Source organism: Balaenoptera ricei, chromosome 1 (genome assembly GCF_028023285.1).
Source record: "Balaenoptera ricei isolate mBalRic1 chromosome 1, mBalRic1.hap2, whole genome shotgun sequence".
NCBI lineage: Eukaryota > Metazoa > Chordata > Mammalia > Artiodactyla > Balaenopteridae > Balaenoptera > Balaenoptera ricei.
In genome coordinates this window covers 155,527,417-155,671,595 of record NC_082639.1, presented here as the reverse complement: position 1 = coordinate 155,671,595, position 144,179 = coordinate 155,527,417, and the positions used below count along the sequence as shown (strand labels likewise).

The 144,179-nt window shown below is 39.0% G+C and overlaps 1 protein-coding gene across 1 annotated transcript; it reads left to right on the top strand.

The window, feature by feature from the left end:
* Positions 1-27,528: 27,528 nt before the first annotated feature.
* Positions 27,529-131,858, top strand: LOC132371527 (multifunctional methyltransferase subunit TRM112-like protein). Its single transcript, XM_059932838.1, has 2 exons — positions 27,529-27,879; positions 131,661-131,858. Exons 1-2 carry the CDS (start codon positions 27,529-27,531, stop codon positions 131,856-131,858), a joined length of 549 nt encoding a protein of 182 aa, XP_059788821.1.
* Positions 131,859-144,179: the final 12,321 nt, after the last annotated feature.

Sequence of the window (144,179 nt, the reverse complement as noted above, 5' to 3'; positions counted from 1 at the left end):
ATACACTGATGTGTATAAACTTGATGACTGATTAAAAAAAAGAAAACAAAAAACAAAACAAAACAAAACAAAAAAAAACAACAAAAAAAAGAGAGAATGCTGCAGTGGTTAAGCCACACATATCTGAGTCCAAGCCCTGGTTTCATCATTTACCAGCTGTATGTGATTGGGCAAATCACCTAATCTCTCTGTGCCTTAGTTTCTTAATCTATAAAATGGAACCATAGTGTATACCTCATGGGATTTTTGGTGGACTAAAATAATGTATATCAAATGCTTAGCATAGTACCTGACAAACAGCTATACTAAGTGTCTCCAAACTCAACGATTTTTGCCTTTATCAGAACGTGTTTGAGTGTGTACCTTCCAATATATGTTTGTTTATAAAATTAAACAAATGTACAACTATTTTAAAATAGCATGTATGGTATAAAACATACACACACACACACACACACACAAATAAAAAAAGCTATTGCAAAATAATGGCTATTTCTCTGTGCTGTACAGTATATCCTGTTGCTTATTTATTTTATACATAGTTGTTTGTAACTCTTAACTCCATACCCCTATGTTGCCCCTTCCCCTTTCCCTGTGCTCACTGGTAACCACTAGTTTGTTCTCTATACCTGTGAGTCTGTTTCTGTTTTGTCAGATCCCACATATAAGTGAAATATTCATCTTTTTCTGTCTTATTTCACTAAACATGATAGCCTCTGGGTCCATCCCTGTTGTTGCAATTGGCAGAATTTTATTCTTTTTAATGGCTGAGTTATATTCCATGTATAAACATACCACATCTCCTTTATCTGTTCATGTGTTGATGGACACTTTTAGGTTGCTTCCATATCTTGGCTTTTGTAAATAATGCTGCTCTGAACATTGGGGTGCATGTATATCTTTGAATTAATGTTTTTGTTTTCTTTGGATATATACCTAGCGGTGGAATTGCTGGATCATATGGTAGTTTTATTTTTAGTTTTTTGAGGAACCTCCATACTGTTTTCTATAGTAGCTGCACCAACTTACATTCCCACTAACAGTATACAAGTGTTCCCTTTTCTCCACATCTTTGCCAACATTTGTTATATGTGGTCTTTTTGATGATAGCCATTTTGACAGGTGTGAGGTAATATCTCATTGTGGTCTTGATTTGCATTTCTCTGATGATTAGTGATGTTGAGCATCTTTTCATGTGGCTACTGGCCATCTGTGTGTCTTCTTTGGAAAAATGTCTATTCATGTCTTCTGCACATTTTTAAATCAGGTTGTTTGGTTTTTTTGGTATTGAGTTGTATGAGCTGTTTATGTATTTTGGATATTAACCACTTAGTCAAATCAATGTTGAATATTTTCTCCCATACAGTAAGCTGTCTTTTCCTTTGGTCAATGTTTTCTTTGCTGTGCAAAAGCTTTTAAGTTTAATTAGGTCCCATTTGTTTCTTGTTTATTTGTTTGTTTTTGTTTTTTCCTTTGTTTTTCTTCCTTTACCTTAGGAGACAGATCCAAAAAATATATTGTTACAGTTTATGTAAAAGAATGTTCTGCCTATGTTCTCCACTGAGAGTTTTATGGTTTACAGTTTTACATTTACAGTTAACCACTGTGCCACCAGGGAAGTCCTATACCAACTTTGATGAGAGATTTTATCATGAATGAATGTTGAATTTTGTCAAATGCTTTTTCTGTGTCTGTTGAGATGATTGTATGATTTTCATTGTTCCTTTTGTTAATGTGGCATATTACTTGATTGATTTGTGAATATTGAACCATCCTTCCATCCCTGAAGTAAACACCACTTGATCATGGTGTATGATCCTTTTCTATATATTGTTGAATTTTGTGTGTTAATACTTTGTTGAGTATTTTTGCATCTATATTCTTCAGAGATATTGGCTTGTAATTTTCCTCTTTTTATAGTGTCTGTCTGGTTTTGGTGTCAGCATAATGTTGCCCTCATAGAATGAATTTGGGAGTGTTCTACCCTTTTTAACTTTTTGGAATAGTTTGAGAAAGATAGATATTAGCTCTTCTTTATATGTTTGGTAGAATTCTCCTGTGATGCCATCTGGTCCTAGGCTTTCATTTGCTAGGAGTTTTCTTATTAAAAACCCAATTTCACTACTAATGATCAGTTTGTTCAGATTGTCTATTTCTGCCTGATTCAGTCTTGGAAGGTTGTATGTTTCTAAAAACTTGTTCATTTCTTCTAGGTTGTCCATTTTGTTGGCATATAACTGTTCATAGTACTCTCTTATGAATTTTTGTATCTCTGTGATATCGGTTGTTAGTTCTTCTCTTTTATTTCTTATTTTGTTCATTTGTGTCCCTCTATTTTTTTCTTGATGAGGCTGACTAAAGGTTTATCATTTTGTTTATCTTTAAAAAAAAAAAAACTTTTGGTTTCATTGATCTTTTCTATTGTTTTTTTGGTCCCTATTTTATTTCCTCTTTGATCTTTATTATTTCCTTCCTTCTGTTAACTTTGGGCTTTGTTTGTTATTCTTTTCTCTAATTCCTTTAAATAGTAGGTTAGGTTGTTTATTTGAGATTTTTCTCGTTTCTAGAGGTAGGCCTGTATCACTATAAACTTCCCTCTTAGAACTTCTTTTGCTGCGTCCCATAGATTTTGGAAAGTTATGTTTCCATTTTCATTTGTCTTAAGATATTTTCTGATTTCCTCTTTGATTTCTTCATTGACCCATTGGTTTTTAGTAGCATTTTGTTTAGTCTCCACATGTTTGTGCTTTTTCTATTTTTCTTCCTGTAATTGATTTCTAGTTTCATACCATTGTGGTTGGGAAAATGCTTGGTATATTTTCTATTCTCTTAAATTTGTTGAGACTTGTTTTGTGGTCTAGCATGTGCTCTATCCTGGAGAACATTCAATGTGCACATGAAAAGAATATGTATTCTGCTGTTTGAGGATGGAATATCCTATAGATATCTATTAAGACCAACTGGTCTAATGTGTCACTTAAGACCACTGCTTCCTTATTGATTTTCTATCTGGATTATCTGCCCATTGATGTAAGTGGGGTGTTAAAGTCCCTTACTAGTATTGTATTATTGTCAATTTCTCCCTTTATGTCTGCTAATATTGTTTTATATATTTAGTTGCTCCTGTATTGGGTGTGTATATGTTAATGAGTGTTATATCCTTTTCTTCTATTGATCCCTTTATAATCATATAACACCCATCTTTGTCTTTTATTATAGACTTTGAAGTCTATTTTGTCTGATATGAATATCGCTATCCCCACATTTTTGTCATTTCCATTTGCAGGAAATATCTTTTTCCATTCTTATTTTCAGTTAGTGTGTGTTTAGTTCTAAAGAGAATCTCTTGTAAGTAGCATATAGATGCATCTTGTTTTTTGGTCCAATCAGCCACTCCTTGACTTTTGATTGGAACATTTAGTCCATTGACATTTAAAGTGATTATTGACAGGTATGTACTTCTTTCTCTTGTGCTTTGATGATTTTCTTCAGTGGTAGCTTATGTTTCTTTCTCTCTAGTTTTTGATTTGTGGTTATCATGGGGTTCATATATGTTGACCTATAAATATTTCTACTTGTTTTAAACTCATAGTCATTTAATTTCAAACACATTTAAAGATCTACAATTTTACTCCCCTCTTCCATGTTTTGTGTTTTCAATGTTATATTTTACATTTTCATGTGTATCCCTTTACTGTTTATTGTAGTTATAGTTGATTTTACAGATTTTTGTCTTTTAATCTTTGTACTAGCTTCTTTAAGTGGTTGATCCTCAGCTTTTACTATATATTTGCCTTTACTATTGGGATTTTTCCATTCCTATATACTTAATTCTTGTTATAGCCTTTTCTTTTCCTTTTAGAGACGATACCTTTAATGTTTCTTTTAAAGCAGGTTTAGCATTGATTAACTTTTTAAATTTTTGCTTGTCAGAAAAGTCTTTAACTCTCATATTCTTGCTGGGTAGAGTATCCTAGATTGCAGGTTTTTCCCTTTCAGCACTTTGAATATATCATGTCACTCCCTTCTGGCCTACAAATTTTCTGCAGAAAAATCAGCTGACAGCCTTATGGGGGTTCCCTTGTATATGACTCTTTGTTTTTCTCTGGCTGCCTTTAGAATTCTCTCTTTATCTTTAAATTTTGCCATTTTAATTATGATATGTCTTAGTGTGGATCTGTTTGGATTCATCTTGCTTAGGACCCTCTGTGCTTTCTGTACCTGGATATCTGTTTCCTTCTTAAGTTTGGGAAGTTTTCAGCCATAGTTTTAGTAAATACATTTTTGAGCCCTTCTCTCCTCCTTCTGGGTCTCCTATAATGCAAATGTTGTTACATTTGATGTTATCCTAGAGGTCCCTTAAACTGCTCTCATTTTTTTATTTGTTTTTCTTTTCGCTGTTCTGATTGGGGGGTTTCTATCATTCTGTCTTCTAGATCACTTATGCGTTCTTCTGTATCACCTAGTCTGCTATTAATTCCTTCCAGTATGTTTTTTTTTTTTTCATTTTGGTTATTGTATTCTTCACTTCTGACTCGTTCTTTTTCATATGTTCTAATTTCCTGTTAAAATTCTCACTGTGTTCATCTATTCTTTTCCCTCATTCAGTTAGCATTCTTATTACTAATGTTTTGAACTCTTTATCTGGTAAATTGTTTATCTCTATTTCATTAGTTGTGTTTTCAGGGGTTTTCTCTTGCTCTTTCAATTGAAACAAATTCCTATGTCTTCTCATTTTTCTTATCTTTCTCTGTCTCTATAAAATTATGTGAAACAGTTACATATTGTAGTCTTGAAGGGGTATCCTTATATGGGAGAATCCCAATACAGTCTGCATGTGCCCAGTGGCTTTGGTGGGAGAGCTGTATTTGACATAAACACAGGTCACATCTTTCCTCAGGGAGTGCTGGCAGCTATCAGATTGGTAGGAGGTGGGACTGGAGTTGGATGGGCCAGGGCCAGAGCCAGTGTGAGCTGGGGCTTCTCCTCTGCTCAGTGGCTGTCACTTCCCTATATAGAGTAGGGTCAGGTCCCAAGATGCTGGAGTAGAAACACTGAAGGTCAAGTTCGAGCTGGCTCTGTTTCCTCTAAGTGTATGATTCTCCCTGCTCCCAGTACCAGCACACTTGCCCCAGAAGTGAGCAGTGCTGCAGCAATGGAGCTGGTGCAGGTGCTCAATATGGGTTGGGGCACAGGCTGTGTCAGCCCCGGTCATAGTCAGCAACCCAGACCACTTCTCATGCATTGCCTGTATCAGCAAAAGTAGTGGCTGCCCTACCACTGCTCAGATGATGCTCCAGTCCTGAGCTGCCTTTGTACCTCACAGCTGAGCTATCCCCTCAGCCATAGAAGCCCTCATTACAGTGTGGTCCTATGTCACATAGCAAGCTGGGCTGGAGCATTTACTCGGGCTCAGGTCAGGGCACACACTAGGGTGGATGGGAGAAATTGGTCAGGGACCCATGCAGTTTCAGTCTACCCTCTCCAACTTATTTCAGGAATAAGCAAGTGTGTGTCCTCCTCATGAGCAGAATCCAGACTTCTCACAGCCCACCTATTAATCCTGCTTGTCCTCCAACCAGCCGAAGGGACTCGCCTTCCAGTGTCAGACACCAGTGCTGAGGCACCCTATATGTGCTCCAACCCTCACCCCCAGGGTGGCTCTCTTCCTATGTAATCTCCCTTTTCCTCTGAGTCCCTTCCCACAGGCACAGGTCCCTAACTGACCACTTCTCTAGCCTTCTATCTGATTCCGTATGGATCTTTCTTACAGCCTTGCTTTTAGATGAGTCTTTCTGCCAGTCTCCAGTTAGTCTTTGGTGAGAACTGTTCCATGTGTATATGTATTTTTGTCGTGCTCATGGGGGGAGGTAAATTCCGTATTCTCCTACTCGGCCATCTTGATCTCTTCCCTTGACACTCTATTTTCTTTTTTCTAATCTGGTTGATGTAAAATCTCAGTTCATTTTTCATCTTTTCACCCATCCATTTGGACTTTAACTCTGACCACATACTTCTCTGCAACTTCTGGCTTATATCTCTTTACCTTACTAATCTATAATTTTGTTTGAGCTCCTACAATTTAGTTGGTATTTTATTATATGTATTGAAATACAACAGCAGAGAATATACGTTTTCTGCTCTCAAGTACCTTTCAGTCTAGGGTATCAAATAAGGCAAAAAAGAAAAAGGAAATAATGGTACCACATGAGAAAGCTTTATTGGAAATAAGTTCAGGGACTAAGGGAGGAGTGTGAGGGAGGTGACAAACCAAATATTGAAAAGGAAGAGAAGGCTTCCTGTAAGAAGTAACATCAAAATTGAAACTTGAAGGACAAGTTGGAGTTAGAAAGATGAAGAACAAGTGTGGAGGGAGATGGAGTATCCCCCATTGGGGGACTGAAGAAAGTGTTTGAAATACAGGCAAATAACATGGACACAGGCTCAGAAGCAAACAAGAGCAAGTCTAAGTGCATAAACACATAGCTTAATATCACTAACCATAACTCCCAGGCATCAGATATTGGTGAGATGAGTCCCAGATCCATTCCTCATCTCCCACCCCACCCTCATGGATGTCATCTCTCTATTTAGTGGCCATTATGCACAACTGTTCATTTTCTCCCCTCACAGCAACCTCTGCCAACTTTTAATTGCACTCACAAATGGAGAAATTGAAAACCTGTCTTGTTCCTGGGTTGATATGGAATGATAAGCTGGGAAGCATCTGCTTGGGCATGTTTTCCTTTGTATGTTGGAACAGAAAAGAATATGCATAGATAAGCAGTGCAAGCAAAATGCAAACCCAGCGGTGACTATAAATGCATGGTCTGTCTTGTGTCTCCACCCCAGGCAAGTCCTTCAATTCATTCCTTCAGACATCACTCAGAAATTGCCAGTGTGGTTTCCCACTTTCAGACTGTACTGCAGCCCTGTACATCTCTTCACTACAAAGTGGGAGATGAGACAGAGACAAAGAGAGAAATGGTTTTACTGTGCTGGGGAAGTTAAGCACACACTGGGTTAGAATTTCATTTCTACTGAATTAAAAGCTCTGGCTTAGCATGGATGGCACAGTGATGCTCCTTTAATTACACAAAATAAATAAAACACAAAGGTTTTCCCGTTTGCTTTGGAGGACATTCATGCACACATGTTCTGCCTCTCTCCTGTCTAGGAATATTAGCCCCTCTCTTATTGCCTTTGTACTACCCTAAAGCTGCAAGGATTGACCTTATCCTCAAATAAAGTCATAAAATGGTTGAATTCCTTGAGTACCAGCCCCTGAAATCTCCACAAATCCACAGTTCCATCAAGTCCCAATACCTGGGGAGAACAGACAACACCCCCAGCTTGTGGCAACTTGGATTCAGTGACCGCTGGGGTAACATCTGCTAAGTGGGAATAAAGATATACCTTAGAATAGTGTGATTCCTGGCTGGCTGACATTCTCCTGCTGGCCCTTCACAACTTCTGGAACTTCTACACAGGTAAAGATTTGTCATGATTGTGTGATAACTTGCCTGGCACGTTGCAACTTCTCATCATGCCCAATGTTTGCTGCAGTCCCAGAACAGTTACTATACCCCTTCTCAAGCTCATCCTCTAACTAGCAAAGGGATTTTGAAAGGCACTATAGAGTACAAGGGCTTTCTATTTTGTTTTTTAACCTAAGTTATGTTTTAAATGTATGTGTTACCAGTATTTTATGTAAGTTATGCCTCAAAAACCAAAAATTCAACAACTTCCACTAAAATGTATTAATATATCACCCTATGTCTAACCTAGCCACCTAAGACTCACCTCCTTTTGGAAACTTTTCCTGCCCTCCACAGTTTCTCCAGATATGCAGGGGTTTTACTGCACTCAAGACAGTCTTCTGTTACAGTGCTATGACCCTTTCTTGCATTGACTTGTTTACATGTCTAACTTTCCTACTGCACTATAAGCTACCTGTGGCAGGTTGCATTTTCTAAGATGGCCACAGAAAATATCTTCCATCATACATGTTCTTGTACAATGTGATCTCGACACACCTTTCATCAAGAGATGGGATTTATGTTCACTTCCCCAGAATCTATTTGGGCTGTGATTTTCTTGTAACCAATAGAATGCAGTAGGAGTGATACAACCTGACTTCTGAGAAAAGGTCAGAAAAGGCAACACAACTTTTGCTTATAGTTAGGACATTCTCCTTTGGAGTCATATTAGAAACCCAATACATGAAAAGGCCACATGAACACTGGCCAATAGCCCCAGCTGAGGTCCCAGACAACCAACAGATTCTACTGCCAGACATGTGATGCTAAATACAACTTCAGATGATTTCAGCCCTCAGCCATCTGGTCACACTCAGCCTGGAGTTTGTCAGCTGAGACCACAGACATTGTGGAGTAGAGTCAAGTCATCCCCACCATGCCCTCTGAATTCCTGATTCATGGAAACTGTGAGAAAAATAGAGAAAAGCACAAAGCTTTGGAGTGGCTTATTATGAAGCAATGGTTTACTGGAATACTGCTAAGGATAGGAATAATACCATGCATGATTATATTCCCAGAGTAAGTTTTCAAAATATATTGATTGTATCAATGAATGCATATAGGTGTTTTAAAGAGTGTGTTCAATCATGAACTAAGATATGAGATGTGCCAAGAGTGCACCCCCCACCACAGAATATCTCCTAAGACACTGAGCCCAGGGAAAATGGGAGTAAAAGTTAAAATATTATCAGAATTTATCAAGTAAATCTACCTTTTTCCAGTCATAAATTGGCCTTGCTTTAGGATGATATGGATTTGCAAGCTGGATAAGAATGTTAATTGTTGATATCTAATAATTCATGGATTCCTTACTTTGCAGCTTATTTTATGATTTCTTTAATTTGGGTTGGAATTGCAAAGGAACAGAGTAAAGATTAGGTATGGTATATTTCTCATCTCTCTTGGATAGTTTCCCAGAGGTTCAGACTGAAATGGCTCGAGGTCTTTTCCTATGAAAAAAATTTGAAACAGATGGTTAAATGTTTGGTATCTCTGATTAAACAACAAAAATATAGGTTTTCTTTTTAAAAGAAAGAGAGAGAGAGAAAGAAGAAGAGAAGAAGACAGATATCAAGGAAGTGACTAAGAAAGAAATCCAGTTAATTATATCAATTTCTGAGTACATCCCTGTGAAATGATGGAGATTCAGGACAAAGGGGAAAAAAGGAAATGAAAAAAAAAATCAACAACCACAATCATTTTTAGCACTAGAGTTTTGTTTTTGTTTTTATTTTTCCCCTTATTCCTCCCTGGGCTAATTAGACACTGGAGTATATCTTGTGGCAATACACCAGCAGACACTTTTGTACTTGGGATTCTGATTTGGACCACTGCTTTTACATAAACCTTTGTAATGGGGCCTGCCAACTCTGTGATGCTGGGGAATTATCCCTGTAGGTAGAACAAATGTTGTTTAATTTGCTGCATGGAAGTTTCTTTAAATAAATCATACATTCATGGAGGCAGAGGAAATTAACAAGAAACTTTGCCTAGAAGGCTAGACATATTGTACAAGACTTCAAATAACCTGGAGTGCACTTTGCAATTCAGAAGATGTATATATTCCTGGATGTGCAAAGGCAACACTGTATATATATATATACACACACACACATAGAGTGGTAGCTATTTACAGATATTTGTGTACATATATGTATGAATACAAATTTGATCTTTATGCTTATATACACTTTTTCCTTCTCTAGAATGAAAAACCAAAACAAAAGTCTGTCTTTCAGTGAAATCTCATTGCACTCATACCTCTGAATCATGTTTATTGATTTAAACAATCATCTGAGTGACTGATGGGAATTGTGCTTGATGCTAGGAGAGCAAGAAAAATAAAACATGATTCCTGTTCTCAAGCAACTCAATTCAATTTGGAAAATGGAGAAAACTCAAGCTGTCCTCAAGACAAACTTTATCTGTGCAATATATCCAGTGGTCTCAGAGTTGCACTCAACTCAAAAAGTATCTGTTTAGCACTTATTATGTGCCAGTCCCTGTGCTTACTGTTTCAGTTACAAAAAGAAGTAAGGCACTGTCCATCCAAGAGACTGTAATATAAAAGAGGGAGAGAGAGATGCAGACCAATAATTATAATCCAGTGAGAAATGTGCAAGAATAGAAGTGTATATAAAGCGGGGAAACAGCGTGCAGGAGGGAGTGATTAACTTAGATTGGAGTGTGAAAGAGGAAAAGGGAAGGATTAAAGGCATAGAAAAGCCTCACAGGGACAGTAACATTAAAGCTGGGTTTTGAAGAATAAATAGGAGTTCCAAAGAGAAGTCATTGATGAAACATTCCGTGTTGAGAGAACAAGATATGAATGACATGGTGATACAAAATAACATGGTTGATTTAGGGAACTCCAAATAGTTTATTGTTGTTGGAGTGAAGACAATGTGTGACTAGGGCAAAAGGTGAAAGGAAAAGATGAGAAAAAAATGGAGAAAGTGTAGAAAAGTCTGGAGAAGTAGGCAGAAATGAAGTCATGTTACTCTTCTGGTTGTAAATAGCTGGATGGTTTAAACAGTAGATGAAGAGTATTGATGGTGATCACCATGAACAGTCTCTCTTGATTGCCTTCCAGTAGTGGGGAGCTGGACCACATTCAAGATGGCAGCTCCAGAGGCAAACCAAGTTAGCAAAGAATAGGAAAACCAAGCAACTCTAGAAGAGTTGGACAAATCTACAGTGTTTATCCTGAAGAAATGATTTAGTTTAACAGTAAAAGCTGTCTTCAAATATTTCTACAAGAGCAGTTAGATTTATTTCATGAAACTTTTTAGAGGGCTGGGCTAGGGATAATGAGTGGGATGTTACAAGAAGTACATTTTGACTCCATATAAGGCAGAACTTTCTAACATTCAGAGCTGTTCAGAAATTAGCTGGGCTATGTTGAGAGCTGGTAAGCTCCCCATAGCTGAAGTGTGCAAGCAGAGGTGCATCACACTTGTCAGGGATGTTGTTGAGGGAATTACAGTGAGGGCTGGGTGGATATAGGTGACCTTCTCCAAGTCAAAGATTCTATTATGAGGATCAGAAATGCAAATATATTAAAGGGCCAGGTAGGTAACATCAATAAATAAAGTATCCACACGAGAAAATAGGGATTGGCGGGGTTATGGCTAACTATACACACAGTTTGTAATAATGTTCACATTTCTTTTTTTTTTAATTAAATGACATATGGGTCAAACAAAACCTGTCTGTGGACCTAATTTGGCCTGCTGACCTCCTTTCTGTGCCTTCTTATTTGTCCTGAGATCTGGATTCTGCTCTAAACTCTACCACTCAATTGCTACATATAATGTCTGATCTTAGGTCATTTATAGATCTCAGTTTCTTCATCTGTTCTATGAGAAGCATAGATGACCACTGCGTCCTGCTTCAGGTCTAATTTATCTCCTAACTCAGGTAAAAGCAGAAAGTCAGAAGGATGGAACAAAGCTTAGTAGACAGGAAGCATTATTCTTGTTGTGCCTTTATTACTTAAAATAGTACTGTTTGCTTACGGAACTCTGTACCGGGATGAATAGAGATGAGTTCTTTGAGAGTAAGGACTATGTGTTAATCAACTTCCTCTTGTTTTTTTTTTTTTTCCCTCTGTTTTTAATATTAAAAATATACAGAAAAACATGGAGAGAAATCAACCTGTGCACCCAACAACAGAATTAATAAATTTTATATGTGCATGATATACCATTTTTATAATAAAATATTAAAGATGTGACTAAATCTGCTGTGTATGACTCTGCAGTCTCATTCACTCCCTTTCTCTGCCCTCCGTGTATTTATACTTGGACCATATAAGTACCATAAACAGTTTATAGAATTTTCATGTCCTAAAAGCTGACTTAAATGGTATCATATTCTACATACCTATATGTACTACATAATGCTTCGTTCACTCAATGGTGCAATCTTAGACTCATCCACATTGATACATGTAAATGTAATTCACTAATTTTAATTGCTAAATGGCATTACATCCTATTACAATACCACAATTTTTTCCCTTAAAATCCTTCCAATTATCTGCTTATTTAAAAAAATGCATTAAATATCGTTACACACATTTTTCTTTATATGTAAGTTTACCTGGAAGTGAAATTGCTGGGTCATCAGGTACTTATAGGTCTGTTTTCCTAAATATTGCCATCTTGCTCCAACGTTTGTGTGCCAGTTTACACTCTATTCTGCAGGATATATGAACTCGTATCTTGTGAAATCTGGTCACCATTTGGTATTCTCAGACTTTTATAAATTTTGCCAATCTGATGGGTGAGAAACATCATTAAAATTTTAAATTACATTTTTCTGATTAATGAAGTTGGGCATATTTTCATCTTTACTGGCAATTCCAGCAACTCTTCTATGAATAACCTGTTCATATCTTTGCTTGCTGTTCAACAGAATTATTTTTCTTTTGCAGGGAGAGGGGCACGATTCTACATAGTGGTTAGCAGCAGACACTCTGAACTGCTTTAGTTTCGATTCCAAATGTGTCATTAACAGTTGCTTGTACTTGGATATGTTACTTAAATTCTCTGTGGCTCAGTTTCTTCATCTGTAAGATAAAGATAAAAATAGTATCTCATAGGATTATTATAGTGGTTAAGGGAGTTAATACATACTAACCACTTAGAACAGATCCTGTCATAGAGTAAATACTTAATAAATGTTAGCTATCATCATTATCTTACTGTTGGTGAAGTGTTCTTTATATATTTTGGAGAGATTCTTTGTTATGTATGTTACAAAAAATCTTTGTGGTTTGGCTTTGTTAACTTTTGTCATGCAGGCATTTAAAATTTTAATGTAAATGAATCAATTTTCTTTACAACTTGTGCTTTTTTTCCATGTATCTAAACATATTCTTCTTCACAGGATCATAAAATTGTCCTTTTTTATTTTAAAACTATTTTTTAACAAATCTAAGCCTTTAATCTACCTGGAATTTATTTTTTTATATAGAGGTAATGATCTAATTCTCTTTCTTGCCATACAGATAGCCAATTATTCCAATAAGTTTCAACTTTTGAGGCCAACTCTCTCATAAACCAAATATACACATAAGCCAGAGTCTATTTCTAAGCTATCGAGTTTGTCTAATTAATCTATTTTTAACCCTACAAAATGCCATACTGTGTGTTTTTTTTTTTTTAATTAATTAATTAATTTATTTATTTTTGGCTGTGTTGGGTCTTCGTTTCTGTGTGAGGGCTTTCTCCAGTTGTGGCGAGCAGGGGCCACTGTTCATCGCGGTGCGCGGGCCTCTCACTGTTGCGGCCTCTCGTTGCGGAGCACGGCTCCAGACGCGCAGGCTCAGCAGTTGTGGCGCACGGGCTTAGTTGCTCCGTGGCATGTGGGATCCTCCCAGACCAGGGCTCGAACCCGTGTCCCCTGCATCGGCAGGCAGACTCTCAACCACTGCGCCACCAGGGAAGCCCTGCCATACTGTTTTAATCACTATAGATTTAAAATAATTCTTGATATCTAGAAGAGCAAATTCCCCAAGTTCTTCTCATAGCTGCCCTGCCTATTTCTGAACATCTGCTCATACACAGGAATTTTAAATAAGTTCACCAAATTTCATGAAAAAAATCTACTGAGATTTTTATTGGAATTACATTAACTTTGTAGGTCAATTTGAGTAATAATTTATAGTACATGTCCCTGATATTGAGCTTGTATATGCATTAACAAAATGTTTTTATCTTATTTGATATTATAAGTTTCTTCCATAAAAGTATTAAATACTATTTTCTATATTTTTTCCTTGGGTACCATGTAAATTTGAATGTAATTGTGAATGGAATTTTTAATAAGTTTCTATTTTCCAATAACTGTTAAATAAAATCTTACATTTTAATCATTTTTGTATGTTGATCCTATTTCCAGCAAACTTCCTGAACTTTTTTAATCTAAGTGGTTTGTCTGTGGATTCTTTTCTATTTTGTATGCAATCATCTGCAGATAACAATTGTGCCTCTTTCTCTCCAATAATTATAACCTTTAATTCTTTTTACTGTGTTTTTGAATTGGCTAGAGCTTCCAGTAATTGCTATATAGAAGTGGTTTTAGTGAATAGCTTCTTGTCTTGAATTTAATGTGAATGTTTCTAAAATCTGAAAATCTAAAATACAGCAATTGCTATGGGTTTGGGGTAGATGTGCTTTATCAGGTTAAGGAAGTTTGTTTCTATTGTTAATGTACTATTTTTTTCACCTTAATTTATGGACAGGTACTGATTTTTATAGAATATTTTTCTAGATCCATTGAGATGCTCACCTTTTCTCCCTTTTTTCTGTTACTGTGTTGAATAATATAAATAGATTTTCTATTTATTTACCTGTTTTACTTATTTTTAATGTTGATGCATCTTCTCATTCTTGGGATGAACCCTGTTTTATCATGATGTATTCTAAGTACAAGTCTGGATTTGCTAACATGTTATCACAATTTGTTCATCTACATGGTAGTGAAACTGAACAATTAATATTATTTCTCATATTTTCTGTGCCTAATTTTGATATCACATGTAGGTAGTTTGCCCTTTTTTTTTCATTCACTAAAACAGATTGTATAAGATAGGAACTATGACTTACAGTTTTTGGTAAAATTTCTCCATAAAATTGTGTGGGCTTGATGTATTTTATAGGAAGAAATTTTTTACTGATTCAATTATTTTTTTACCATAGATTATTATTTTTCCAACAAATTTTTGGGAAAGTCCACTTGTATTTATTTTAATATACTGTAATAAGATAAAATGTCTTCTATGATATCAATTATTAGAAAATTTTGAGAACTTTTGTAATCTTACCATGTATGATCAACTTTCTAAAATAATACATGTATGCTTAAAAATCATATGTGCTCCCTATGCCTTGGACATAAGAATAAAGCTATGTTATGTTGTGTTATGTGTGTTGCATTACATTATATTCCATATGTATATGAGAGAGAACAACTTTGTTAAAATCTTCTGCATTGTTACAAATATTGAGTCCTTGATCTATCAGTTTCTAAAATACGTGTTAAAATATTTACACAAGTATTATATATTTCTAAATTTCTTCTTGTAATACTATCAGCATTTATTTTATAGATTTATATATATATGTATAAATCTATGATAGTAGTAGTTTCAGTTATATTATCAGTGTATTTTATCAGATGCAGCTTGGGTTCTCTGGGAAGCAGACACTCAGCAATTAGCGTGCAAGATGTTTATTAGGGAGGACTCTTGCAATCAAAGCCTGTAGAAGGGCAGGGAAGGAAATGGCATTAGACAGAAGGAGATGAGCTGTGATGCAGTCTCAATAAAGATCTAAGATGACCCCATGAAGAGTTATGGAGCTAGGGTAGTCTTTTGGAGTTGCCTCCAGTTAAAACAAGGGTGCCAGGTCTTTATTCCTTTTGTCTGATCAGTCATTGGATTCAGGCTTCCCTGGAAAGAAGTGTGCTTTGGGGCGAAGCAGGTTTTTCCATAGATGTAATCCCCCAGTAGAAGTTTATAGCTGAGGGCCATCTTCCAACAGGACCCCTAGAAGTAAGGAGGAGTAAGTCCTTCATTACTAAGAGAGATCTGGACAGAACAGTACATATTCCCCACAGTCCATACCTTACACTGCTCAGATCCACTTTTTTTGTATAGATTTTTGGGACTAACTCTTCTAGCATTCCAGTGGGCCTCTATCCCTGGGGAAAACTTAGAAAAAAAAAAATTAGTGGAATAAACTACAGTCCCCACCATTGGAACTGATCCCAGGGCCATAACCAATCCTCATTATCTCCATTCTCCACCGTCTATTATAAATTCCCCTCATCCTCAGTTAGCACCTCTGGTGGTCTGGAGATTTACCTGGTGTTGTGAACTAGACCTTCATTCCTGTGCGGTCGAATCCTTTCCTGGTTACCATGACCTTCTTAGGCCAGAATTATTGCACTTGTCCATTTGTTGTAAAAATTTGGTATTGGAGTACTAAGAGATATCCAAGCTTATCACCTGATCGCTAAATATAGTCCTCCTTCTCCCAAAAGGTAACAGCATCCTTATCTACTCTTGCCAAGATGGCAATTCATTTTCTTAAAGGCTGGTACCTTGGCATGAGCTGTCCAAAGTGCATAGGCAGCAGCCAAAGCTAGAACCCTTTCAAAGCTGGTAGGCTTTCATGTCATTTTACCAGACTAGTATTTCCACATGTTGTTCCCGGGTGTGAAATATGCTGCCCCTAGCACCCAAAGAAGCATGCCAGGAATTTCACTTCCTTTTTCATGCTGAGAAATACAAGTTTCAATAATTTATTCTTTATTGTGGGATGGGGGGGATGATTCTTAGAATGTCATAAGCAACAGACACCTAAAATTTTACTGAAGTTGCAGGCCCTGAATGTTCATAGGGGTTATCTCCAACTTTCTGGAACACCTGCTTCTTAACAAAGCCCCCAACTAGTATCTGCTTTGAGCCCATATGGTTCCATTAGCGTGACATCATCAATATCATGAACAAATATGATATTCTGTGTGAATAGCCAGATAATCTACATCTCTTCAAACTATATTTTGACAGGGGGCAGAAGTGTTAACACAGCACTGGAGCAAACCTGTAATGTATTCTGTTGTCATTTTTAAGTAAGTGAAAACTCTATCTTTTCTTCTTTTCTTAAGGAGAGAAAAGAATGTGTTTGCCAGATCAATGGCTGCGTACAATATATCTGATGCATGTTAATCTGTTCTAGTAAAGATACTACATCTGCTATTGGACATAATGCCTGGCTGTGTTTGCAGTAATCCACTATCACGCTTCAGGATACATCTTGTTTTTGTAGTGTGCGATTGCTGAATAAAATGATGACGGCCGGGAATCATCCCTGCATTCTTTAATGGATTTTAAAGGTGGTACTAATTTCAGCCATTCATTTTGGACTATGATTTATTTTCTAATTTACTATCTTTAAATAGGGATGGGAGATGAGGTAGTTTCATTGGCTTCCACTTGGCTTTTTTCACTAGAAAGCTCTTATCCTACGGACCAAGGACCCAATGTAGAGGTTGCGCTGACTCCCAAGTGTATCTATTACAACTATAAATTGGGGTCTGGGGAAATGAGCACTAGCTAGGTTCACAGACACAGTGGACCCACTGTGAGCTTACCTTGGCTATCACATGTTTCCACTCTAACAGAGGGGCATAATAACACTTTGGCATCAATATTAACTTGAACCCTGAATCCAACAATCCTCAAAATGCTTGAATATTCTTCTTTCCCTAGTTACCCAATAAATGGCAGCAGGTCCCTTTGGGAAAGGTTTGAGAAAGCCATTGCCATGTATATTTGTCATGATATTGCAGGGGCCTTCCTCTGAGCCAGTCTCTTCTCTAGTCAGTGGGTCTGTGTCTGAAAACTGGATATTGGACTGAGGATTATAATTTTTGTTAGAATGATTGCTCTCAGCCTTATGATTATCATCCTCAATTTTCTTTTTACTTTACAGATAGAATCATACTCATGTTGGTGCCCATATATTTTGCCCCTAGGGATGCCACACTCTCTTAACAATGTCTGTAACTTTCTAAATATCAGACTCCCTGGCTGTTCTTACAACCATGTCACTTATTGTAATAATTGTGCTTACCTGGCTTCTGAGTAGAAAATTTTGCCGTCTGGCCTCTATTGTTCGCAGTCAGAGTGTTTTAGGGATCCCCTGTGCTATGTGTTAATGAGCCTACTTCTGCAGTGGTTTTTCCTACCATCAGCCCTGAGTTACAGCAGAGAACTATGACTGAACTTCCTACTGATGCTAGTGCTTTTCTCACTAGTATGTTTCTTATTGCTCTGGTAAATGATGTATCCTCTCAGCCCTCTTATGAGGTATAGTCATCTAATAGGTTTTCTGGTCTTACATGGTACATCCACTATAACTCATCCACTTTTCTGAGCCTTTTAATTTCCTTTTCCCACTGCCTTTTGTGACCATTCTGGCTTTTATTCTTTACTTAATGTAGAACATCACATTTCCCATGTTTCTACGTGCTTTGCTCACAGCGCTTCCTGAGGTCCTGGCCAGAGTGTTAATGCCTTAATGCTTGCAGTTCTGTAACATGCTCCCATTTTGGTAAAGTCTCTTTCATCCACATTTGTGTTCCTTTTTCTCAGTCTAACAGCCTCAGAATGCAGTTCTAAATATAACTTTCCAGCTCCTACTCGTATTCTAGTAGGTCCTAAAGTTCCATGGGGGGGGGGGGGGTTAGTCCCTTTCCCCTCCCTAGTGGACTCAGGTATCCTTAGTATGGCTGGGTTATGTTTTGACTTAATCCTGATTATTGGCCTACTGACCTGGAGAATGATGGGGACAGAACCTGGGGGCAGAGTGGAGGCTACGTATGTTTTCTCTACATCATCTTTAAGCAAGGGGGAGTGCTAGATCTTTATAGGGAAGGGCCACTTCTGAAGGGTCCCTAAGTTCAGATGTGTCTGGGAATTCAAGATTTTCAGATGCATCAACCTAGATGCCCCCATGTCATATGTCCCAACAAGAGCCTTGACCTTGGCATAGCAGACATACCTGGGTTAGAAGTTAAACCTTCTTTAGAGCTTGGCTACACTTGTTTAAGTCCTAGGCCTGGTCCTGAAATTTCTCTGCCATCCCGCTGCAGGACAGGAGAGCCTCCTTGTGTACTACCAAGGAAGCCCTCTAGCTTTCACTCTTGTTATTAATTGCTAATTAATCACTCAACTTTTAGGTATCTTTATCCAGAGCGGTCAATGGAGCATAGCAGTGGCCACCAAATTCTTCTCTCCTTATAGTTATGATTTCCCCCATATTTTTTCCAAACGCCATACATCCCACCAACTAATACATCTAAATTTATTATTTCTTTTTTAGTATTTGCCTGGTATATCTTTTTCTGACTTTTAAAGTTTCATATGTATTTTAGGGATTCCTGCATATAGCAAGAATTTTTTTTTTTTTTTTTTTTTTTATAATTACAAACACCATTTATTGAATACTTTCCAGTTGGATGGAGCTGGCCCAGTACAAATTCGCTTTGACTCTCTTTAAGTGGGCCACTGGTACTGCTTAGAAATACCTTTTTTAGAATATACAATTCAATTTTCACTGCAAAGTAAAGGAGCTGCCACAGTGGAGGACCGCCGGACTGAATGCCAACACCACGACACAGTATGAGTGTGTTCCACGCCCGGCAACTGCAACCATTGCTGCCCCTGCCGCGGCCACCCACGCACAATGCCCGGTGTCAGTCCATCCATCTCTTGCAAAAACACAACACAGTGTGTGTGCGTGGGAAAAAAAAAAAAAAAAAAAGGACTTCAGAGTAAATTTGAGGAACCCAACTTGAATTGGCTCCCACTGGCCAAAGATGAGACAATTTGAACTTGTTAAGAATAACTACAATAGATTGAAACATAACAAATATATCTTAAGACATGAGTTCATAATGATACTTAAAAAACACATTGTTCACCTTTGAAGAATGCTCGGGAACCAACTCATTACTTTGAAAACTGGTAAATAAAGGAAACAAATTAAGACTTTAAAAAAAAAAGTAAGTAAATAAATAAATAAATAAATAAATAAATAAAGTTCCTCCATGTCTTTTCATGGCAAAAAAAAAAAAAAAGAAAAAGAAATACCTTTTTTTTTTCTGATGCAAAAGATGCATATTTTACTTTTTTTGCTTCTCTACATATACTCTATAGAAGGATCCACTTTACCTTCCTCAAGTTTTCCGTAAATAATGCAGCTCAAAGTGGTCATCTTCCACCACTGTCCTCCCCCTCCCCACATATTGCTACGTTTTTATTTTACACATGAGAAAAACGTGGCCTATTTACAAATTTGTGAAGAGACTTAGCAAGAATTTTTATTTCCAATTTCCAATCTGTCTTTTAATAGGTGAACATAATTCGTTCAGATTTATAGTAATTTCTGATCTATGTGTGTATACCTGTGTATATCCTCTTATTTGACATTCTCTATTTACTAGGCTTTTTCTTATTGAATTGACTGCACTTTCCTTATTTTCTCTGTTTCCTCCTCTACTGATTTCAAGGTTAAACATTCCACTTCCTCTTTTCTTTTCTTTTTTTTTTTTTTTTTTGAAGGGGAGGTATCTTTACTTTTATAGTTTTAATGCACAAAGTTACCCAAATATAAGACTAATCAGTATCTCTATATACTACTGAACACATGAGGAATGTAGAGTGTTTTAAGTCTGAACTGCCCCCTCCCAATATCATCCATGACTGTTGTATCACAGTTCGGTTCTACTTGGTTTTGATACCACCCACCCTCCCTTAGGTGCATATTTGGTTCACTTATCCCCACAGCAAATTTAATTCTACTCTTCTGGCTTTGAGTTTCCTTTTCATTTCTAGGACTTGGTGAATTTTTTCCCCTTTGTGCTTTCAATTTCAGCTATGTACTTTTAAGGAAGATTTGTGTTCTATCTTATTCAGCATTTCTATGTGTTTGGAGCTAGATAAGAAGTTTCCCATTTCTGCTTAGCCCACCATATTGACTAGGAGTTTCTTTTTATTAATCTTAACTGCTTTTCAATCCTTGTAAGTTACCCTGCATGTAGCAGATCATCAAAGTTATTCATTCAATAGTTATTTATTGAGCACCTACTGAGAACTGATGCTAAACCATGGAGTTAAGAAAACTTGCTCCAGTATGTCTGGAAAATGTTTACTCTGTGACTGAAAAGGTGAGGAGAGGGTACGCCTTTCACAGGGGGTTCTTGTAATCACCTCTTTTAGTTAAACATTCCTGGGGAAAAAAGCTCTCCTAAAAGGAGGTAAACTGACAATCTAAGAATTTCCACTCTGTTAGAAATGACTGCAGAGTTTTGATTCTCTGAAGTAACAGGCCTCAGGGAAAGTGTGTGTAATTGAGATTCACCAAGAAATTGAAAACTCATTTCAGCCAAGAAATCCCACCTCACTTTTTATCCACCCTTCCCCCCTCCCTCCTCTCTAATGCACCAAGCCTTTCCACAGGGTTCTCTCTCTCTTGGGAGAACTCCAGGGAACAGAGCAATGGTTAGAAGTGGCAGTGGTGAGAAGCTCAGGGCTCTGGATGGCCCACGTGAAGCCCAATGAGCAGCAGTCTTTGAAAAGGCTCATCCTCTATGGCTTTGGTGTGGCCACTGTCCTCCTCAGGAATCTGTACGTGATCTGGTACAAAGTCAGCGCAGGCATTGTTTTACTTTCATTGTATTTTTCTCATTGTTCACGGTGTTTGTTTGTCTCTCTCTCCCAGAGGCCTTCGTCCACTGAGTAAGAACATGCAGGAAATCAATGTGTCTTGAGTAGTATACTAAGCCTCTGGGAGGTGCAGGAAAGCAAGAGAAAAACAAGGAACGTCAGTCTCCCAAGTTTTGCACACCTTCCTCCAGAAACACCTGACCTTAGACTCCTGGCTCTGGCTCTCTGGCTCTCTGGAGCATCCTGTCAGGCCCCAGGCGGTAAACATCACCCGGTTCTCCTTAGAGTCCTGATCTGTCTGAGCAGGTTTTGGGAAACAGCCTCTGAGAGCTTGTTTTCCATCAGCCCTCTGACACTTCTATCGCCTTCCCAGAGACCCAGTAATTGGGGCCTCCTGGGTCCTGAGCTACAGACACTTCCCCACTTTACAAAGATTTTCTTTTATAAAACACAGGTTGGTAACTGAACTGGTCCTTTCCCATACCCAAACTGGTGTAAAAACTCATCTAATTTTCCTTCTGGTCTTTGGTTCAAAAATAAAAGCCTTTATTTTTAAGTGTCCTTGGCTCAGGTGGCCTAAAGAGCTCTAGGTTTACCAAGCGAATTATTCCCTTGTGCCACCTTTTAAAAAAAAAGATTATGCATTTAAGGATATGAAATCAAGTGTCATTGTAACTCTCCTTCCACACTTCGATTTTTTTGATATTGTGATTGATGATGATGATGATGATATAATAACAATGGGATAATATTAGCTAAATATTGACTATATGTATACCCAGCACTTTCAAGATGCTTCACATGTGTTGTCTTCATTCACTTCACAACAACCCTATGAAATCATTACAATCAACTTCATCTCTGTAAAGATGTGGAAAATTAGGCTTAGAGAGGTAAGTTATCTTACACAAGTCATACAGCTACTAGATAGTAAAGCTGCAATTTGAAACCCATAGCCTGGTTTTGTAACCACTATATTGTGCTACCTTCTGAATATCCAACAAATGTTTCTTTAGGCCAGACTAAGTACAAGAATTACCATAATTAGTAAAACAACTTCATTGCTGGAAAGGAGTTTACACAAAAACAGACCATTGAGTCTTAGGAGAAGTTAACCACACAAAAGTTGTCAAAGTATTGCTGCGGGAGAGGCTAAATGAGCAAAGGAAAGGATAGTAAATGAATAGGGGTGTGATGTCAGCAAGATAGAGGGCTAGGGGACCCCACTGCTCATTCCTTCCACAAAATCAATAAAAACAATAAATAAATAACTACAAACCAATGAAGATAGCTCTGGGGAAGCTCTGGACTACAATGAAGAAGCAGCAGAAATCCTGTGGGGCTCAAAACCTGAGGATGGTCACATAGGAAAGCATAGGAAATATTTTACCTGTGTCACCCAATCCACCAGTCCAGAGCAGCTCAGTGCCAAGAAGAATCCTTGGAGGGATTTCACCCCTTGGGGAAAAGGAGAGCAGGAGAACCCCAGCAAGACTTACCCACCATAGATGTTTGCAGCCTTTGTTACCGAGGACCCCCACGGTTGTCACCAGTGCTGAACCTAGTTGACAGAACTGCCCAGAGTTCCTACTGCTGCATCTTCTCCCCAGGAATGAAGCTGTTCCAGTGGTGACACTTGCCCCCAGGGTCCCTAGTCTCTGCTGCGCTCCACAATCTAGTATCAGGACGCCACAGCATGCAGAGCTTCTATTGCTCTGCACCCTGCCCTCAGGTCCCAAGTCACAGCTTTGACCCATCATTACTGGGGCTGAGCTGCTGCTGCTCTGTGCCCTGCCCATGGGTCCTAAGTTGGGGCTTTGACCCACCATAACCAGGTCTGCACTACTTCTTCTCTGTAGCCTGACCCCTGGGTCCCAAAACACAGCTTTAATGAGCCATCACTGGGGCCATGCTGCTGTTGATCTGTGACTGCTCCGGGCTTTAAATCACAGCTTCATCCCATCATCACTGGGCTACTCTGCAACTGGGGCCAGAGTTGGGACTTTGACCGATTATCCCCAGGGTGTGCTACTGCCCTCTGGCTCTAGTCCCAAGCCAGTATTGCACCCAGTCATCCCAAGGCTCATGCCACTCTGCTTCTCCACCCACTAACCCTAGGGCTGACTCACTGCAGTGAGCCCAAGACACAGTCTCCAGCTCCACAGAAGATCTGCACAGGCCCTCACCTCATATGCTGGTGCCACCACCACATCAACTGCACCTGCATCCCAAAACCCAAGCACAGTGGTAGTTTCATGTGCACCTGATCCCAGCCCTTGGCTCTGCTGCTGCCCTGAGCACCAGTGTGCTAGATCTGGCACCAAGAGATTCCCTCAGCTAGAACTTCCTCCCCCAGGCAAAAATGGAGAATAGGACAACTTCAGAAACCTTTGTCTCCAAAGGCCCCTATAGCTCTAGCTGCCACCACCACCCATGGGGCTGCTTCAGCCTTGTTATTGAAGAACCCTGTGTTGTTCACCAATATTAACTTCAGTTGTTGAATCTTCAAATAGATTATGCTGTTTTGCCCTCCCAAGAATTAGAGACACTACACCCCACCCAGCCAAACTTGCAGCCACCTTCAGGTGAAAGTCTTTCCCCAGTGATGCCAGTCCGAAAAGGTGAGGAGGTAACTGCCTCCTCAAATGTACAGACATCAATGCAAAGCTGTTAGAAGCACAAAACACAAGAAAACATTACATCACCAAAGGAATACTTAGATTTTCAGTACCTGACCCCAAAGAAATGGAAATCTGTACATTACCTGAAAAATAATTAAAAATGATTATTTTAAGAAAGCTCAAGAGTCAAGAGAACACAGATAGATGCCTCAATGAACCCAGGAAAACAATGAACCAACAGAACAAGAAATTCAACAAAAAGTATAAATCATAAAAAAGAACCAAACAGAAATTATAGTGCTGAAGAATATAATAAATAAAATTTAAAAATGCAGTGGAGAGCTGCAACATCATGTTCAATTGAGCAGAAAAAAAATCTGTGAACTGGAAGACAGATCTCTTGATATTATCTGGTCAGAGGAGAAAAAAGAAATAAGAGTTAAAAAAAAAGTGAAGAAAGCCTACATGAATTATGGGATACTATCAATTGAAACACTATTCAGATTCTGGAAGTCTCAGAAAATAAAAATTTATTTAAAGAAATAATGGCTGAAAACTTCCCAAATCAGGGCAGAGATATGGCAAACGTGAAGCTTAAAGACCCCCAAACATATTCAATCCAAAGAGATTTTCATAGAGAGACATTATAATCTATCTGTCAAAAGTCAAAGACAAACAGAAAATTTTGAAAGCAACAAGAGAAAAAAGACTCATCACTTTCAAGGGAACCCTAATAAGGCTATAAGTAGATTCCTCAGCAGAAACCCTGCAGCCTGAGAAAGAATGGAATAATATAGTCAAAGTGCTCAAAGGGAAAAACTACCATCCAAGTACACTTTAACCAGCAAGGTTGTCCTTCAAGCAAAGAGATAAAGACTTTCTCAGACAAACAAAATCTAGAGGAATTTATCACTACTATACCTGCCTTATAAGAAACACTAAAGGGAGTTCTTTAAGCTGAAATGTAAGGACACTAATTAGTAACATGAAAACATATGAAAATATAAAATTCCCTGGTAAAGGTAAATATATGGTCAAATTCAAAATATTCTAATACTGCCATGGTGATGTGTAAATCACTTAGAACTCTAGCATATAGTTTAAAGACAAATGTGTTAAATAAATATAGCTACAATATTTTGTTAATGGATACAAATATAAAAAGATGTAAATTGTGACAGCACCAACATAAAATGTCAAGGGGGCAAGTAAATGTGTGAAAGTTTTTTATGCAGTTGAAGTTGTTATCAGCTTAAAATTGACTGTTATAACTATAAGCTGTATTTTGAAAGCCTCATAATAATCACAGCAAAAATCTATAATAGGTTCGCAAATGATAAAGAGAAAAGAATTAAAACAAACCATAACCAAATAATTATCAATTTGAAAAGAAAGACAGCAAGAGAGGAAGAAAGGAACAAGAAACTACAAAGCAATCAGAAAACAATTAACAAAATGGTGATAGTAAGTTCTCACCTGTCAATAATTACTCTAAAGGTAAATGGTTTGAATTCTTCAACTAAAAGACAAAAAGTGGCTGAATGTATTAAGAAAACAAAATCTCAGACTCTTCCAAAACATTAAAGAAGAAGGAACAATTTCAAACTCATTTAATGAGGCTAACATTACCCTGATACCAAGCCAGACAAGGATGCTAAAAGAAAATAAAATTGCAGGCCAATATCTCTGATAAACATAGATGCAAAATTCTCAACAATATACTAGCAACTGAATTCAAGGGCACATTAAAAGGATCATACACCATGATCAAGTGGAATTTATGCCTGAGAAATAGGGATGGTTCAAAATTTGCAAATCAAACCACCACCCTTCAACACTGAGTCAAGACCCTCCACCAGCAAAGAGATTATGACTTGCTGAAAGTTCATATGATGTTTAGCATTTTTTAGCAATAAAATATTTTTTAATTAAGGTATTCTTCAAAGACCACAGGTGCAGTTCAGTCAAGCAGAAAGACATCTGATGGCAGAAGGAATCTCTGTCCTGTTTAAAAAATAATTAAAACATGGATGGACCTAGAGACTCATACAGATTGAAGTAAGTCAGAAAGAGAAAAACAAATACCGTATATTAACGCATGTATGTGGAATCTGAAAAAACTGGTATAGACGATCTTATTTACAAAGTAGAAATAGAGACACAGACGTAGAGAACAAACATATGGATACCAAGAGGGAAGGCGGGGTGGGATGAGTTGGGAGATTGGGATTGACATACATACACTATTGATACTATGTATAAAATAGATAACTAATGAGAACCTACTATATAGCACAGGGAACTCTACTCAGTGCACTGTGGTGACCTAAATGAGAAGGCAAATCAAAAAAAAGGGGATATATGTATACATATAGCTGATTCATTTTGCTGTACAGTATAAACTAAGACAATATTGTAAAGCAACTATACTCTAATTTTAAAAAAGAAGAGGTGCCAATTAATTATCTTCTATTGCCAAGATCCCTTAGAAATAATAAAAAGAATCACTTGCCACTAAAAAAAAAATTTGCAAATCAATAAATGTGATATAACACGTCAACAGAATGAAGGATAAAAATCACATGACCATATTAGTAGATACAGAAAAAAAGCATTTGACAAAATTCAACATCCTTTCATGATTTAAAAAAAAACTCTCAACAAATTAAGTATAGAAGGAATATATAATCTCAACATAATAAAACCCACATATGAAGAGTCCACAACTAATATCATACTCAATGGTGAAAAGTTAAAAGCTTTTTCTCTAAAATCAAGAACAAGACAAAGAAGCACATTCTTGCTACTTCTATTCAACATAGTCTGGAAGTCCTAGCCACAGCAGTTAGGAAAGAAAAAGAAATAAAAAATCATCTAAATCAAAAAGAAAAAAGTAAAATTGTTTGCAGGTGATGCGATCTTATATACAGAAAACTTTAAAGGTGCCACCAAAAACATGTCAGAACTAATAAATGAATTCAGTAAAGTTGCAGGGTACAAAATCAATATACAAAAATCAGTTGAATTTCTATACACTAGCGATGAAGTATCTGAAAGAGAAATTAAGAAAACAATCTCATTTATGATAGTATCAAAAATAAAATACTTAGGAATAAATTAATCAATGAGGTGAAAGAGCTGTACACTGAAACTATAAGACATTGATGAAAGGAACTGAAGGAAATACAAACAAATGGAAAGATAGCCTGTGTTCTTAGATTGGAAGAATTAATATAGTGAAAATGTTAATACTATCCAAAGCAATCTGCAGATTCAATGCAATCCCTAACAGGATCCCAATGGTAATATACACAGAAATAGAAAAATCTATCCTAAATTTTGTATGGAATCACAAAAGACCCAAATAGGCAAAGCAATCTTGAGAAAGAAAAACAAAGCGGAAGGACATCACAATTCCTGATTTCAAACTGTTATAAACCTATATTAATCAAAACAGTATGGTACTGGCATAAAAACAGACACATAGACCAGTGGAACAGAATAGATATCTCAGAAATAAAACCACACATGTGTGGTCAACTGATTTTTGACAAGAGTGCCAAGAGCCCACCATGGGGAAAGAATAGTCTGTTCAATCAATGGTGTTAGGAGGCGTTGCGTTGACATGAAACTGCTCACCCACAACCTGCTGAGCTTGCATGTGCAGGCAATGGGGGCCTGTGGCTTCGCCCTGTGCCTCCAGGCCACTGAAGTCCGCATTAACCCTGTGGAGTCCAAGCCCGACTTCGTGGCGGGTATGATACCTAAAGTGGAGTGGGCGGTGCTTCTGGAGGCTTCAGACACCTTGCATCTGTTCAAGGTACCCAAAAAACCAATTCAGGGACATGAGCATAAGGAGAATTTTCTGAGAAATATGCACCATGTGCTGCTAGAGGTGGGTGTGTTGGAGGACACCATGTCTGGATTTCTATTCCCCATCAGCCATGGGATCCCCAAGATGCTACTGAGTGATGAGGTAATCTAGACTTAAAACAGTGCCAAGCACCAGTTTTTCATTCTGTGACCTTGTGTATCTTTGTTTACATATATCCTGTTTGTTAGTTCTGTTCTGTGTATCCCCAACCCTTGGCCCAGTGACACACGAAACACAAAGTGTTCTTGAGCTCGATATTATATATATCTTTTTCTCATTAAAGGTTCAAAACCAAAAAAAATTTTTAAATAAAAATAAACGGTGTTAGGAAAACTCTATACTCACATGTAAAAGAGTGAAACTATACCCCCCTATCTTACACCACTCACAAAAATTAACTCAAAATGCATTAAAGACTTAAAGGTAAGACCTGAAACCATAAAACTCCTAGAAGAAAATGTATAGATATAGACATAAAATTCACCCATAAAAAAGGAAATCCTATCATTTGTGATAACATGGATGAAACTGGAGTGCATTATGCTGTGTGAAATAAGCCAGACAGAAAAAGAAGAATACTGTATGGTATCACTTATGCTTGAAATCTGAAAAAAAAATTCTGATTTTTTCACTGTGTGAAGTGATGGATGTGCTAATTACCTTGCTCTTGGTAATTATTCTATAATATATACAAATGTTAAACATATGTATATATTACATACATATGTTATATGTATATACATACATACATATATGTATGTAATATATACACATATAATACATATATGTATTATGTATATATACATATATACATATGTATTATGTATAATATGTATACATATATGTATATCTGTACATGTATAATACATATATGTATATGTATTATACATGTGTATATGTATAATACATATATAATGCATATATACATACATGTATGTATATAATATATACATATATATAACATATGTATATATATCACGTTGTACACTATAAATATATACAATTATATTAGTCAGTTATTCCTCAACAAAGTTAAAAAAAAAAACCAGTAAGGAGCATTCTAGGAACAAGAAGGAATTAAGGGTTGTGTGGCTGGAGATTTGGCTAAGGGGTAGATAGGAGCAACATCATGAAGGGCCTCACATGCCATGTTGGTCCTCTGGGAGTCTTTGCTTATAATCAAGGTATAAGAGTCATTCTGGTTTGCATCTTATAGAAGAAAAGATCTATAGATTATTCAGGAGTGAGTACAACAAAATTCTGATATGCTTCTGCTTTTCCTGAAATAGTTCTAATTTCTGTGAAAGAGAAATTCAAAGTCTCATCCTGAGACTGAGTAACACCCTTCTGGAGGCTGGAAGACTAGTGATGGCTCCTTGTCTTTCATGGCATATAAAATGATACTAAGAGCAGGGTTCTTGACTGCAACCAAAGTAGGACTTTTCATGCAACAAACTTTAAAAAAAAAATGTGGTTACAATGTGTCATGCTGTATGACAGTTGCTCAGGATACTTAGTCAAATAAAAATGACCATTCAAACAATTTAAATAGGGGCTTCCCTGGTGGCGCAGTGGTTGAGAGTCTGCCTGCCAATGCAGGGGACACGGGTTCGAGCCCTGGTCTGGGAAGATCCCACATGCCGCGGAGCAGCTGGGCCCCTGAGCCACGATTACTGAGCCTGCGCATCTGGAGCCTGTGCTCCGCAGCAAGAGGGGCCGCGATAGTGAGAGGCCTGCGCACCGCGATGAAGAATGGCCTCCACTTGCCGCAATTAGAGAAAGCCCTCGCACAGAAACGAGGACCCAACACAGCCATAAATAAATAAATAAAATAAAATTAAAAAAAAAAAAAAAAACCAATTTAAATACTAGTAGAGGATGCAAATATATAAAAGAACAAGTAGACCATATTGTGACATGTTTAATGATTAGAAGTAAGCATAAATAGTATAGGAGCACAGAGGAGGGATATGGTAGATTTCTGGGGAGGAGGCTCAAAAATGGGTTCAAGTTCTGACTCTGTCACTAATTATTAGCTCTATGATTTTAGATAAGAAATGTAATTTCTTGGGGCTTCATTGCCCCTATCAAAACAATGAGAACATTAGATGATATACAAGTAAGCTCTCAGTTTTAAAATTAAGTGATTAAAAATGCAATCATAAAAATTGCAATCATTTTATGATTCCAATAACTTAAACATACTTGATTTATAAAATTCAGCACATAGAAATATAAGCTAAGCATATCAATTTCTTCTCCTCAACCCCCACTACCTCTAAAAGTCAACTTCCTTTAGTGTATTTGGGGGAAATACTCTCAAAAGATATTTTGTAAGTTGATGGTTTTGGTCTCAAAATTTAAGTTGCAGCGTCCTAGTCTTGCCCATAGAAATATAACATAATGCTTTTAAGCATAAGCTTGGGAGACCGACTATGCTTGTAACCATGGGAAAATGACTTAATCTTTTGTGCTTCAATTTTTTTATCTGTGAAATGGGATAACAGTTGGTTATACTTTTTTAATGTTGTTAAGAGCAATAAATTAGTTAATAAATGCAAGTGTTTAAAATAATAACTGGCACATGATAAACATTCAATAAATATGAATTTTATCACCTATAATGAAGCTCAGTGGTTTTATTTTATTTTATTTTTTAGTTGTGGGCTACTTTCTACCAAAAAGTTTTATGCAATTAAAGTTGTATATTGTAAACCCTAAGGCAACCACTGAAAACACTTTAAAAGTGGTATAAATAATGTCAACTTAAGAAACAAAATTGAATCATAATAATGCTCAATTAACCCAACAGAAGGCAGATAAAGAAAAAAGAAATAAAGAACAGATGGGAGAAATAGAAAACAGCTAGCAAGATGGTAGATTTAATCCAACCATATCAATAATTGCATTAAATATGAATGTCTGAATGCACCAGTTAAAAATGACTGTTAGATTAGATCAAAAAGCAAGCACCAGCTATATGCTTTCCTCAAGAAACTAACTTTAAATATAAATATAAGTGTAGTATAACTATAAATATAAGTTAAAAGTAAAAGAGAAGATATATCATGCAAACACTAACAAAAAAGAAAGTTTGAAATAACTATTTTGATATCAAACAAAATAGATGTCAGGGCTAAAGAGAGATATTACATGATAATAAAGGAATCACTTTTCCCAAGAAAAAATAGCGATCCTAAACATGTATGCCCATAACATCAGAGTTTCAAAATACATGAAGCAAAAACAAATAGAATGAAAGGAAATATAAATAGATCCACAATTGCTAAAGATTTTATCACTCCTCTTTCAATAACTGATAGAAAAAACATGTAGAGAGAAAACTAGTAAGAATACAGGAGCCCTGAACATTATCAACCAAATAGACTTAATTGACATTTATGAAACACTCCATTCAACAACAGCAAAATACACTTTCTTTTTCAAGTACACATGAAACATTCACAAAGATAGACCATATGACTCACAAAATACACCTCAATAAATTGAAATGAATAGAAAGTCATACAAAGATGTTCTCAAACCATAAAAGAATTAAACCAGATATAAATAACAGAAAGCTATTTAGAAAATCTCCAAATATTTGGTAAATAAACAACACAATCCTAAATAACCCATGGGTGGAAAAGAAAATCTCAAAGAAATTTTAAAAATATTTTGATGTAAATGAAAGTGAACATACAACAGCACAAAATGTGTAGGATGTAACTAAAAAAGTGATTATATGGAAATGTATAGCATAAAATGGCTATAACATAAAATAGTTAAAATGTAACATATAGCATAAAATGGTTAAACAAAAAGACGAACAATCTCAAATCAATAATCTAAGCTTTTACCTTAAGAAACTAGAAAAAAAAGGGCAAACTAAACCCAAATCAAGAGTAAATTAAGTAATAAAAATAATACCAGAAAGCAATGAAATTGAAAAGAAGAATAAATATATGATCCTCAATAGATGCAGAAAAATGATTTGACAAAATTCAGTCTCTATTTATGCTTAAAAAAAAAAAAAAAACTATCAGCAAACTAGAAATAAAAGAGAACTTTCCTAACTTGGCAAAGTATACATGGAATATTCAGCAAGCTACAGCTGTATTACACTAAATGATGAAAGACTGAATTGTTTCACCCTATTATAAAACACAAAGTAAGGCTGTTCTCTCTCTCAACATCATACTGAAAGTCCTAACTAGTGCAATAAAGCAAAGAAAAGATATAAAAGGCTTGCACGTCAAAAAAGGAAGAAATAAAACTGTATTTAAGGGACTTCCCTAGGGGTCCAGTGGTTAAGACTCAGTGCTCCCACTGCTGGTAAGTAGAAGCTTCCCTGGTTGGGGAACTAAGATCCCACATGCCACATGGTATAGCCAAAAAAAAAAAACCCAAAAAACAAAAACTCTATTTTAAAAATGGCATGACTGTCTATGTAGAAAATCCCCAAAGAAGTCTACAGAAATCCTCCTCGAACTAATGAAAGCGGTTAGCAAAGTCACAAGATAGAAAATTGACAACGGGAATTCAAAATTTTAAAAATAATGCTATTTATCATAAAATCCAAAAAAACTTAGATATGAGTCTAAAAATTTATGTGTAGGGCCTGTATGCTAAAAACTGCAAAACACTGGTGAAAAATATTAAAGAAATCCTAAATAAATTTAAAGTCACACCATGTTAATGGCTTTAAGACTCAATATTGCTGTCAATTATCCCCAGTTCAATTGAAAACCCCAAATAAAATCCCAGTAGGTTCTTTTGTAAATATTAACAAGGCGATTCTAAAATTTATAGGGAAAGGCAAAGGAGCTAAAATAGCCAAAACAATTTTAAAAGAGAAGAACAAAGCCAAAGGACTCACTTTCCTCTATCACAAGATATACTCTAAAGTAATCAAGACAATGCGGTATTGGTAAAAGGATAAACACATAAATCAATAGAACAATAGAACAGATAAAGAGAGACCAGAATTAGATCCACATGAATAAAAACAGTCAACTGACTTTTGGTAAAGGTGCAAATACAATTCAATGGAGAAAGTATAGTGTCTTCAACAAATAGTGCTGGAACAGTTGGATGTTTATATGTCCCCCTCCCAGAAAAAGAAAGAAGTAATCTGAGCCATACTTCAAACATTAACTCTAAATAGATTATAGATATAAATATATAAAACATTTAGAAGAAATCATGTGTGAACAAAGAATTTTAGTTATGTCACCAAAAGCATGATCCATAAATTTAAAAACTTGATAAATTGTACTTCATCAAAATGAAAATATTTGCTTTGCAAAAGACAGCCATAGCCTAGAGAAAATATTTGCAAATTACATTTCTGGTGAATAATTTCTAGCCAGAATATATAAAGAACTCTCAAAACTAAACAATAAGAAATTAAGCAAACCAATATTAAAAATGGATAAAAGATCTGAACAGACACGTCACCAAAGAAGGGACGAGGGTGGCAAATAAGCCTACAAAAAGATGTTCAGTGTCATTAGCACAGGGAAATGCAAGTTAAAATTACCATGAGACACCACTACACTCCTACTAAAATGGTTATTATTTTTTTTTTTAATGGCAGCACCAAGTACCTAGAAGGATGCCAAGCAACTGAAACTTTATTACATAGTTGGTGGGAATGCAAAATATTACAGCCTCTTTGGAAAACAGTTTGGCAATTCTTATAAATTTAAAGATATTTCAATCCACCCAAAAGAAATAAAAACTTATGTACCTGCAAAAACATGTATATGAAAATTTGTAGCAGCTTTATTCAAATTCACCAAATATTGGAAACAATCCAGATGCCCATCAACCAGCAAATGGATAAACAAGCTGTGACACATTTGTGCAACAGAACACTCTACAGCAATGAGTAGGAACAGACTAGGGATTCACAAACAACATGGATGAATCTTAAATGCATTTTGCTAAGTGAAAAAAGCTAAACTCAAAATGTTACATGTTATATGATTCCATTTATATGGGAATAGGAAAACCTTAAGGAAGGAAAATAGAACAGTGGTTTCCAGAGGTTATATGGTGGGAGGAGCAGTTGTCTGTTAAAAAGCAATACAAGGAAATTTGGGAGCCAATGGTATTCTGTATGCAAATATGGTGGTGGATACATGGATCTATACATTTGTCAAAACTCATACAGCTCTTCACCAAAAAGAATGACTTTTACCATATTAGTTTTCTTCTTTGTTTTTTTAAACTCAAATTGTTGGGAAGGGAGGATAGATTCCAGGTCATGACAGATCGAAGGATGAATTTAAATTATTTCAAATGAATCACATGACCTCACTAAGGGGAAGGGGGAAGAAAGGAGATGACCTAAGTAAATTAGGAAAGTAACATTTTCACTGGATACTTAAAGACAAAAGAACTATTCAGAAACATTATACTCTAATGAGTAATTTGGTTCTCAGAGGGGTATGGGTTAAAACAGAAAATATTAATATACTGAGTTGAAAAAATAAGTAAATGTATTTTATCTAATGAGAGCTAGGTTTCTCATTGTCAAGAAGGAAGTTACAAATAAGGAAAGGGGAAAAGCTAAAATGAACCCTGTGGTCCTGGATTGGAGTCAAAGCTATCCATATAAACTCATGCATTTTTTTTTTCTTTTTTAAATAGCACAGCATTTGGGAAGGATAATTGTGTACTATATGAACTAACAATCCCATTTCTTTCTTTTTTTTTTTTTTTTTGGTCACACCACGCGGCATGTGGGATCTTAGTTCCCCGACCAGGATGGAACTCACAGCCCCTGAAGAGGAAGCGAGGAGTCCCAACCACTGGACCACGAGGGAATTCCCCAACTCATGCATTTTTTTTAAAAAAAAATTAGATAGATTAGCTAGCTAGCTAGGTAAAAATAGATGTATGCATGCATTAGTTAGCTTTCATACATTTATTTCCTAGCTCTATCCACTAGACCAGAAGCAGTGATTCTTGTTGTATGTATGTTCTGCTGGCTCTGCTTTTCTGGCTGAAGTCTGACTGATACAACAAGTAAAAGTAGAGCTGCTCCCGAGTGGTCCATCTGACAGGTGCTTTTCTGTACCACCTGTCCCTCCCTCCTCACTTAGTTTTACTGAGCATCGCTCTGACTTACTTCCCTGCTATGGTATCTCTCAAAACGATGTCCCTGCCCCACACAGCTCTCAACGGAAAGTTGGATGTGGGGAAGATCACTACTTCTGTGTGTTTCTCTCTATTCCTCATAATGCTGTAAATAAGACCATGGTACTGTATCCAACTTGAGAAACAATTTGAGGTGGGGAGTAACTAAAGTGAGTGGCAGTATAAGAGAGAGAAAGGAAAAAAATCTGTTTTCATATCCAAGGGAAAGCTCAGAAGCATTTAAAAGAAGTTCTACATATGTTCCCAACCTGTTTGCAGGCTTGCTTCTCTTCTCCTCAAGTCTGTCTTACTTTCAAAAATGCCTCCTTCAATTATCTACAATATAAATCCCTCATGATTCTTCAAGGATCAACACCACAGGAACTGACCTGATGCAAGGATCCATTTCATTACCACTTCAGGCCCAGGTCATTCATCATAATACAATTCCTAAATCTAGATTAACTCTATGAAAAGGGAATGTTAGTTCTCTGTACCTGGATATTATTTCCCTAAATACAACATAATTTACAGACACCCTTGCCTAAGTGGGACTGTGTTTTAAATTACATTAAAGCAGAATAGTGTTATTTGTCCCTTGAACCACCCTGACCCACAAGTGCCCCTCAGTCACCACCAGTTTTACACAATTTATTTTCTGCTTCTAAAGTTTACCCACTTGTCTTTGGGAACATAAGAAAAAGGCCCCATGAGTGTGTATTTTTTCAAGTTACCCAGCCATCTATCCCCTGGAAACTGCCCAGTAAAAGCTTCAAAATCACCTTTCCCAATACCTTGACCTGTGGTTCATTCCTAGTAGAAGGAAGGAAGTACTAGAGTTTATTTTCTCACATAAGACATTCCAAGGGGTGGAAAATGGGGATTAGGAGGTAACCATTATTTGTTCTTCTTGATATAATAGGTGAAATCTCTGACATCACTCGCCTGGAAATTTGAAGGGTGGAAATTGGGTTAAAGCACAATGTCTTAGATAATCTCCAGATTCAGAAGTAAAGTGTCAATAATAGCAACTTAAAGAAAATGATCCTCTTACAAACTTCACATATGGTCCTAAATCTACCAAAAATTTATCTCAACAACTTGAAAAACCTTACTTCCATTAGTTGCACTAACTGGATTTCCGTAAATTAGACATCCATTTATAACACATAGAATGGCATTCAATCAGTCATCCCTCTCTTAATGTAACTTTGATTAGTAAGGTGCTCTGCCCCATCCTATACCAGTGATTCCCTTGTGCTCAAACAATGGAGTGATATTTGAAGGGTGGGTTGAAAATGGGGGAGGGTAGCACTGAACTGGAAAAGTGAAGTAAATCTGGAGCTTCAAGCTTCAAGATGTCAAGCATATACCTGAGACTGAGATAAAGCAGCATGAACACAGGACTTGTCTAGAGCCAAAGCAGTAGGAACTGGAAAAAAAAAATGTCCACAAAAAAGACAATGCCAAAATTAATGGTACCTTTTTCAAAGTTGTAACTTGGACCAACTCTGAGTTCCAACAAACATTGAATGGATGCTGTCTTTATTGTCTCTGTTTCTTAGTAAGACCCCTTATTCCCCTCTTATTTTCAGGGGAGTGCTAGTAGTTCAAATGTTTAGGAATTTTTAGATTGTATCTCCAGATCCTTACAGGCCAGGCCTCCACCTCCACTTCTCCTGCCCCATCACTGTAGCAATACCTGTGTCTACTTTGGACAGTGGGTTTTGGCAAAACCATTCATTAAAAAAAATTATTCTACTGGAAACAGATATCATATCTATACTATCTATATAAATAAATATCTAGAGAGAGAGATAGAGAGATATGTAAATGTAGATAGATAGACATCTAGAGAGAAGGAGAGAGAGATAGAGAAGGTGGTTTCTAAAATACTCCTAATGATCCCTGCCTTCTGCTATTCATGCCCTTAGGTAATTCACTCCCCTGTATGTGGACTGAACATAGTCTTCCTTCTAAAAAATATATATCTATAACATAGAAAAATTGATGAAATGTCACTTTTTAGATTCCTGTACAGATACCCTCTACCCTTTTTAGATTCTTGCCTGTACCCTCTCTATGGCTCTTCTCACTTGCTCACTCTGATGAAACCAGCTGCCAAGTTGTGAGATACCCAGTGGAGAGGTTCACATGGCAAGGGACTGAGGGAGGCCTCCAGCCAACAGCCATCAAGGAACTAGGCCCTCAGTGCAACAACCCGTGAAGAACTGAATCTTGCCAACAACCATGTGAATGAGCTTGGAAACAAATCCCTCCCCAGTCAAGCCCATGGGTGAGACTGTAGCCCAGCTGACACCTTGATTGCAAACTTACAAAAGACTTTGAGCTAAGCTGTGCACCGATTCCTGACCTACAGAAACTGTGAAACAATAAATGCTTTGTAACAAATGGGGTAATTTGTTACACAGCAAGATAATTAATACCATAACCTGTAAATTATATGAAATTTACATGTAAATATAAATTATATAAATTTATATTTATATTATATATAATATAATGTAATATGTATATATTTAAACCAACTACTACAGGTTGGCCTGGGAATCTGGACTCCTGTGATAATGTTGTTCCTGTGGGAAAGTATGCAGGTATGCTTTGAATTTTACAAACTTCCTTACAAACTATTGAAATACAATGCACTGGTGAGTTGAGGATTTTCAATACTTAAAGGACATTCTTTTAAAAATTTTAATTGAGGGCTTCCCTGGTGGCGCAGCGGTTGAGAATCTGCCTGCCAATGCAGGGGACACGGGTTCAAGCCCTGGTCTGGGAAGATCCCACATGCCGCGGAGCAACTGGGCCCGTGAGCCACAACTACTGAGCCTGCGCGTCTGGAGCCTGTGCTCCGCAACAAGAGAGGCCACGATAGTGAGAGGCCCGCGCACCGCGATGAAGAGTGGTCCCCACTTGCCGTAACTAGAGAAAGTCCTCGCACAGAAACGAAGACCCAACACAGCCAAAAATAAAAATAAATAAATTAAAAAAAAAAAAGAATACAAAAATTTTAATTGATATTTTCATTAAACTTCTTAGGATCTAAATTGAAGAATTATGTGTGATTTGATCTCTTTTTTGTATTTTCTTTTTCTGCATTTTCCTCAATAAATATATACCACTTTTTTCTTCCTGATAAATTCACATTAATTGTTCAAGGACCAACCCAGCTATTACTTCCCATGAAGCTTTCCCTCTTCCAAGGCAGGACTTAGTACCTTTCAGTTATCCCATCCTCTTTCGGTGGTCTCTCTCTCTTAGCTCTTAGCACACTTTATCATAATTTATCTTTCTAACTTGACTTCCCCACTGGACAGTGTATATTTAATCAACTTAATAAGTCCTCTAATAAAATATTCTCATACAGAGTAGGTGCTCAATAATAGCTAATGAAAGAATGAATAAATAAACAAAGGAAGTTGGGAAAGAACTTCAGGCACTGGGAGAATATCACTTTTTTAACTGGCTATTTAAATGTCTGTCTATTGATGTTATGGATACTGGATTAAAAGAGGCAGAATGATTTCTTAAAAAGAAAATCTTATGTGCTATCCTTACTTCAACCCTTGCTCACAAGAAAAGGGTTGAAATCTTTGTGGACTGGCCTCTACCTGTATCTAGAGTGTCTCATCTTTTCCAAATTCTCCCCCTCCCTTTCAGCCTGCATTCAACCACACTGGGCATGTTCCACTGATTTACTACATTCCCTCCCATCATTCTGCACATGCTGCTTTTTTTTTTGCCAGGAACAGCATTTCCCCCAACTTCTGTAATGTTATCTTGTAATATTAATCACAGTTGTAACTTTGCCCTTATTTGTGTGATCATCATGTATTACTCTGTCAGCCATTAGACAAAAAACTCTGTAAGAGAAGAAAGTGGTTTGTTTTTGCTCACCAGCACTCATGAGTCAGTGGATGCCTTTCAATCACAGGAGTTTGCCTCTTCAATATATTCTCCAGTTGTAGGATAAAAGGCTCAGTTCCTTATTATAGGAGTTAACGTGTAAGTAAGCTGGCAGGAAGGGTATTTAAGGTTTGATATGAAGGTAAATTTGATTAAGCCCATTTAGAGTCACCAAGAAGAAATGAAGCCCTAAAAACCATATTGTCATGCCCCACCATCACTCCAAGGTTCTTGCTTCTCTAATTTTGGGGAACACAAAAGAAGATATATTGACTGGTAGCTGAATCTACTGTAGGGGTCTTTGTGAAATAATTATGAATCGTATTAGCTAAAACTTACTGAGTATTAAGCACTGTTCTAGCAGGTTACATGCATCATCTCAACCTTCACCATAATCTTTGGAGACAGTGACTGTGACCTGCATTTTACATATGGGATGGAGGCACAAAGAAGTCAAGTTTACACAACTAGAAAGTGGCAGACCTGGAATCCAGTCCCACTTAGCACCTATCCTCTTAAGTATTTCAAGACACTGGCTCTTTTCTGTTGGAGGTGAGGGAATTTGAAGGTCCAGCAAAGATTTCTTCCAAGAACTGGAGCCACTTTGTATCTAAGATTAAGAAAGATTCCTCATCTACTTTCCCATCTGAACTCCATCTGAACCCCTACTCCCATCTGAACCCACTTCCCTCTCCCACCTTATGTATCCCTGGATGCATTTTTCATGCTCACTGTCATGTTAGAAAACACTCAGCATGAATTCTGGGGCCAAACTACCTAAATTAGAATCCCAGCTCTACCGTTTACAGTCTGTGTGAACTTGGGAACTTACTTGAACTCTCTGAGCCTCAATTACCTGTCTGGAAAATGGGATCAATATCTGTGTTATTTGTTGGGAGTACTAAGCTTATTTAATGCATATAAAGGTTTCAGAGCAGTACCTGCCCCATAATAGGCACTGAATTAGCTGCAGTTATTACTGTTGGACACAGATTTAGTTGGCATTCAATGGTATTTTTTTCATCCTATAAACCCACTTTTCTAATTTGTAAAACAAGATTTTGGCAACATTGCATTGTTGGGAACATATTTCTTTCATGAACATGAGAATCACTGTGAAGGAATACCATGTGTGTTTAATAACAGAAATAATTTTCACTCTAAGTCATTGTGTTCACATGCTCTTTGGTCAACTAGATTGCTGAAGAATTGAAGGAGTTCAAAGCATGGCACCCCAAAATATGCCACTATGGTTTACGGATTATTTTGAGATGAAAGCAATTGAGAAAAAACAGACACAGGACAAACTCTCTACTAGGAAGGACAGGATGATTCTTAATCACTGGAGACAACTTTAGACTCTTATCAGCCCAGAGAAGTCACCAGAGCCAGCAATGTAACAAACCTTCCTAAAGCAACACTTATCTTCCATTAGTTTCCCCCATCTGCTTTCCTTTCCACAATTTGCCACCCCTAAAAGCCTAAAAATGTTTCCTTTGTTTTGTCACTTCTTCATAAATTGATTGCTCTTTGTTAAGATGCTATTAAGCCCCAAGTGCTAACCACTCCTTTGAGTTACTCCTCACTAATTTTCTGCCACATGTATGCCTGCTGCAAGTGTTAATAAACCTCTCTTTGTTTTTATCTTGTTAAGCTGTCTTTTGTCAGTCTAATTTTCAGGGCCCTAGTCAGAAAACCTAGAAAGGTAGAGGAAAAGTTGGGGTTTTTTTTTTCCTTTCCTACAGAACGAGTCACAGTCTTAGTCTCACTGCAATTTTTTTTTTAATTTTTATTTTTAGAAGTACATTTGCACATTAGAAGTATGATGATTTTCCTGATCGTCAGTGCTGCAGTCCAGATGCCTGAGTTCTCATCTCTCCACCACTGCCAGCTGGGGAGGTTGTCTGGGCCAGTCCCTTTCTGTCCATCACTCCTGTTTTCTGATGCATGAACCCTTCCTAAAGCTGGGGAGCAGCATCAAAGAAAGATTGTAGAGCTTATTACTGTGTGTAAAGTACCTTGCAATCCCTGTCTGAAAGAAGCTATAGCAATGCAAAGAATTCCATGTGATTTTATCTGCAGAATAAGCTCAGGTTAGAACAGCAGCCTGGATTTAAGTCATATCTTTGCTTCCGTTGCTATTGTGGATTAAAGTCAGTCCATTTTAATGTTACTAAAATGTAATTTCTTTTCTGAGGATAGCTAGACATGCGATGCTGAAAAAGATTTAATTCACTGTGTCGTCACAGGGGTGATGATGTTGGCTCAATTTCGGATGTTAGGAGAAAGCCATAGGATGCTAAACTCTCCCACTGTTGCAATTCTCACAATACAATATAATTAAGAGGAAGCAGAAGGGCACCTAAGCAAAATGTTAGGATCCTAGTAGTTTGAGAGTAGGGTCAGAGAAGGTTGAATTTGGTAGTATGGCTCCCTGGTATGGGGCGTTATCAGGCCAGAATGGATGAGGGGAAAAAAAAGAGACACTGTCAGCCAGAGGATAACAGAGTGCAGTTAACTGCTGGAGGGCAATTCTCAATAAACCACAGCGCATTAAAAAAAAAAAAAAAAAAAAAAAAAAGACACCCTGAGATTAATTGTCTTCCACTGGCTTGTGAGGCAACTGATACCAAATATAATTGAATTACTTTGTAATTATTTCTTTTGGAGTATTTAACCTAAACTAGGCTTTGGAGATGGATTTTTTTCTCTCTCTTGCTTTGCACTGCAAATGGTTTTGCATTACGGATATTTTTCTGCTTTACTGTATTATCTTGTGCAAACTACTCTGGTTTGTTTTCCCCCCTCTTCCTTGCCAATGGGGTTGTTTACTTATTGGAATAAAAGTCAGAAGTGAGCGTCTCTTGCCAGCAGGACAGAATTTCTAATAAATATGTAAATAATGCCTCTCTCTTCTGCGGCTGCGGGCTCTGCTCTCACGTGGCCCACCTGGGCCACAGTCTGGGGCTCAGGCAGGCTTGGAGAAGATGAGAGATTTTTATCAATCTGTAAATCAGAAAGAAATTAAATTAAATCCAACCTGAGAGGGCAAAGGAACAAAGGTAAGGTGGTAAGAAAGGGTATTTGTCCTTGTGGTTGTAGAAATGGGCCATTTTCTTTGGCCTATGGGTAAAAGTTGTCTGAACGTTGACACAGCCTGTCATAAGAAAGGGACTTGGAGCATTCAAGGGTGGCTCAGGGTGGAGAGAAATAAATGTCTCCTCTGCAGGCAGGCCATGATCATTTCAATAATAGTAATAGCAATGCCATCATCAATCAACACGTACACCTGTCTCGTGCCCCAATTCTATGCTGGTGGTAATTAACACCCCGTGTCTACATTGTACCTTGAACTCAAAATTATTTTGAGGACTTTTGATACATTTACCATTCTGCAATGAAGAAAATAATATCAAACTTCTGCAGAGGTCAAGGATATACCACTGAGCGATGCTTAACAGTATGAGTTCTGGAACCAGAATGCAAGGAATTGAATTTTACTTTACCACTTACTATCTCTGTGCCTCAGTTTTCTGATGTGTAAAATGGGTATTCATGCATTCAACAAACATTGATTACCTAGTATATGCCAGGCAAGTTCAAGCTTAGGGAGATACAGTAGGGAAAAAAACAAAACAAAGGCCCTCTGGTTATCAATGCCCCCTCTGGTTAACAATAGCGGTACCTACCTCAATGAGTTGCCATGAGCATTAACTGAATGAGTATATCCCTGATATATAGTAAGTTCTCAATAAATGTGAACAAGTAGGGTTTAAAGCCACATAAAAAGGCATTACAGATTAGCAGGCCCCTCAGCCCAGGATCCAGTCACTGAGCAATGTTCAGTCTGCCATTACACAGGGCTACAGCCTGGTGATGGAAAGACCCGTGGTGAAGTTCTGTAAGACTGGGATATGCTTGGATGTGCTCAACAGGCTCCAAGAGAGAGTGGCTGTTGGGGTTTCATGTAGCCAAACACGTGGTGAGCTGGGAAAGTGTATAATATCCAGAGATGTGCTATGAGAAGCCACTTGATTTTCTGACACGCCCCCCCACCCCCGCCGAGGACCTGTCTCAAAGCCTTTGGGCTACAGAGTATCTGCTCTTGGTGAACATGCCCTGGTTGCAGTTACACCTTATTTACTCTCAGGAGGACACTGGGTCCTCTTAAAGGAGATGTGGCCTCAGTTAAATGGCACAGTCAGATTTGTTCTCTGTTAGTCTGTTCCTTCATGAAATAAAGCAGAATGGGGGAGGGATGCCACCTCTCTAGTGCTCTGGATCTTTTGCCAGCTTAATGGGCTTTGCAAAATGAGTTCCCAGCATGGAAATCCAGGGGTTGAGTGGAGCAGTGTATCCAAGCTTTGTCAGAGTGACATGCCTGGGTGAGCCTCTCTCCATGATAAAGGGAAAAATTAATTAGAGCCATAAATTATGGATTACTAATTACTGTGCATTGTAAAGAAAAAATATGCAGCTAGGTTTGGGTTTTGGGGGGGGGCACATGTGTGTTTGCATACTTTAACACAGCCTCCTCTGGACCTTCTTGCCTTTCTACTCTTCCCTTCACTTAGGGTGTCTGACCTAAGTGACATCCTAGAGGCATTATTGGCTTATCCACTCGAAAACCAAGAGTGCATTAGCTTTAAAAGCCTCAAGGAGTAAATATTGTTAGGAAGTACTAGAATCGCCAAGCAGATTGGCTGCTACATTTTGGATTGAGGCCATAGCTAAAGAGAGAAAAGCAATTTTGTTACATATTTAAACAGCAACCTCAAACTGTCATCAAGCCATGGAGAGAGATCCCTACCACTACCACCACTTACCCTCCCCAAAAGTAAAATAATTAGTTTTAATATTGGGCAAGAAGACAAATTTCAAAATGAAATTTCTAATATCATAGAATGTTAAGCAGCTATTAAAATGATATTTACATAGAGTTTTTAATGATATGGAAAGAATCTTATAACCTTAAGCACAAAAACGGAATAGAAAATTACATTAACACACAGAATGTTCTTAATAAGGTTTTAAAAGCATGGGGGAGACGTTTAAAAGAAATAAGCCAAAATTTCAGGATGGTAGAATTAAAGATGATTCTTCCAGCTCTTTAAAAAATGTATGCATTTTCCAAATTTTTAAAACATGAGCATGTAGTATTACATTTAAAAGTAATGTGACTGGCCTTACATTTAGGTCTTTAATCCATTTTGAGTTTATTTTTGTGTATGGTGTTAAGGAGTGTTCTAATTTTATTCTTTTATGTGTACCTGTCCAGTTTTCCCAGCACCAGTTATTGAAGAGGCTGTCTTTTCTCCACTGTATATTCTTGCCTCTTTTATCAAAAATAAGGTGACCATATATGCATGGGTTTATCTCTGGGCTGGCAGAACACTCTATGACATAAATCACAGCAAGATCCTTTCTGACTCACCTCCTAGAGAAATGGAAATAAAGACAAAAATAAACAAATGAGACCTAATGAAACTTAAAAGCTTTGGCCTAGCAAAGGAAACCATAAACAAGATGAAAAGACAAGCCTCAGAATGGGAGAAAATATTTGCAAATGAAGCAACTGACAAAGGATTCATCTCCAAAATTTATAAGCTGCACATGCAGCTCAATATCAAAAAAACAAACAACCCAATCCAAAAATGGGCAGAAGACCTAAATAGACATTTCTCCAAAGAAGATATACAGATTGCCAACAAACACATGAAAGGATGCTCAACATCACTAATCATTAGAGAAATGCAAATCAAAACTACAGTGAGATATCATCTCACACCGGTCAGAATGGCCATCATCAAAAAGTCTACAAACAATAAATGCTGGAGAGGGTGTGGAGAAAAGGGAACCCTCTTGCACTGTTGGTGGGAATGTAAATTGATACAGCCACTATGGAGAACAGTATGGAGGTTCCTTAAAAAACTAAAACTAGAATTACCATATGACTCAGCAATCCTACTACTGGGCATATATCTGGAGGAGACCATAATTCAAAAAGAGTCAGGTACCATAATGCTCATTGCAGCTCTATTTACAATAACCAAGATATGGAAGCAACCTAAGTGTCCATCAACAGATGAATGGATAAAGATGTGGCACATATATACAATGGAATATTACTCAGCCATAAAAAGAAACAAAATTGATTTATTTGTAGTGAGGTGGATGGACTTAGAGTCTGTCATAGAGAGTGAAGTAAGTCAGAAAGAAAAAAATACCATATGCTAACACATATATATGGAATCTTAAAAAAATAATGTTTCTGAAGAACCTAGGGGCAGGACAGGAATAAAGACGCAGATGTAGAGAATGGACTTGAGGGCACGGGGAGGGGGAAGGGTAAGCTGGGACGAAGTGAGAGAGTGGCATGGCCATATATACACTACTAAATGTAAAAAAGATACCTAGTGGGAAGCAGCCACTTAGCACAGGGAGATCAGCTCAGTACTTTGTGACCACCTAGAGGGGTGGGATAGGGAGCGTGGGAGGGAGACGCAAGAGGGAGGAGGTATGGGGATATAGGTATATGTATAGCTGATTCACTTTGTTATAAAGCAGAAACTAACACACCATTGTAAAGCAATTATACTCCAATAAAGATGTTAAAAATAAAGAAATAAATAAAAGTAATGTTAGAGTATGAAAATTTAAAAACCAAAACAAAACCCTCCAATCAGCAATAACATTCAAGTTGGTCAAAAACCAGTTTCCCAACCCCAAATGGTAGCCTTTCAAATTGTCCAGGAAGTAAAACAATGGGCAGTTTAGGGAAAGACACTGTTGTATCAGTGCATTTTCTTTGTTGTTCCTGCTTTTGGGAGAGTTCTGGATGTCTAGGGATCCATGCCAGTGTTTCTAGCTTAGAATTGGTGATTAGTGAGTGTTTTTGAAAAGATCATCCTGACAGCAATGTGAAGAGTGTATCAGAGGGACGCCAGAGTCAGAAGATTACAAGGCTACACAGGTAAGAAACAATAGTTGTTTGGACAAGTGTGGAGGCAATGAAAATGAGACAGAAGTGGACACATTTGAGACTTATTCAGGAGCTTAAATCAATAGGCCTTAATAATGGATTTCAAATTGGGGAAATGAGTAATAAAGTTAGTTGTCAAGAGTGATGCCTCTTTTTCTGTGTAATGGATGGATAGTGAGTTATTCACCAAAAGAAGCACTGTAATATGACCTGTTTGTTTATTAGGAGGGCAGCAGTGTGGAATATATTAACTATTTTTGCATAATAGATTGTCTCAAACTTAGTGGTTTAAATTAATAAATATTTATGATCTAAGTTCCTAAGTATCAGGAATTTAAAAGTGTCTATGTGGTTTTGGCTCAGCGTCTTGGAATCAAGATGTTGGTCAAAACCACATTCGTCTGAATCCTTGACTGGGGCTGGAGAATCTGTTTCCAAACTTTCTCATGTGACTGTCGGCTGGAGGCCTCACTTTCTTACCACATGGGATTTTCCATGAGGGCATTGCAGTTGGCTTCCCCAGAATAAGTGACCCAAGAAAGGGAAAGGAAGTAGGCAGCTGAAGTGCTTTATGCAACCTGTTCTCTGAGGTCACACACTGTCATTTCTGGTTTTATTCTATTCATTATAAGTGAGTCACTAAGTTCAAGCCACACTGGAGGTAGAATTAGGCCCCAGTTTTGAAGGGTATGTCAAATAATTTCTGGACATATTTTAAACCACCATGGGAGAAGGTGCTAGATCATGAGCTTATTTTTTGATATACTAAGTTTAAGGAACAAGTAAGAAATTCATATCTCAAGTATAGGTAGATATGGAGCTCTAATAAGAAACTGCAGCTGGAAATATAAAATTGTGAGTCTTCTAGCTTTACATCTTTGAGCATGGAGGAGATTGCTTAAGAAAGAAGTGTAGAGTGAGATAAGAAAGAATCAAAGCGTAAGGAATTATAACCTTGGGATATCCATTTTATATCTGGATAGAGGAGGATGAATTTGCAAAGGAGACAAAAGAAAAGACCAAGTAAATAAAGGAAAACATGAGAGTGATGTATCATTCATGAAAGCCACTGACTTGGTATCAATCATTTCTAAGAGAATGATGTTTAGAAACCAAGGTCTGGAAACTAGGTGTGCTCATCATGGTTGGACTGCCATTGCTTCTAGACCCTCTCAGAAGACAGAACTGGAAAATAGATATATATGTATACTAACTGACACACACAGAGACATAATATTTCTCTATCTACCTTTATGTGTGTGTGCATGTGCATGTGGGTTGGTGTACATATTTGTTTGCAGTTGACCCTTGAACAAAGTGGGGGTTAATCTGCATATAACTTATAGTCAGCCCTCCACACCTCCAGAGTCAACCAACCACAGACCATCTAGTACTGTAGTATTTACTACTGAAAAATATCCGTGTATAAGTGGACCCATATAGTTCAAACACATGTTGTTCAATGGTCAACTATATATATATTTGTTTATATATGTATATATACGGAGAGATATTTTGTGTATATACACATACAAATCACGGGTTTATACTAACTGATTCCAATTTATCTCCACAAAGTTTATTTTAACCTTCCCCTTTTCTTTATTTCTAACTTCTCCAATAACAAGAAAGCTGACTCTCATTTTTAAAATATACTTACTAACTTGATTGTTATGGTATACACAAAAGTTATTTTACAACTGTTAACCCAGATCCCTATGAGAAACAAATTAACTGAGGAAATTCAGCATTTGTACCCAGTTCTTTTTGCCTGTAGTCTTATAGTATCCAGTCAAGATACTGTATACCAAAGTTAGTTCTTTTCTTCTCTCTCTAGTGTGGTTATGCTATTCATTCACTATAGAGTTTATAGAGTTAAGTTCATTTGTTACTTTTTGCATTTCATTTTAGGTCCCCCACCCCTATCCTGGTTGGTTTGTTTATTTTGTTGGAGTTTGAAGGATATGTGAAACATTAGTTTGATGTCAAGAGCCAGAATTTACACTCCGAAGTAAACTCCTTTCTCATTCCTACTACCCCATTCCCACTTTCTTTTGAGTTCCCCTTCTTTTTTACACATTTCCCATTGCCTGTTCCCTCCAGTGGGTAACCAATTTCCTTAATCTATGATTTATCCTTCCTTTATTTCTTCTGTACAAATGAGTGGGTACCTGTGCATTTTCTTATATCCTCTTTTTTCACACAGGAAAGTAGTATACTATACATACTTTTTTGCACTTTGCTTTTTCACTTACCAGCATGTCCTGGAAATCATTCCTTATCACTTCATGGGTATCTTCCTCATTCTTTTTATTTTTATGGCTGTGTAGCTCTTCTTTGTGTGGTTTTAGTATAGTTTATACAACCACTCTTCTATGAATGGACACGGGTTGTTTTCAATATTTCGTAATTGTAAACAATGCTGCAGTGAATAACCTTGTACATATATATATTTCCCTATTATTGGAGGTATATTCCTAGCTGTGGGATTGTGGGCTTTGTTAGATAGTGACAGATTTACCTCCAGAGGAAATGAGAGGTTCTACTTTCCTGCAGCTTTACTAGCGGAATGTGTTGTCATATTTTTTTTAATTTTTGCCAGTCTGTCAGATGAGAAATAGCATCTCAGAGTTCTTTATATATATATATATATATATATATATATATATATATATACCACTTATTATGAGTAAGCGCAAACATTTTTTCATTATCAGAGGGCTTGTTTGTAAATGTCTTTTTGCATCTTTTTACATTTCTCTATCAAGTTTTTGGTCCTTTTCTCTTCAATTTTAAAAGTTTTTTTTTTTTATTTATTAGGGATATTAGCTCTTTGTCTATGTTATATTTTGTGAAAATTTTTGCCCAAGCTGTCAGTTTCTTTATGGTATTTTTTTGATGCCAACATTTTTAAAAATTTACCAGTCTTTCCTTTTGTTATATCTGGAATTTTAGTCACTCATTACATATTTATTGGCTTAATTCATGCCCCTGTTCCCAATCCAAGCTAAATTTTCACACTAAACACTCTTAACCACCCAAGGACAAAATAGTCTATATTTAGTTCTTGGAATCCTTCTCTCACCTTGTCTAGAAATAAACTAGAATTTTCCTGTTATCTAAGCAGATGGTTCATTCATTTGCTAACTTCTACGCAACCATTTCTCATTTGCTAACTAACATTTAATTTCAGCTCAGATAGATTTCTCGGCTCTGTTTAATATGTGGTTTTACCTGTGACTCAGAGATTCTGTCTCCTGGAAGAACAGAAATCTCTTAGCAGTTAGCCACCTCCTATCTACCTAAGAGTTGGCAAAACAAATGTTTAACACAGATTATAGGCAATAGATTCCATATATATATATATATATATATATATATATATATATATATATATATATATATATATGCATCTGTTTTACGGAAGGTTATAGTGTCAGCAACAATCAATGAATTTCAGCGTGACTGATTGCCTGCTTAAAAAATGAGGTCTGTGCCAAGTGCTGTGGGTTCTATGAGAGAATTATGACACACAGCCCCTGCCCTTACAGATCTCACAGTTTTAACAAAAAGCTAAGGTGAACTTACATGAAAGAAGTATATCACAACAGAACATTGTCTATAAACAAGACCCTGCCTCTAGGTTTCAAAGCACTGACTTTAGATACAGTAAACATTAATTCAAAGAAGGGAGGAATCACTGAGGGCTGAAGTTATTGGGTGAATCTTGAGCTAGAGGAATGGGTAGGATTTGGATGGATAATGAAAAAAGAGAGCAAGCAGGAAGAGGAGCAGTCACTCATTTCACAAAATTGGATTGAATTGAGCATCTACTATGGGTAATGTAGTAAATATCAGTTTCATATAAAATGCAAAACACTACAACCCCTGACTTCCTTCTTAGAAAGTGCACACACATATACACACCACAGAATTTCTTCATTATTTTAATATTTTCAAAGTACTTTTTACTGAGAAATTTTAGGTGAGATTTACCCAAGTGTATCCTCTAAAATATTAGAGGTAGTCTGATCTGGTATATTTGCAAAACCTATAGAAAATAATTCTTTTCAATTTTTTACCTTTTAAAGACCCTTTCACATTTGTCCCCTCTCCCACTTCCCTATTTTTACCCTTTAAAAATATCATTGACTAGTGAGTATTATAATCCCCTTTTCACTGGTGAGGGAACTAAGATCCATGAAGTTTAAAAGCGTTGAACAGAAGAGATGAAACAGGATCCAGGGCCAGCACTATGAACCCTAGCTCATGTTACTTTACCTTCTCTCTACTGGAAGAGTTGTTTGTGGAACTGAGATGAGTCTAGAGTCTAGACAAAAATTCCCAAGCACTAGCCGTGGTGTCTATAGAACTACTGGCTTGGTTATTAACCAAGTGATGTGAACAAGTCTCTTTCTTTCCCTTTCCAGATCTCAGCTTCTTCATCTGAAAAATGAGGGATATGGACTGGACATTCTCTAATGCCTCTTGTGTGCAATCAGTCTCTGCTTCCAAGTGCCCAGGCAGCTCATGCTGTGTTCTCCTGTGCTTGGTCATCAGACTGTTCAGTGAAGTCAAAGTGGGAAGGAATTTGGGCTAGTAGACCTTTTGAGCCATGCTCCACCTCCACATCTGTGACAGGGAGTCCCCATAAGAATGCTACATTCACTTCACTCCAGGGGCCTTTGATGTAGTAACCGCAGAGCTGTGAGCAGTGGAAGGAGAGAGTTAGGAACACAGTGGAGGAAAGAATTTCAGGAAAGAATTTGCCTCTGATGTAGGTATCTTAGGTTAAAGGATTTTGTGCTCAAGTAGCAAGAAATGTTATAAAATAATCGCTGGGGAAAGTGAGGTCTCCTATCCCCTGCTTTGAGCAGCACTGTGAAAAATTAAGTGGAAAAAGCCAAATTTACAGATCATCTAGGGAGGCTGAAATCCAGCAGTAGGATATTAAACACAAAAGAGCTGAAGTTAACATGAGGCGTTATTGGTGTGGGGAGATGGGTTATTTCCCCAAGGTCCATAATTAGAACCAGGAACCTTTTGCATGTAATTAAGAGTAAGAGATTGGTTTAACAACCACAGCTGAGCAAGTCTGAAACATTTTTTTCCAACTAGCATTTGAGATTAGGAACTTTTTTCTCTCTCACTGTAAAATGTGAGAGTTTCCTATTTAGGAAATTGAGGCTAATTCTACTTCCACAAGCATTTTTGTTGATAATAATAATAGGATATGTTTTGCATATGTAATGTGAAATCAACAAGGTGCCCTACAGAAGCAAGATGGCCTTTGAGGCACTTTTTCCCCCTCAAGGAAGCTGTCACTGAGCAGCTGATTAATTACTGTAATAATCATAATTTTTAAAAATTAAAAAAATTCCTCTTCCCATTCATTAAGTACACTGAAGATAGGCGCTAGAGGTAATTATTGTCTAGAAGTACTTCCGAATTATCTTTTCTAATCCAGCCATGCTGACATTTTTGAGAGAAAAAAATGTGTTTGTCTTTCCTCTTATGTACAGGGTGACATTTGAATATGCAAACAGCGTCAAAGTCTGCCCTGTGGTTGTTTTCTGGAGGTATGATTTATGAGGCCAGCCTATTGTATTTGCTATCACACTAAGAAAAAGGTCATTAGACAACGGAGCTCTACCTACTGGGGTCTACAACTCATCTTGTGATATTTTAATTATTGCTCTTATGCTGATTTCCAGGAATGCCTCATGGGGTGAACTGTGTGGGCATCAGTTTGCCTGGGCTTTGTGTATATTATCTAATGTTTGTGGTGTGGTTTGTGCCAACTTTTAGCCACTCCTGGGATAGATCAGGGGTGTTGAGTATAAGGGAAGCCCATGAAAATCTAAAAATCTCATTTTACTCAATGAGTTCAACTTTCTCCCAAAGATAAATAATTGTTTCTGAAGTATACAGCATAGTCTAAACTTGAGATTATGAAGAAGGTGAGCTGTCTGTTGGCAGTTCATCTTTAGGGCGACTGACTAAATACAATGTCCTTTCATTGGCTCAGTGGTAACTACAGCTGCAGTTAAATCATTCAATCTTAGAACTGGAAAGAACTCAGATGTCATCTTCTCTAACCCCTTCTCACAACATGACTCTCCTCTCTAACACCACCAGAGTGGTCATTCAATCTCTGCTTAATTATCTACAATGACAAGGGATTCACTTTCTACTCTACAAGTAGCCACATCCATTTCTGGGCAGCCCTGAATCAATAATTATAATTTTTGATGCACTGAAATTTGCCTCCTTGTCAGTTTTGCCAATCTGACAATCTCTAGCTCCAATCTGTAGAGCTATGTGGCAGAATCTTTCTCCTGTATCACAAAGAAGCTCAAAGAAAGCTATTCCACAAATCTGTCCATCCCTTGGTTAAACATTCTCTCAGCTGAGTATGGTTTTGCATCCTCTTTTAATGTCCTAATAATTAGAATAATACTTACCTTTTTTTTTAACCACTGCAGTAGACATAATGGATCAGAGTCATATAGGTGTGCCTGATGTTACATACAACCCCTAATGTCCTAGATAAAACTCCACCCCTTTATCTCCCACTAGGAAGAATACATTATTTGCCTGTTTCTGTCAGTGTCTCCAACAGAAGCATTACTAGATATGGGTGTGTGTGTGCTGCTGAGTGCAGGTAGTGCAATTCTAACAGGAGTGGTGATAGGAAGCAACCAGTGATTCAATGCTCATAACATCTCATTAGTCAGTGGACTTATGTTTGTCCTTCAGTGCACCCTGGATAAAGGCAATGGATGATTTACACACTACCTAATTTATTTATATCTGTTTTGTTACTTCATATTTTGTAGGATATCGCTTAGGGAAGATTTATTCATTACCAAACATAAGTCAAGATTCTTCCAATAAAGACCTTATTTACAAAAGAAAGATCTTCTCCGCTTAAGTTCATAATCTATAAGTTCACACTTGTTGGTGTTAAACCTTATCTTTATTCTTTTTGCTATTCTTTTTCTCTCATGGCAGTGAATCTCCCATTGTGACTCTCTGCTGAGCCATAATCAAATGGGAGGGGTATAAGTCAGTATTCAGTCAAGAAAATAGAAACCAACTTCTGTTTGAAAGAGGGAGTTTAATACAGGCAATCAGTCACAAAATTATTAGAATGCTTTCACTCTTCAAGAAGATCTTGGCTCAGGGACTTTTGGTCCCTTGTCTGAACTAGGTTGTTGGCATTGGGGTGTCAGGTGCTGATTGTTCTATTGAAAGGTATGTCATGAAGGGCAAGTTCTACAAACAGATTCTTAATATGAGTTAGGGTTATGTCCATGCTTTGGGGGTCCTGTGAAGTGGTGCCAGGGCAGCCTCAGCAACCAGCATGTCTGAGCTCTGAATAACACCATCTTCTATCCTGTTCTTTCAGCTCAAGGTGTGATAATGGTTGCCTACAGTTATTCACCTTTAGGTAATCTCTTTTTCACCCTTTTTGCTTCTTCAATCCTTCCAATAATTTTGTAACAAAGTCCCTAAATAAAATTTTATCTGTTAGAAATACCTAGACTGGTTTCTACTTTCCTGCCTGTATAGTACAACTTTCCTTGGATGGTATAACTCCAAACCAACCATGATTCAGTAAGCCACAATGAGATCCACTGCCTTAGAAATCACCATTTCCCTAGCACAAAGCATGCTTGAAATTTGGGGCCTAAATTTCCTGCTTTACAGGAGGTAACAACATATAACTTCTGCCCATATCACCTTTGTTTCATTTAGAGTTAGCATTTGTTTTGTTTTGTTTTGTTTTGTTGTATGGTTGTATGGAACAGAAATTCATTCAGAACACCTTAAGATAATGCAGTTCTTGGACTCAGCTGCTCTCTTTCTTCCTCAAGGGCCATATGACCACTCTCTCGTGATCTCTTTTTTTTCTGTGCATTTGCTCTATTCTCCTCCTACTGACTTGCTCCTACTGACTTGGATCCCACAGTATTTCTTAATTTGAATTCTGGAGGAAATGAATCTGGTTAGCCCAGCACCCCTCTCTTTGTCAAGCAATGCTAGAGGCCTTTGACTATTGTGGATATTGGCTGCCATTAGGTCAGATTCTACCTGTGGTCTAAGCAGCTGTGCCCTGGGATGAAAGATACTTGACCAGAATAAAGCCCATTGGCTTCTTTAACATCAAGGGGGCAGAAACAATGTTGGCATGTTCAAGATAAGCTTCAAAGTAGATGGTGCTTTACTTTTCCTGCCACAGACTCACAATGATTCAAAGCCCAAGTTAAAAGCTATGTCTTTTTTTCCTGTTAAGCTGGTATGTTAACATGTATAAAATCCTTATAAAAATGGAGGCAAATGGGAATTATTTTCTCTAAACCATTAAATGAGTTAGGAAATGTCCTGGACCTCATTTCTCAAAAAAAAATGACTCTGACTGCAGATATTTAGATATTGATTAGGCAATGTGAAATGATAAAACACAGCAAACAAACAAACAAATAAAAACAAAGTCCGGCAGATCTGGGTTCAAATTAATACTTTAAAAAATCTTCAACAACGTGGGTGGACTTCAAAATAATCCATGTGCATGATAGAAGCCAGATTTTTTAATATACATACTGTATGATTCCATTTGTACAAAACTATAGAAAATGCACACTAGTCTATAGTGATCAGCAGCTGCCTGAGATGGAGGTTGGGGGCAGGGAAGGAGTAACTTTTGGGAATGACAGATAAGTTCACTATCTTGATCGTGGTTGTCTCAGTCTGTTCAGACTGCTATAACAAAATACCACAGTCTGGGTGGCTTATAAACTACAGAAATGTATTTCTCACAATTCTAGAGTCTGGAAGTCTGAGATCAGGGTGTCAGCACGGTTGGGTAAGGGCCCTCTTCCACGTCTCAGACTTCTCCTTGTGTCCTCACATGGTGGAAGGGGCTAGGGAGCTCTATGGAGTCCTATAAAGGCACTAACCCCATTCACGAGGGCTCCACGATCATGACTGAATCATGTCCCAAAGGTCCTACCTCCTAATACCTTCACCTTGGAGGTTAGGATTTCAACATATGAATTTGCGGGGGGGCCACAAACATTCAGATCACAGCAGTGGTGGTGCTTTCACAGGTGTATACTTATAAAAAAACGTATCAAATCGTACATTTGAAACATGTGCAGTTTATTGTATATCAATTAGATCTCAATAAAACGTAAAAAAATTTTTTCTCTGTTCAAATAACTGGCAAGGTTTCTGTCCCCTGACTAGACCCTGATGGCACGGGTGGTTCTGACTGGGGATCAGAGCTCCCTGTGGGATCTTTGAGTCTCTGTCAGTTTTGCTTTCTTGACATCACAAAATTTGACAAAGGAATAAAGCAGAGGTGGTTTGGGCCTGGCATACATCCCAGGCAAGTATCATGCACAGCTCCCATGTCCAAGCCTAAGTAACACAGCTTCTCATCCTTGCTTCTGATGTTCACCCTCTTGTAACTGAAGCACTTGGCTTCATTACTATGAAATATTTAGAAATAAAGTGTATTTTGCAATGGTGTAAGTATTCATTTCTCATTAAACCAAAGAAAACATTGATTGGAAAATGTCACAAACCACAGAAAAAGAAATCTTCTTATATGTTAAATCACTGAAATATACAATAAATGTCACCATTTATGCTCACATCTTAATTTAAAGGGAGAGACATGTAACATAAGTCACATATTTCTATGTTGAGATAAGGGCCCCTCCCATGTTGGATCAGCTTTTAAAAACAAACTGCTTCATGCATAAAAGTTATGTATGACATCCTTAAAACCTCTAAAAGAAGCTCTACCATAAAAAAAAACTGATTAAATGTATTCCATTGTTTACTTTTTAAAATTTCAAAGTATCAAAAGAAATCTATATCAGCAGGATTGTACCTAGTAAATTCATCCACCTATACCTCACCTTCTCAAGTCTTTTATTCCTACCACCTTGTTATTTCTTGCAGGTTCTTTCCCTTGATCTTCATCCTTGTCTATAACTGCCTTCTTTCCTGATACTCATTAGTTAAGTCTGGTGTCATTCTTTCATATCTATCCTTGCTTCCTGGACTGTCTTAGACTTTCCCTCCACTTCCTTTGATTTCCATATTTCTGCAGTTTATCCCACCCAGTGACTGGTTTGTGATACAAAAGTATTGGTGGATGCTTGAGAGACTAAAAGTTGTTCCAATGGTTTTGGAGACAATTAATCTGACACCAGTTCACTTTTAAAATACAGCTTCTGGGCCAGATAAGAGGAGATCTGTTTAAAGACGCTTATTGACACAGTGAACTTAAAAGCCAAAATACCATTCAGGTCCTGGACTTCATTTCTTGTGTTGATTTAGGGGATCTTTGTTTTTCCCTATTCTCCATTCTCTAATCTATGATTCTACTTACACAAATAAATATTTCAAAATCCAAAATAAGGATGTCTAGGTTATTTTTCAATTCCACCATGCCTCTTTTCCTCCAACTCAAGGCTGCCACACATTTTTTAAAAATTCTGATTTCTTACCCTGCTCAGAAGAATAAAAGATCTTTGTCTATTTTCAATATTTTTTAATTTTAATCAATATTTGGCTTTTTTTCTTCTCATTTGTCTTCATCCCTCTCCTTGAACATGACATGTCCTATTCATTATCTCTCTCTTTCTTTTTTATCTGAAGAGAAAAGGTGGCTGTTTCTGCAAGCAATGTAAATCCAACTTCCTGGTCATTCAATTGTGATCAATTTCACCTGGGAGACTGAACATACTACATCTATGAGTTGTGCAACATTTGCCGATAAGAATGAGATGGGTAATCTATAAAGCAGCAAACATCCAGAGCAAGAGCGTGGACTGATGCCACAGGCATGCCTGTTGGGAAGCCAGCCCTTACCTACTGTTTCCTCAGTCTTCCTTCCACAGGTGTAGGCTGTTTACATGTTCTGCAGACCCCAGAAATTATTCCCATAATCCAAACATGAAAATCCATTAAGTAAATAAAACACCATGGCCCCACACAGAAAAGGACTTCCACAGGAGTGACTTTTGTATTTTCTCAATCCACAGTAAGCTGTGTCATTCTCAGAGTGGCAGGTTGGAGCTAAAGGGAAGAAGGCAAGAAGACTGACTGGTGAGAGTACAAGATTTGGATGAAAAGCCTCTTAAAGGAGAGCAAAATACCTGGGAAGTACCACTGAAACAGTAAAACTGGGTGGTCAGGAAGACTTGCTTTCTGGTATATGCCTCTCAGGAACCTCTCACTTCAGGCTCTTGGACAAGTCACTGACACAGGAAGCAAAGATCAAGCACTTAGAAAGATGTTTCTGTACAAAGAACTCACACTCATTTATCTCTTCATTTATTCAAATATTATTTATTGAGCACTTACTACGTGGCAGACACTGTCCTAAACACTAGAAATAAAACAGTGGACAATATAATCACTGCCCTCATGGCAATTATAATCTAACAGAGGATATAGACAAATAAATAAATATAAAAATAGTTTCACATCTGACCCACAAAGGGGGAAAAAGGAGAGTAAGTAGAGAATCACAAGGTGGTGTGGTTACTTGAGACAAGGTTGTCAGGAAATCCTTCCTGGGGGTGGCCCTTGAGTAGTGAATAGTGTGTGGAGGGAACCATGCACCTATCTGGGAACGAGGATTTCATAAGTAGGACTAGAAAGGGCACAAAGCAGAAGTGAGCTTGTTGTGTAAGAGCTGCAAGAAATAAGTGTGGATGAGCATGAGGAAGAGTGAAAAAAATGGTAAAGAACCTAGGGAACAGATGAGGGAGGGCCTTATAGGCTCTGGCAAAGAGTTTAGATTTTATTCTGATGGTATTGGGAAACCATAAGATGTCAGCTTGGAGGTATTGAGATGATGATGATGACGATGATGAAGGTGATCATGGTGATGTGTGTATGTACTATACAACATGTGCCAGACTTGGCTCCATTTCTGTAAAATGGAGTCATACAACCTCCCTACCTCCTGGACTTTTATGATTATTAAATGATATTGCATGCAAAGCATTTGAAATAATGCTCAGTAAGAGTTATTACAGTATTATTGTGATCATCAGGCATCAGTCTATTTGTGCTCACCATTTCAATCTCATTTTGGCCCCCAAGTACATTTCAGGTACAAACATTTTAATCACAATTGTGCTAACTTCAAAAAATGTTTGTGGAGGAAGTACTTTCCCAGTGAACTCCATTAAGCCAATTTAATTCTTTGATCAATGTCCCATACTGCACAATTTAATCATTCGTAATTTTTCCCATTTTCATTAGCACTATTTTTTTTTCCATTGTAAATTTACTGCAAGATTAAACTATCTCTTAAGTTTAAATGATGAAGTCAAATGGCAGTTTCAAATCGGTATGGTTAAAATATCCTGCTGCTTAAGAATCCTGAGGCTCAGGGAGGTTAACTGATTTTCCCAAAGACATTCAACTAGTAGTTGACAGAGGTGAGATCCAATCTAAGTTTATTTAATTCTGATACCATGATCTTTCACCATGGTACTTTTCTAGGAAAGAAAGAGAGAGAAAGAGAAAAGAAGAAGGAGGAGGAGAAGAAAAGGAAGAAGACTTACCTACCAGGGTTAATGTGAGACTTAACTGACATATGAGAAAGTGCTTTTGTAAACTGTGAGGCACTATGTTATTGTTGGTAATAACAATAAAAATGAGACCCATTTCCGAGTCTAGAAGAGCACAGTAAACGCATTCATTCCTAGCTGAGTAGGCTCACCTAGATTGGTGAGCTTCATTTCCTAAAGGTCTTGATTTGTCAAATGCATCACAGACCTACTTTAGCATATCTTAAGAGCCTCCAGAAAGAAGAAGGATAGATTTGGGAACCTGTTTGGATTGACCCAAGATGGGTCTAAGAACAAAAATTGACTACAGTGGCAGAGGTGGTCTTTAAGAGGATCCTGGAGATCGAAAACAACTTTAATTCGATCTCTAAAGTACAACTGGGGCCTGTTGTCTGTTAAAGAGGGTCTAATTCAAAGAGTTCAGCATCAAGACTTCAGGGAGATGATAGTTCTTGGCATAAGTGGCATTCGATAGTCCTTCTTTAAGTACTTAATATCTTGAGGCACTGAGCTAGAGGCCAATGGTATGAAACGACACTATCTCAGCCTCAAGAAGCACACTGCTTCTTAGGGGAGATAAGCTTGCTAAAAGAATAAGATGATACAATATCAAAGCCATGGTGGAGGCACAGGGGAGATACATCTACCCCACTAAGAGAAAAGTTCCTAATTTTCAAGGACAAATATTAGTAACAAGATAGACAAGGTGGAGAGTGCATTCCAAGAAAATAAGATTGTTCAAGCAAAGGGATAGTAATGAAAGAGAATGGGGCTGCCAAGAGAACATAGGCCATGGCATCAGTGCAGAGGGAATGAGGCAGGTGAGGCATGCAATGACTCAGGTTCAGAAGGAGGAAAGCAGGTGGAGTAGGAATGGACAGGTGAGTCAGAGAGTGGCTCAAATGGAGAGAGAGTAGGCAAAAAAAGCTGGGAAAGAGGCTGAGTGCATATCCGTGCAAGGCAGGGTGGAGGTCACAGAGAAGCAGTCTGATGTCTCAGGAAAGAGACTGGCAGAGGCCAGCTCTGGTCACAACCCACTGCAGACACTGACGCTTAAGATAGTGACCAAGGCCAAAGGTCATTTATCAATAGGTAAGAATGGGTTAGTTAGATAAAAGAGAACTTGCGATTGCTACTAGACTAACCAAAAAACTAAATCCATCCCAAAAAACTAGGAAAATGAGCCTAGAGGTGCCAGTGGTTCCTGAAGGCCAGTGTCTTGGGCACAGCTTCTAAATATATGGCCCAGGACTGAGTGAGGCCAGGGCTGCGGGTGGCATATTTTGAAACACAACTGGATTGGGGTGGGAGGGCAGCTGGAGACAGACACAGTTTATATCCCAGCAGTATTTGTGGGCTCTTGGAGATAAGGTTTTTCCTGATTCATTAATAATTGTTGATTATATTACATTAATAATAATTCATTAATAATTCAGTTACCATTTACTGAGTCTTTTTATTAAATTCTTACTTCCAGTCTGTGAGGTAGTTCTTATCACTCCTGTTCTGTGTCTGAGGAAAGTGAGGCACTCTAACTTGCTTGAAGTGAATTAAGTGGTGGCTCCCAGAAAGATAGATCTATGTGCTAAATTACTGGATCTGTGAACATTTCTTTAAATGGCAAAAGAGTGAATTATCTTATATAGGAAAAGTTGTCTTTAAGCTAAGGATCTTGAGAGGAGGAGCTTATCCTGGATTATCCTGGTGGGCCTTCAGTGCAATTCCATGAATCTTTATAAAATAGTTATACAGAGGAGAAGACACATAGAGAATGGGAAAAGGCAATATGACCACAGAGCCAGAGACTGGAGTGATGCAGCTGTAAGCTAAGGAATGCTGGGCGGCCAGAGCCTCTGTCGGGTGTACAGCTCTGCCAACACACTGACTTTAACCTTTTGGCCTCCAGAACTGTGAGACAATAAGTTTCTTTTGTTTTAAGCCACACAGGTTGTAGTAACTTGTTACAGCAGCCACAGGACACTAATGCATTCCTCAAGGTCACAGCGCTGAAGGTAGAACCAGCATTCAAACCCAGGTCTGTCAAATTCCAAAGCTCTTGACTTCTCTCATACCATACCATCCTACGATGGTTCTAAACTGGTTCAAAGGTTCTACAGAACAAAATGCAAAATGGTGATGTAGAAGCAGACTCTCATGGCGAATGACTAGAAGAGCTGGTGCCCATCACCGTGGACTTTGCCATCAAGTGATGGAGCTGCAACTTGGCAGCAAACTAGAAAAAAGAGCTGAAACTAGAGACAGGAAGCAGGAGGTCTGGAGGTCAACCCAGATGATGGGGTCAAGGTGAGAAAGAGGTCAAGGAAGCAGGTCAAGTATGCCAGACCGGGGAGACTACGGACTGCTAGGAGTCCTCTTATTACACATCTTATCACTAGACAGGCAGAATACATATGGGCTCAGGATACCGGCAGTGCCAAGAAACAATAAAAGAGATTGGCGGTGACATGAAGATCAGGAAGAATTTTTTTTTTTTTGAGGCATCGACACAATCACCGTGGGAAAAGTCAGAACTTTGTACGACTTCCTAACAAAGTCATAATGTTTTTATTTTAAAGTATAGATGACTGGGGACTGACCATAATTCTTTTCTGTATTAATCCATTCCTGTATTACTACAACTATGGAAGGAAGGAAGAATCATAAAATACTGCCTCACCCCAGGAAGCCTGGGAGGAAGGAAGAAGGCCTATCTGTTGTGGGTCCTGGGACCAAGCAAGGGAAGGACCAGAGAGAGGCAGGGAGGTAGGGGAGGAACCTCTGCGCACACTCCTGTTGTACATCTGACATCTGAACATGGTTTGAACCAGACTGAGATTGAGCAGTTGTGGCGGAGGGGGGCGTGGCTTAAATGGGGCACATGAGGTCCCAGGGATGCTGCAGCAAACACATAAAGCCAAGTAGATTCATTTGCTGAGGTTGCCATAACAATATCACAGACTGCTGCCTTAAACAACAGAAATTAATTTTCCCACAGTTCTGGAGACTAGAAGTCCGAGATCAGGGTGCTGGCGGGGGGGGGGGGGGTTTCCCCTGAGGGCGCTCTCCTTGGCTTGCAGATGGCTGCCCTCTTGCTGCTTTGTGCTCACCTGGTCATCCTTTTGTGCCTGGGTATCCCTGGTGTCGCTCCCTCTTCTTATAAGGACAGCAGTCATGTTGGATTAGGGCCCAACCTGAAAACCTCATTTTAACTTCACTACCTTTTTTTTTAAAAATTTTAACAGCTTTATTGAGGTTTAATTTACATGCCATAAAATTCATTACTTTCAAGTATGAAACAATCAATGGTTTGTAGTAAATTTATAGCGTTGTGCAACCATCCCATGATACAGTTTTAGAACATTTCCATCACCCCAAGAATCTCTCTCACGGTCACTGCAGTCACTCCCCATCCCCACCCCCAGACTCAGGCAACCACCATTCTATCTCTATAGATTTACCTTCTCTGGACATTTCATATAAGTGGAATCATACAAGTCCACATCATTAATTTTTTTTTCTTTTTCAAATACTTTTCCCATTTAGGTTATTACAGAATATTGAGCAGAGTTCCCTGTGCTATCCAGTACCTTAACTTACCTTTTTAAAGGCCCTGTCTCCAAATGCAGACCCATTCTGAGGTACTGGGGGTTAGGGCTTCAATCTATGAATTTCAGGGAGACAAAATTCAACCTAAAATGCCAGTAATAGACCTTGATGTGGATTGACAAATTGGACAGAAGGAGAAGCGGGTCACAACACGCATAATGGGAGGAAATCTGGGCATATTCTGAGACAGAGAAAGCTAAGGTGACAGAGGATATCTAAACCCAGATTTTATACACTCTCAACAAACTTCTACTAGTGTAAATGTGTTTATTTAAAGGATACAGGGTAAACAAAAGGTACAAGAGTTAGTACTCTGCACACAAAAAGCTCCCAATATACAAATGGCTTTGGAGATGAAAGTGAAAATAACATTTATTTGAGCACTTTCTATGTGTGAGGCACTGTGCAAGGTACCCTATGTATATTGACTATTTAACCGTCTGAGATAGGGACTACTCTTATTCTCATTTTACAGATGAAATAACTAAGGCAGAGGATGGAAAATTAACTCACCCAAGGTCACACAGCTAAAAACGGATGGAGCTGTTATTTGAACTCAGTCTAACCCCAGAGCTGCTGTATTCAAGAACTACACAACAGTGACAGAAGACAGTGTCAATGAGGCATCAGTACTAGCCAGACCTGTGTTCAAATTCTGGCTCTGTCACTTATTAACAATTTAATTTTGAACCGATTGTTTAACTTCATGAGCCTTAGTTTCTTAACCATGTAATGGGAATTACATATCCCTTTCAGGGTCATTATGAGGAATATATAAAATAATTACACAGGCATATTACATGCCAGGAACTCTCTATATGTGCTACCTCAGTTAGTCCTTGTATCAACCTTATGAAGTACTGTGCTATTATTATCTCCACTTTAAAGATAAAGAAACTGAGGTACATTGAGGTTAAATAATTTGACTACATTTACAGCCAGTAAATGACAGAGTTGGGATTTAAACTCAGGCATTTTGAATCCAGAATCCTCATTCCAAATCTCCTCATATGAGACAAAGGAGGAGGTCCATGAATATTATTTTTATTATTATTAAAAAGATCAAACCCATGTGATTTGAGGACACTGAAGTACTAATTTGTCCAAGTATCCAATGTATGGTTAGGGGCAGATTGAAACTTGTGGACTAATATTTTAAAATATTTGTCAACATTTACATAGAGGAGAATCCAAATGCTATACTTAGCAGTAGAACCAAAGACAGCATCACTCAACCTCTCTTCTGTTATCCAGGGCAACTCAGCTCTGGTTCCACACTTGCATAACCCTGCGAGCAAAAGAAAAGTCCTGTAGTCTAGTGCATCCACTCTTCTTGGAGGCTGTGTGTCAACTATCTGTTGTTCTTACCCGTGCCAATACTGTGTCTTAGTCATCTTCCTTCCCACCATATACAGTCCTATCCCAGGAAGGTGTTCTGTTAAATACTATTGATCCATCTGGTCATATTTCCAGGAGTGTTTTAGCACCCCTTATATACTTGCTGCCTCAGCAGCTACTCAGCTGGCCTCCCCTTAGTATGCCCTGTAGTTGATGAAGCTACCCCCAGCCTAGGCCTCCAGGTAGAATCAGAATGTTTTTATAGGTAGAAAAGGACAGACACCCTATACACACAGCATGTACCTAGGTGGGAGTAACTCTCTTGCTCTCTAGTGAGCTTAGATAATTCATTAGATTACATAGAAGCACACAGAGTCAAAGCTTTGGGGGTTGGGTAGGAAGGGGTAAAGAGTGCAAGATGGAAGATTGGGGCAAATGGGCTAGCAAATCCTAAACATTGGTAAGTTTTTTAACTGTTATCTGTGATCATTTTTGGTCTAGGAGTTAGAAGCCACTATTTCATGTTTCGTACAGGGTTTTCAAAACCTTCACATCGATCTGTCCCATTTGTCCAAAGAAAGAAATGGTTGAAGTGACCAGATGACAGAGACAGCGTGTGTCCCTTCTCAAGACCTGGATGGGACCAATGTTAGGGCTGCCAGCAAAGCCTAAGTAAGTCCAGTTTTCATAATGTGGATTTGGTGACAAATCCATCATAGTAGGCAATGTGTATGTGATCAGAGTGACTACAAAGTTTTGAATCAGGTCTCTCTCTGAATGTTCTGGGTCTTACTCACAAAGGGGATTCAACCTAAGATTAGAAATCTTTACGAATTGAATATGCCATAAATTAAAGATTTCTTTTACTTCCAGGCATTCAGAAATTAGTTCTCATGTGCTTGAGTATTTTCATGTTTATGCTACATTATAAAATAAAAACCTATTTTTACTAGCTTAACTTATTTGGCTTATTAGTACCAATTTTCTATCAATGAACACTAGGCTACCTACTCCTTGGGGCAAAGAATGTATTGAATTCTCCATATCTTAAGGGACCTATACCTAGCAGATGCTCATTAAATGTTCACTGGAGGAAATGAGGAATGATTTTTGTCTTTTATTTTATATGTACTATATTTTAAAGTGGTCAAATAGTAATCCTTATAAAAGATTGCTATTCAGACTTTTCCAGAAGGCATGTTTTGCTCAAAACTGCACCCTATCCTTTCAACATTTCCAAACAGCCAACTTTCATAGAATTTACATGACTGCTTCAAAATTTAGCAATTAAATTCACTTTTATTCTAAAGAATTTGGTGAATGAAGTCATGAGGATCCCCAGGTTGATGCCATTATTATTAGCATTTCATAGGTGAAATGAGAATCTTCTGCTGTGTTTCCTCCCCATGCAATGGCCCACTCATGAGCTGGGCACTGCTCCCAAATAAAGGGTTAAGGCAGCCTTTGTCCTTGGAGCATTTTGTTTCTCTCCAGATCTCCCTTCCTGTTATAAATTTTTCAATGTGGCTTTTATGTAAATATAGCAAGAAAGGCAAGACAGAAAAATTTATATGTAAGCTTTAGGGGGAAAAATAAGGAATCTGAAACAGTTTATTGAAAATAAATGAATATGGAATGTAGAATAGAGACCAAAGAAGACATGAATATTTTGTCTTAAGTACCACACAAACAAACCCCTAGGGTAGCAGGAGGCCTATGGGGACTGTTACAGGGACAGGCAGGCATGCTTTTTCCTCCAGCTCCAAAGTCTCACTCACTCTGAGAAGCCACAGGTCCCACCGAAGACCACATCCTGGGCTGGTGGTCAGAACTTGAAATTTAGTCCTATTTTGATCCATCAAAATGTGACCTAAAGCACGTCATTTAATGTCTCTGCTGCCCTCCTGCATCTTCATCTGCCATAGCCAATATTTCAGGCCCCGCCCCCACTTCTGATAGGTTCGTATTTTCCATACTCTTAAGTAGCTTCCTTGCAAAAGGGAACTAGGTACTATTCATACCTGTGTACCCAGGGACTTCACACATCGCAAGCCATTAATACATTATGTTATATGAAGGAATTTATTAAGAACCTTTAAGTGTGAGGTGCTTTGTCGAGCACTCTGTGTTTTAAGATACAGGTCTTACAAAATGAAAAGACAACCTACAGACTGGGAGAAAATATTTGCAAATGATGCGACCAACAAAGTCTTAATTTCCAAAATATTCAAGCAGCTCAGACAGCTCAATAGCAAAAAAACCCAAAAAAAACAACAAAAAAGAACCCAATCAAAAAGTGGACAGAAGAACTAAATAGACATTTCTCAAAAAAAGACATACAGATGGCCAACAGACACATGAAAAGATCATCATTAATGATTAAAGAAATGCAAATCAAAACTACAATGGGGTATTCACATCAGTCAGAATGGTCATTATGAAAAAGTCTACAAATAATAAATGCTGGAGAGGGTGTAGAGAAAAAGGAACCCTCTACACTCTTGGTGGGAATGTAAATTGGTGCAGCCATTATGGAAAACAGTATGGAGTTTCCTTAAAAACTAAAAATACAGTTACCATACAACCCAGCCATCCCACTCCTGGGCATATACCAAGAAAAGACAAAAACTTTAATTTGAAAAGATATATGTACCCCAATGTTCATAGAAGCACTATTTACAATAGCCAAGACTTGGAAGCAACCTAAGTGCCCATCAACAGATGAATGGATAAACTAGATGTGGTATATATATATATATGATCCTCTGATGTGTTACAATGCCAAAAAAGCCTAGTATTTAGGTTACCTAAAAAAAAAAAAAAAAATTCAACTAAAAAAATTGCATTATGTCTACTAAATTATTCCCCTCTCCCTGCTCATGGTTTAGCAAGACTTGGTCAGCTTAGGTTCACCAGACCAGACTTCATGACTATGGACATGTCAGCCACCACAGGCTGTGTTAAAAGTGAGCCGCTTGGACAGGTGGCATCCTGGGGTGCAGTCTCACCATGCACCCAAAGGCCTGCTTCTGTAAGAAACACTGCTACAGAGGCGATTACAAGAAGTCATTTGGCTTTGAGCAGTCCTGATGAGTCATCACTCTTGTTCCTGTGCAAGACTGGATTTTTCTTCCTTTTAACTAAAAAAAGAAACATACAGGCATTCCATAAATAACAGCATCGGTGATGCAAAGAAAGGAAAGGCACAAAGGAAGGAGAAACTAGAACAACCTAACTCTCGCACAGCTTGTCCTTCTTTACCTGCGTCCCCTGTCCTGGCTCAGTACCACCCGGATTACAGGGGCTAGATGGTCTCTCTCTGAGCCTGCCATACCCTTGTCGGGGAGGGGGATGGAGGGGGGAGACATTCTATATCATGGAGGACAAAAGAGAAAGGCTTTGCTCACATCCCACAATAACAGAAATAGCAGACAGACAAGGCCATTGATCATTTGCATTGGAACTTGGACCATCTCTGTGTTAAGTCATTAGGATGGCTATGGAGACAAAGCAAAGGATAGGAAGTGAGAGGTTGAGTTTGGACATTTTTAATTGTTGTTTAGGCATCAATATGACATGATCCAGTGTAAAAAGTACTAGTGTTTTCTCCTAATGTTGCCTTTGTTTTTACTGTGTGACCTTGGACCAACACTTTCACCACTGAGCTTTGTTTTTCCTACCCATTACAAGGAAGGCTAATCCTGATTCTTTCCTTCATTCATTCAACAGACACTTTTTGATCATCTGTGTGCAAGACACGGGGCTAAATGCTTCCTTTGGGGAACCCATGGCCTAAGTGGGGGGATGTTATTTGATGAGATCTTGGGCACTTTTCAGACGATACAGTGAGCCATAAATCACAGCTGCTCTCACCAAAGCATTTGGATGATTCTGAGTCCCTTCCAGATTTCACAGTCTGTGATTTGTTAAGGAAGTGACGTTGTTAATTCTTTTGGGCTCCTGGCAATGTTTTGAACTAACAACTCATTAGATCTTTAATCTTTTTTAAAAAATTAAACCATTCTAATAATAGAATCATATGCAGAATTCCAACCCATAAAAACAGTCAAAAGCGAAGCTGCTCTGGTTGGAGTTGAGACAGAAGGCCTGCAGCTTCCTGCCTGGACTGTCCCTCCCCTCCCTGGAGCACCTTCCTCTTAATCCTCAGACACCATAGGATTTAGTGTGAAAACCACTGCTCTATTACCTTTCAAAGAGACACATAAACTGAACACAGTTTCACCTGAAGAAGAATGAGTTAGAGTGAGGTACATTGTTTTAGTCCATGTGCCTACCTTTGTTTCTCTGGCCCACGTCTTGTGTAGAGTGAAGTTCACAGAACCTAAAAGTGAGCCAAGGGGGCAAGAACTGAATGGTGGAGGATCACTGGTGGTGGCTCTCTCCCGGAGTCTTGGGCAGTAAAGTAACCATTCTTCCAGTTTAACACTTGACTCCCACACGGTAAGAGCAAAGTAACAGAATTTAATCTCTGCCTAAGTTTAATTGAGAAAATGACCAGGGAGATATTTATTGGAGAGAGCTTGGAGAACAAACCATTTCCTACACTCTGAGTTCTTTGAGGGCAGGATCCATGTCACCTTCACAGTTGTATTCCCCACAGCTCCAAGGACAGATATATGTAGTAAAAAATATTTAATAAATATTACTGATGAAATAAATGAATGTGAGTTAATTAATACTATATATACTGTTTCAAAATAATTACAGAAAATCATCAAATAAAGATGGTATCCACTCACAAGTTCAGAAGAAAATGCGTTGTGGACTTGTAAAATTAGGACTGTGACATATTTATCTTGAAATGCCAACATCTCACTTGGTGTTTAGCACATGGTAACCTGTTTTAGATCACTTAGGTTGGTGTGGTGGTCTTTAGCGATACTCTGAATTCTTCAGGCTGTCTTGCTTCCAGGCACATGGTAGGGTTGTACTTCCTGGTCTTGACTGGGGCCATTTGGCCAAGTTTGACCAATGAGTTGTGGGTGGGAGTGATGTGTGTGACTCGTTGGCTGCTAGTTGAATGGCTGATGAAAGACTCTCCAGGACTCTTCCCTCTGTCAGGTGACCAGCAATGATCCAACAAAGGGGGTGACAAAGTGAGCAACATGGGAGAAGTTCCCTCCAACAACCTCCAATATGAGTAAGAAATACACGTTTGTGGTTTGAACAACTGAGGTTGTTGAAGAAACAAATTAAAACCTAGTTTATCCTAATTACTATAGCTAGGCTAGAGTAATAAATAAATCCTAACACTTAATGGTTTAATAGAGTAGAAGTTAAATTTCTGCTCACTGACTGTGTCACATTGGTGAGATAAGTATAGGAGGGTACAATGGTCCCCACAGTTTTTCATGATCCAGGATGGTGGCCACTTTGCCTTATTGAATATACAGTTTTCAAGGTCATTTAGGGGCCTCTCCATCCCAGTCATATCATATTGAAGTCTCAGTCACATGGTCACACCTAATTGCAAAGGGGGCAGGGAAATGTATAACTATGCCCAGAAATAAGAAATGGATTTTGGTAAAGAGTTAGTAATCCTTGGCACATAAGTGCTCAATGAGTATTTGCTGAATAACTGAACAAACATAAATGCAAAATAATGGCTAGATTGATAAAAGGATTTTTTGAGTTTGCAGACCAGTGAATCATTTTACCTACACAGACATGATGACACTGCAGTGCCCTTCCAAGCCCCTAGTTCCCTAACTTAGTGTGCATGTTTCTACTTTTCTGAACCCAATCACATTTCCATTTATGCCCTCTACCTAGAATGATATTCAAAACAGTTAACAACTTAAATGGCATGGTCTCTGACCAGTCAGAATAGACTTTTGCTAATCAATCAGCATGGCTGCCAATTGTAAACAGATAGTATACTAGTCATTTCAGGTGAATATGCCTCAACTTCTGATTCTAGCCACAGTGACCACATTATCCAAACCAATGGTCAAGGTCAATACATGTGATCTAATAAGTGACTAGGTCTAAATATTAAATCATGCAAATATTAAATTCATTCTGCTAAAAAAAGAAATACAACTACATAAAATTGAGACTGTCCAGAAAAATCTAAGATAAATGATCATCATGTTAATAATGGGAATTAGAATTCTTATAATTCCCCCAAGGGAGTTATACCTTACGGAAGGTATAAACAAAGGTTATGGAGGGTGACAATCAGAGAAGACTTCATAGGACAGGTGGCATTTGAGAGGGTTTGGAAAGGTAAGCCATATTTTGAAAACCAGTGATTGGTAATGGTAAGGACTTTCTAAACAGAGATACCATAATACAGAACATTTTGTTTTTGCCTTTCTTACTACACTTATTCTAGTCTATCTTATATGCAACTTTTGTGGTTATTTGTCTTATCCTGTCTACTAGACTTAAGGGCAGGGAAGAACTCTATTCTCTCCATCTCATTTCTTTTCTACAAGGAAATTATAGGTATCTGGTAAGTGTCTATTGGCTGAATAATAAAGGATAGAAGCATTGAACAGTGACTAGAGCAAATTTAAAACACAGTATCACAGTATCAGCAGGGTAAAAACCATACTTAGGATACCTATACTTTGAGAAGTCAACCTTAGAGATTCATGCACTTAAGGAAGATGCAAACCCTTAAAACATGAGGTCCTAGCTCTTAAAAATAACCACTATCCAAGGAACCGCCCCACCACCTTTATCTACTTCCCATCCTTTAGCTGTTTGTTCATTTCTATCAGCCTTGGTGCAGTGGGCATTTATTTGCCCACTACCACAGGCAGCTAGATCTATTCTTCATCCAGCTTGGCCCAGCTACCAGATACTCATGGTGTTGCTGAAAGAATAAATTGAACTTGGTAAAACAGAATTAAGAGATGCAATTATTTTTACTTTCAAAAAGCCTTTGACTAAATTATACACTATGTGAATTTTTTTCTAAAAACATCACAGAATTAAAGAGATCTTTTCTCTTCCTATCTAAGGAACTGGCATAGAACCAGGAATGAAAGGATGAAAATAAATGAGCATTCTGTGATGAAATGTTAATGGTAGGATCACCAAGATATTAGTATCTTGATCACTCTTATTTAAAAGTTTAGCTAATGAAGTAGAAGAAGAAATAACTAGCGAAATCTCCAAGTCTGTATATAGGTAACAGAACTTCTTCACATGGAAAAAAGAAAACTCCTCTGATGTACTTCTGTAAAACGTCAGGAGAAACCAAGTGGAGGTCAAAAGGTGGAGGAACATTTCCACATGAACAAGAATAAGGCAAAACAAACAAACAAAAATCCATCTAGTCTCAAAGGACACTGGGATCTGAGTGATCATTAGAACTTGATAAGGGGATTCAGGAGACATTGTAGCCTTTCCCTGAAGAGAGCCTTTGTCCTTTAGGGGCAAGAAGATACTGTAAGAAGACAGAAAACATTGCTGCATCCTTGTACAAACCATAAATCTTCCACTCTTGGAATCCTGGATTCAGCTCAGGCTGCCTAACCTGTCCTCATTTTATAAAAGATGAAACAACACTGCAAAGCTCCAGAGAAAACAACTAAAATTATCAACAGGATGCAATACATGAAAATGAATCAGAAAGATTAGAACCATCTGGAAAGAAAAAAGCTGAGAGGGGATGTGTTTTGAATTCTTTAAAAGACTACAGAATATGAAAAAATTGTGTCACATAAAGTATCCACTGAAGGTACTGAGTATATATGTGAGGTAGGAGCTAACTTTTGGATCTTAAAAAAATAAACTTGAAACCAATAAAAGACTCAGCGTTTGTCAATACTTGATTCTTTATTGTTTCTTTTCCTAAAGATTTGTGAACACCCACTATGTGTGAAGCACTCAACTAGACTCTCAGAATGCCCAGATAAACAGGATGTGACTCTGCCCCTGATGGAAAATTTAAGAAAAGAGAAAGCACTATAGAAAAATTGACATGATTGCATTATTGTAAGTGTGTGGTAATAAGAGAAAAGGGTCACTGGGTTTCACAGTTGAGGTGACATTTGATCTGAGCTTTGAAGAATGAATACGATTATGTCATCAGGCAAGGTGGAAAAGAACATTTCAGAAACAGAAAAAGACGTAAGGAAACATATGGGGATATGAAAATAGATGGTCTGACAGGAAGTGTGAGGGGCTGATGGTGAACTTGCAAGTTAGTCTCCAGCCCAGGTGGAAGGAACTTTTGAGACACTACCAAGGGATAAATGATGACAAATCCATTGGAGTTTTTTATTGAAGTACGGTTGGTTTACAATGTTGTGTTAGTTTCAAGTGTACAGAAAGCGATTCATATATATATAAAATACATATTCTTTTCCATTATAGGTTATTATAAGATATTGAATACAGTTCCCTGTGCTATATAGTGGGTCCTTGTTGCTTACCTATTTTATATATAGTAGTGTATATCTGTTAAGCCCAAACTCCTAATTTATCCTTCCCCCTCTTTTCCCTTTGGTAACCATAAGTTTGTTTACTATGCCTGTGAGTCTGTTTCTGTTTTGTAAATAAGTTCATTTGTATCATTTTTTTTAGATTCCACAAATAAGTGACATATGATATTCATCTTTCTCTGTCTGACTTATTTCACTTAGTATGATAATCTCTAGGTCCATCCATGTTGCTGCAAAAGGCATTATTTCATTCTCTTTATGGCTGAGTAATATTGTGTATATGTATCACATCTTCTTTATCCATTCATCTGTCGATGGACATTTATATTGCTTCCAAGTCTTGGCTATTGTAAATAGTGCTGCTGTGAACAATGGGGTGCAGGTATCTTTTCAAATTAGAATTTTCTTCTTTTCCAGATGTATGCCCAGGAGTGGGATTGCTGGATCATATGGTAACTTTTTTTTTAGTTTTTTAAGGAACCTCCATACTGTTTTCCATAATGGCTGCACCAATTTACATTCCCACCAACAGTGTAGGAGGGTTCCCTTTTTCCCATTGGAGTTTTTAAGCAGAAGAATGACACAATCAGACTCACATTTTAGAAATGTAGCTCAACGTTTATTGCTCTCTGAAAGTAATGCAGCCTAGAAAAGAAATATCTCAGTTCAAAAAGTTTGGATGAATTAATACATAACAGAAAATTAGAAGAATTCATGGTATATTCCAAATCTTTTGAGGACAACATCACCAGAATGTTAGGACAGAATAACAGATGTCATGGCTTTATCCTTGCCAAGCACAAGCTAGGGCCTGAGCATAACTGTACAGTTCTGTGTACAGTTTTCTACACCGTGACCACCCAAAACAAAGCCAGCTTGGGCTGGGTGTGTCCATGAGTGTAATAGAAAACTAGAAGCCCTCTTACAAAGAGAAGCATTGCCCTTTTTTTGGCACTGAAGTTTTGTGAACCTGTGTGGCCTTTGCGCAGCCTGATAGTAGCACCTGTGAGATTTCACATGGATATGCAGCTGCTGTTCAAACCTTTCAAAGCTGCAGCAAATACAAGGGCAACAGAGTAAGAGTCCATGAAAAAAGAACCTACTATATGACAAGAGGCTGGCACAAGGGGACAGAATGAAACCATGAGGCTACCAACTCAGGACCTTTTTTTTTAAAATGTGGAACACATTATGTATGTAGGATGTAATATAATGAATCCTAAGTCTTTTTTTGCTAACATTCCCAGGAATCAGTGGTAGGTGGTACTTCTACCTGGGTAAAATGGAAGTTGGAGAAAACCAATGGATTTTCAACTGCTGAAGTAAACATTTAAGAGTTTTCATACTCAAACTGGGGTTGAAGGAGAAGTAATAGGAATGAGATAGTTTATGAGAAAAATTTAGAATAGGAGCCTGAGTCAAGATCAATTATAGATCATGGGCACATGAGTGAGATCCAGATGAAACCAGTAGGAAACTCTCCACAAAGGTAAAATAGTTGTTTATGACTAATCTATCTTCCAAATATAATTTCTCTGTGTATAGCTTACAAAATGCTTTCACATTATTTATTTCATCCTTACAATTTTATAATCTATACATTTTACATATAGATAAACCTGAAACTCCATGAGGTCAATGGCTCAGCCAAGTTCACACAGTTAGTAGTAGAGCTGGTAGATCTTCTGAGACCTGACTCTCTCGTCTGCAGTACCCCACTGCGGTATGAGATAGCTCTGATTCCTCACGTTACTGGGCACTCAAATGACAGGCCTCATTGTGTATCCCTGTTGAGATGTCTCAATGTGAATAAGGCAACAGTAATAGAAGGAACCTCCTATTCCTTGGGCTGATGGTGGGCCTTTGAAGGTTCTCAGGTGGCAGCAACAAAGCCAGAACCAAGAGCTTCAAAACACCTTGAAATTCCTGAAGGATAAAAGCATTCTTTCTTTCTCCTGGAAACTGTAAGCTTAGACCTACAGTTGCCTCACTTTGACAAAGTACACTACTAATCTCAGGGCACATTCATTAGTCACCTCCCACTACCCTTGTGAGATGAAGAAAGGACATTTGGTCAGTTTCACAGCAAACAGGTGAAGTAGGTGATCAGCATCACTTAGAAGATCTTGGGCAGAGATAAAAATATATCACTTAATATCCCTTTACACCTAGATCCTTGTTTGTAGCTTCCTATCTATGCCACTTCTTAGGCTACATGCTGTTCTGGAATACAGTACCTATCATGAATGCACGTAGATAGAGGACAATGGGTAAGAGAGTCTGGTGATTGCCCCTTTAGAAGACAAGAGGATAGCCTTGCTACCCAAAATCAATTTTTTATCAACATTTGAGTTTTAACATGGCTATACAATAATACCATTTTAAATGAAAGCAGCACTAATTTCCTCTTATTTTGCTATAATAGACTCAATGATACCAGCTACCCTACCAAGAGGCATCCTTTACTGCAGAGCAGTTCTCCACATTGACAAAGGGGATATTTAGAAGCCACTTTGAGCAGGTGCTGCTCGGTCTATACATTCATACTTAAAGCTTTTGGTGCATTTAAATTGCTTTTTGCAGCAGTCAAAGGGATCAATAGCTCCTAGACTCCTTACAGGACGAATAATATACAAGATGGACATTTTAAGCTCTTTAGAAAATATATTCATGAGGTCGTCCAGTTTCCCCTGGTACCCAACTTTGCTGGAGACATTTATTAATGTTTTTGCAGCAAACAAGAGGAGGAGTTCTCCAAAGGCTCTCATCTCTGCTCTTCCAGAAAATATTGATTTTTTTTAACAAGAATCAGGGAGAGAGGAAAGGGTAGAAAAAAAGAAAAAAAAACTGCTCAAAGCAAAAAAGAAATCTGACAAAAGAATAACTTAGCTCAAAGCTGGCTAGACAAAGTAATTCTATCTAAATAGCTTTGTACCTCTTGATAGAGAAAATTTCTGCTGATTTTCTCTTTGAACAATTTCATAGTCTTCACGAGAGGCATACTTTGAGAATCTCATGTTCTTAATAGTAATGCAGGACGTTTTACTGAATCTGCCTACAAGTGAGAGAGGACAGCTTTACATTACCGTGGATTTGGAAAGCGATTTTAAATTCCGATTAGTTAAGATTAATTAATTAGCCGTTTGGTAAAAAACCACTTTGAGTTGCCAGACTGGGGAAAAAATAACTACTTTGTGATGGTTGCTTGAAAGAAAATGCTGTAATGCATTAAAAATCTCCATCTGACTCAGAGAGACCTGGAAGTGTTTGGGTTTGTGACTGAGTTTGAGAAAAATTGGATATTGGAATTTCCTCCTCTAAAAAAGAAAAAAATAATAATTACACTGACTCTCTTTTGTTAAATTGGTGTTGTATGACTTTAGACAACAGAAGACTAAGTATATTTGGATGAGCTGGGCATGACAGCAGTTAGAGGATAGGGTGCCCAGGTATCCATTCCTCTCAGAACGTTGGAGACAACAAGGTCCCAGGCACCACATGGGACTGGAGAGATAACAGCATACAAAATAGACCCAATTCTCACCTGCACATTGCCTTCAGTCCTGAGCTAGACTGCAACAGGTGACTCACACAGTTTACAAACAGGCATTTTCTTAGTTCACAAAGGATTGTTTTAATTAGCTGTTAACATTTGGAAATGAGTAGATTTCACATGAAAATCCAGACGTTTAGCTTGTCCTGAAAAGATGATTACGTATGACAGCAGTAGATAATATCCCTGAATCTCCTAGAGCCCAGCAGTGATGTTCCCTTTGCCCCCGTCCCCCTGTCTCTAGACTCATATATTACCCCTGCTCCTTTCTGTGGGCATTGATTTTGCCACAGTAGTTACAGACACACACATAAAAGGGGAAAATACAGGTGACCCATGCCCAAAGTGAGGACTGAGGAAGACTTGTGTCTGCATAGCTGGAAATCCTTGGCTAAGCTATTGTGACTGGTGTGTGCACACTCCACATTTCATCTGGTCTTTTTGCTGACCTTTTTCAGTACTATTGAAGACCTTCTTTCTCCTCAAGGATTCACCTACATCCCAAAACCCTTTCAAGTCACCACTCATTATTGATCATAACACTCCAGCTGATTTCTCCTGGGTTCTAACCCTGGAAGACCCTCTGGAAGAGAAGACATACTCCCCCACCATCATATACACATATGTGTGAATCATTGGTGAGGGGCGGGGGAGGCTGAGAAGTGTTACCTAGGTAACCAGCGAGTCTGCTTCCCTTAGCCAGCTGGCTCTTCTTATCTACTAGGATGCAGTGTAAGTGTCAGCTTCCAAGAGAATCCATCCATGACCACCCTGCTCAAAGAAGCCCCTTCCCAGTTTCTCACTCTCACATATCCTTACTTACTGGTTTAATAGTACTTAATACAAGATAGAATTGGTTTTTTTCATTATTTTTTAAGATTTTTCAGTGAAAAAAAGAGACCATATTTGTCTTGTTCCTCGTTGTATCCTCCATGTCTGGTTTAATGCCTGGTATACAGAGGACACTTATTACTTGCTGGCTTAATGAATAAAATCCAAAAATATTGCAAATGTGAAAGACCCTCTGGCAATTACGGGAGAGAGTCAAAGAACGCTTGTGGTTTAGACTTCAACCCTCAGGAACTAAACCCAAACTGAAGTGTATCTGAGCCATTTTATTCCTGTGGAAATGATACTCCAAGCCTAAGTCAGTGTCACAGGTGGGCCCACTTGACCATAATGTCATTGAAGATATATTTTCCTAAGCAGTTAAAAGGTTTAGGGGCTCTGCCCAGAGATGTTAACTAAGAAAACACCACCTCTGTGATCTTAAATGATCACTCTCAGCCTGCTCCCACTATTTTCCCTGTGGTGCCAGCTTTGGGCTCATTTTGTAAATCAAGTAGAATGACCCAAGTATTTGAAGCCCTCCCCACCCCAAGCAGAAATTTTAAATAATAAGAGATTTATCTTCCTTGGACCCAGCTTGTGAAGACAACCACACAGTACTTTCTTAACACATTCTGTGCTATACTAGCAAAGCGGTGAGAAGTTTGGGCTGCTGCTTTGTGGTGAACTGATCAAAGAAATGAACCAGCTTCCCACTGCCCAAAAGTACAATTTTTGCAAATGGAAATAATCATGCTTTTCTTTTCCCAGCTTAAAAAAAAAAAGAAGGTATTTTGAGCTTGTCGATTCTATCTTTTGCTTCCTTTGATTTCCTTTGAGTTGTTCTACACCAAAAGCTATTGTCCCTGCTTTTAAAATGTCTAGAGGCAGAAACTAAAATTCTCTAATATTTTATTCCCTTCATTTTCAGACACTATCTCTTTCCTCTTTCCCAAACAATTCAAGATCCTAACTAGGAATCAGCTACATATTTTCCAAGTCATCCAGTATTGGAGGATGTTGGTTTTTCTTTTTTTATTTTCCTGCTGCTAGGTACCAACAAGTTTACATATGCTATGAAATTATATGAACTGTGAGTGTTCTAAAGAACACTAAGCACCACGGGTTGGGAACTGCAGAGCATGGGTTTTCTGGGATGAGTCTAGAGTGCTACAGGGAAGGAGAACACAAGAGGACCAGAGGCATCGGAGAACCTGCTTTTACCCAAGACCTTGGAATTTCCTGAACAAGCGGGAAACACAGGAGGGAGGCCAGCTCAGGGCTGTAAGAGAGTAAGGTTTATAACCGCTTCTTAGACCTGAGGATTCCATGAAAGATCCCTGCTGTGCAAAGAAGACCCCCAGGTAAAAACTAAGGATTCAGAAAGCCAGTAATTGCAGACATCAAACAAGGGAGCCAGCCCTCTTTGTGGGCAAAAATGGTGCTCCACATGGGTACCATTATCTCCTTCCTGCCTTTCAGGCCCTTTCCTTTTGATGCCATTCCATTGGCCCAAAGGCAAGCTGAAACAAAAAGACTTCTTTCTAGAAAGTACATTTTTTTTTGACTGACTGTTGATCAGAATAACCCTGTTCTTCACTAATTTCCTCCAGAATAATCTGATATTTTTGTTTCTTGGGCATAGTTTGTATACCTCCTCAAAAATGGAGGAATCCTTGCCTTTGAAAATGCCACCGAATCCAGTACATTTAGACCTTTCCTCAAGTGTTAGACTCACACAATGTAAGACATGATTCCTTGAGAGGACTCTTGCCCTGGAGGTGAGTCAGTGTATGTATACAACTGGCAGATAGGAAGCAATGTGCTAAGTACTGTTGGTAATTTAGAGATTATTCAACATGCCTTGCCTCCAAAGATCTTATCATCTAATTAGAGTCCAAAGGAAAAAAAAATTGTAATACAAGGGGTAGCACCTGGCTGTATCAAAGGGACATTAGACAAGTCCTATAAACACAAGTACTATGGGCATTTGAAGGACAGAGAGGTTGGGTTTGGAGGGGCAGGAAACGCTACATCAAAAAGAAGAGAGTTGAGCTGGTCATTGGAGTATGGGGAGGATTTATGCAAGTTTAGTACAAGAAATACAGTCGAGGGATGACATTCTATGGGTGAGGGGAGGGGCGGGGGCAGTGAGGAGTTAAAGCAAAGAGAAGCAGTGCACCCCATCTATAGATGTATGTCTTTTCTCTAGAGTATCCCCAGGAGGCTCTGGTTCTGCCTTTTTATTACCATCCCCTGAAGTACTCCATTATTTTATTCGTTCCCCATATAAATTATTTATCTGAGAGATTGCTGTTGTGGACCAGCTCTGATAAGTGATGTCTTCTATGGGAAATGCTGCTGGATGGATTAGAGTCTCCTGTGGCTGCCAAAATATTGAAAATCAATTTTAATTCCTGTGTGTGTGGTGTGTGTGTGTGTGCATGCGTGTGTGAAGGGGTGTGTGTGTGTGAAGTGTGTGTGTGTGTGTGTGTGAAGGTCTTTGAGAATGGGAGTTGTTCAGATGCCCTTTCTAGTGGGTCCCCATCAGATCTACCGATTAGATTTCTGGGGGAAACATTAGGGAAGTTGCCTGGGGATGCTACTCAGGGTATTGTTTGTTATAAAGCAACTCATAATAACTTGACTGGGAGCAGAACATTAAAAGGTCACCTCATTTTATCTCCAATATTCTTCTTTTGAAAAATGTCACCTTGCAGCCACATTTGGAGAACCATTTGTTAGCGTATTTACCTTCTCCTCATCATTCAGGCTGAGCAGATCAGTCAGAAAGATCATCACTTTCCAGCCTGTTTCAAAAAGCTCACAAAAGCTTTACACAATTACTTTTGCTTCCTTTACCAACAAATGCCTCCCTTAACTACTCAACTGCTGGTGTTTTCCTTGGGGTTCTATGGAGTTTCTCTGTCTGTTCGCAAGGGTACAAATAATTGCCCATAACATGCTCCTTTTAAGGAAACCTGAGCGGTAATAGTCAAAACTAAAATCGGATAGGTAACTTGATGGAAGAAGAGTAGAAATTACATGAAGTGGAGACGAGGCTTTGATTCACCTCACAAAATATTCTTCGTGTATCTGGCATGCTCCCTTTGTGCTCTTTCAAGATTGACTTAACTTACAATTTTAATTTGTACACGAGTCACCTCCTCCTGTATAAAAGTAGAGATAGCACATAGACTTCACCAATCTAATGGCAACTATACATTATAGGAAGAACAGTTCATGTCAACATGGGCATAGCATTTGACCCTATTGGAATGGAGTTGTGGTTCATGGTTTTTCAGTAATTAGATATCCTTGAGTCTTCAGTGTCCTAGTCTCTGTCGTATATACATATACTTTTTCCATGATTTGGCAATACTCCTGGACAATTCGAAAGAGACTTCTGATGAGATCAGGCGTGTTCATGGTGGCATGGCCATAGACTAATTAAAGACTTCTGAGTTCCACTCCATCCCACAAAATTTTTTGGAGGTGCATGCTTAGCATGAAAACTGCTGATAATGCTTATGAAGCTGCCATCAAGCAACTGTGGCTCTCTTTCTGGTAGCCAATGATAGGCAAAGGTTCAGGTTGGGGTCTTAGTCCACATGTGTGAGTTTGGATTCTCTCCTATGTTTTACAGACTGTCTTACCTGAGGTGAGTTGTGAGGTCTATAATCACTTGCCTCTAATTCCACGAAAGACATGAACCAAATGTCTAGGATGAGGCAGCTTTTCCTCCTTGGTATGACTGCCTTGGGCTGAGGGTATTCAGCTCCAAGGAAAATCCTAGCCACCGGTGCAATTCCACCTGGACATCCGGCAGAGGGAGTCATGATGAATTTGCTAGAGTGGGTACTTCATTTCTCTCCATATGCATCTTGAAATTAAACACTACCAGTCTATCAGTTAGAGTTGCTTTTGGCTTCAACATATTGATAAAGACACTAAGGGGCTAATTTTTCTGGTGCAAAAAGAAGTCCAGAGGTAGGCTGCTGAGGAATAGTGAGGAATAGTGTGGTGAGAAATGCTGGCTTCTTGAGGAAAAGTGAGCCTAGAGTACTTCGACAGTACAACACCCTTGCTCGTCTGCTCTTTGGAATGATCTTGCAGCTGAAATAAGCAGAGACCAGGTGCCTTGGGCTTCTTCTCAGCCACTTCAGTGGTCATCTGTCATCCTCAGGGTCACAAGCCTCCTGGCTTCAATTCCTAGAAGAAAGTAGAATGAGCAAGGGGGGGAGATGTGAGAGCCAGATTAATCTGTACCCCTCCCAAGACATCTCCAGAAGTTCCATCCAGTGACTTGCATTTATATCTCACTGGCCAGAATTCTTCCATGTGGCCAACCCTATGTGCAGGGAAAGGCTGGGAATAACTGGGGTCACTGCCACCCTAAAAAAGGCAGAGCTGGGGGGAGGGTTAAAGTAGGAGCTTGGGATTAACATACACACACTACTATATATAAAATAGGTAACCAACAAGGAATTACTGGATAGCACCAGAAACACTACTTAATATTCTGTAATAACCTATATGGGAAAAGAATCTGAAAAAGAACAAATATATGAATATGTATAACTGAATCACTACGCTGTACATCTGAAACTAACACAACATTGTACATCAACTATACTCCAGTAAAATTAAAATTAAAAAAATAATAAATAAAAAATTTTTAAAGGCAGAGTTGAATTATTAAGAAAAAAGGAGAGGAGAGACAATCTGCAGTAGCAGCCATAAAGAGCAAGAACACTTTTCTTTTTTTAGACCCAAAGTACAGCATGAAAATTTATATTACATAGGCTACAAATGAGAAATAATCACATTTCTTATAAGGATAACTAGAAGCTTCCATTCCCTTGTTTTTCCTCTGCTGGCTTTGCAAATTTCTTACAGTTGGTATTTACTGTGGCCAAATCTAATTCATTCATTTATGAAGCTATCTCAGGCACCAACAGAAGTCATAAACTATTCATCTCTGGAATGTTTATATTTGAGAAGGTCACGGTATTGAGTGTGTATATACCTCAAGGCCCCCCTCTCTCTGTTTGGGTCCCCTGTGGCCTTGGCCTGCTATTTTCCTTGAAGCAGTGAAATGAGATGTACACAGCTCAAGATACATACTGTGTTTTCCCACAAACTCCAGAGAATTCCCAATAAAAGAGGTTTGGACCCTCTCTGACTCCATTTTTCTTCTCCATCTTTCTTGCTCTCTCTACTGCTTTTGGCCATATGCAAGCATCTGGTGATTAGAACAGTTTTCATCTTCTTCATGATTTTTTTCCCACCGTGAGTGTCTCTGAAATCGTAACTCAGAATGTAGAAGAGGGGAGATTTCAGCTCCTCAATCTTTCATTCTGAAACCCCAAATAAAAAAGGAGGTAAAAGGAGAGAAATGCTGGCTTCTTGAGGAAAAGTGAGCCTAGAGTACTTCTACAGTACAGCACCCTGGCTCGTCTGCTCTTTGGAATGATCTTGCAGCTGAAATAAGTATGGGGTCCAGAACATACAGGTTAACAAAGTATTATACTGATGCCAGCACAGATTGGCTTTGGGGTTGGGATAGCCTATGTAGCAGAAATATTCATATTCTAAATATTAATTTAGAGCTAAATAGTAACACGTTTTTATTTATGGCACTTTAGCATATTATCATCTTAAATCAGAAAAAGAACTTTGAAAAATATAACTGAACCTATTTTAGCTTAAAGACAGTGAAGTTCAGCAAAGTTGAATGACTAACCCTAGTATCTATAGCCAGGGTCACCTCTGATACTTAACTATCTGTGCAATTTCTAGTTTCCAAAAGCAGAATGTAGTGCCTCCCACTTTTCATCCCACACCCACCACCCTTTTGAGCGTTACCCTCCCCCAATAAGTTTGGTTTGGCATCAAATCTGTCCCTCTTAGGTCCCACTGCTGCCCACGCCTCTGCTGCCACCTGGCTCTTGGTCATCACCGCCCTTGCTTTCTGAGGACTCCACCAGCTTATCAGCTGCTAGGATCCTGGGATGCAGCTCTCTCTTCCTATGATGCTGCTATCATTTCTGGGTCTCAAAGACTCCAGGGATGGGGTGCTAGGAAGGCCACCCTCCTCCTCACTGCACAGAGGCCCAGGCAGGGGCTTTCATTCCACCCAACACCATGAATGCAATGCTCAGCTGTGAGGCAAACATTTTCTTGAAGGCTAATGGGATAATGTTAGAGCGACATCAAACATTCTGCCTAATAAAGGTCCAGAGCCACCTCCACTGCAAGGGGGCCACTGCTCCCCTCCTTATCCAGATCTGCAGAACCCACAGCCAATTTCCACTCAGCCCAGTCCATTCTTCGTTCTATCAGCAAGCAAAGAACCCACCAAAACTCTCCTCAAGAGGAAATCTACCCCACCACTCTCCCCAGTCAGAACACATCAAAAAAATCTCTCTAGCCCCAGGGAGTATGCACTTTTATTTTACTATGCAGTTTTATACAGTCGACTTAATTTCCCCATTTTAGACAAACCCAAGGCTGTGCCTTTTATGGCCAAAAGAAAAAAGAAAATACATTAAAGTGTATTTCTAAACAAAAGAATAAAATTTCCCCTTGAGGTAAACTCTGTGACTCCTCTAGAATTTAAAAAAAAAAAAAAAAATTTCTTAAGTACATCTATATTTAGTTCCTTATTTAATAGTGAGTTCCCCTTCACCGCGTCTGCCTGGGAGCCCTGACCGTGTATTCAGAACCTCAGATTCTAATTCAAGAGCTGTCACAAGCTGTGTGATTCGGGACAAAGTCTATTTCTCTGGCTCTTAGTTTCTCTGAGTAGAGAGTGAGGGTAGGACTAACTGATTTCTCTAAGACTTCTTCTAGCATTAAAACTCAAAAATTTCATCAAACGTGGTCATAATTGAGAAATCAAAAAAATCAAGATTTCGTGTATCTTGAAGGCTATTCCTGGCTTGGGAATTAAGGCTACCTTTGCCTATGATTCCCCTCAGGCAGCCAGGAAGGATTAAAGAATTTGAAGTCAATTGAACACAAAGCTATTTCAGCAACTGTGGGTTCCAGCTGAGAAGCCCAGCAAGCAGGCTTCTAATAGCCTCCACTGACCCCATGGAGAGTTGACTTTGCTCCCTGGGGGTGATATTGGAGAGCTGATGCCTTGCAGGTGGCACAAGCAGACATTTTATTTTTATTGGTTTTGCAATTTGTTCGCACTTTGCTGTCATTTGCCTTAGTGGCCATGGATCTCTACATTAAGATTTCGATTTCATTCCCCCGGGCTCCCGTGTTTTATGGAGATCGCTCATGTTTGTCGTCTTTATTGAAGTTGGTGCACGGCCCCTGGCTGCTGTGTTGAGCATAATCAAATGTCATTTATGAAGTCCTCCAGCCACCGGAGGACTGAGGGAGAGCTGTGTGGCCTGCGCCTGAGCAACTCAAAGAGACAGGCAGCCTCCGAAGTGCACTTCCAGGTGCTGATAAATTACGAGGCTGAGGCTTTTGATTATGTCTGACCCTGGATTGCTAGTTGTGTTACAGGTCACTTAAGTCTGCTCCAATGAGTTTCTTCCAGATGGGAATGTCAGGTGCTGCCTGACAACTGAGCCGCAGTCCCCTTCCTGAATCTCTTTCCTGTAATAAGCCAACCGTGGGAGGCGACACAGAAAGAGCAACAGACTCACATTCTGGACAGGATTCTAATCCTGGCTTAGCCCTTATTTCACTGTGTGACCTCGACAAAGTCATTCCTAGGGCTCAGCTTTCCCATCTATCCAGTGAGGGTTTGATTAAGTAATCACTAAGGATCCCTTTACTTGAATTATTCTTTGTTACTTGCATGTAGTATTTTTCCCTGGCTTCCTCTTGTATGCTTGATTCCTGGCTTATGTCTACTTTCTATTTTTTGAATCTCACTTTCTGATAATGTCCTCATAAACTCTATAATTCCAGTATTTGATCTTGGAATGATGGTTACCCACTCAATAACCTTTCTTCCAAGCCCTTTCTTCGTTCTAAATGTTTTACTAATATCACTAATGGCTTCCATATTGCAAAATCCAATGGCTCCTTTTCTTACTTGATATCTCAGCTACAGTTCAATGCAGCTGGCCAGCTGTTCTTTCTTGATATACTTGCTTCGATAAACCCACATGCTCCTGGTTTTCTCCCCACCTCACTGGTGACTGCTTCTCTATGCAACCTCTAAGTGCCAAGTGTATGCCACCAACTCCCACATTTTTGTCTCCAGTTCCAGATCCATATACACAATTGTCTATTTAGCCTCTCTGTTTAGGTGTCCCACAGACTCCTCAAATCCAGTGTGTCTTGAACTCAACTCCTTATCTTCCTCCAACCTAAACTTGGTTCCTACTTAGAGTTCCCTTTATCAGTAAGTGGCTTCTCTGTTCACCTTTGCCCAGGCCAGAAACATGGGAGCTGCCCTTAACACCTCCCTATCTCTCATCCAATTTAATTCCACATCCTTTTCTTTATACCTCCAAAATGATCCCAAATTAACCCTCTTCTTTCCATCTATCTCCATAACCATACCTGGTCCAAAGCACATTTCTTCTGGACACCACAAAGATGTCTCTTCTAGGCTTACTCCTGGACCTAATCCATTCTCTTTACAGCATTAATGTGATCATTTATAAGCACGACATGATCACCTCACTCCCTATTTAAGGCCCTTTAATGGGTTTCCATTGCTCTAAGGATTAAAGTCTAAAATGTCCCATGTGGTTTCCAAGGTGCTACATGACTGGACTCCTATGTGAGCACCAGCTCTGGTCTTCTTTTAATTCTTCACATTTGCTGTGCTATTTGTAGCCTCACAGACTTTGAAGAAAAACTTCCCTCTCCCTGGGACACTCTTTTGGCCAATTTTCATCTAGCCACCTCTAACTCCTAATGACCTTTCCTTAAAAACCTTCCATCTAAATCAGATGTTTCTCTTATTTTCTCTTGTAACATCCAATAATGTTCCTTCATACAATCATGACTAGTTTAAATTATATATCATTTTGTTTGATTATTTAATTAATATTTGTCTCCCTATCTAGACTATAAGCTGCATGAGGGAAGTGACTATGTATGTTTTCTACTTCACTCTACCTCTAATACATTTTTCAGAAGCTATTATATAATAAAGATGTGATAAATATTTGTTGAATTAATTAACAAATCCTAATGTCTGTTCATTGTTCTGCCTACTTGCTGAGGCTCAGAACTTCATGCCCTAGTTTTTGACAAAGATTTCACTTAATTTCTTTGTAGCAGAATGTTAAATTGGAAGTTTCACATGAGTTACAATTATATTGGCCACCAAGTTCAGATAGACAATTAAGATGCAAATTTTCAGAGGAAATGATAAGAACCAGTGTCATGACTCTTAGACCTTCTCAGCCCCATGAAGGACATACAAGGGTCAAGAGAATAGAAATGAAGAGAATTGTGATGAGAATCTCTTTGGGGAGAGTGGCGTCATGAATATCCCCTCTTGACCTTCACCTAACTTCAAAAGAGGGATTAAATGAGAACACTCAGTGGGCCTGATATGTGTCCCTGCAGTTGGATGTGGGAGAAGGGTGCCACAGTGGACTGATGTCTTAAACCCACTCTGGAAATCAAGAGAACAAAAGATAAACTGGCTAGCTGCTTTGGGGGTAGAACAAAGGAGGATTTCTGCTGTTGCTCATCCAACCAGCAATACATAAATGTTGGCAGATCAAAGGATATTAAAGAGAGAGTCAAAATTGAGGGTTTTTTAAAAAAATGCTTTTCAAAATAGTTCACCTGAAAGGATGCGGAAACCTCAACAGAGAGAATGTGGAGATGGATCATGGACTGAGAAGGAATAAAGTTGGGCTAGAGAAGCATAGACCTAGATTAAGAAACTGCAGGTGAGAAACTACCAGTGATGGAAAGTCTCCAAAGAACTTATAAATGAGCCTCACAAAAGAAAGAGGAGATATATACATCTACCTCTCAGGTCCAGAAGTGCCTGTAAGGTAAGAACTTTTCCACTCCCCTTATCTCTCCTCATGCCCTGCTACCTGACACCACCCCCCAATTCCACACCCCGTTTTACCCCAGGAGGGTCAGATATAAAAAGAGAAGAAACCAACCACACCATCTTTCCGAAGGCAAGAGACTCATCTGCAGCATACCCCTAGCAGGCAGGAGGTGAAGGAGTAAAATGTGACCTTTTGCTGATGTTGGAAGCTTTGATTACTATGTAGGATAGACATGTTTAATCACCAAATTGAATCTGGATTTGCAATTTTAAGTAAACATAGGACTTTGTCTTTTCTAGAAGTGAGCAGAAAAGTTGTGAGATTTACCCTTGTTTGTACCAATGGGGAAGGAAGGATCTTTACTACTGAGCAGGTATAAAGAGAATGGAAAATAAATATAAAAGTGCTTTCTGATCAGATCCCATGAGTCCTGCTTATTCATAATAATAGTTACATTTATAATGCTACAAGTAAATAACCACTTTGAAGAAAAGTGGAAGAGGTATTTTCAGCTTATGATAGGCTTACAACATTTGAAGTAAATTAGGCTAACTGAAGAAGCAAATAACCCTTCAAAAATGTATAGAACAAACACAATAAAAGCTTATTTCTTGCTGGTTGGTTGAACAGTTCGCAATTATTCAAGGACCCAGACTAATGGGAGTTTTGCCACTTTCTAGACTTGGATGTTGCTCTTCAGAGATATCCCTGTCACCTAGATAAAGAGATGCACAGGATGTGTGTTGGCCAAGCCTGAGTGTGACTCACATCATTTCCATGTGTCACATTCTACTGCTAGACACAGATGCACCTGCTAGCAGGAAAGGCTGGCATCACATTCTGCCTTCCCAGGAAGAAGAGGAAACCATGGACTTTGGTAAGAAGATAGCAGTTTCTACTTCATGGAACATTATAAAACTAATTATATGTTACACTGATGCTCACAGGCCTCATCAGCCTATGGATATAAATGAGATGACATTAATATTTATGTCAACTTTGTAAAGAATTGTGTATCAACTGATTGACTACAGATCCTCAGTGCTCCCCTGTAAAAGCTTACGCAGGTGCTTATGGGAGCTCCAGCAAGGTATCTAATGAGCTCAAAAATAACTGCATTAATGGTACCCTGCTCTGAATCCCTTATAGGAACAATAAAAACAATAGCAAATCAATGATAGAAAACACTTGCTGAGGACTTTCTACATGTTAGTCACTGCTCTAAGCACTTAACATGCACTTAGACTAATTTAATCTTCAAATATTAGACCCATTTACCAGATGAGAAAATCAAGGCACAGAAAGGTCAAGTAATTTGTGCAAAGTTGCAGAGCGAGTGAGTGGCACAGCAAGATACAAATCCTTTCAATCTGGCTCCAGAGCCTGCGTAAACTCTCCACCCTTCCAGTGTACTCTAAAGAAGCAAGGATATCTGCGATAAATGTGCTGTCTTACTCTGCTCAGGTTGCCATGACACAATACCAGAGACTGCATGGCTTAAACAACAGACATTTGTTTTCTAATAGTTGTGGAGACTAGAAAGTTCAAGGTTCCAACAGAGTTCAGTTCCTGATGAGAGTTTTCTTTCTGGCTTGTATGTGGCCAACTGTCCTCACATGGTGGAGGGAGAGAGAGCAAGCTCTCTGGTATCTCTTTGTCTTTTATAAGGATACCAGTTCAATTGGATCATGGATCAGTGCCCCACCTTTATGAGCTCACTTAGTCTGAATCACTTCCCTAAAGGCTTTATCCCCAATACAGACACATGAGGGGTTAAGGTGTCAAGATAGGAATCTGGGGGGGACACAACCAACTCAGCAGTTGCTCTCTTCTGGTGCCTCTCAAACCATAAATCCTACAGGTGCCTGAGCTTCAGAAATAAAAAGAGAGCCTCTCTCCTAAATTTCCTTTGCCACCTGGATCTTAAGCAACAATACTTGTGCCTAGAATTTCACGAAGCTTCCCAAGAAAATTGGTCCTGCAGCCCTCTCTATCCTGAAGATCAATTTCAGCTCCTCTTCTCAGTCTAGCATAAGAAAAACAAGCATTGCCCCCTTTTATTCTCATTTTCCCCTGTCTTTCCCCAGAGAAAATTCCGTCTTTTCTTTTATTCCCTAAATAGAGGATTTTATGCACGTCAGCTCATGCAAAGGAACTGAAGGAGAGATTGTCAGTCTACCATGGGCTGAGTTTCAGTGTGGTTGGCTGGTTCCCTCAGTCATAAGAAATTCTCGAGAATCTCCCCTTTCTGTACAGCCAAGTTGACCTGGAGAAGTGGGTGGAACTTAGTACACAACTTGTCAATCATCTCTGGGCTACAAATAAGCTGAAAGCAGGATTCATCCCTCTGAGAGGAAGTGGGGATTTATGAACTGGGTGACCCAAAACAGAAAGAGGCAGCCTATCTCGGACCATCAAATGAAGCTGTCATGATGCAGACAGGCTTCAGGGAGAATGGTGTGTGTTGTCTAGGCAGCTTGGCCATTATGTATGACAGCCGCCTGTCCTGAATTTTCTAGGTCAGTCCCAATTCCAAATCTTTTTTCACCTTGTCAGACCATGTATCCCAATTTTGCCTTTGGAAAATGTGGCCACCAAATCTTTCAGACACTAGATCAGCATATTCACTTAGGGGATAGAACCAGTCATAATAATATTGATGAATACGTTTCAGAAAAATAAACCTCTTTTTTCAGGGGCAAAATTAGAGCTTATAAATTGAAGCCATAGAGACCTATAGCAAAAGGGAAATAATGACTCTAAGTCAGTATAAGAGTTTCTGCTGCCCTGAGAGGCATCTGTAAAATCAGATAGGATGGGACCCCCTTCCTGGTAGATGGGGGAGAGGAAGTTTTGAGGGACGGCAGTCTCAGAGCATGAGTGTGGGCAAGCCCTTGACTCCCAACCCCACCCTGCCAGGCCAGAGAGGATGAGCTGAGGGGCTGGGCAGGACAACTGGCCCGACACACGGGTTTGGGGACGGAGACTGAGGACTCCATTTTAACCCAAAGTTGGACCAACTGAAATCTACCACAGGCCAGAAATCTGCACATCATCATTTAGTGTCCATCCCAGAGAGGGGTGAATAGAAATAAAGGAACTGTTCTCTAAGGACTCTGAAAAATGCATCCCCGTTCTCTGGCTAAACTGTGTATAACATTATGCTCAGATGTCTATTTTCTACGAAATACCTCTTTACTTGTTTGTGGAGTCTGGTTTTGTTTCATTTTTCTAATTACTGCCCCTTTATAAAACTCCAAACCTCATTTTTTCTGAGAAAGAGGAGACAGTATTTTCCTCTCCTTGGTTAGAATAGAGAGAGGGCTTGAGCTCCTATAAAAGAAAGTTTGTGGTACGGCGTAAGTTTGATAAGCACCAGGGGTTGGGGGATGCGACAGAGCTTAGATGGGTCAAGTGAGTGAGTGTGTGTGTGTGTGTGTGTGTGTGTGTGTGTGTGCATGTATGAGTCTTGCATGCATGTTGGTGAGAGGCACTCAGAAGTTCATATGGAAAGGGTCAGTGACCTTGGGGAGACTGATCCCTTTCCTTTCCAGTTTCAGTCAGAGGAAGCCTTGTATATCATCCCTCACCCCTGATCCCCGACATACTCTGAGCAATGACTCTCAAAACCCTTTCAAATCATGATAAAGGTAAGCAATTTACTAAAATCAGCAGTCCTTGGCAACATCTATTCTCCTTGTATTCAGGTAAATATAAAATGAAACTTTTTGAGGACATGGTCATTTTTGTTTGTTTCTTAAAATTTCTATACAAGGAAAAACCACCAGCGATGTCAGTGTCTTGATTTCTGAGTAAGAAAGTACTTAGTCGCCACTGGCTACCAGTACTTCTTACTTTAGGCAAAACCCACACCCACGGCCTCTGAGAAACTATACGGAGACTGTGCAAATTAGAAAAAGGTGTCTCTCCCTCCTGGTGGCACAGCCACAGGTCAGGGCACCAGGCTTGGGAGGGAAATGCAGGCTGGAAGGCAGGGGTGCCTCACAGTGCCCTTGGGTGGCCACGTGCTTCAGCTCTGCCCACAGCCTTCTGTACTGGTCTTAGGGCCAAGGAGATGGCCAACTGCCCGCAATCCATGCCTTAGGCATTTGTAAGAAAATCCCCCAAATCTGAAGTCACTTAAAGACAGAATGAGAAAACCGCCTCCGCAGAGATATAAGCTCTCAGAGCACTGGCACGTTGGACCATCTCATAAACAAGGGTCAACTGTTTTCTAAGACCTCAGAGACTTGATGATTTTTGATGCTTTTAAAAGAGTTACCACAGGCTGGCCATTAACATGGATGCACGTCCCCATAGGAGACCTCAAAGATGAACAGGGTAAATCCGTGCCCTCTAGAATCAGAACCGTTTTGTATGGGTGATGAGGCAATGAGAATGCAAAGCTATGTAAGACTCCAGGTGAGTGAAACTGAGCTCTGCCGCAGAGAGGGGGAAGAAGGAACATTATGGGTCAGGGAACTCACAGAGGCTTCATGGAGAATTCAGACATATGAAAAGGAGACAGGGAGGGGAAGAGTGATGTGTTTATGACAGTGCAGCAAAAACTGTCTACTTACAGTGTGAGGCCAGCAGAGGGCAAAGAGGATGGACATGAACAAAGTTGGAAGGTCTAAAGTGAAGACCTGGGACCATGTCTATGTCCTTAGAGAAAAAAAGTGATGAATATTGCATATGCATATCTGCGAAGTAAATATTTAAAAGACGACACTTATTTAGAAAGTCAGCTTGATGAACTGAAAAGATTAGGGGCTTGGTAAAAAGAAAAATGCAAGTTCAAAGTCTGGCTTCACCCCTGGTTAATTATATAACCATGGATCTGTTACTTAATCTCTCTAAAACTCCATTTCCTTATTTGTAAAAACAGAAATAAAAATCCTAGGTCTCCAAGATAACTACAGGGATTAAATGCAATAAAGGACATATGTATCTGTCACATAGGTCTTCAACAGACATAAGCTCTCAGGACTATGACAACTTCAAAATCCTCTAAACATGAGTCACAAGATCAAATAATTCATTTTACCTTGACTTCTAAGACTACTGGAAAAATCGCTAGCGTCTATTCTTCAATAGTAACCAATTATAAATTGTAGTGGTAAGATGATCCTTTGTCAAAGTTCCTGGTTATAAACAACAGAAACTGATTCTGTTTATCTTAGGCAGAAAGAAAGTTTATTGGAAGGGTATCAGGTAGTACACTGAACTGACTAGAAGGGGAGGTTCAAGCAGAAACCAAGACAGGCAATATGCGGTCAAGAGCACACCAAAGGCAATTTTTGTGGCCGTGTCACCGCTGAACACTCGCTGCCATGTCACTGGATCCCTCTAGCCCAGCACACTCACCACCAACCAGCTGAATGGAATGTTTGCTTTCAAGCAGCTACTACATCAAAAATATCTCTAACTGGCCCATTACATTATTCTCTTAAGGCTTAAAGTCCCTCCAAGTAGCATTTCATTGACCAAAATTAAGTTATATGCCCATTCTGTAGCTGCCAGAAGTGGGGAGATAATTCTCCTTTACTTTATCTTCTATAGTAAGAGGCAGGCAGGACCAAAGCAACTCCTCTCTCCTACCATAGAATTCCCCCCAAATAGAAAAGGAGTGTGAATGGCAAGATAGTCAATATACAATAGCAATAAAGATCCATTAAATGAATGTGCCAAATCTAACAAGAAATGTGCAAGACCTATAGAAGAAAACTGTACAACTTTCCACAGGAAGTAAAAGAAATCTTAAGTAAATGGTGAGGCACAGTTTCTGAAAGAGAAGTGTCAATATTGTTAAGCTGTCAGTTCTCTCCTGATCTACAAACTCACTGAAATTCTGATCAGAATCGTAAGAGTTTTTGTTTATTTGCCGTTTTACAGTTTGACAAGGTAATTCTAAAGCTTATGTAGAAAATAATATATGTGAAAGAGCAAAGACATTTTTGAAAAAGAAAAACAAGTGGTATTTGCTATATCAGATATCAAAACATAGTATAAACCTATCATTGTGCAATATGGCATTGACCCAGGAATAGATATGTAGATCAATGGAGAGAAGAGAACCCAGACAGAGTCATTATACAAACAGACATTTAGTATACAAAAGAAGATATTTCAAATCAGTAGGCAATCAGGGATCAGAAAAAATTAATATGTAAGGTTATGGATATGTTAATTAACTAGATGGTAGGAATCCTTTCACAATGTATATGTAAATCAAATCACCATGATATATACTTCAATTATCTTACATTTTTTATTTTTCAATTATACCTCAATAAAGCTGAAAAAATTAAATTAAATTAAATCTTTTTAAAAATCTTGTCCTTTGTGTAAAGGAAGAGATTACAAGTATTGTAGGCTTTGTGAGACATATGGTCTCAGTTACAAGTACTCGACCCTGCTGTTATGATGTGAAAGCAGCCACAGACAAAACTGAACAAATGAATGCAGCTGTGTTCCAATAAAACTTTATTTACAAAAACAGGTACCAAGCAGAATTCAACCCTTTATATTAACTATTCAATAAATGATGATGTAATTAGTGGCTATCTCAAAAAAAATATCTACACCCTCACATCATGCACAAAAATAAAATCCATTTAAATCGAAGATTTATGTAATAAATGTAAACATGAAAACTATAAAAATATCAAAAAAATCTAGAAGATGTAAAAACATGAAAAAAATTATAGATGTGACTACATAAAACTTTAAAATTTCTATGCTCAAACAACCACAAGCAATGATAAAACACCAGGAAAGACTGTGAGAAAGTATTTGCAACGATCATAGAAAACAAAGGATTAATACCCAAAATATATAAATCACACCTACAATTAATAAGAAAAAGATAAATAGACCAATAAAACTGTAAAGAATATGAACAGGCAATTCACAGAAGAAATTAAGCAGCCAATAAAAATAAGAAAAGTTGCTCAACATCACCAGTAATAAGAGAGAGACAAAGAAAGATATTTTTTTCCTATCAGATTAGCAAAAATAAAACATGCAATAATAGTGTAGGTGAGGACACACAAAAATAGGTTGTTTGTGAGAAAATGAATTGATAAACTAATTTCTAGAAGAGAGTAGTATCTAATAAAATTTTAAGATGCATACATATCCTTTGATATGGTAACACCACCTGCCTAGATCTATTTTAAAGATGTACTTGCAGGGACTTCCCTGGTGGCGCAGTGGTTAAGAATCTGCCTGCCAATGCAGGGGACACAGGTTTGAGCCCTGGTCTGGGAAGATCCCACATGGCACGGAGCAACTAAGCCTGTGCGCCACAACTACTGAGCCTGTGCTCTAGAGCCCGCCAACCACAACTACTGAAGCCCACACGCCTAGAACCTGTGCTCCACAACAAGAGAAGCCACCACAATGAGAAGCCCGTGCACCTCAACGAAAAGTAGCCCCCGCTCAATGCAACTAGAGAAAGCCCATGTGCAGCAACAAAGACCCAACACAGCCAAAAATAAATAAATAAACAAACAAATAAATATAAATAAAGATGTACTTGCATATGTGTACAAAGATTTCTTTTTGTATAAGTTTGTTAAATAAGTTTGTATTGGCGGAAAAATTGGAAACACTATTGCAGACCAAAAGCAGGATAAGAATATGGTAAACCTATATATATGCTGATATGAGATATAAATTTAACAGAAAAGAGCAAGATGGAAAACAATACAAATAAATATACATAACATAGCATGAGCCCATACATTTTTAAAAAAAAAACTATATATATATGGAGAAATAGAGAAAATGCATTTTTAAAACAGGTCTGAAGAAGATCCTTTAGTAGTGGTTACCTCTGGGAGAGGGAGGGACAGGGAAAATGAATGTTAATGTTTAATCTATACGTGTCTGTCAGTGGGAGGGACAGGATCCATCTCCAGCAGACAGGTCTGCCTGCAAGCCCCTTGCCCATTCCCTTTTCTAGCTGCCTCTTCCTCACATTCGCCAATGTTCTCTTGTGCAGCCAAAGTCATACGTGTTTACGTGAAAATATTTTCATATTTTAATTTTATTGATCACAGTTGTGGGTTGATGTGTCACCCAAAAAGATATGTTCAAGCCCTATCCCCTTGTACCTGTGTACGTGAACTTATTTGAAAATAGGGTCTTTGACATTTTAATCAAGTTAAAACGAGGTCATACTGAAATAAACTGGGTCCTAATCCAATGACTGATGTCTTTGCAAGAGAAAAGAGAGGGATATTTGGACACACACAGAGAATAAACAGATGGAAGAGGAGGACCACGAGATGATGGAGGTAGAGATTAGAGTGATGCAGCTATAGACCAAGGAACACCAAGGGTTGACAGCAACTGTCAGAAGCTGGGAGAGAGACAAGAACAAATTCTCCCTCAGAGTTCCAGAAGGAACCAACTCTGCCAACACCTTGATTATGGACATCTAGCCTCCACAACTGTGAGAGAAGAAAGTGTTGCTGTTTTAAGCCACCCAGTTTATGGTGACTTGGTACAGCAGTCCCAGGAAACTAATAAAATAGCATTTCTGAAAGCTATGTTCTTTGATCCACAAGGCACTCTGTGCGTGTGTCAAAAAGTTGTCTGAAAATTGACAAAACTGAAAGGTCAATGATAGGTGATTTCCCATCATGGATAGGGTTCAAACAGAGGCTGGATGGTCACCAGTTAGGATATCGTATGGGAGGTTCCCACTGAAGGGTGGACCAGATGACTTCCTCATGTTCATAAACACTAGGAGCCTCTGAATCTCTGAAGCAGACAGCATCGTGCTTAACAGCAAGGATTTAGAATGAGAAAAACCTGGATTGGCATCCTGGTTTCACTATACACTAGCTACTTGACCTTGAACAAATTTCTTAATTTCTAAGGTCCAAAAAAGTATAATGTTTCTTTAATGAGTCAGCATTCTTAGATGGAAGAAATTGACACTAGCTGTTATTTTAAGGAGAAAAGAAATGAGTTAGAAGAACATAGGGTAGTTCACAGGAAGCACCAGTAATCACTGCTGCCACTGATGTCTCTAGAAACTAGTCATAGTTACTGCTTTTGCAGCCAGCCACTTGACATTAACTAAAAGGGATTTATATTTGGTAACCTCTGCTTTTTCTTGTCAGCATGTGAAGTGAATGTGTCTGACTGGTGCATGGGTCATGGGTCCATACTGTAGCTGCTAGGGCAACTGGGAAAGTAAATACGATAATGGTAGCTGTCATTTATTGAGCACTTACTATGTGCCAGGCACTTTTCTGTATTGCCATATATTAATTCACTTGATCATCACAAGGCTTCTATGCAGACAGTTATGTCAACCGAGTTTTCACTGGTGAGGAAATTGAGGTGCAGTAAAGCTGAGTAACTTGACCAAGGTACCCAGCTGGTATATGCAGAGCTGGGATTAAAACCTAAGTTGTCTGCCTCCAGAGACTGTCAGCTTTGGGAGTATTCCTTTCTGCTCCTCACCTGGCATTTCCAACTTCTACAGAAAAGCCACTGTCCACCTCAAAAGGCAACAGATTCTTCAAACATGAGAACGGTATTCAGATTCTGAATGACCAAATTAAAAAAAAAAAAAAAAAAGACAAAGGTCCATAACCTACAACTTACCTCACAGAGGTGTTGCATGTATGAAAAAAGAATGATCCATATGTAATGATTTACACAGTGATGGTGCCTAGTAAGCATTCCACCAGTGGAAACTGTTCTGCTACTATTACTCCATCATTCTTGCCTTTGATCAACCACTTTTTGGCTGCTTCCACCCATTTTCATTCGTTCTACAACAGCTCTGCCGCTCATTCACTCTGTGACCCCAGGTGAGTGAGCTCACCCCTCTGAGTCTCAGTCTCCTCACCTGAAAAATGGAGTTGAATTTGAAAAGGGGCAAAATAATTGAACTACATTATTTCCAGGGCTCTTCCAGTTTTGACATTGTTTCCAACTCCGATCTTCCAGCCCACAATGCCTGATCCCTTCCCATGGATTTCTGTAAGTCTTGTCACCTGTAAAGCACAATTTCATTCCAGGTTATATGCCAACTTTTATTGCCCTATAATCGTTTCCTGTTTTTTCCTCCTCAAAATTGGTTGCACAAAATGGCATTTCAGAACATAGTGTTTTTTTGGAAAGTGAATCAATTTGATGAATAAGAGATTAGTTGTAGGAGCCCCTCATATGTGTACACACACACACACACATGCACACACGCTCAGTATCTGACATGATGCTCCGGTGGGCAGTCTAGTCTAGGTGGGTCAGTACCAGGTTGTTTGGCTGTTAGAGAAAAGGGGGTATATCCTGAGCTGCCTCAGAAAAAGACCTGGAGGTTCCCTCAAAATGGCAGATTCCTTCCCTCTTTATCTCCACATGGGACCTGAACGGTGTCCTGGATACATCTCCCCTGGGGTTTCTTAGAGGCCAGTGCCAGCGTTGTCCTCCATTTCCCCTCCTTAATGCCCGTATTTACCTCCCTATTGGTCAGCCATCAAAGGTTCCTTGGGTCCTTGTTCTCAGATGAGATATTTTGTGCACTTTGGTTACTCCACCTTGTCTTGTAACTTTAAAAATTTTGCTTAAAAAAAAAAAGGAAGAACTTTTCCTGTGCCTTTGTCTTTAGTCTTAAAAGTCCTTTCTGTTCAGCACCTTTTCAGCTTTGCCTTTCAACCACGTCACCTCACATTTACTTTCATTTTATGTCGAGAGTAAGAGTTCCCAAGATTCTGTATTCATTTTTCATATTCAGAAAAACAGCCATCATTTTTACATATCATTAAATAATTGACAGAGTGAATTCCCCTACATAGTAACTACCCTTGAGATAGGCGCTCTTAGCCCTGTTACAGATAAGAAAAATGAGGCTCAGAGAGTAAAGTTACCAGCTCAAGGTCACATAACTAGGACATGATCTAGTCAGATTAAGACCCCGGATATTCTGTCTCCCTGTTCAGTATGTCATCTCCCTGGCATTGTGGAAAGGTAGGGTCAGGCTCCAGACCACTGTCTCATGTGTGGTCAGTACTCAGGTGACTCTATTGTTGGTTATTCTGAAGCACACACTGGTGTCACTACAGCTTCGAGGACTACTATCTCCAATGGGCCTTGTCACCTCCCCAATAACCCTTTAATGGCCTCCAGTTACTTCCAGTTCCAATTATCCTGTGCCTTCAGTGGTCCCTCCCCAGCCATGTCTCAAATAGGACTTGCCCATGTCATTGTGGTGAAAACACAAGCCACCAGCAACGGCCCCCTCAGCTTTCTCCCCTGCTGCTGCATTCTTACCTCCATCTGTACCTACTCTTTCTTCTCTTCTCCTGTCTAAGAATAATTTCTCTATTAATGTTTTAGATCCCATCCTTTGTACTTCCTAACCATGCTGCGTCATCTTTTATCTCTCCTGTTTATTCAACCTCTCCCCTTGTGATGGAAAATAAACACTCTCAGGTCTCACCCATTAAAACAACAACAAAACAAAACAACGTAGATCAAAACCATAACCTCACAGCCATAGAAAACAAACTTATGGTTACCAGAGGGGAAAGGTAGGGGGGAGGGTTAAATTAGGAATTTGAGGGTAACATATAGACACTACTATATGTAAAATAAACAACAAGGACCTACTGCATTGCACAGGAACTATACTCAATATTGGTAATAACCTATGTGGGAAAAGAATTTGAAAAAAAAAAAATATATATATATACACACACACACACACACACACACACACACACACACACACACATATATACACAGAAAAAGCTGAGTGAACTTTTTGGCCAACCCAATATATATACAAATGTACATATAATATATATTATATATATATAAAACTAAATCACTTTGCTGATACATAATTATATATATTGTATATATTATATAATTATATATTTATATATGTGTTATATATAATATATTATGTATATTATACATATATATATAAAACTGAATCACTTTGCTGTACACCTGAAACTAACACACTATTGTAAATCATCTATACTTTAATTAACAATTAATTAATTATTTTTTTAAAAAACCATAAAAAGCACCATATCCTTTCGTGCAAACTTCCTATCTACCTCCTCCTCTTTATTACCTTCTTGAAGGCATTATCTACATCAGTTGTTTCCAATTTCTTATAATGCATAATTTCTCCCACTCGTGATTCATCTCCTTGTTATAGGGCTTACAACAATACCTCACTCATGAAATTGATCCTTTTAGGACACTAAAGCCCTTTGTATCACCAAACTCTCCAAACCATCCTATCTCTGTCTTCTAAAGCACTTAACCATGTAGAATTCTTCCTTATTAGAACTTCCTCCTCTTTTGGCCTCTGTTGAAATCACTGTTCTCCAGTTTTCCTTCTGGCAACTCCTTGACCTCCTTCATGGACTCCATCCTCATCTTTCATTTTTCTCAGGCTTTACAGTTTCATCAGGTGATCTTGTCCATAGTCTTCTATGAATGATAAATCGAAAATCTGTATTTTCAGATTTCTTCCCTGAGACCCATAAAGCCAACAGCTATGCTGGTATCTCCACTTGATCATTCTTCCAACTACACATTCAAAATATCCTAAAAAGAATTAATTACTTTGCTTTGGTTAATGCTCTTGCCATGCGCAGTTCTGATTATATTCACTATTTCAGTGAATGGCACCACCATACAAATAATTGCCCAAAGCAGAATCCTGATTCCTCTTTCCCTTTTATCCCTACATGCAAACAGTTCAAGTCATTTATATTCTATCTCTTAAATATCTTTTTAATATATAAGTCTTCCTATCTCTAGCAACTGTTACTGCTTTATTCTGGATCCCATCTGGATTACAGCAATAACTCCTAACTCATCTTCCAGCCTTCAGCCTGGTCCCTTTCCAACACATCCTCCTCCCTGTAGACAGAGTAATCTGTCCAAAACATAAATCTGATACTTCAATTCACCCCTATTAAAATCCTTCAACAGCTCCCCTTAGTTTTCAAGATAAAGTTCAAACTCTTTAGCTTAGCACATAAAACTCTTGTGATCTGGTGCCTGAATAATTCTCTAGCTTCTTCCCTTCCCTGCCCCACTACTCTACCAAATACACCCTTTACTTCAATGATTTTGAAGTTCATGCAATTCCCTAAACCCATTATGCTAGTTACATGCCTCATACCCCCTGGCATCAAATAAATGTCCCAAACATCTCACCTCGATCTCCAATTTATCCAGAGTGCCCCTACTCCATTTCAAAATTCAGCTCAATGGCCACTTCCTCCAGGGTGTCCCACCTGACTGTTTAATTTGATTTACATTTACTTCTCTGTGCTTTTGTAGAAACCCTAGAACAGCTATAACATTTTTCCCTGAAAGAATAAATGGATGGATGGATGGATGGATGGATGAATTCCTTGACTCATTCATCTTACACCCCCATCACCTAACACAGTCCCAGGCACATACTCAATAAGAATTTGTAAGAGTTGATTTTACCTGAGAGTTGCTTTTGTGCAATTAATCAAAATTATAGTATATCTTCATGTGGACCCTGAACTTAACCGTATATGTTGTCCACCCTAAAGAGTACCCTGGGCAAGTCTGTATATGGATCTACATTTACACATGACATGGATTTCCTCTGCTTATTCTCCCATAAAGATACAGAATTGTCAGGATAAGAGTCAGAGCCCTTGAAGCTAATATTCCAATATGGCAAGGAGCCAACTAATGTGGAATTGCGGAAGTTCACTGGCAGGGCCCTCCTACGCCTTCCTATGCATGACGAGACTCTTGACTGCATGGATTTGGGGGATCCAGGCAATGTGGGGACAGTAAAGCTTTTCAATAAAAACACGATATGCCAGCCAGCTGCAAATCCTCCCTGCAATTTCTTCTCTTCCTTCTTCGATCCTGGGGAAACATTTCAGTGGATGCTGTCAGATAAGAACAAGCCATTGATCTATAGGGTGTGAGGCAAGGCTAGAATACTGATGTCACAGATTTTCTCTATGTATAAGCTGTTCCTTAGTAAATGAAATGCCTTGGGAATTCAGGCTCCTTGGACTAATAAACACCTGAAGGAGTTAAAATTACCAGCAGGTTCTGCCTCCACTCTGTAGGTCTGGGCACTCACAGCCAACAGAAATTTGGGCCTAGAAATTGGGATTCATATAATTAAAGCAGTTACCTTCCTTTACCTTGAATTTCATCCTTTCCCTGAGTGTGCTTCTTTCTCTTTGCACAGTTGAGTATGAGAGACCCCATCAGGTAGTAAAATAAAACTGGACTAAGATTTGAAAGGCCTGGGTTCTACCCCCAGGTGACTGACTAATATTTCCTTCTCCTCTCTCTTGGTGTTGGCTTCTCCATAAGTAAAGCGATGATTTGGCTCAGATTAGGGATTCTTTTTTTTTTTTTTTAATTTTATTTACTTATTTATTTATGGCTGTGTTGGGTCTTCGTTTCTGTGTGAGGGCTTTCCCCAGCTGTGGCAAGCGGGGGCCACTCTTCATCGCGGTGCGCGGGCCTCCCACTATCGCGGCCTCTCTTGTTGTGGAGCACAGGCTCTAGACGCGCAGGCTCAGTAATTGTGGCTCACGGGCCCAGCCGCTCTACGGCATGTGGGATCCTCCCAGACCAGGGCCCGAACCCGCGTCCCCCGCATTAGCAGGCAGACTCTCAACCACTGCGCCACGAGGGAAGCCCAGATTAGGGATTCTTAACCTGAGGCCCATGGATGAGATTCAGAGCTCTGATAATCTAAGAAATTAGATGTAAAATTTGATACCTATGTACATTTTTCCTAGAAAGAAGGAGCATAGCTTTTTTCAGATTCACAAGTAAGTCCATGGCTCCCTACATTAATGAAATTGAGGGTTGTACTAGATCTCGGTGTTTGTATTGCTTTGGGGCAAAGAATTTTTTAACACTGTAGGTGAGGTTAAGGGGGAAAACCTGAACTTGACAGTCGGACAGACTTGGGTTCAAATCCTGTCTCTTCCACTTACTTTCTGTGTGCCTTTGGGTGAGTCACTTTACTTCTATGACTCTATTTCTACAAAATGGTAATATTAATACCTATCCCACATGTCACTGAAAATGAAGAGGAACAGTACATATGAAAACATTTGTGTGGCATGTTTCCCTGGAATCTTCAAGGAATGCTTATTCAATGTGTGTCTAAAGAAGCAGAACATTGAGAGGCATTACTTCATCTCCCACCTCAGAAATCTTGCCACCTAAATTGATACTTTCCCAGGTGTGCTCATAGACTGACAAAGTCATCATAGTTTGGTTAGGTTTTTTTCCTCAAGAAAGGTGAGACATAGGCCTATATGATTAACATGTTTCTACACAAATGAAATCTATTGGAATTACAGAAATATTACAGGTGTTCTAAGAAAAAGGCAGCCATACAGCATAAGCTTTGATCTGAGCCAAGAAAGAAAGGCCCTTTCTCCTGAGACCTTATTCGGACACCATGTCTGTCCACAAAATCTGGTCATCCCAGGAGACAACTCAGGGCCACTCTTAGAGGAGTGTGAAGGTAGAGACATCAGTGGGGAAGAAAACAGGGGCTTACAAGAAGGTGGTCGCCCAGCCAGCTTGCACCACAAAAGATCTGGCAGACCTAAACTTTTAAAATTAGCCCATAACACCTGCACCACTACCTTCTGTACCCATGCCACCAAAAGGCTGGCTGCTTTACAATCCACACTTCCCTTCTTTTATATCCCCCTCAACCTGTATATACTATCTCTTCCCCTTCAGAGAGGTCCCTGATGTTCAGCAAAACATTCATTCAATAAAAAATAAGCTTGTTATAGAATAAGCTAAGGAATTCATATTTTTTTTAAATCATATCAACCTTCAAGGCATTATTATCTTCATTTTATAGAAGAAGAGATAAAGTTCATGAGGATAGTAAGAGACAGAATAGGTTTGAATCCAGAGGTCTCTGATTCAAAAGCTTTTAACTAAACCCTGAGCCCTCCAGACACAGTGATGGATAAAATATGTCCCTTGCTCTCATTGACCAATGGGAAACACAGACATGTAAATAGAAGATGTTAACGCAGTCCTATGTGCTCTCTAGGTTGGAAACAAACACAGAAGGCTGCAAGAGCAAAGAAGTTCAACTACCTAGACTTGGTGGAGAAAAACAGATAATGTGTAAAATTCAGGAAAGACTTTTTTGAAAAGTTGAATCTTCGAGGATGAAGAGTAATTAGTCCAGGAGAGCCAAGCCATTCCACAAAGAAGAATGAGCACATCCAAAGTCACAGAGGCAAGAGCAAGCCATCAAGGAACCCAAAAGCATATGTCACTTAGATGTAAATGTTCCTGGCAGTGTGACTCGCAAAATACCCTGCATTCTCTTAGCAGTCCTGAGAGATGGGAGGCTGCCCTGTTGCCGAGAATGAACCTGTGCTCTTAGCTCTGGTGTTCTGGAAAGAGATAAGGGCTTTGGGGACCCCAGAAACTGGTTTTCCTCTCCCCTTCTCTAACCCAGACATCCCAATCTCAGCAAAAGGTTACAATTTCCCAGGGAAGAAAATGTGCTGACCTCAGGTTTTCACAAAATGTGTGGTATTTCTGCTTGGCTGCACAGCCTGCTGAAACACTGCTAAAATAACTAGTGAGCAAGACATCCCCAAAGCTAGCAGCTGCATGTGAGGGCCAAGCAGGAGTTTGTCTATGGTTTATCCATCTCTCTTTTGGATAAAAAAGTAACTACTTTCTGAGAAGTTGCAAATGCGCCAGGGCCTCACTGCATCTGGCAGCTCAGCTCCACGGTGACCACTTTCTCATCAAGCTTCAAACAAAGGGAAGTGTCCACTTCACAGATGATATCATAAACAAGGAGGGGCTCTAGGGCCAATAAAAGTAGTCTAGGAATAAGTGTTCTTATTTGCACCTGTCTCATCAATTAGAGATTGACTAAGACTCTCCAGGCCCTTATTTACCCCTCCCTAAAACAGGAAAATTCCAGGCCCTTATTTACCCCTCCCTAAAACAGGAAAATATTTCTCACTACAATGCTGTGAACTTAGTTGCCACAAAAAATTTTAAGTATATGATAATGACGTTTTTAAACGAGATAATGCATAGATCTTGTCTTTGAATTCTAGGAGTTGTAGAAATTAATCCTGATTCTAACTTTATTGATTAGATTTATTCAATGCTTGAATTGAGAAAGCCAAATAAGGCAGAATAAGTATTTCCCATTGCATTTTCCTAACTTTGAACATTCATGAAAGAGATATCCCCTACCGAGCCCATATTTGCTAAGGGCAAATACATTTAGAGTTTAATTCCTTGGAGTTAACAAATTCTTCTTTTAAAAACAAAAATCTTATGAAGAGGGGGAAATAAATTATTAGCCCCTAAATCTGATTATTTTAATCAGTTTACTGTTCCCCAACTTCATTGATGGCATAGAAATAGGAAGACTGCCTGAGATGACAGAAAAAAAAAAAAAAAAATTAAGTAATTTTGGAGTTTGGGATATGCCTAAATGAGGAACTAATAATGAGGAGCATAGAAAAGTAATACCCAACCAATATGAAGCACTTCTTATGGCACAGACACCAAGTTTGGTGAATCTAGATAAAGGATCCCATTTCATCCTCACAACCACCCTATGAAGCAAATGAGGAATGAGGCACTTAGCTGCCAGGAGATAGGATGCCAGGGGAAATGAAACACCTTACTTCATTCGACAATGAAGGATCTACCCTGCCTGGAGTTACCCAATTCCAGTTTGAGTTACAAAGTGAGGAAAAGCAGACAGAGATGAAATAAGATGGAAGTTTAAAGAGGTTCTAGCTAAGTGCTCTTCATCCACTCACACAAAGTAGAATAGATTTATATTTAATTAATTCACTCATTCAACGATAATTTAGTTAACATCTACACATTGTGCAGACAATGTGCAATATCAGACACCTATCTTTTCTCCTACTGGAATTTCTCACAGTGCCTTCAGTAATCTCAGCACCTTTCTAAGTGGTTTCTTTTGTATAAGCCACCAGTTTGATGCTACATATTCATGTGCCATCGTAACAAGTTATTGGACTAAGGATAGGTACTTATTCCAAAGCAACCATCTTGTCAGCAGCCTATGATGTAACCCAGAATGAGAGTTCAGCTCAGTTAGATTGAACAGAAAATAAATGGGCTGAAGAGGAGATTCATGTAGAAGGAAGGCAGGAAGTTAAAACTATGATGCAATAAAGCCATTAAATAAGTAGAAGCCAATCTTCTACTTGGCTGTTACTAGAAGCCTTCTATGGATTGACTGAGAGAGAAGACAGTCAATCCATAGAAGGATAAAAAGCAGAAGGAAAGACAGAAAGAAGCTGAGGCACATCGTGACTACAATAGCAGAGCAATTGGGTGGGGAGCTGTAGAGGATCATGAACTACCAAGAATATAATACCTGGTTGTCATAACCACAGTCTATGTTGAAGTATGTTCTCATTCTTCTTGGTGTTTAGCTGAGTTGTCCTGAGAAGATCTCCTGTCTTCCTAAGTTTCTTAGTAACATGACTAAAAATCCTGTAAATTAGAGTAATTAGACACAGCAAAGATCTGCTTTTCCCACAACTTAAATGAACCAAAATAGCATAACCTACAATTTAGAAAAAACTATCCTATGCACATATGTAAATAAGACATTGACCTAACAAAGTAGTTAATTAACTAATAGGTTGGATCAGAAATATATTCTTAGATAAGCAGGTTCAAATCTTTTATGAAATAGTTAGAATTATAAAGAAAGGTGAAAAAATTCAAGTTGAAAAGTGATAAGTATTTAATTTCTTCTAAAAGAATTGATAAACCTCTTATTAGGAATAATGGCCCTCTTAGCCTACTTTTGTTTAATTCTAAAAGTGAAACAGAGTATCCTAAGCTTGAGCTTCATACATTAACTTACTCCTATATTTTCACCTAGTGATGCAACATAGGAAGGGTTAAAATACTTTAAAATGAAAAAGCTAACAGCCCAACTCAACTCTGAAGCAAGCAACCTTCTTTTTATAATAAGAGTGTATTCATATGCCCTAGTCTAGCTTCTGAGGATAGGCTTAGCAAAGAAGGCTTCTTACCTATCATGCTGGCTGCCTTGTCATACTCCAGAATCAGTGACTGGGATATTGTAAGGTGGAAATCCTACAGAGTGCTCAGATCTCATGATGGGTGAAAATAGAATGTCCCCAGTTACACAATGGCACCTGCCTTGATGACCCTTTTTCACAAGAACACAGGTAACATGCCCCATTAGGAACTCCACACAAAGCCCTCCAATCTCAGTCCTTCTGGGTCACTGAAGGATCCTGTAATTACATAGAGAAAGCCCATATGCTTAAAACTCCAAACCCATTATCCTTTCCCTACTTCTATTTCCCTAAGGCTTTTGTCTAGTTCCTGCCTTTTATCTCAGTAATAGGTCCTTTCTGGCAATCAGAAAAATATTGATAGCTTAGGAGAAAAAGTTGATAAAACTTCATTTACTAATGACCTCTGCTTCTGACTATGATGAAAAAACTGGGATCAGATTTATCCATCTGCCTTAAACAATCAGAAAATCAGAAAAAATTTTTTTCAGTCATTGGAACACAGCACACTACTGTGAATCTTAAGAGAAAAAAAATATGAGGTAGTCTGCATGATTGCACAAGATTACTTTCTGGAAGCAATTTCTAGGCTACTGTTCAAGAAAGGTAAACCCATTTAGAGCCCGATGGTTTTGCTGAGTTGAAGTTGTGAAGTAACAAGCTCAAAGAAAATCAAGCAGAAAAACATAAAGCCACCAAGGTGCATCATGGTGAACTTGCTGAAAACCATTAATGAAGAGAAAATCTTGAAAGACAGGGGGAAAAGACACATTATGTACAGATAAGAAAGACAGGAGACTCATCAAATAAAACTATAAAAGTAGAAGTTAATGGAATGACATCTTTTAACTATCTAAAGAAATAAAGTGTCAACCTATAATTCTACATCCAGGAAAAATGTATTTCAAAAATGAAGGTGAATTGTATGGAAACAATAAAGACCCCAAATAGCCAAAACAATCTGGAGAAAGAAGAATAAAACTGGAAGTATCACACTCCCTGATTTATACTACAAAGCTACAGTCATCAAAACAGTATGGTACTGGCACAAAAAACAAACACATAGATCAATGAACAGAATAGAGAGGCCAGAAATGAACCCACACTTAAGTGGGCAATTAATCAACGACAAAGGAGGCAAGAATATGGGAATTCCCTGGCTATCCAGTGGTTAGGACTCCTCGCTCTCACTGCAGGGGACCCAGGTTCAATCCCTGGTCAGGGAACTAATATCCTGCAAGCCACGCAGTGTGGCCAAAAAAAAAAAAAAAAAAAAGAGAGGCAAGAATATACAGTGGGGAAAAGACATCTTCTTCAATAAATGATGTTGGGAAAACTGGACAGCTACATGCAAAAGAATCAAACTGCGGGACTTCCCTGGTGGTGCAGTGGTTAAGACTCCACGCTCCCAATGCAGGGGAACCAGGTTCAATCCCTGGTCAGGGAACTAGATCCCACATGCATACTACAACTAAGAGTTCATATGCCACGACTAAGGAGCCCACATGCTGAAACTAAGGAATGAGCCCTCCAGGGGCAACCAAATAAATAAGTAAATAAATAGTTTAAAAAAAAAAGAATCAAACTGGACTACTCTCTTACACCATGCACAAAAATAAATTCAAAATGGATCAAAGACTTAAATGTAATACCTGAAACAAAAAACTTAGAAGAAGTAAACGTAGGCAGTGAGCTCTTTGACACTGTTCTTAGTAATACTTTTTTTCTTGGATATTTTTCCTTAGGCAAGGGAAAAAAAGCAAAAATAAACAAATGAGACTAAACCAAACTAAAATGCTTTTGTACAGAGAAGGAAACTGTCAACAAAGGGAAAGACCACCTACTCAATGGGAGAAGATATTTGCAAACGATATATCCAATAAGGGGTTAATATCCTAAATATAAAAAGAACTCACACAGATCAACATCAAAACAAACAAACAAACAAACAAAAACACTACCAGATTAAAAATTGGGCAGAGGATGTGAGTAGACTTTTTCCAAAGAAGACATACAGATGGCCAATGGACGCATGAAAAGATGCTCAACATCCCTAATCATCAGGGAAATGCAAATCAAAATCACAATGAGATAATCACCTCACATCTGTCAGAATGGCTATTATTAAAAAGACAACAATTAACAAGTGTTGGCAAGGATGTGGAGAAAAGGGAGTCCTGCACAATGTTGGTAGAAATGTAGATTTCTGCAGTCACTATGGAAAACAGTATGAAGATTCTTCAAAAAATTAAAAATTGAACTACCATAAGATCCAGCAATTCCAGTTCTGGGTATTTATCCAAAGACAACAGAAACACTAATTAGAAAAGATATATGCACACTTACGTTCATTGCAGCATTATTTATAATAGGAAAGATATGAAAGCAACCTAAGTGCCCATTAATAGATGAACAGATAAGGAAGATATAAAACACACACACACATGCACACACACACACACACACAATGGAATATTACTCAGCCATAAAAAAGATAAAATCTTGCCATTTGTGACAACATGGATGGACATCATATTAGGCTAAGTGAAATTAGTCGGACAGAGAAAGACAAATACTGTATGACTTCACTTATATGTGAATCTAAAAAACAAAACAAATGAACAAACATAACAAAACAGAAACAGAGCTATAGATAACAGAGAATAAACAGGTAGTTGCCAGAGGGGAGGGGATTGGGGAAAGAGGTAAGGGAAGTTAAGAGGTACAAACTTCCAGCTGCAAAATAAAAGGAGTCACAGGTATGAAATGTACAGTGTGGGGAATATAGTCATTAACTATGTAATATCTTTGATGGTGATATATTGTAACTAAACCTATCATGGTGATCATTTTGAAATGCATAGAAATATTGAATCACTATATTGTATAACAGGAATTAACATAGTATTATAGGTCAATTATACTTTCAAACAAACAAACAAATTCATAGAAAAAGAGATCAGATTTGTGGTTCCAGAGGTGTGCAGTGTAGGGAAAGGCAGAATTGGATAAAGGCAGTCAAAAGGTACAAACTTCCAGTTATAAGATAAGTACTAGAGGTGTAATGTACAACATGATAAATAAAATGAACACTGCTGTATCTTATATATGAAAGTTGTTGAGAGAGTAAATACTGAGTTCTCATCACAAACAAAATATTTTTTCTATTTCTTTAATTTTGTATTTATGTGAGATGATATATGCTCACAAAACTTATTGTGATAATTATTTTGTGATGTATGTAAGTCAAATTAGTATGCCATACACTTTAAACTTATACAGTGCAGTATGTCAATTATATCTCCTTAAACTGGAAGAAAAAAATGAAGGTGAAATAACATTTTTCCAGATAAAAAAAAGCTGCCATAATTTATTGTCAGCTGACCTGCATTACAAGAAATGGTAAAAGAGGTTTTTCAATCAGAAATAAAATTATATCAGAAGCAAATTTAGATCTACACAATGGAATGAACATCACCAGTATATAGTAAATATAGAATTAAATGTAAAAGACTTTTATCTCATTTTCTAATCTCTTTAATGAATAATTTACAATTAAAAGCAAATATAATAACAATGAATGTGTGGCATTTATCATAAGTAAAATTAAAATGAATGACAAAAATGGCAGAAAAGTCAAGAAGGAGAAGGGACCTATAGTATTATAAGATTCTTACACTATACAGGAAGTGATTTGATATTACTTAAAGATAGACTATGTTAAGTTAAAAATGTATACTGCAGGGGGCTTCCCTGGTGGCGCAGTGGTTGAGAATCTGCCTGCCAATGCAGGGGACATGGGTTCGAGCCCTGGTCTGGGAAGATCCCACATGCCGCGGAGCAACTAGGCCCGTGAGCCACAATTACTGAGCCTGCGCGTCTGGAGCCTGTGCTCCGCAAAGAGAGAGGCCACAATGGTGGGGGGCCCACGCACCGCGATGAAGAGTGGCCCCCACTTGCCGCAACTAGAGAAGGCCCTCGCACAGAGACAAAGACCCAACACAGCCAAAAAAATAAATAAATAATTAAAATAATAATAATAATAATAATAATTAAACCTGATCTTGGTCATGCAAGTGTTCACAGCGCTTTAAAAAAAAAAAAATGTATACTGCAACTCTGGAGTAACCACTAAAAACATAAAACAAAGAGTTATGGATAATAAACCCACAGTGGACATAAAGTAAAATTAATTTTTAAAATTCAACTAATCCAAAAGAGACAAGAAAGGGGAGAAACAGAACAAAGAACAGATGTAAATAATAGAAAAGAAGTAGCAAGATGGTAGATTTAAACAGAACTATATTGATAACTACATTAAATGTAAATGCTTTACACATTGCAATGAAAAGGCAGAAATTATAAGAATGGATAAAAGACCAAGGCCAAACAGTATGCTGTCTGTAAGAAAGCTACCTGATATAAAGAGATATGGGGTGGGATAGGGAGCGTGGGAGGGAGGCACAAGAAGGAGGGCATATGGGAATATATGTATACATATAGTTGATTCATTTTGTTATACAGCAGAAACTAACAGAACATTGTAAAGCAATTACACTCCAATAAAGACATAAAAAATAAATAAATAAATAAAAGCATAATAAAAAATTTTAAATGTTTAAGTATGTAAAAAAAAAAAAAGAGATATAGCTTAAAAGTAAAAGGATGAAAAATAGACTGTACAAACACTAATAAAAAAGTTTGAAATGCTACATTAGTAGAGACAAAGTAGACTTATCCCTTACCAGGGATAAGGAAATTATAGTTATAAGGTCAATTCATCATAAGGACATAATTTTTCTACATGTGTATTCTCATAAAAACAGAACTACAAAATATGTAAGCAAAAGCTTATAGAACTGAAAGAATAGACAAATTCAGAATTATTGTTGGATATTCCAACACTCCTCTCTCAGTAATTGTTAGAGTAACTAGTCAAACACTCACAAAAATAAGGATATAGAACACAGGAAAAATGTCAACAAATGTAACCTAATTGGCATTAATAGAATACCCAATAGCAGTAAATGCTCCTACGATTTTTCCATGTACACATGGAATATTCACAAGATAAACTATACTTTGAGCCATAAAACATGTATCAATAGATTTAAGAAATTAAAATCATATGTTCTCTGATGGCAGAATGAAAATGGAAATGAATAACAAAGAACTATTTAGAAAACCCCCAAATATTTGGAAACAAAAATACATTTCTAAATAACACATGGTGGAAGAAGAAATCAAAAGAAAAATCAGAATATATTTTGAAGTGTTTTTAAATAAAAGTGAAATATATCAGAATCTGTAGATAAAGCATTATATAAAAGAAAAAAGTGTCAAATCAGTTATATAAATTTCTACCTTTAGAAAAAAGGCAAAGAAGAAATCATTAAACCCAAAATAGCAGAAGAGCAAGAATTTGAACAGTGAGAGCAGAAATAAGTGAAGTTGAAAAAAGGACAGCAACAGAGAAAAATCAAAGAATTATAAGCCAATTCTTTATCAATAAGATTGATACACCTCAAGTCTTGAACTGTCCAGTATGGATCCTACCAGCCATATCAGACTATTGAGTAATTAAAATGTGGTGAATGTGAAATAAAATATGCTGTAAATTAAATAAGTACATACAGGATTTTAAAGACTTCTAGAAAAATAATAGGAGAAAATCTTTATCACCTTAGGTAAACAAAGATATCTTAGGACACAAAAAGGACAAACCATAAACAAAAAAATGATAAAGTAGATATTACCAAACATTTTAAAAGTCTGCTCTTCAAAAAAAATTGTTAAAAACATGTGACGGTAAAAAGCAGACCAGGAGAAATGTCTGCAAAATATCAATATAACTGATAAAAGACTTGAATTCAAAATATATAAAGAACTCTTAACAATTGTTAGAACACAATAAAAGATAAACAACACAATTTAAAAATGGGCAAAATATTTGAAGACACTTCACCAAAAAAAGATATATAAATTCATGTCAGTATATTAAAAGATACTCAATATAAACAATGAACAGGGAAATAAAAGTTAAAACTGTAGTGGAATACCTACACACCCACTAAAGTCAAAGTGACCAAAAACATAAAGTACTGGGGAGGATGAGGTAACTGAAAAGCTCATACAACCTTGTTGGGAACACAGAAGGCTGCAATCACTCTGGGAAAAAATTTGACAAGTTGTTATCAAGTTAGGCATATACTTACCAGTGCAATCACTATCCCCCCCACCAGATTCATCCAAAAGAAAAGAAGATACATGTACACAACAAAGACTTGTACATGAATATAAAGTAACAGCCCTCCAGCCAAAAATCCCCAGGAAGAAGTCTGTAGTTGAACAAGTTGAGTTGATTACTCACTGCAGTGAGGTAGCAACACATACCATGGGGAATCTTGGGGTTTCTTAGTAAGAGGACACTGGAGTGAAACTATTATAGGATTTTAACTCTAGTCGGGTGATTTGAGGGGTAACCTAATGAAGTAGGGTCTGACTCTAGACTGAGGCTGTCAGAAAGTAAAGTCGATTCTATGATGTGTGTCTGAATAATAAATCTATAGGGAGGGCAGACAAACATACAGCTCTAATTAGTAAAGAAGTAGCAGTCATTCATTTTAGCTGAGAAAAAGGACGTTTAGTATCTTGTGGGTAGCAGATGACATTGTTTTTTTCTGAACTCAGACAAAATTACAAAGTAGACTTGCTCTCTCATTGTATCATGGTCTTGAAGTAACCTTGTCTGAGTTTTGTGTTTGTAAGTTTGTTTACATCCTGTAGGAGAATAACAAGATCTAGCTGTGAGTGTCAGGTCAGCTTTCAACTGTCAGGGGATGCTCTTTTTTTTTTTTTTTTCTTTCTCAGTCAAAAACTGGAAACAATCCAAATGTCCATCAACTGGTGATTGAATAAATAAATCGTGGGGTGTCTGTATAATTAAATACTAACCAACAATTTATTTATTTATTTTTAAATTTTTATTTTTATTTTTTTAAGATGTGTATTGCTGTGTCATTTTCAAATACTTGGCATACTGCAGTAATTTTTTGTTAATGATTTCTAACTTACTTTTTTTTTTTTTTACAAATGAGACAATTTAATTTAGAGTAGACAAAAAAGAAGAATTTAAAATATATAAAATATTATAAGATTGATTTGTACCCTACAAACAAAGATTACCATTCCATTTTTCAGTGCCAAAGAACATCTATAAAATTGGATTGTACATTAAGTGAAAAAAAAATTATAACAATTTCTGAAAGATAGGGTACCATATTCTCTGACCATAATGCAATAAAACTAGACAAAAAGTAACAAAAAAGAAAGAGAGACTATTAAATCCTTGTAAATAATATTTTGCTAAAGAATCATGGGTTAATTTCATCAATGAACTTCTATTATATGCAATAATATAGATAAATCTCAGAAGGGAAAGAAACCAACCATAAAAATCTATATTCAGTTGTCCCCAACCTTTTTGGCACCAGGGACTGGTTTCGTGGAAGACAGTTTTTCAATGGACCTCGGGGGAGGGGAGGTTCAGGCCATAATGCGAGCGATGAGGAGCAGCAGATGAAGCTTCGCTCGCTTGACGGCTGCTCACCTCCTGCTGTGCGGCCCGGTTCCTAACAGGCCTCAGACTGGTACCAGTCCCAAGCCCGGGGTTTGGGGACTCCTGTACTGCATGATTCCATTTTTATGAAATTTTAGGAAAGGCAAAACAATGGTAGCAAAGAGCTGATCATTTGATGGATGCCGAGGGTAGATGCGGGTATTGACTGCAAAAGGGCAGGAGGGAACTTCTGGGGGTATGAAAAGGCCAGTGTCATAATGGTGATGGTAGTTATGACTGTCAACATATGGCAATCCTCATAAAATTGTACTTTTAAAATTGTTGATTCTTATTGTATGTAAATTTTACCTCTATAATCCTGATTTGTAAAAAAATCTTTGTCCTCCTTCTGGGTAAGAATGGTTCAGTTCTTAGAAACAAAATAGCCTATCTCCCCTCTCTAGAGTCAAGTGAAAACACTTCCATGCCTTTTGGTTAGTTAACCTCCCCCAAGAGTAACCAGAAGTTTTCTAACACAGGAAAAAAAATAAAGAGTTGATTTCTTAGTGGATCACCCCGTTAGCCACTGGTCAGGGGACACCTGACTACTTTCCTTTCCTCAGAATTGACCCCATCAGTGGCCCCACTATTTCTGTTTTCACAGAGTCACAGTCAGCTCTGAAGAAATGAGGGTCAGCAAACAAACATGTGCAAGTTATTTCCTTCTCTTGACCTCAGTTCTTACCCTACACAGAGGGAGAGGGATGGATATAAGAATTTCTCAGGGCTCTTCTAGCTCAGAAATATTTACTGTATGAGTTGCACTTCCAAGGCTCAATTGAGATGACCATTTGTCTCTGACAATCCGTGTGTGTTAATGTGTGTGCACATGTGTACATATTGTTATGATGTGGAGTGGGTTGAACGGATGCAGGAGAGTAGACGCTACAGGGGTGGAGGATTGTTTCATTGAGCTAAAACTGCAGCAGTCTGGATGATTTATGAGAATTCTTGAGAGTGTATAAGGCTTATTAATTTAATAAAAATGGTTATTGCTTATAATAATGGAAACTGTCTAATAAAAATAAGATAGAAATATCCTTAAAATAATCATTTGATGTCGGCTCTGATTCTTCTCACATTAACTCCTCCAAATTCCACTGAGCTTCTAACACCAATGCTATGCTTTGACCCCATGAGAGGAGCCTCCACCCTGGGCCCCACCTTTAGAGGGCCCCTCTTTGTCCCCCTTCTCCAACTGCTCCCCACCCCAGGGAGGAAGAAGTCCATGGGGCCAAGGGGAATGTCTACTCAGAGTTTATGTGTCCCCCCCAAACCCCATCTATCTAGACCACACTCAAGAGTACCTAGGCCCCCAACCCCTTACCCGATCAGCTTGAGGTTCACTTCTAGAACCTAGGTAAGCCTCTTCTCCAGGTCTGCTGTTTTCCCACACAACAAGCTGAGGGGGAGAGAGAGGTTTGGTGGTGAAGACTGGACAGAGCTTGGATGTGCAGGCTATGACATCACATGAATGCTCACAAGAGCCCTTGCAAGTCAGATTCAGGAGTGGAAAGAAAAAGAAGGAGGACCATGGGCCAGGCCTTCCCATGCCCCAATGCTATCATATTTAACAACTCTGAGGAGTCTAAGAATTCTAAATGAAAACCTGGTCTTCAAGTTATTACTTAGATATAATTGTCAATGTAGACATTTAGAACATATTTCATTTCATAGTTTTTTACCTTGATTTAGAAGATTTAGACACATAGACACATAGCATGTGAGACTTCATTTGGTACTTCCTCCCTGGGGTCCTGTAAATGCTAGAAGCTAGCTTGCTCCAAACCCATGGACAGGTTGAGCAGTGTTTATTCGCCTAAGCTGACTTCCTCAGAATGTGCTAACATAGGAATATCTGAAGGTACACAAGTGACTCCCATTCTGCTGTTAGCTGGAAGAATTCCAAGTGTGATCCTCAGTGCTCTGAGTCCCTCCCATTGATCATTCCACTTAATTTAAAACAAAACTAATAAATGAAAGCATTCTCATTATAAACTCTGATTGGTGGTATATTTAATATATATTGACCTTAATTTGCTGCCACAGAGATTAGTTTAGGATAAAGCCAAGTCTAGCATGAAAGGACTGGGGAAAGAGAGATGTTTTTAAATGAGCTAAAAGAAACTATTAAAAGGAATTTTTAGCTGTACCAGTGAAATTGCTAGCTAGAGAAGGAGGTGAATCAAGAAAATAAGCAGATAATAAAGTACTTGGAGAACATATAGGACACATTACCCAGAAGTAGAAAAAATATAGGAAAAAAAATGATGGCAAGGCCTATTTACCTGTGTAATCCCAGCCATGATTAATTCTCAGGCTTTCCACTGGAGGGTTGTGTGTGTGTGTGTGTGTGTGTGTGTGTGTAGGGAGATGGGAGAGGACAGGAAAATGAGGAATTCTTTTGTTAATACATATACCTACCATGGAACAAATGGACAGTGTTCTTCCCTTATGGGCAAAATCCCTGTAAATAACTCCTTGTTTTTTGTAGAAAATAACTCATCAGTTATCCTCCATGGTAAGTCATATTTTTGTCCAGCTTCCTCACTGTGGGAAAAAAATCCCAGAAGACACTCAGCCTCCCCAGAACTTCTCGTGTCATCACTTTACCTTCAAAGTCCTGAAAGGTTAAGAAGGGCATGTGAGAAGAGTCTTGCTACAGAAGGGAGCATTTGTGATTAACTGTAGGATTGACAGGTATCCAGCACACCTGGTAATCTTGATATTTTGTTGTAAAAATAGACATATTGGGAAGGTATGTGGATTTAAGAGATGCGTGACTTGGCATCTGCTTATTTCACATGAAGAGTTATTTATATGATTTATAGTTGGGTTTCCAAAGTACGTAAGCCACAAGACAGAGACCCACTCAGACTCAGCACTAAGTACTGGGAGCCAGCAGGCTGGGGCAGGTCGCTGGCTGGAGGAGATCAGAGAGAGCAGGCATAAAGCCTTTAGAGCTAAAAAACCCCATACTCCACTGAACTCATGGAACATTGAAAAAACCATGACACATCTCATTAAAAACAACTTTAATTTGATGGATATAAGATTCTGTGAAATGATATTAATTCACTCATCCAGTGGGTATAATACGGTGGGAAAGCACCAGGTTAGGATCAGGAGGCCTGGCTTCATCCAGCTAAGCAAATCACTTTCCTTCCCCATGAACCACCACTTACTGAGCACTAACTTTATGTTTTTTTTACTGAAGTATAGTTGGTGTACAATATTATGTGTTAACAAGTGTACAATATAGTGATTCACAATTTTTAAAGGTTATACTCCATTTATAGTTATTATAAAATATGGGCCATATTCCCTGAGCTGTAAAATATATCCTTGTAACTTATTTTCTACATAATAGTCTGTACCTCTAAGTCCCCTACCCTATACTGCCCTTCTCCCATTCCCTCTCCCCACTGGTAACCACTAGTTAGTTCTCTATATCTGTGAGTCTGCTTCTTTTTTGTTACATTCACTAGTTTGTTGTATTTTTTATAGTCCATATGTAAGTGATATCATACAGTATTTGTCTTTCTCTATCTGACTTATTTCACTTAGCATAATATCCTCAAGATCCATCTATGTTGTTGCAAATGACAAGATTTCATTCTTTTTTATGGCTGAGTAGTATTCCATTCTGTGGGTGTGTGTGTGTGTGTGTGTGTGTGTGGGTGTGTGTGTGTGTGTAGAGAGAGAGAGAGAGAGAGAGAGAGATGGGTCTGTTTTTGTGCCAGTACCATACTATTTTGATTACTGTAGCTTTGTAGTATAGTTTAAAGTCAGGTACCATGATTCCTCCAGCTCTTTTCTTCTTTCTCAAGATTTTGGATCTTTGTGTTTCTATACAAATTTTTAAATTATTTGTTCTAGTTCTGTGAAAAATGTCATGGGTATTTTGATAGTAATTGCATTGAATCTGAAGTAGTAGTATGGGTAGTATGGTCATTTTAAGAATATTTCTTCTTCCAGTCCAAGAACACAGTATATCTTTCCATCTCTTTGTGTCATCTTCAATTTCTTTCATTAATGTCTTATAGTTTTCTGAGTACAGGTCTCTTACCTCCTTAGGTAGGATTATTCCTAAGTATTTTATTCTTTTTGATGGAATCGTAAATGAGATCATTTCCTTAATTTCTCTTTCTGATATTTTGTTCTTAGTGTATAGAAATACAACAGATTTCTGAATATTAATTTTGTATCCTACAACTTGAGCCAATTTATTGATTAGCTCTAATAGTTTTCTGGTGGTGTCTTTAGGATTTTCTATGTATAGTATCATGTCATCTGCAAATAATGAAGCACTAACTAGATAACACTGAGACACACCCCAGGAATTGAACAATGAGGGAAACAAGAGTAGCTGTTTATAACTATACATTCCACACAAAGTGTATAAGAATAGGAACATTAAAAATGGTATTAAAGAGTCTCTGATTACCAGGATAAACTTAAAAGATGAGCAATAGAAGCATGGAACATAGACACATCCATCTGAGCAATGTCCAGGGGAGAAGATATTCCAAAGAGTCAAATGCGGGTTTGATCCACCTGGCAGGTATATCCCTATTATGGACATTGCAGGAAGGCACTAGACAATATTAAACATTTAAACCACATAGGCACTTCCTCATTCTGAGGCTATCCTCCACAAGAACACTTCTAATTACACTTGGCTTCCTATGTAGCTTGTCAAGAGGAAGATACTATGCTTGCCAGAGAATGAAAGTGTAGTGTCAACTTAGAAGTTCTAGTTCTCATTGCACAATAAAAAATTTCTATTTTTATGCCTTAATCTCTTGTGAATTTATTCTGACTCTACCACTTACTAGTTGGGTGTCCTCGGCCATGTTACCTTCTTCTAAACCTCAGCTTCCTCACTTATAAAATGGAAAATACAACCTTTCCATCCTCTTGGGGTTGTAGTGAGGATTTAGAGATTAATGTATGCAAAACCACTTAGCAGAGAGCTGGGCACATAATACTGTCTAATAAATATCAGCTAGGACCATTACTATGATCCCTTCCCTCACTCTTTCTCTCTTCTCCATGCCTCTCATCTCTCCACCCATTTATCCCCATCTATTCACTCATCTACTCAACCAGCCAGCCAATCACTAGGTCATTGAGTGGTCATTTGTCATCCATCAAAATGTAATTAGGGACCAGGCACAGGGCTGGACACTGAAGCTACAGATATAAATAGTACCCAGATCCCCTCTCCAGGGGGTCACTCTCTCCCCTGCACTGGACTCTGCCATTCTTTAACATCGTGAAGGGCACACAATAGGTGCAGTTTTATTGAACATCTCATGTTATTGTTGATGGTATCAGTCTCCCTAATGAACTCTAGGAAATGGACAAAATTGAGCCTCTGAACCTGTAAAGCTGAGGGGTAGTCTCTAAACCTTGGCAAATTCACCACAGTCTTATTAGGCCTTCTAGAAGCCAGGCCTCCCTTGGTGTCATCCCTCTGCATTTCTTATCACTATTTCTCTCTAATAGCTTCTACACCATGTTATATGATTCAAGGTGTTTGCATATAATAGAATCTAGATTATTTGAATATTTGATGTTGGCAGCCCTTGGGCCAGACTGTCCAAATCCTATGTACATTTACCCAGATCTCATAATACGCTGTATTATTCCCCTTGAGTACGTTTCCCACTATTTTATCTCTGCCTCTAAGTAGCTTGAAACCATAAAACTGCATCTATTTTCTTAAAGGTATTGTGGTGACTGAGTTAGAGCATCTGCCTTCCTGCAAAGATATTAACAAAATTCCTTGAAGAAAATTGTTCCAGTGGTTATCACCTTTACTCTTGTTCCTAGAATCTCTGAAGAAAGGGTGGGAAGGGTTTTTCACAACTATAAATGGATTTGAAAAACCCAGAGAAGGAAATTATCTGTTTCTATGATGAGCCAGAGTGACATGACAGACAATTAGTAGGATGACCTGTTTCTCTGAGATGGGAAGCTTAGCCATATCAAGGACTTAAAGCCCCCAGCCCATCTTCTATCCCCTAGTGAATTCCTTCTCTGCAAACAGCCAGCTCTGCCAGCTGACAGTGACTTTCACCTTGAATCCTTCAAAGTCACCTTTCTTTTTAAATCCCTTTGCTATGATGTAGAATAGCAATAGCTTTGCCATCTTGGCTACTGTTTGCAGGGTGTGTGGAGGTAGAAGTTGAACACTGGAAGGACTGACCTATCCAACAGAATCATGCTTTGAATATGGATGTGCTTCACATTCTGTCTTTCCTTTGCACAATTTCTCAACTTCACCTTTAGAGCATAGAGTCTGAAAAGCTGGGGAGCTCCCCAGATACCTATTTGAGAGAAGAGAGACTTTAGGTCAAAGGGGGGGAAAATGCTTCTCCCCCGGTATGTTACGCTGAATTATTTTGTGTTGATGTGCAAGGATGCTTTGTGTAAGAGGAAAATGGAAAGAGGTGATATACAAGGGAATCGTTTAGCAAAGAGGCAAGTTACCCAATCTATTTCTCGAGACTTGAGCTGATCATTGCTGAATTTTAAGGGTATCACAATTTGTAATCCATAAATGCTACCTTTGAACAGTTTTAGAAGCCTGTTTCTAAAACATGCCCCTTGGAGTAAATTGGCATGTATAGAAAATCCTTCTTTAACTTTCTTTTCCAGGAAGGGGTAATTTTACCTAACTTTCCCATAGTTTTTATCTACATCTTATCCAGTTATCAGATTCCTCCCCAAAAGTAAGATGTAGGAGGGTGAAGAAAACTTCTCAGAAACTTTACAGAAGAGCCCCGGGGTATACCTATCGAGAGAAGACCCAGGAGCTCAGCAAGCATGGAGAAGCGGAAGAGCAGGAGAGCACAGGCATCTGTTCCTGCCACAGCAGAAGGAGTTCCCTCTGGTGTCAGTTCCTAAAATTGAACTTAGGCTGATTCTCCTGACTAGTTTACCATCCTTTTTTCTTACTTGTTCAGCCTCCTTCCAGAAATGCCAAACAGGCGATTGTCAGTGTATCATTTCCTATCTCAGTATGCTTTAGAACACCTCACTCCAAAAAAATAGCATGGGACCAATGCAGCTTAGGTGACTAAAAATGACGTGTAGCAAATCAGGCAAAGAATTGGTGCTATCCAGGCATCCATTCTGTAATCAAGCCATAAGCACAGGGGGCTTCGTCTCTGCCAGGCACGGAGCTAAGTGCTATAAATAAGATCAGCCATCACTCTCTTCTATTCTTCTCTCCTCACCTTTTTTTATTTCCTTACTACTCTCTTGTCCCAATAACGATAATAGCTAACATTTACTGAGCACAGGCTGTGTCAAACATGTGCTGAACAAGTATACATCTCATTTGACTGTCCCCAAACTGTACAAATACTTACTGTCACTTTTGTCATCATCATCATCATCATCATCATCATCATGGAGGGGCTTATCAACTTACACAATTAGGTAGAAGAGTTAGGATTTGAATCCAGGTAGTCTGATCTGATGCTTACACACTAACATAACTTTATATCTTCCTCACCCATTTACCTTAGCTCTGTTAAGCATGTTGAGTCATGAACAAACCAGAGAGCTTTAATTATTCTAGAAGTTGTAGGTTGGTTAAAAGCAGCGGGTTTCCTTGTGATAAACTAGAAGAAAGTAAGCTGAATTGCATCATGAAAAATGTAAGTTAGCTATAAAGAAGGACTCCTTGAAGGCAAGGCATATTTTAATTGTCATTCCATTATCTTTTAGGATTAGAATAAATTATGAGGAACAGAACATTTATACTTACGTTTTCTGTTTGGGCAGTCATTCCTCAAGCAGAAAATAAGATTACTCATGTAGAAGCTTTCTAGACACAGTATTATTGTGTGAATGAATTCCTGGTTTTGGCTGTTCCCAGCTCTCTCCTTCCACAGCACATGCAGGGAAGCAGTCCCTTGGCCCATGAGTCCACCACTTTTTCTCATTTATCTCCTTGCTTTTTGTCGACTGAGAATTCTTAAAGGATAGAATAGCTTCCCCTAAGTGCCAGCTCGCAGATCAGTTGGTAATGACTGCCTCTTTTGCTGAACCAGGAGGGGCTGGCAAGTCAGAGAATGCCAGGATCCGTTCCCCAGTCCTGCCACGGACTGAGGGAGAGGGCATCTGCTGAGTCTGCAGAGTCTCAGTCGCCCCCTTCAGAATGTATAGAGGGTGGAGATGGTGCAATGGACACTGACCTGAGTTGGGAGCCTACAGCAGTAGGCTGATGAAGTGTAGACGGAATCGCTTCAGAAGTTGGGTTGGAATCCCCCAAAGTCACAAATTAGCTGCGTGACCTTGGATAAATTATTTAAGCTTTCCAAGTCTCAGTATTCACATCTGCAAAGGAAGGCATGAAAGTGCCTACTTTTATTGTTTTATAAAATAAACTTCCTTGTTTGATTTTTAATCATAATCTGAATTCACTTTATTTTTCTCTATATATATTCCTAAACTACTCCCTCTCTTGTAGTCAAACTCAACTATTCAAAGTCTTTCCTATCTTTTTGTTTAATCTAGAATGTTCCTCTTACTCCAAAAAATCTCCCCCCTGAACACTTTTATGGATCCTACTATTGTTTAAATCCTATATTGCCTAAGAAACTTTCCCCCAAATATTCAAGCGCACGTCTCCTTTAACCCTCAAAAGCACATAAGATTCTTTGCAATCCAAACCGTAATTTGGGTTAATCCACTTTCCCAGCCTCATCTCCTGCTACACACCTCTCAATTTAGGCTTCAAAAATACCAAATAATTCATAGCTGCAGAAGTCACCATATTGTTTTATGTGTCTTTTTTGGAACAGGTTTTCTTGTCTAAAATTCTTGTCCTCTTGGTGGACTCCTACTCATCCTTCAAAATCCTATGGGTGGGTCACTTCTAAGTAAAGTATTCCCTGATAACCTCTTTAACCCACAAGAATTCATCACCCATATTTCTGCATTAATTCAACAACTTTTTGTTGCTATTTTTGCTTTTTTTATATATTATAAATCACTTTTTCACGTATGTCAAGATATGAACTCCTTGAGGACAGGCAGTATGTGGCGTATATTTTGTATGACTAGCGCCTGGCACGTAGTAAGAAGGTGCTCAAAAACATTTGAAAGGTTAAACTAAGTGTTTTGCATTTGATGATATGTTTTCTTACTCTGTTGTTACGCCTTTCCATCTAGACTTCTCAACAGATTGTTAGCACTTTGGAGGCAGAAGGGACTTATTTAACTCTGTGTCTCCTATAGTGCTGGGAATTTACTAGATCATTATTTGTCAGGTGGGACAACGCCATAGAGGAGAGGGTGGGAATGGATTTGCAGCAAGAAGTGAGTGGATCCCTATAGCTCCCAGTTACGAGGCTGGCAATGACCCCTCCAAACACAAAGGAAAAAGACCTGGGGCTGACCACACACTTGTCCCCCAGAGAGAGCTTGGAAGTCTTATTTATAAGGTAGAACTCATGTTTCACGAGTGGAACAGGAACAGAAAGAAAACCCAAGTTCTGAAGTTGAATTTAATTGTCAAAAACCTCTCCCTAGGGGCTTCCCTGGTGGCGCAGTGGTTGAGAATCTGCCTGCCAATGCAGGGCACATGGGTTCGAGCCCTGGTCTGGGAAGATTCCACATGCCGCGGAGCAACTGGGCCCGTGAGCCACAATTACTGAGCCTGCGCGTCTGGAGCCTGTGCTCTGCAACAAGAGAGGCCGCGACAGTGAGAGGCCCGCGCACCGCGATGAAGAGTGGCCCCCACTTGCCGCAATTAGAGAAAGCCCTTGCACAGAAACGAAGACCCAACACAGCCAAAAATAAATAAATAAATAAATAAATAAACCCAAAGTTTAAAAAAAAAAAAAAACCTCTCCCTAGCTCCCTCCTAAAGACCATTGGATAGCCTGATACAGAAAGGTATTTTACTTTAAGCAATTACACATATTTTGCAAGTGCTAATAGTTCTGTGGTGAAAAACTGAAGGCATAAGGGAAAAAAAAAAAGAAAAGAAAAGTGAGTGAGAGAGAGTGAGAGACAAAGGAGCTGGTTTGAAGGGATTTTATCTAATTTCATTTTAATTAGATCTTTTTTCTAACTGAGTTTCTAATTTTTCAATTAGCAATTAGCAGCTGCAACTCATTCTGAGCATCACGAGGTGCCAAAGACACTAATTACACCACAGGAGTAGGAGGCTGGAAATGAGAAATAAAATTATCCGTGAATGTTATTAGAAGAAAGGAATGATTACTCTCTGTAATAATGTGAGCCTAATTAGATTGAAGGAATCAGAGAGGAAAAAATGAGATTTAAAAATGGATTACATTTAGATGCCTCGAGGTCATAATTTTGCTATAAATATTGTTTTAGAACATCTCACTTGAAAACAGGTTTGCAAGCCTGACGATGTTTGGTCAGGTTGTTCGGCAATGACCCACATCCCTGGTAGACAATAACCCAAAACATCAATGACTTCTGAAATGCCAATACTCTTCCTGTAAAACATGTGTCTGAGATTTCAAAAATAAACACTCACACACATGCACACACATAAACAGAGCAATAAAAATAATACCCAGGCACTGGGAGATACCAAAGCAAAGATGCCGTTTTGGGCATTGCAAATCGGGAGTGGAATTTTGAGCCATGAAATGGAAAGTTATATGGCTGTAGTTTCCAGTCGGCTGGTACAATTAGTTTCCTTCCTTCGATGACAGTGCCGAGCCTATCACTGTGTTTCAGGGAAGCTGCAAGCCGATGGCTCCTCCATATCTGGAAGCTACTGGTTTGTAATACACTTCAGTCAAGAGCTGTGTAGCTTTCTATTAACAAAGCAGCCACACAGACCATCCATGTTCTCAGAGAAGAGCTAATTTTCTGGCTCTGGACACAGAGAATCAACCTATGGTATTGATCCTCAAGAGTGATTCCCAATTAGCTGCAAAGTAATCTCCCAGACTCCCGGAGGCCAGAGCGGCTAATGATGGCTTTGGAGGACTCCAACAGAGCTGCATCCCTTCCCCTCCTTAAGTGCCACGCCAGTGATTGAACGCATCTTAACAAACATTCTTACAACCTCTGTGGCCCATAGGTTGCTTCCTCACAGGAGGAGATAATACTGAGTCCTCTCCCCCTTCCTGTCCTTGGGAGAAAGGTAAGATGCTTTCGAAGGGCAGCAGGAAATTCCATGAGCGTTAAATCTACACACCCACCTCACTTTCTGGTAAACTTCCTGAAAATCTTGCCGCCATCCCCTTGTCTCTTCTCATACCCTTCAAAGAGTTCCCCAATTCTCCTGGTTTTTCCACTTTCCTAATGATTTCAAAATGTCTTGACCACTCTCCTAAGCCCTAAGCCTGGCAATTTTTACAGGCAGTTAACTGGCAGTGTTAGCTGTAGGTCTCAACAGCACTTTAAAATCAACATCGGCAGGATCTATCACATTTATGCTAATAAATTCTCCATTCCCACCCTAAAGTGCCCCTCAACCTGCATTCTAGATTTTGTCAACGGCATGGCCATTCTCCCAGGAATTTAGACTGCAATCCTTGAAGTAATCTTTGATTCCTCCCTTTTTCCCGTATCCCCAGCTCCTTCCGTGGCATTTCAATCAGCCCCGTGAGTTCTGTCCCAGTAATTCTCCCACGGTGCATCTTTTCTCATATCCAATGCCCCAGTGTAGGCATCTTTTATTTCGGACCATAAATTTCTAACCAACTCCCTTCGGACAAATGCCTTCTGCTCTGCACTCCTAGCTTCACCTTCCTGCAAAGCTGCCTAGATCCTGTTCTCCCCCACCAGAACTAGTCAGTGGTTGCTCGTGCTTTGGCAAAAAGCTGCAACTCCTAAGCCCCTGTTTTCTGGTTCCAGCCCACATTTTGGATGTAATATTTTCCTCTTCTGTTTCAATATTCTATGGTACAGCCAAACTAATGTATGGGTTTGATGCCTTGCTTGTTCTGTATCCTTTAATTGATATCCCTCATATCTATTTCCAGAAAGTCAAATCCTACTTATTCTGCAAGATCCAGCTCAAATAGCGTTAATATTCCTAATCCCCCTTTGCATGTATTTAGGGCTTTTCATTTTCAAAGCAAGTCCACATCCATATGGTTTATTTAAGCCTCACAACAGCTCCAAGGGAGGCAGGAAGAATAGGCATCATTAACCCTCTTTTACAGAGGAGGAAACTGAGACACAGTCAGGGTAAGTGAATTGCCCAGTAATCAATGGTAGACCAGATGCAGACCTGCTGACTTTCAGCTGATGCACTTTCCTTTGAGGACTGCCAATGCTCAGAGTGTGCTTGCTTTTGCTTTCCAATCATTGGGATGGAGCTTTGCAGTAAAACAATTGCCCTCCTGATGGAACCTGAAAAAATTGATGAGCTCTCATTCCTTAGTCCGCCTATCTATCTTTATATATCTCACCACATTTGCCACTAATTATATTTCTCTTTATAATCTGAGCTCTCCAGTTAAGTAATGTAATTGATCACTCCTGAAAAATATCACTAATTCCAAAATGGCCCTGAAGTATTTTGTCATGCTGTTCCCTTTTTCATTTCTCTACCCCTGGTGTTAGAATTATTAAGATGTCACATGCATCAGAAGAAAAACAGTACTAAAGGCCTAAAAATGTAGCTTCTGCATGTGTCAGAGGAGAGAAGGAGTAGGGAACAAATCTGTTTCTTTCTTAAAAACAGTAAAGTCAAAAATTGATTTAAAATACAAAAGAACAAAAAGAGACAGAAATCTTCGTTAATCTGAAGCTTCCAAGGAATATAGCATCTGCAAAGAAGAGAAAGTGGGGCACAGCCCTTAGTCTGTAAACTAATCATTATCTTTCAGTTGTCTCTGTTATTGCCCAGAGTCCGTGACCACGCTGTCAATGAGCAGAAAGGCAGGATGGGGGTGGGATCCTGCTGGCTTGGAAGGGGAGGCGGGTTTGTGTTGGAACTTCCTACCACCCCAATATATACTGCTTAAGCTACTATTCTCTTTTCTGTCATTCAGGAAGGTAAAGCCAAGGAACTGCCCCCAGCTTGCAAGGAGGGGCATGGAGGGGGGAGGCATGATGGACACTGCCTCCCTGGACTGGTTGGAATACAGAGCAGCGCTGGAGGCATCTGTGTGGCTCTTCTGTGTCACTCCCAACTCACTTGAGCAGAAACTTGAATAAAGTAGAAAAGGAAGAACCAAGAATGATGATTCTCAGAACCTCTCTGCTCCCAAATTTTCCTCTTCTTCCCTTAGAGTCTTAGTTTTAGCCTTGAATTCCCTCTTCTGGATCTTAGTGTCCTGTTTTTACTAAGACAACACTTCTGGATCTATATGGGTTATTTGGTCTAAGTGAGGACTAGGGAATTATACCTAAATCAGCAATAGAGACAGAATATAGACAGAAGGTCTAGAGGTGTCACATGTTGAGTACCTACTATGTGTCAGACACTATGCTAAAGACCTACGTTATCTCATTTAATCCTATAGCACACAGTAAGATCAATGTTAATCCCATTAACATAGCGGAGGAAACTGACCATCTTGCCCAAGTTCCCAGAGCTAATAAATGATGGATCTAGAGTTCCAACCCAGGTTTGACTGATGGCAAAGCTTTCGCCTTTCCATTGGACTACTCTGCCCCCACTGACCTGCAAAGTGTCACCTTATCTGTTCCCTAGAGTCATGGACAGAGCATGGCTATAGGGTCATCCAGATCTGGCTCAAACCCTGCCTCTACTGCTTACATACTGAAGAAGAATAATTTTAATCTTAAATAACTATTTTAAGAACTAAATTACATAAAATAGTTCTCCAGCGCATTACCTGGGAGAGATGAAGGAACCACTTTGACGGGTACACTGTGCTACCCCCATTCTTCCACCTGCTATGTGAAAGGCAGAATCACACAATGGAAAGAACATAAACTGTTACATTAAAAAAGAAAATTAGGTTTGAATTCCAGTTATGTCATCCAGTAGTTGTGTGACCTGATGCAAGTCAAAACCTCTCTGAACTTTCATTTCCTCTCTAAAATGGGCATTCTAATGTTATATATCCTACCAGGCTATCACGTGAGTCACATCAAAGGTGATAATAGATATGGAAATACTTTTAAAATATAAAAATATTTTAAAGATTATATAAATCTCTCATTTAAACATAGATCATATGCATATATATGTGTGCATATATATAATATATATATTTATATATATATGTGTATATATATTGTATTTTATATGTGCGTGTGTGTGTATATATATATATATATATTTATATATAGTTTGTGTGTGTGTGTGTGTGTGTGTGTGTGTGTTGTATAACATGCTAGGAGAACCTAACCATACTCTTCCTCCACACTGGGACTCTTTTTCAGCCCTATATATCTTTATCCAGGTAGGAAAGTGCCCTCGAACCGTCAAGCCAGATCAAGGGATGACCACCTGTAAATGGGAAGAAATGACTAAATGGCACTTCTCATTGCCCTTGTTTCTGAGCAGGGCTGGAGGAGTAAGAAATCTTTAATATTCCCGAATAGCGCAGTAATAGGCAGCAGGGAGAAGCTCTCTTACTTGGGACAGGCCGCGTGATCTTCCTGGATGAAAAGTTCAGCCAGAATAATTTGCTCATCAAGAATGGGACAGAACAAGTGGTGGGCACAACAGGACAGGGATGGCCAGACCCAGGCCATCCTCCTGCTGTGGATTTCTGTTTCTATTCCATGTTCTGAAATTTGGAGAGCCTGAAACATTCCAGAAAGACCCTTTCAGTTGCTGATGAGAGACAGTGTCCCAATGATGGGGGTGGTGAGAGGCAGCCTCTGCTCTGAAACTCACTGGATCTCACAACCTACACCTCCTCCTCCTCCTCCTCCTCTCCCTCTTTCTCCCCCAATTCTCCCCTTCCCTCTCCCAATCTTTCTTCCTCCCTCCCCTCCCTTTCCCCTTCCTCTCCCTCCTCCTCCTTTTCTCCCTCCTCTCCCTCCTCTTCTTCTCCCTCTGCCCCTCCCTTCTCCTCCTCTCATTCCTCCCACTCCTCCTCCCCCTCCTTCCCCCTCCCTCTCCCTCCTCCTCCCTCCCCTCCTCTTCCCCCTCTTCTACTCTCTCCTCCTCTCCGTCCTTTTCTCCCTCCTCCCCTTCTCTCCCCTCCCCCTCATCCTTCTCCTTCTCCCCCTTCTCTCCTTCCACCCCCTCCTCCCCTCTTCCTCCTGGTACCAGTTGCCTAAAGGGAGGGATCTTGGCCCTACCCTCTAAGTGGCCAGGGATGGACCGAGAAGGCTAAAAGGTGAGGAGGGCAGGAGGCCGAGGCCTTTCCTATCTCATCAGTCTTCCCCGTCCTGGGCTGAGGCAAACGGTGCAGTTCGCTGGGCTTGTGACTATCTTCCGGGCCTGGAGCTTGGGTGGCAGCTGTCCACAGCAGGCCAGACGTTTGAACATCTAGTCAGAGCCTTTCTTGTCTCACAGCCCCCAACCCCCCCGAAACTAACACCCCTTTGTCTCCAGCTGGTTCTTGGTCCCTAACTGTTCTCATTTGTGATTTTATTTTCCTTGAATGGGGGGAGTTACTCAGAGCTGGGCTCTTGTCCAACTGGTCCGGCACCATCTTTCGTCTCCCTGGGCCGTTCGCTCCTCTTCGAGAGGATTCTCTCTGGGTCTGCCTTCCCTCTCTCCTCTCCATCTGGCACTGCACGCCCTACTGCGTGGGTCCTGCAGGGCTGGAGCTGGCCAGCCAGGCAGCGCAGCCAGCAAGCAGCAAAGCCTTTATAGCAGTGATCTGGGAATCCAGGCTGCCTACGTAGTTTCTCTGCCGATCCATGTCAGAGAGACAAAACACCGAGAGAGGTTTAAAACATTCAAGAGAGGAAAAAACAAACACATAGCATGAGAGAGCTATGTCCAACCAGCAATTTTACTAGCAAAAAATCTGCTTTAAAAATGTATAAAGAAATTGGGCTTCCCTGGTTGTGCAGTGGTTAAGAATCTGCCTGCCAATGCAGGGGACATGGGTTCGAGTCCTGGTCCGGGAAGATCCCACATGCTGCAGAGCAACTAAGCCCATGCGCTACAACTACTGAGCCTGTGCTCTAGGGCCCATGAGCCACAACTACTGAGCTCGCATGCTACAACTACTGAAGCTCACATGCTGCAACTACTGGAGCCTGCGTGCCTAGAGCCCATGCTCTGCAACAAGAGAAGTCACCGCAGTGAGAAGCCCGCGTGCCGCAGTGAAGAGTAGGCCCCGCTCCCCGCAACTAGAGAGAGACTGTGCACAGCAACGAAGACCTAGTGCAGGCAAAAATAAATAAATAAAATAAAGTTATATAAATAAATAAATAAATAAATAAATAAATAAATAATAAAATTAAAATGCATAAGGAAACAAAGAAAAAAAATTGGGCAAATTGTTTTGGTGGAAACCCATTTCTCCCACGTTCAGCTATTTCCCTGCATCAGCTCTTCACGCTCCCAGAGAGAGCTGCCAGCCATGTAAGACAACAGTGCAAATGAAAGTCACCCCAAGCCCCAACCTAGGTCTGCTGCAGGGCACAGATTGCTGCAGGCCTGGGGTCCAGCTGGCCGGCTGCTGCAGCTGGAGGAGCCCACTGGGTTTCCAGTTTTGTGCTGACCCTTGCAAGTGTGCTTCAGCTGGAAAAAAATCACAGACCTATTCATATTCATGTCGAAGCCCCCAGGGGAGGCTGTGGCAGATGAGCCCTAAGTGTCTCATCTTCCCTGATCCCAAGGATATCGGTGGGTCCCTGAAGGGGTCCAGAATGATCTCAGCCAGGCTGCCAGGAAATGACTGCTTACCAATCAGAAACAGAGCCTGATATCTATTCTCTGGGGCTGGATGGATAGAGGTCAAATGAGTCTGCTTGAAAAATATCCATGTATTACCTGACAGGTGTTCATCACTAGCTGTGTAATTGTAGGGCTTCAGGTCCTTACAAAATATAAAGGACAGGTAATGGGAGATGCTTGTCACGCATCTCTGAATGCAGAGACCCGTACTAATTTCCCAGGACCAGGCTCCTAACTCATCTGCTGTACCCACGTATATCTGTGGTCATTTGAGACACACACTGGGCCCACACAGTATTTTACAATACTCCAAGAAGAGCAGGAAAGCTTCCAGAGCAGGGTTAAGATCCAAGCCACCCCATGCACCACTCAACATCCCTGGGAAAGCAGGGTCTGCCACCTTCTCTAGGAGGTTCTTGCTGATTGCTTTGGGAGTTTGAGTCTCAGTGACCACACTCTGTCCTGGCCTGACCCCAAGGGTACATCCACGTAGTAACCTGGAGGCGAATGCATGACCCCAAGGAGAGTAATTATGTTGTGGCCAATAAATAATCACTTGAACAATTAGTGCTCACCTCTTTGGAATTCTCATCTCACCACAGGACAGTCTTGTTCTGCAACCTTGTCAATATATTGACATGTTATAAATAAGTGGTTTTACTGGAAGTGAGATGCAAGCTATCTTGAAACTAACTGAGCGTGACCAGAATACACCATCCCCTACCTCCCAGGAAATCATTTGCATTCTGATGCAAAATGATGCTAGAATCCGAAACTTCACCATGGTCCTCAGCAGCAGTAAGGAACACTGACCCAGTAATGGGCTAAGTAACATCCCTACTGGTGACTCTAAGCAAGGAAAAAGAATAAGGAAGAGGAAGAAGCAATAAAAAAAAGAAAAACACAAGCCATCATCTGGGAACCTGGGATGATGGAAGGCGGAGGGTGGGACATCAGAGTAGGGAAAAAAAAAGTGGTAAGAGACAGAAAGAAGTTATATGACAGGCACAGCAGAGGGCCATTCACTGCATTAGGTGGTCTCTCTCTGTGGCAGTTTTTTTATCCACTTAATTAATTCAGTACAAACAGATTGAGCACCAATTATAAGCAGGGTTGTGTAGAAATCCTCATGGATGAGATATGGAGATGAGCAAGATATATGTTTTCAGCTCTCAACTTGCATACAGTTCAATTGGGGCTAAATTATAGACACAAATACCAATATTACAAGTTGGACATTACTAAAAGAAGAAGAGATTCTTGGCAGGGGGTGGGAAATTTCTTAGCGGAGCTGAAATTTGAGCATCATCTAAGGTAAATGAATGCCCTCTTTCCTGGCATGGAGGAATTTTTCCTTTCCAGGGATTCATGGTAAAAAGATACAATTCTTCATCTCAGAGGAAACAGTGGTACAAAATGACAAATGAGTTGATGATGTAAAACTGCTTCCAGATATTTCTAGGTGTAAAAGTTTGCTCACATGATGCATCCACAGTCATGTATCTCATCCATTCTGACTTTGTCTTCTACGTTGATTTCTGGGCCCCTCCTCAAATCTCCTAAGAATTTAGAGCACCTCCTATCCCTGGAAGAGGCACTGTTTATGTCCCTGGATGCAAGACAGTCTCCTGGGAGCCTGTTGAAATACAGATGAATCGGCCCTCACCCCAACTAACTGATCAGGACCACAGTGGGTCAACCTGAATTTCTATATTTATGACAGTATGCCTAAATGAATCTAAGGAATAGTTGTATCTGTAACTCACAGGACCAGTGCTCACTGTGTAAGTTTCTTCCACCTGTTAGTTGAAATCACTGAAATTTCCTGATTATGATATAGATATATTGTGACATCTCCCTTCTGCATAGCAGCCGGTAATGATGACAGGGAGTGTTTCACTTGTTGATTTCTTGTGGTGGTTGTTTTCCTGAAGGATGAGGTGGGGGTGTGGCAGGACCGGCAGCTAGACCCCAGGACCTTTGTCCGGCGTGGCTGCAAAGCCACCTATGACCTGTCCTGTTACACTGAGATTCAACCCCGTATCCCTGGCTGCAGTGTACCAGGACGCCCAATTATTCTGTACCAGCTCCATAAACTTTGGGCTGACGAGCCTCAGGTGAAAGGCTCTTGAGAGTAAGAGCAGAAAAACCTTCTTTCCTCTACAAGGAACTCTCCCTCCCGAGGATGTCCTTTCTTTGCAAGAAACACAAATTAACTAGCTGCCACTAATGACCTCCAGACCAACACAAACCCACTTCCCCTTGAAATTAACCTTCTATTCTGAATCTAAACAATGTCTAATTAGCCCCAAGCACTGGTGAGCTAACTAGAAGAGAAAGCTCTAGGAAATTAAAATGGGGGCTAGCTTTACTGATGAAAAAAAGAAGAAATAGCAAAAAGCCATCTTCCAATTATCCTCCTCCTAACTTCCGCCCCCAGTTCCTTATCCTGCATCTTCATCTGTCTTCCTTTCTACAAACCTTGTAAAGGAGTCTGCTTTTCAGACAAATATTTTTCCCATCTCATTTGACACTGAAAAGGCAGGAAAAATATTGCTCATCACGATAAATATCAGTATAATATTCCAATTTTCTAGCATTTGACAGCAATCAAGGGAAGAGTAATGTGTTCCCTCTGTGACTAAATCATTTAGAGACCAAGGTATTCTGTCTCACTCTCATTAGGAAAAAAAAAATATTCCAATAATCTCATTATTCCAGTGTGAATAACAGTAAAAAAAAAAAAAAAAAAGCACCAAGACTAATGACTTCTTCTACGCTTGCCTCCACCGATCCCAGCCAGGCTGCACTTTTATGGAACATGTCTTGGTAATGGGGTCTTCTTTAGCAGCGATCTGACAGTATCTGCTGCTTTGAGAGTCCTGCCTAACAAAACACGTCCTGCTTTGTCTGCAGCCAGGGATACACACACCCCTGGGCTCCAAAGACTCTTTTTATGTACTTTTTTAAAAAACGAACTCCAGTGGCAAAAGAATGTGTCATGGCATGTTAAACTTTATGGAAATTCTTGTGGAGAATAACATAATTTCACAGTGCATTACTCTGAAATGACCTAGTACTTGAACAATTAATTTTTAAGGTGTAGCACTGACTTCCCCTTGCTGTATTTAACCCATCTGAAATTGTCAACAAAGCCAAGGGTTGGACAATGAGTTGTGAGAAGGCAAGAGCCTGAAAATTAGTGCCTGTCTACTGTGTTTTCTTTTATCAGACATAACACTCCTCTCTTTGGCTCAAAATGAAAGGAGAAAGGAGCAGTTACTTTAATTAGGGGCACCTCGTAAGCAGCACAGCCTGGCAGGAAAACAGCACAGTTCAGGACACGTAATCTCTACTTCTTACCTCTGCCAGTAATTTACTGTGACCTTGGACAAACTTCTTTTCCTCTCTGGGCGTAAGGTGGGGAAAGCATGGATCTTGCTTGTTAGGCACCTAAAAAAAAAATTCTGTAGTGGTAAGTAAATAAATTTATAATATGTCCTCTGACCTCCTTGGAATAAAGGCTCCAAATTTCTCCTAATTTTTTTTGTTGTCCTTTCTACACCCTATTTTGGCTCCTACCAACTTGCTTTCCTCACCCCCCGCCCACACTCCTTCCCACCCCACATACACACAGAGAAGCAGAGAATTGGTATGCAAAAGCATCTTCTCACATGAGATAATTTAAATTCATAGGAAAAAGCCATAGTGTGGTAGAGTTGGAAGGAATCTTATAAAACATCCATCTGAGGTTCTTCACTCCGGGGGTGGGGCGGGGGAAAGGATTCAGAGAGGAGATATTTTTTTTCCCAAGGCCACACAGTTGTTTATTGGTAGACCCACCAACTCCCAGTCCAACACTCTGCCCTCTAGACCAAAGTAGTGCCACAACTTTTGTTTTCTGTTATACCAAGTCCAGAGTTCATGAAGGCAATACTGCACTTACATATACAGGCATCGGATTGAAAGGATTCTAGGGTTTGAAGAAAGACTTATGAAACACTGAGGCTGACCCGCTGGGTGGGTGACCAGACATCTACTTTTGCCAGGGAATGAGGGGGTGTTTAAGACATAGGATCAAAACCAGGAGGGTCCCAGGCAAACTGGGATGGGTTGGTCACCCAAGCTCATCGCCAAATGACGCTTACATTTTATTCTCCACCCCTCAGCATTCTAACTTGAATGTCTTCAACATTAGGGCATTTGTGACATCCTCATTTAGTAAACTGCATTGCTGGGACTTCAAGCTATAACTATGCGTCTGCATTCTGCCCTTTAGGGTCCCACTGAACAAGAGGAAGGGTCTGTAGACGACTGCCCACAGTCATTCAAATACCAGTCCTCTCTTCCAGAATCTGAGAAGATAATAGAGTTAAAAGCTATTTGGACACAGCAAGGCATTCCAAGCATGATTTTCCTCTGTCAAGCTTTGTTTGATGAGAGCCTCTTCTCTCTTCCTGGCTGCTTATAGGAAGCATTATTAAGTGACTGGAGAGCAGGATTTTTTGCTTTGTTTTGCTTTTTACTTACCTGAGATTCCAAAGTCTCAGATCCCATTCAGAAGCAGTCTTCCTTTTACGAGCTGGTGATCAGATAGCCAGAGGAGACAGATTTCTGAGGCAATAGAACAACCAGACTCCGTGGCATTTTGTAAAAATCTTCCTAGGACCCAGATGGCTTTCCAGCCTCATGTATCTGATAGGGCAACAATCCCTCCCCATGAAAATCATTTTCTTTAGTCCTCTGATCGGATAGGTGGTTGCAGCAACCTCACCACTTATTTCCTTGGAAACTGTCTTGACTGGCCATTAGTTCTGTTCAGGGCATTGGTAATGACCTTCTTCCCATAGGACAATGGCCATTTGGGTGATTTTCCAGGCCATAAAGGCAGAGAGCTGAGTCCACACACAAAAAAAACATTGCGAAAAGACAGAAATTTTGGTGGAGTTTTCTCTCCTCCCAGTCTTCAACTTTCCCCCATCCTCCTCACAATTGCAGACTGAGCAGCTGCCCTTCAACATCCGCCCCTCTGATTAGGTACTTTCTTTCTACTAAATGCCACATGCTCCAAGTAATCACCACCCCAAAAGTTTTTAATTAAAGGAAAAAAAAAAAAAAAAAGATTCTCGCAGTTTGTGGTTCTGAGATGTGTCCAAAAGAAAGCATTCAATTACCTGATTAAAGAAATTCATACTAGGTGAGAATATGAAATTTAACTTTTATAAGGGTTTTTGTCTTAAAGGAGGAGCTCATTAACCATAAAGTAAGTCCTTAATGGATATTCAAAATGCATGGAGAGGAAAGGGCCTTCTCTAAACCTTTCCTACTCTGGTTGACTGCTGCCCTTTTTGGCTTGGCCCATTGAAAGCTTACCATTTATATTTTGAACTGGGGTGGACGCTGGCAACTCATCTGGCTGCTTCTTTAAAAATAAAAATCATTATTGTGTACAACCAGTTACTTTGTAGAATAACCTTCAATTTGGATCTGTTTGACATTTCCTCATAATTATTTTCAGGTTATGTATTTTTTTTTTTTTAAGAAATGCCACAAAAGTGATACTGTGTTCTTCTCAAAGAAACACAACAGGAAGCATGATGTCTATTTGTCCTATTACTGATGATGTTAACTACTTTTATCCCTTGATTAAAATGGAGTCTGCCAGGTGACTCCACTGTAAAGTTACTAAGTATTTTGTACTTATTAATTAATAGGTAAATTTGTGAGGAGGTGCTTTGACATTACACAGATACCTTGTTTCTATTTACACTTTTACCCACCAGTTTAAGTATCTGTTGATGATACTTGCCTGAATTAATTAATATTATGATGGTACTGAAATGGTGGTTTTTCTAATGCCTATATTACTTCTACATTTATTAGTTGTCATCCTACCATAAGATACAGCTTTCCCTTCTCTTCCATTCATTCCTTCATCTGTATTAATATGGAAACATGGATTCTTATTTTATTCAGTGGGTCACAGCCTGTTATTATCACTATTTATTTTGATACTCAAATTGCCAGATATAGCTAGTAGGAGTTCACACAAGTAGGTTCTTATATGCTTCTGTCATAACTTCCAACATTCTTTGAGCACTTTCTTACTTTCTGATGCATGAAGATGTGGCAGACTCAAGAAGTCCTGGTTTCTTTTAGTGAATAACGGTATTTAGAAAGCAAAATCTAGGTGTGTCCATTGTTCCTGACACGTCATTGATTCTAGGTCCTCTCACGGGGCAAAGCTATCAAATATATTTGTGTATATACACACACGGCATCTATATTTATTTCCACTTCTCCATCTATATATATATCAATAGGTAGGTAAGTAGCTAGCTAGCTAGCTAGCTAGCTAGCTAGTTATAAATCCATGAGTTCACAACAATACTTCCAGTTCTAACCCAATACCACAAGGCTTATTATGGCCTCCCCTCTTTTTATATTTGTAACTCACTTCTTTAACAGTCAGAAACTGGCCCCCACCATTCCTCAAAACTTTTGCTTATTTGCTCAATCTCCCTGCATTTAGCTAATATCAGGTCCTTTCTTTGGCCACGGCCACACTGATCCTGACCACACAAATTGCTTTATTGGCTTTGGCCCTACTAGACAACCCCAAGTAAATTCTTGGCCCTGGCCCCATAGGACATACTGGACAACTGGTCAGTTCTTCACACTCAAGCTACATTGCTAAAATTTTTGTGTTGACAGTCATTAGTCCATTAGGGAAGTTTAAAGAAAATATAGGGACTTCCTTCGTGGTCCAGTGGCTAAGACTCCATGCTCCCAGTGCAGGGGACCCAGGTTCGATCCCTGATCAGGGAAGTAGATCCCACATGCCGCAACTAGGAGTTCTCATGCCGCAACTAAAAGATCCTGCATGCATGCAGCAATGAAGATCCCGTGTGCTGCAACTAAAGACCCAGTGCAGCCAAATAAATAAGTAAATAAATATTAAAAAATAAAGAAAATATAAAGATCTTTTAGATTTACCCACAGTTCTACCCTTTGTGGTATTCTTTATTCCTTCCTGGAAAATTATCTGGTTTCAGGAGAATACCCTTTATCATTTTTGTAGTTCAGATGTGCTGGAGAAGAATTATCTCTGCCCTTATCTGCCTGAGAAAAACAAGGATAATCTCACTTGATATAGAATATAGAATTTGAGGTTGACAGTTTTTTTTTCTTTCAGTACTTTATAGGTGTTGTACCATTGTCTCCTCCCTCCATTATTTCTGATAAGAAGTCAGTCATCATTCCTGTTGTTCCACAGTCCATGTATCTTTTTTATCTTTTAAGACAATTTTTATATTTAATATTTATCAGTTTGAGCATGATGTACTTAAGTGTAATTTTCTTTCTATTTATCCTCCTTGGGGTTTGCTGAGCTTTTAGGAATTGAGTTTATATCTTTCATCAATTTTGAAGACTTCCAGATCATTACCTATTCAAATATTTCTTCTTCCCTAGTCTTTCTCCCTCTTCTCCTACTCCAATTGTATGTGTTCTTGACCTTTTGGTATTGTCCCAGAAGTCTCAGACACTCTGTCTTTTTCTATTATTTTTCTCTGATATTTAGTTTGGATAAGCGTATTGACCTATATTTCAATTCATGGATACTTTCTTCTGCTGTACCGGATTGTTATTTGGGCTGTTGAATGAATTTTTTATTTTTGATATGTATTCCTCATTTCTAATATTTTCGTGTGGTTCTTTTCTATACTTTTCATTTTTCTGCTGAAATATTTAATATATTTATAATGGTTAATTTAAAGTTTTATCTGCTACTTCCAATATCTGGACCATCTGTAGGTCTCTCATTGACTTTTTTTTTTTTTAATAGGTCATATTTTCATGCCTCTTCTCATGTTTTATAATTCTTATTTTATACAGGACAGCATGTATAAAAGAACAATAAAGACTGAAGTAAATAAAATTTATCTTCAGAAAAAGCAATACCTCCTTATATGCCAGACTGCTAGAGTTTGTGAACAGACTAAATCTGATCTGCACTTGAGCTGGGTCTGGGATTTTTTGCAACTTTAGTTATATTCACCTTGCCAAATATTTTGAAAGCAAAATTATGTTTTTTTTTCCTTCAGCGGGGCTTGGAATCTGTGTACCTGTGATAACCTGGAGACCTCTCTAGGCACTATCTTTCCAAATTGTGGATATCTCTCTCCTTTCTTGCCTGGATGTCAGAGTTTTGGGTCACTGGATAGTTTTCTTTGCTTTCTAATTCTCATGCTGGCTCTCTGTATCTCAGAAGAACTATCTATTCTGTAAGACTGTACCTAGGCTTTATTGAGTCACTTAGTACTTGTACTTGGTAAAGTTCTAGTGGAACTTAAAGGCATTTCTGCCACCTCTTCTACCTATGCCCTGCTGAACTCCTGCCTTGCCCTTAGAAAATACCCCTTGCACTCAGGGGTTAAACCTCTCTCAGTTTTTCTGCCCTGCCCCAGCTTTCAGCACACTGCTCTGGTATGGTAGGGTGGTACAGAGAATGTCCATGGAAAAGAGTTAGTGGGTATATGCAGAATCACTCTGTTCTGACTTGTCATGTCACTCCATATGCCGCCATGAGATGTTCATTAAGAGTTAGACTGGGGGACTTCCTTGCAGTCCAGTGGTTAGGACTCCACACTTCCACTGCAGTGGGCACAGGTTCAATCCCTGGTTGGTGAACTAAGATCCCACATGCTGCACGGCGTGGCCTAAAAAAAAAAAAAAAAAAGAGTTAGGCTGACTTCTCATTACCCTTTCATGGTGGGTTCACTTTCTTTTCTAATATGTCTCCAGCAGTTAAAGCAGCTGTGAGACTCTTTTCTCTTAGGAAGGACTCATCTCTTTCTGGATTTAATTCATTTAGAATTCTTCGAATCCTCAGATCTCTGACGGGTTTTTCAAAAAACCCTTATAGAGGACTTCCCTTGTGGTCCAGTGGTAAAGAATCCGCCTTCCAATGCAGGGGAAGTGGGTTCAATCCCTGGTCAGGGAACTAAGATCCCACATGCCATGGGGCATCTAAGCCCACGTGCCACAACTACTGATCCCACGCACCTCAGCTAGAGAGAAGCCCACGTGCCGCAAACTACAGAGCCCATGTGCCCTGGAGCCCACGCACCACAACTAGAGAGAGAAAACTCACTCGCCACAACTAGAGAGAAGCCCACGCGCCACAACGAAACATCCAGCATGCCACAATGAAGATCCCACCTGCCGCAACTAAGACCCAATGCAGCCAAAAATTTAAAAAATAAAATAAATAAATTAAATAAATAAATATTTTTAAAAAACACTTATGATTTTATAGTTTATCCAGATTATCCTCATTGTTAGGATGAAAACAATTGTCTCCTGTACCAGCCCTATTTTTGATACTTTTCTATTCCTTAGTTTCTGCAACTCTAATCTTATTGACTTCTCTGGCTTTTTATTCTCTTTCTTTGTCTAAATCCTCCTCATATGGAGAAAAGGCACAATTTGTGGGATCTATTCAAAATACAAACTTATTTGTATATTTCACTGTCCATTTATACTTTTTCATTAGAAGATGTCTCTCCCAAGTCCCTGGATAAAACACTGGAACAGTCACTCTTGGGAAATAAATAAACCAAAGAATGAGTTAAGTCATAGAGTCTCAGTTTGAAAGTTAGAAATTCCTAGTTAAATATGTTAATTGCCATTTTAATCTTCACTCAAAGTTGTAATAGCCCCTTTCTGCTCCCCATACCCCAAATAAGGCACAGTTGAAAGCGGACTGACTACCTTCAAGAAAGGACGTGAGGTTCATTTTTTTCTCTTTTTCTTTATTACCTCATCCTAGTTGCTATTTTTAAACTTGCCATGTTTGTACTGGGGATAGGATAAAAGAAGGAGGGCAGAGGAATGAGAAGTTTCTGCCTTGACTGGTATTGTCTTAAGGAGGTTCAGTTGTCTCTGAGCTTGGCAAGAATATGAAGCTGACCCTTCCTCTCATGAGCAAATGAGTGGGTATTTTGGAGGCTCCCTTACTAAAGCCTCCAACTAGACTGCTCTCTGACATAAGGTCTCTTGGCCAAAATAACTTTTTAAATGACATCATATGACATCTTATCATGAGATCCACATCCCTTCTCCAGAATCATCCACCTTGGACACATTATCAGAAGGAAATTCAATTATCTCTCACTATACTGCTGTCAGAGGTCAGTTCAGCTGGCCGCTTCCTCACATTATGATTCCTAAGGCATATGCTAGATGTCAGGTGATTGCCCACCCCCCAAATACAATGTTTACATACCAAGCTCTCTAAGTGATCTCCTTTGAGGCTCTTCCCAAGAGAGTGGAGTGAGAAATAATAGAAATCCCAGAATAGATTTTTCCCAAAGAAGCCCTCATCATAAATTCTTCTATCCATCTCTACAGATCCTTTCATATTTTCCTTGCTGGCATGAAAGCTAGCAAAACATTCTCAGACATCTACTTTTAAATTTCTGTCTGGTGATCTGATCCTTCACTTTGCAATTTTTATATTTATTTTTTCTTGTCTCAGTGAAAGCTTCCAGTTTAATATCCTGTTTCATCTTCCTTTCCCCACCCACTAAACATTGGTATTCCACAAATTTCTGTCCCTGAGTCAATTATTGCTTCACTCAATAAACTTGCCTTCTCTGAGCAGTTTTTCCAATCTCATGACAGCAATTATGTACATGCAAATTACTTCCAAATCCTTACGTCCAGTTCCATTCCCTCACCTGAAGCTCTGACTCCTAATTCCCACTTCTTATTGAATAATAACACTATGGAAGTTCCATGGGAACTTTAAATTTAATAAATCCCAAAACAAACTTACTCTTTTCTTCATTCAATTTCTCACTTGCATAATATATGCCTTTAGTTCTGTTCGTCCATCTTTTTGGAATGCTCTTACCTTCTCTCACACATTTCATTGCTTTCTATACATTGACAAAACTACTAACCTTCTAGCTTAGATGTCAACTTCTCATTTCCCACACCCAGAAAAATGGATTGTTTCTCTTCTGGATTCCTCAGGTTTTTCTCTCCTCTATCAATGCCATTGCCTTTTATACAAATTCACACATGTGCCTGTCTGCTTCATACCAGGGGAGTTACTCAAAGGCAAGGGCCATGTAACACTCATCTCTGTATCCTGCCACGCCCAGGGCAGTCCTGGTACCTAGTTCGCTCTTACCAAATGTTTGTTTTATGTTAATTTTGGTTTACAGACATCATATCATTTGATGCTTATCACATATCATCACAACAAAATTATTACTAGCCCCAAATTCCAGACAAGAAAATGATGATTCAAATATGTTAAGTCACTAGAACAAGGTCTGACAGATAGGAAAGAAACACTTTTAAACTCTATATTTCCTCCACAGCCAAGGACTCTTCTTTTCTAGGGTGTTTGCTTTCATTCCAACCTTATAGTGTTTGGACTTTCAACCATCACTAAAGATAATTCAATCCTTAAGCTCCTGCTACACTTATTTACATAAGAGATTTATGTGGACTCTGTCCCTATTCTTCTGCCTCCTCCCAATTCCTTTCAAAGAACAGGCCTAAAATACAGCAATCAATTCATTTGACTAATTGATATATCCTAGGCTTTCTACTTTGTTTCCTCATGATGTCTATATACTCTATGTCTAATACTAGTTCAATGCCACCTCTATGCTTCTCTGTCTCTTTTGTTTACACAAGCAAGTCATCTCCAGCTTGGCTTGCAGCTAAAAGAGCATCACAGAGCCATGTATCTCCCCAAGAGCTAGGCATCATGGGAAGAGATGCTCCGGGCTGTTTTCCCCCAGTCTTGGCCTGTGACTCACAGGTGGGTATTGTAAAAAGAGACTGAACTTTATCTTATTAAACTTGTTTGATTCTGATAATGATTTTCCTCAGCTTTGCCAGTTAATATATTTGGCATATGTCTTAGCAGAACCTGAGATAAAGCTTGCATGCAGGTAATCCAACCTCATGGCAACAATTATGTACATGCAGGTTACTTCCAAATCCTTATGTCCAGCTGCATTCCCTCACCCGAGTCTCCAGGAACAGGAGTTCCCAGAGAGGACAAAATTGAAGAGGGTGAAAAGCCAGTGTGAGAGGGTGTTATTGAGCTGTGGACATTTGGACATTGATTTCACCAGGATCGTCTGAGCAGCTGGTATAGAATACCCTTCAGAAATGTCCACCTTAGGGACGGAAGTGAGTAGCATTTGCCACAAGCTCACGTTTCCCATTGGGCAAAGATTGTTCCATGGAATATTAACTCCCACTGACTTCTAAGTTGTGTGTATGGATGACAATTACTTTCTGTGCCAACCATCTCTATTGTAGTGTTGCACCATCCTAAGGCAGAAAGCAAGCAAGGGGATATTAGGTTACATTGGTGTGAAGCTAGCTGACCTGGCAATGGCTGGGCTAAAGAGTGGGCCCAGCAAATGTGAGATGATGCACGTGAAGAGTCCAGTATAACAGGTGTGTCTAGTCTCAGTGACAGGACTGCACCAGAGTTTCCTTTAGGAGCAAGCAGAGAGCAGGGAGGGCAGTCAGGATGTATGCAGGGGAATGTGAGATCTTCTCAGGAGCCAGGACCATCAGGGCCCGTGCCACTGACAAGAAGAGGCGGAGGGCTCAAAGGGAGTCCTTGCCACAGAACTGCTAGCAAAGCAGAGAGATAGCCGGAAAGCTGTGTACTGGATCCAGCAGGTCACGTAACTCCAGGATTTTCCAAGTTCTTCTTTGTCTTCTGCCACTGGCCTGTGTGCAGCCTGGCCTGTCAGGGCTAGACAGACATCCACATACTCCTCAAGGAAGCTGAGTGCTCCAGAGATCAACCCCACTCCTCTGCCCACCCAACCACCACCCATGCTTTCCTCAGTGAAGTCAGCCTAGGTAAATATAAGAAGGCGGTGTTGTCCTGCATCACTTCTGCCTCCAGCTGAGCCTCTCTAGTTTAAATCCTCATCTCCCAGGTACCCACCCAGGAGACCAGCACCTCCTACTCCTCTTCATCATCCCTGCCCATCACTGTGGTGTCCTCAGCATCCTCCCGTGGTTTATCACAGGCAGCACTCCATGACTTGGCCGGACGCCACATCTCTTCCCCCAACCCTTTGTAAAACCTTCCTTTTGTGTTGTTTGAGCCTATGGTAGGCCAAGTAATGTCCCTCCTCACCAAAGATGTCCATACCTTAAATCCTGGAATCTGTGAATATGTTACATTACACAGCAAAAGGGACTTTGAAGATTTAATTGTTATAGGCCTTAAAATAGAGAGATTATCCTGGATTATTCATGCAGGTCCGATCTAATCACTTGAGCCCTTAAAAGGTAAGAAATTTCTCCAGCCAGAGTCAGTCGGAGATGTGACAAAAGAGAAGCAGGAAAGGTGAGGGAAAAGTGGAGGTCAGGGAGATTGAAATGTGGAAAGGACTTGACCCATCATTGCAGGATTTGATGATGAAGTGAGCCATGAACCAAGGGAGGCAGGTAGCCTCCAAGAGCTGAAAACAACCCTCATCCAACAATCAGCAAGGAAACCAGCAAGACTTCAATTCTTCAACCACACTGAACTGGATTCTGCCAACAACTCAGAGTGAACTGGACACAGATTCTTGCCCAGAGCCTCCAGAAAAGAACACAGCCCCACAGACATCTTGATTTTAGTCCTATGAAAGCTATTTCAGACTTCTGAGCTAAAGATACTGTAAAATAATAAATTTATGTTACTTAAAGCAGCTAATTTTTGGTAATTTGTTAAAGCAGTAATAGAAAACTAGTACTGAGCCTTAAGTGTTTCAAAAATAGCTGTTTTGTTTATCTCTGATAAGCTGATTGATCTTAAGGTGCTTTGGATTAGCTATCTTACCCTTCTCTGGAGAAGTTGCCTTTTCAAACTTGGGAGCAATATGAAAAAAATGGAAGATTCTGAGACCTGGATACCCATCGCAAAGGAGCCCTGCTCTCCACCATCAAACTTAAAACCGTGGGATTAACATTATCAACATGAAGGTACACAGCAAACATTGTTGAGGGTTCCCCAATCTGTATGGTTAGCATTACCTCAGCTAGCCACCTATGCTCATCCCCATTGCTTAGAATCCTGAGAAATGTGCCACTGGGACGCTCCAGACAATCGCACACCCTGCTTCCTAGGATCCCTCATCATTCTCTTGTCCCAAAGGTCTGAACTGGGTAGATTTGTACTCCCCCCTTCCTGACCTCCTGATTCCCCCTTGCTCTGGCTTCCTTTTTTCTCTTTCCTATTTAACTCTTTTAGACCTGGCAGGGCACTTCCCAAACAAATGACAGGATGTGCTCCAACTTCCATTCTTTCAGAGAAGGGGAAAAGGGAAGCCAGGAAGCAATGAGAAATAGTATCACAATTTCTACTTCTCCTATCAAAGGATTCTCTATCCAGAAAAGGAGGTAAAGGG

Excerpts from the sequence above, each read along its gene's own strand:
- LOC132371527 (XM_059932838.1), top strand. The coding sequence starts at position 27,529 with ATGAAACTGCTCACCCACAACCTGCTGAGCTTGCATGTGCAGGCAATG. Across the intron at positions 27,880-131,660 it reads AGATGCTACTGAGTGATGAG|GATGAGGTGGGGGTGTGGCA; the intron begins GTAATCTAGACT and ends GTTTTCCTGAAG.